Genomic DNA, 144179 nt, shown 5'->3' with positions numbered 1-144179 from the left:
GGAATGTTTTATGAATGTAAACGCACCAATTATTTTGGGGTTTTTTGTCCTTGTTTTTTGGGGTTTTTTTTGTTTGTTTGTTTGGTTTTTTTTTTTAATTACCTAAGAACAGCATATGTGGTAATTCTGTTTACCAGCATTATAAAAATTAGTTAGAGGGGCTAGAGTTGGGATAAAATTTTTGCAAACATTACTTTTAAAAAGGAGATGCTTCCCCAAAGAATTTAAAGTGTGAAATTCTTCACTAACTATTGGCACTTTTGAATTAAAGCCCCAAATAATATATTTTTGCCAAGTGGGTTTTGTCAATCAGAAGAGGGCTGGAATATCACAGCAGTTCAGGCAGGAGGAGAGGGAGGGATAGGCATAAGCTCATCCTCAGGTAAGAAATCAGCCAGTGCGTGTCCCAAGTCCCTAAGGGATGTGTGAGGGACATTAACAGGAAACACCAGGGTAAACCTCAGGCAATTCAAAGAGAAATGAAGTGGGAAGAATTTAGTGACATGGGAATTGTCTAATTTTCAGTGCACAGGAACAGTGTTTTCACCTTCTAGATACTATTTTTTGTGGTGCACTGGCTATGCAAGGTTGTCAAGCAGTGTCTGCTGGGTTCCACAGCTCCAGTTTACCCAGATCAGATCCTTTGGGCATTTTTCTGAGTGAGGAAATGGATGCCAGCCTCTCTCACAGTCCATTCCCAGGTTAAGGGTGTGAGGCAAAGCTATTGCTGTAACAACTGCTACTCCTTACATTGTCTACACTGATGGTCCTGCCACTCAACCACCCCAGGACAAAGAGCTGCAGCAGGTAGAGCTAATTCCATAGTGTTTAATTAAATATTTATCTACATTATTGCTGAGAGTAAAATTCTGATTAATTTAGAGGAGATTCAACCCTTAACCTGACATGGTAATCCTAGAGATTTCAGCCTAACTATCTAATACTATCAGTGTATGCATAAAAAGTAAGTATTATTTTAAGACGCTGAACAGGAAATACTTTTATTTCCAAATTATTTAAAACATAAGGTCTAGAGAAATGCTCTTTAATAATATCTCTGGTTATGCTAATTTGGCATAAGTTTGGGCACTGCTATAAGTTTCATCAGGTAAAAGACAAAAAATAATCACAGATATCATCCTAAATATTGCTAAGAAAGCCTAAGGTAATATACAGGCAGTGAAAGTTTTGTGTCTGATAGAGCAGACTGTTTTAATTAGCAGTTTTTTAATGGAATAATTGTGACTCTTGTGGCAACATGGCTTAAGGTAAAATCAGATCAAAGTATAATATTCCACAGTCATCACAGATTATGTCAGGGATGCACAGACAACTAAATCAGCACACACAGAGGAAAAAGAATGGAAACTGAAGACTCTCTGAGAGAAACCATACATCCACTAAATGGAGATGGCATCTAAATGTAGCTGGCAGTCTTCTCATCTTCTCCCAGAGAAAGAATTTAAATGCTTAAAACTGGATTTAGACTTTAGAATTATCTGGGATGATTCAAAATTAAATATCTTTAAGAGCTGCTATTTTAGAATTACTTGTTAAAAAATGTAAGGCAAAAGCTCTGGGCTGATGTAGATTGATGTTTTCTGTAATTTTAAAACTCTCTGGCTTGTCAGTTCAGTCCTTTGATAATAAATAGAGCCATTGTAATCTATAGGGTAACCAAGTTTGTGGAAGGAAATTATGAGGTCTAGAAGAGAAATAGGATAGCTGGCCAAAAACTCTTTTCCTGCTTGTCCATGTATGTAGTTACATTTTGATGGTTTAGGTTCAGTCAATGTGAAATAGATTCATGTATAGCTTTGCAGACAAAATTTGATAAGAAGATGCTGTTGCCACTAATAGCCATAAAGAAGTCAAAGAGAAATCTTAAGATTACATTCAAATCATTGTTGATAGAAAGGAAATTGGTATTAAGAAAGTTAATCCACATGCTCTTAGTAACAAAGCAAAATCTAATTTGCCATGAAAGTGAAATTCAGAGTCCTCTGTTTTGAAGAACTAATTAATTTTTCTTTAGTACATAGAAGTTTAGTGTAAAATATCCCTTGAAAATTTATGAGAAAGAATGTTTTACATAAACAGAATTATACCTCATTAAAGCTTTAAAGAACTGTAAATCATGCATAGTTGAAGTTTGTAAAGCTTCAATAAAGGAAGTTATTGTGGAAAAATAGCATTTCTTTAGGGTTAAAAATTAATTTATGATATTGTAGTAGATAGTGATATTAAAACTTGTCTTTTCTTTCCTCTTTTTTGGATGGTGTAGGCCTAGGTGAAACTGCCTCCAAACAATTCTTGTTTTCTTTCCTCAGTTTAATTTGACAGGGTTATTACATTAAGAATTATCTAAACAACAGAAAACACACTTCTAATTTTTAAAAAAAGGCTTTTTTTTAAATGCTCTGGAGTGCCACTGTGGAAGGAATCAGAAATTAAGAAGATATGTGAAGCTTCCGTGGACCCAGAAGCTGTCACAGAAAGTTTCAACCATATTTCAATCTTTTTAATTCCACAATTATCCCAGAAGAGGAAGATCTTCTCTTACATTTGTCAGCTTCCTTTTAAAGTATTTCTAATTCTTTAATTAAATTTCCTTTGTAAGAGATGTCTCACGGTGATGTCAAAATTTCCATGATAAATCAAGGTTTCTCTGTAAAGCCAGGAGACAAACACTCGTTTCTCTGTCTGCAATACTGCTGTCTGCTGTGATGGCAACACCTCACTTTTCTAAGTGGCAAGTTATTTTGAGAGCTGAAGAGTAACCAATGTCAAGGTTGCAGAGGAAGATTCAGCTACACTTTTCTTTTGGTCACTCTGAGTCTGCCTTCATTTGTCCTCTGTGGAAGCTCCCAGTTCTGCTATCCCTCAAGCACTCTTGGAGCTGAAGCTCTTTTTCATTTATGACATACCCAAAAGGATTGGGGGAGTTTGAGTCAGTAACCTGTGAAGTGTCACACAGTGAAACAGGTCCTGCCTCTCTCTTTATCTCTGTCTGTCCCTCATGCATTTGTGCAGTGCAGCACTTTGCTTTCCTAGTCTGACTATCATGTTCCCCAGAGGATATCTTAGCTCTGCAGTTCCTCTCTTCCCTCCCTTCCTCCCTCTGCTCAATCACATGCTATAAGGTGCCAGACACATCCCACACCATACCCCAGTCTGTACTGCTCTCTCATGCACAGGAGAAAATACTTAAGAAATGTACAAAGATGTGAATCCCTGTTAAAAACAAAATATGACTTATTTTGCAGAAGAAATAAAGCTCTTAGAAAGATTATTTTTTTTAACACTCTAAAGATATGTTTACATTACTTTAAGACAAAAAATTTTGTGATAGTCATCCATGAAGCCTCAGTCTTATCCAAATATATCAAGAAATGTTGACTATGTCTCAGTTTTGTTCTTGCCTCTGGCTTGCAAGGTCCTTTTTCTGCCCTGCTATCATTCTTTCAGCCTGTGTTCTTAAGCTACGACTCTTCTGGCCTTGCCTTCTCAGGAAGGGTCTTCCGGAGCTATTAACTGACCCTTAACAGCTTATATGTCTGTAAGAGTAGCTATACTGAATTTCTTTTCTGCTTATTTCCTCAGGCACAGAGCTGCCAGATGTCTGAATATAGCAAACATCCCATTAACCAGGAAAAACACATAATCTCTCTTGGAACAGCACTAAATTTAACATGGTCATTAAAAAATGCTGCTAAGGATTCATTTCATAGACCTGCTACTATTCTGCAGCCTACAAAATAAAAGACTAGCACGCCATCTTAATTACACCAAATAATTATGAGTTGCAATCAGAGACTCTTAAGGTACATTTACTCCAGAAACTGAGGGGAGCATATGAGAAGAAGAGGGAATTAAAATGAAGTTGATCATAAAGCTGAGATTTTCCTTACTATGCATGTTACCATGTCAACCTGAGTTATGCAGCATCACATTTGAGTTCTATTCAAGACCCCTTCAAAAGCTTAGCAACTAACCAGGATATTATAGATGGATTTTCAGCTGATTTTGACATCTTTTGCATGATAAATGCTACTTAACCACATTCTTTTTCTGGTTTAATATCAAATACAACTGAGCAAATGTTTAATTATATCCATGCAGATGGTTTATTATGTAAGAGATAATTACTTGTCCCACTTTTTAAGTACTAAACCATTCAGAAAACATGAGACACAATCATTTTAAGACAGCAAGTAACTTAATATAAAGTATTATTTCTTGCACATAGCAGAGAAATACATGAAACCTCAATATCCTATATGTGTATAAGCCTCAGATGGTTTAATGGGGATTCTTTTATGTTACTGTGAATATTTCCCCTGTTCTAGCTGCCTTCTTAATGTCAACATAGCTTTCCACTGCTGCCTGACAGTGGCCTAAAGCTTTTCACTGAAGATTGAACTAATGTAAAGTTTGACAACTGATCTTTCAGAAAATGCACCTTTCTTTATTTTTAAGTGCTTAAATATAAATAATGTTTTTTATAATTTAAAATACCTTACATATGTTATGAGAAGTATTAGTTACTATTTTAGCATAGATTTGAGTATTATATAAGCTGGTACACAACAAAAGTTGGGAGATAGATGCTATTAAAGAATTTCAACATTTTTACCTCTCTCTTATGTTAGTTGAGGTACTTAAATGTTTTGAGGAAGAAAAGATGCAAAAAAAATATTGCTTAAAAGCAAAATAAAAGTATCACCCTGAAATTGTTTAACTTTGCATTCTTAGTAAAGAACCTGGACTTTTTTTAGTAAAACACTGTGTTAAACCTGCAAAAGGGAATAACTCCAGAAGTGATAATTGCACAATAAAATGATAATCACTTCACTAGATGAAAGTCACCAATAATGCAAATTTACCATCAGATGCAGAAAGCTCCCTGGCTCTTAAGACAGATGCTGAAATAATTATTCTCAGAGCAGAAGAGCCAATGGAGTTTAGCCAGTTGCACATCTTGCCTTTATTGTTTCTTGGATGCCCAATGGTGAGAGAGTTTCTTAATCTTTTCCTCAGTACAGACAAAAATACCCTTTCTCTCTAGCCAGGTGTCATTTCATAACATTTTCAGGAATTCAAAATAGTTTAGTTCTCTCCTCTTCTCCAATTTGATTACATTTTCCAGTGCCTGCAGATGATCAGGAGGCAGTTGATGGATAAAACTTGTTCAACAAGGGCAGCAAGCTGGCAGTGATCCTCTAGAAATTGGGAAGAATCTCTGTGGAAGAATGGATGGTTCATACCTCATCACTGCCAAAGATATGGTGAAAGTTCAGGTAGGTGCTCAGTTTGACAGCGTTTGCTCTTTAATTTAGAGCAAACTAATTTTTAATTGAGGATCAATTTTATGAGTTTCATATCTTTAGCTAAACCAGTACAGAAAATCTCTTTCTCAGCAAATGTCTCTCAGACAGATACATTTATGCAATCCCTGCATGTTCCTTGGGCAGCTCAGCATATTCCCCAAGCATCCATAATCTTGGTAAGAAAATTGCCTTCCTATGCTACTTCATATTCCAGAATTAAAGTAGAACTACAGAATAATCAACACTCCCCTCTGGCTCATTTAAGTTCTGTTACATTTGCACACAGATAACATGCAGGAGCATAACCATACTATGCCTATTCACTCAAACATGTAATTCCTGGGCTGTGGTTTCCAGGGATGCCATCATTTTGATAATCTCTGATGATGCTGGATACAGAAATAGTCCAGCAGATACCAGGTGGATCTCTGAAACCAAGATTTCTTATGTTGCTTTCTGTTTTCTCCCTTTCCACTGGTAAACAATAATAGGGAGCAAGAGGGAGAAAGAATGAAAGGGCAAAGGTGGATTATAAAGAAAGAAAAAAAATCAGATTAATTATTACTTTTCAGTTGTGTGAATAGATTTGAAAAATGTACCTATAGCAAAAGCTGTGCGTTTGTCAGGCTTATGAGACAAAAATTATACTGTTAGAAGTTGATAGCTTTAATTTGCAAGGGAACTGAAGTGACTCTTTACAAACTAAGGCTGAAATCCATATTAAGATGAATCCTTGAAAATCTGGTTTGAAAAAATGCTTTTTCTTCCTTTCTCATTAAACAGGGATTGCTCTTTTGCTGCTGGGCATACACAGTGAATCCTTCAGTTTCCCCTCGGCCACATACTGTATAGTGCAAAGCTGGAAGAATTGCCCTAGATTCTGCACCTTTTCTGCCCTTCTGTCTGTGTAAGAAGCCATGAAAACTGCAGAAAGAAATGTTGTAATAGCGATTCTCCTGAACTCCCTGCAGAGTTTTTGGTGTTCATACTTTTTCATTCTCTAGCTAGAGAGGAAACACAAAGCTTCAGGGTGGGAAAGGATAAAACAGGCACAAAGCTGGATGAAGAAAAAAGAGGAAACAAAGTAAAGATAGGCTTTAAAACGTATGATGCATGTTTTAGAATTATAACTATGTGTGATGATAATATGCCTGTGAAAAGCCACTGGTCAAATCAGTAGGAATGTGTGCTTTTATGTATATCTAATATCCCATGCCCTCAGAGACAAAAGTTAAAATGAAACTTGTCAGCCCCATCTATATTTCACAGTGTGCCAACTTAAAACAAAGAGGTGCAGTGTGTCTACCAAACTTAAGTAAAGCAAATTTATTAGATGATATTCTGAATAAATCATGTATGATTGGTTTTGCTACAAGATAATATAGAATTAAAATACTCTCCTTTAGGTACATAAGGAGTTGTGACATGTTTTCCCACAAATAGGATCTAGCAGACAAAAGCAGAACAGGTATATATTCCTGAATTTATGAAAATTTAGGCATGGGTATATGCTGAGAACTGAGGGACTGCATAGTTATATGGCAAAGAGGGGGTGATTGCCATGTGGGGGCTGAGAGGAAGAAGCAGGCTGCTGTGTTAAAAACTGAGGGGGAGAGTGGTTATATAAAGATGAAAGACAAGGTACTGCCTACAAGCCTGATATAAGAAGATATAATTTGGGAAGAATCAGTGATAATGAGACCTAAACAGGAAAGGGAAAGGATGTGTATGCTCATGTACACACATCAGACACAACGCAAAATAAGACAAGGGAGGTTAACTGTTTAGTATTTGTATAGATCTCTTATGTTTTACATCCTAGCCTCTCCATCCTTTTTATTGTAAGTTTCTTATATGTATTTTTTTTCCCTTGGATACAAGAATGACCTAAAATTCAAAGGAAAGTAAATTGTCTTATTTGGTTTTTTGTTTTGTTTTGTTTTGCTTTGCTTTGTTTTTAAAATGAAATACAATACAGCAGACTTAAAAGGAATTTTGTCTATCCCAAGCAACCATAAATCCACCCCTCAGAGAGCCAAGGTCAAACCTATAACATATATAATATATGTAACATACCTGCTGTTTGAGAGGTACAGCCCATTGGTTTCTCAAGCTTTCATTTGGAAATGTTTGCCACGGTGTGATTTGTGCAGTACTCACAAGCATATGTTTCCTATATTAAGAGTGCTAAAGAAAATACTACCATTTATTTCATGATTCAGTATATTGCAGTGGAGGCCCTTTGCATGTGACTGGTAATACAAATGGCATATAAATAGCCCCTAAAAGCAGCGGGGGGTTGTAATGGGCCGCTGGTATAAAATATTCTTTTATCTTCTTAGTCCCAGTTTATGCTGTATTTGGGGAGTTCTTATTCTCACAAGAATTAGGTTATGTGTCGAGTGTTAAGGCATTTATAAAATTAACAGTTCTATTATACCAACTAATGCAAACTGGCATCAGTTGTTAATCAGACCAGTAGCCTGTGGAAATGAGAACTGTGTGATAATGGGAGAGGGGGCTATGTGTGCACATTGGTCTCTGCCTCTCCCTCCTAAGCACTCTGGAAAGCCTATTGCCACCGAATGGCTGGCTTTTAGCAGAGGGAACACGGCTGTGCCTTGCCATGACCGGCACAAGGCAAACCCTTTACCCTTCTGGCTGCACAGTTCTGAGCTGAAGGGCTCAGTAGAAAATGACAATACCAGGTCTGCCTCAAGCAATGACAGACAGCAAGCATCTTCTCAGCTTAGTCTTTACCCTAGATCCTCCTAAAGCTTTAATCCTAAAGCTTGTCCTTCAGCCTGGTGCACCTCTGTGGTCATCAGATAATGTCTAATTGTCTCTTTTGCTTCTATTATCCTGGTAGAATATATTCATGAAGCATTTCTATGTATCCTTGATGGCAGGCTCAGAGTCTCTGCTGCCTTCTTTGCGGACACAAATTTGCAATAAAATATACTAAAATGAAGAACTGTGATGATGACCTCTGAATATTGTATTACTTTCCCCAAAAGGGACAAATGAAAACTAAATAGGAAATGAAAGTTTCCACTCCTCTCCTAAGGGTTGTTGTTACAGTCCTTGGTTATAAAATTTCAAGGGCTGGATGCGTGTCTGCAATTGCATTCCAGATTTCTCTGAAGTGTTTTCAGAAGATCTTTGTTGAATGCTTTCTTTATAAGATTGGATTTGAAAAAGAGGTGAGGAGATTCATTTTCTCTTATGTTTCATGTTTTATCTTGACTGCAGCAACAAAAAGGCATCATCAGACTGAAAATGTTTGGAAAGTAATATTTCTGCTGATCACATTAATTGTAAAATAAAACCAAGTCAATTCTCCTTAGATTTGAAGCATCTTCCTTAGCAGTTACAGAAACTGAACTTTGATGTGTAGCAAATGATAGAAAGACTGCTTAGGTGAGGAATCTGTAAAACAAAAAGGTTTGTTTTCTAAAAATAAACAAAGAAGCTGTTTCTAAATAATGAAAAAGACAAATAGAGAACAAATATTAGAGGGATAAGATGAAGAAGACATCCAGAAGTAGAGCTGAGCATGGGTGAGATAAAGAACAGATAATGCAATTATTAAAAACAAACCAGAATTATGACTTAGCAGAACATTTACCTGTATGCTGATTGAAGCATTTGCTGTTTGATGCATGTGAAGGTATATTTAAGCCTGCTAGAAATCAGCAAACCTAATTATTTACTTAAATCTTTGCCTTTAATTAAACTGTACACAGAATTTTACTTTGTTTAGAAATAACATAAAATAGCATGTATGCCTAGTAGCTTTAAGAAAGTGCTAGGGATTGAAGAAAAAATGGAAATTATATAAGGAAAGATTATATGTGCCACTCAAAACTGTGAGAACAGCTCTGGTGAATAACTCAACTTCTCTAAAGCATAGCCAAGTTTGCAGAGCTGAAAAGCTGTGTTGAGCTGTTCATCTTGGGTTTGCACATTTATATTAAAGAAAATCCCACCCTGATTCAGCACATTGCTAACAGCAGCAGAATTGTTAATAAAATTTCAAGGGTTGCAGGACCATATAAATGAATGCTGGGGATGGATATCTGTTTCCCCAGATAAAAAAAAAGCATCAATTTAATTATAGGTAGAATGCTATGAACCCAGGGGACTTTGAAGTCACTGGACTGCAGATGTTTTTATTTAGAGGTTGTGGTGGAACAAACCTATACCACTTTTAATCTGAACACAGTTTGGGACCCAGTGCAAAAAACACCTGAGTACACAACTAATCACTGAGACCCAATGGAGCTACTTGCATTAGTAAAGTAACATTATTGAAGACATCTATGCCAAAGACAAATACTTTCTGTGGAATGATACACACTGAAGTGTGTGGATACCTCATCAAAGTACAAAATCTATGAAACAGGCTCTGTGGGACCAAAGCATACATATTTTATACAGTAGGGTAGGAGCAGTGCAGGGGAAGTTCTGTAGGTAGCTTGTTGACAATAACACAATTGTGAATTTGCCATCAGTTGCCTCAATAACTGGCAAAGCTCAGTATCATTGGCTGTACCTGCACTGCTAAATGCATTTCCTACAGGGACAGCCCTGCACTCCCAGATGCAGGATGGTTCACTGTCCACACTCCTGTGTCCTCCTGCCTGAACAAGCTGGCTGCATCCAAACTACTTCAGGGCTCCCTCCTTGGGGACCTACATGAGGTTGCTGAGAAACGTAATTGGTTTTTTATAGCTTTCATATTCTGGTAGAAATTGAAATAAATTGTTTCAGCCTATCAAGATCTGTATTTTTATAACATGAAACAGAAATAATCTATTACATCTTTTGGGGAAACATATAAGGCTGCTTGAGGCTGCAAAGCCCACTGAGAGTGGGTTGTAAGAATGTAAGGCACGATTGCATAGTTTGTGTAGGGTCATATCATCTTTGGAGAACACTTTTTGGACTGGATTATCCCCAGAACTGCACCTAGACTTTATTTTGTGGGGAACTAAATGTTTTAATTCAAAGGAATGCTGAACCAGTATATACAATATAGATGATCAGGGAGCCACGACCCAGAAGACAAGTGGAGGAGTAAGATATTTGGTAGTTCTGAGGTACCCCTTGAGAAAAGGTTATGAATACACAATTCCCTATTAACCATTCAGAGAGCCTAAGAGCTCTCTGAAAATATATATACAAGTCACCTGTGAAAAATGACAATATGAATCTTATTACTTTTCCTCATTCAACTGCTGCCATATAAAATGGTTTTTGTTTGGCAATCTCTCTCTTAGTATTAAAAATAAATGCATTTTTAAATTATTTTGCCATCTCTTATTGGAGGCTCAGGCTGATATTTAACAAGAAATATAATTTCAAAGAAATCGAACTTAGTGCCTTGCTGTAAATTAATTACAAGTGTTTGCAACTTTCCATTAGCACCGCTCAGATCACTGGAATCAACCACTTAAATGGCACGTGTGTTACAGGTTTAAGCTTTGCCAGTTCTGTAATTATGAAAGGCAGTGTTTTATCTCCTGTTTTGTGAAGTAAAAAAAATTTAATTAATCATACAAGTATGTATAAGGAGCACAGAAAGGTGTGAGCTGAGTACTAGGAGATCTACCCTTGGCTTAATTCAAAGCTGTAGGAGACCCAAGAACAGTCTTGGGAAAGGGAAGTTGAAAAAAGTTAGTTGTGCTCAAGGCGTCGGAACCGTTTCACATGGGCCTGTGCTTCCCATAAAGTACACGTGGGGAACAAGGAATATCAAAACAGCAAAGCTGGGTGAAATGAATGTTGTCCCAAGTTTCTGGATCCTCAGTAGGTTTTAGGGGTGAGTGCTGCAGAGCGTTTCACCTATGAAGACTGATGCTCCCCGATGTGCAGTGACACAGGGTATCAGGAATATGCACCAACAGCACTTCATGCCATAAAGAAATTATATCAGTCAACTTCAGGAGCCTCCATTGATATTAGAGAGCTGTATAGGGAGTTGCTGACATGAGTTTATTGCTGTCCTCCATATATTTAATGAGACGAGAAAATTAACTAAAAAAATCATTGTTATCTGTGAGAAAATGAGCAGCAGATTGCAACAGAATATAGCAGATTTCAATCTACCAGGCACACTACAAAATAAAATGCACTAAGATGCCTTTAACTGTGTAACACAGGTGCAGGAACACTGTATTCTTCAATACTCTCTTTCACCATTATGTAAAAAAATGAAATTAAACAACAAGTCTTAAGGCTCAAGTGAATTTAAATATTAATATTTCCTGTAGAACTGGGATCTTATTAAAAGTACATCTTTTACAAATTAGGTTTTGTGAATTAAGAGGAAATTTAAGGCACATATTTCAAAGTTACTTAAAATTTATTTCCTAATGGAAGCTCTTATTATAAAATTGACTTTTTCAGCAGAACAAGGCCTCAACAGAGAGTAAAAATCACTTGTTTTATATAGGCAAGTTCTACTGTAGTTACTCCAGAAATCATCAAAAACTAGTAGAGCACTACATAAATTATTGTATTTAGAAACTAAAATGTATGGGATTAAAAAGCTAGATGATATTGGGAAAAGTTTCAAGAGGTAATTGATGTGTTTCAGTAGAGCTCTAAAATAAGTTCCATTAGATCAAGCCATATTCATAGAAAACAACATCAACAGAAATCTTTTTCATTGCAAAAATCATTACATCTTATACAGCACCTTGGGAAACTCCATGCTGTTAAGCACTGTTTGAAAATTGTGCTTTCCATCAATTAAATCTCAGATAAATGAAGCTGTTCTTCAACAAATTAGAAAATCATTTGAAGAGTTAGTTGTACATGTCAGATCACCATAGGAAAAAAAAAATCTTTACTAGGTTATGCAACATATTCAGGGGCTTTTGCAGTCCAAAAATCAAGAATGGGTCAGGAACAAAATGGAATAATAAGGAGTTACATGGTTTATGATAGTGTTCAACCTCCAACCTTGTGACCAGATGTGACACCAGCAAAATACCTGTATTCCAGATTAATCTGGAATTGCAAAAGGCAGAGCAAATTAGATGGCTCAAGTTACAGTTTCTCAGGTGACTAATACTAGGCTTGGATAGCAGATTAGATTGTACTTTTGATTAGCAGTTTCTCGTGTTCCTCCACTGCAGCGTTCCTTAGCAAGAGATCAGCTTTGTTCTCAGCAACTCTGAACAGTGATGATGGGACCCTCATAGAGAAAAGAACTTTGTAAAGGAAGATTTTTAAACAGCGAGCAGTATAGCATTGTTGCATTATTTATTTTAAGTATGATACAGTAAAAGCTTACTGAATCATGCACAACAATCTGGCTGAGCTTCACCAGTCTGAATTTGGCCATTGCTTTTGTCTAATACCCCGTATATGTTGGGCTCTGCACATTCATGTTCACAGTGTAACAGGCACAGAAAAATATCTGGATAACTAATTAATATTTGGAAAGCATTTGTACTTTCTAAATTTCATGTTTAGTGCAACAGGTTAATTGTCTGAATTGGCCATAAATTACCAAAATCTTAATATTTTAATAATTATTTCAGCACAACAGTGATTGTATGTCTCATTTTCTTCACACAAATATTTTTTAAAAGTATGAGAAACACTATATAGTATATACTATATATAGTATATATAGTATATATACTATATATATTATATATAGTATATATGCTATATATACTATATATACTATATACTAAAAAAAAAAATGAAAAATGTGTCCATTCTACCGGGTTAATGAATTTAATTAAGCTGATTTTAAAACAGATAATACTCAGATTAGCCTTCCATCCTGTATTCCAGACAGAATCTAGATTGTCTTCTGTGCTCTTCTGATGTACATGATGATTCCCATAGGAATCCTTAGTGACAACACTGTGTATTTGTAATAATCTTCAGATTGTGTATTTGTAATAATCTTCAGATTCCATTTTGGTGGCTTCTAGAAGAATCTGTCTCCAACTGTGCATGAATCTGCCAATTCCTCACATCAGCACTGACAGTCCAAAGGCAATCTAGTGAGCTGAATTAATTAGGAAATGTTTGGGGGTGTTTTTAAATTCTTCATTTGGATACTAAGTCATTTTGGATGCTCTTAGGCATCATGCCTGATTGCTCTTAGGCATGTCACAATATTATCAGACAAAAGAGACAAGATTTTCAGCACTGTGAGATGAAATCTGACCTTGTATTTACCAGTCAGTTAAAACTTCTATGTGATTGTTTGCTTCACTCAATACACTTTTATAAGTTAATTTTGTTAGTGTCTTTATTATGTCCACTTCCCATTTTGACAATCCCCAAGAACTACATGAAAATGTTTCAAATTAATACTGGGCTTGGTGTGTCAAACTGATTAGTGGTTGCTACTACGATTTTATATTCCAGCACTGTGAGCTCAATTGTTTTCCAGTACATTGCATGTATTATTTTACAGCAAAGTTTCAAGGACTTTTTTGCTGCTGAAAGCCTCTTGCAAATTCATTCTGTTTTGACTGGACAGCAGGATATCAGCAGGGGATGACTAAAAACCAGCAATAAGAGAAAAAAGTTTCCCTCTAAGAGACTCAAACTCAGCTGGAATGCAAACTTCCCTTTGGATGGGGAAGAATTTTTAATTATCTAGGAAGAATAACTGAAAAAAGAAGAAAATGTAGATAATTAACGACTGGCTTCACCTAACAACAGCAAGCATTCATCTGACTATTTTCAAACAGAAAGTAATTATAACAATATTCAGAGTATGAGCAATAAATTACTACTTCAGGTACTCTTGTCTGTTTCCTAGACTAAAACACCCCAATGTGACTGTGTCACTTAAACTTTTTGAAAGGGAAAAAAATCCTCTGATCTTCTTATGCATATTCTGATCAGCTCATGGAAATGTCAGAGTCTTCACACAAGCAACTGGTGTGTGAAAGTCTTCAGCATTTAAAGGAAAAGAGAAGAAAAAGCCTGGCTAGTCTGCCTTCACTGTAATCACATGGGTTTGTAACCAAATGGTACTACCCCAATTTAAAGAACTTGAAGAGCAAGTCCAGAACAGAAGTTAATCAAGGAAATGGGACAGCAGCTGTTAGAAGTGGCCTTCTGTGACACAGGGGTGAACTGTTGGCTTTTGGTCATCTTGTCCACTAAGGCCACCACGTCCTTCTCTGGAAAGCTGTTGTTCAGCTGTTGGTCCCCAGCCTTTGTTGGTGCCTGGAGGTTTTCTATTCCAGAAGATCAAGTCTGAATTTGTTTTTTAGGTGTTGTTTTGGGTTTTTGGTTGGTTGGTTGGTTGGTGTTATGTTTGGGATTTTTTTTAACTTTTTGAGGTTTCTGAGGTTCTTAAAAATCCATAAGTCAGCCTATATTCAACCCTAAAGTAACTGAAATTTTTATAGATTAAAAAAATAAGTTAAAAATAAAAGCAATTAAAAGGTATTTTCCTTCAGATGGAAACATTTCTTCACTGAAAGGCTTGTCAAGCATAGGGACAGGCTGCCCATGGAAGTGGTTGAGCCACCATCTCTGCAGGTATTTAAAAAACATGTGGATATGGCACGTAGTTTAGTGGTGGTCTTGGCAGTGCTGTTAACAAAGATCTTATCCAGCCTAAAAAGTTCCATTGTTCTATAATTCTGTGGTTCTTGGAAGCATTGCAAATCTGCAAGGCTGCATTCAGCTAACTACTGAGCAATATCTGAATGCAACTGGTGATCCTAGCAAATAACCCTTGGTTAGAGAATTATTTTCAAGAAACAGAAAAGGTCAGTAGCTCAGACACTATACTTTAGTTCATCTTTAGACCCACCAGTTTTCTTTGATAGAACAGCAGCATAAAGATTTCATTTTAGGAGGAAATGTAGGGCTGAACGAATCTCAATTTTTTTTTGTTCAAGATTCAGGCTTCTTAGATCAAACATTTTCACACTGAAAGCAGACATTCTTACTTATGATACTGATAACTCTTCTTTGTGAGATTTAACTTTATGTACAGCCTGTAGGTATGGGCAGCTACAACCATTTTAGTTTTAGGAAAAATGTTACTGGTATCTTTATCATGCTTATGCAGGTATTACTGGTAAAATATTTTGCTTTTAGGTACTCCATAGACCACAAATGATAGTAGTCTAAACAGCCTTTAATCTTCTTATTAGCAAGAATTATACTTCTCTGGAAACTGACAGTGCTCTGCCTGGAATAAAAAAATAAAGGGAAGTATCTTATTATTGCTATTATTTCTTGCAGCACAGTTTCTTCTGCTGATGGCAAGGATAATCAAGGTGATGGAAACCCACGGACTTGATTCTCACTCAATATATTAAAAGATGTGAAGTGGCAAGTCCTGAGCTCCTTAAATTATATGAACTTCAACTGAAAAAAAGGCACCTGAATAGTAATTTACACTTAAGATTATATCAGGCATATAGTAGCCATTTTTTAATCTGGGTCTCAGTTTATATTTATGTTGGTTATAATTCTGTTGGCCATATCTAAATTGGGTAAAAAAAAAAAAATCACATTTTACCCTCCCCAGATAACCAGACATTTAACATGGCATATTTATATGATGTGTTAGGAATTTAATGTGACAAATTTCAAAATTTTCTGTACCCTGATCAACTCTCTCTACTTACATATGCATATTTCAAACTATTCTGCAGTGCTTCCAAACACTAACTGGGAAAATAAAACACTCTTTAAAGGTTAGTGATAGATAAATTCCCTGAGGAGAACAAAAGGATGAGGAAGGTCTTTGAAAGACACTGCTAAGGTATTTTCAAATGACAAGAACTGTTGGCAGCACCAGAACAAGCAGAAATAAGTGGTCTTGTAACCTTTTATTAATGCTTACACTTTTGTGCCTAGATCAATACTCAGGACTGAGATTGCATGCTTTGGTTATGTTTTGTTTGTTATTTCACTTTTACTGATTTCCTGTTAAGTAATCTAGAGCAAACTATACACACTGTGCTAGAAATAGTCTGTAGTCCATCCTGTGCATACGACAGCAAAGAAGGAACTCTGGTGGAAATGGTCTAACCCATACAGAACATCATCCCACCTTCTCCTAAGAACCTGAGTTGAATAAATCCATTCCTGTGGCTGTCCTGGCTGTGGACATCTGGGCTGTGATGAATAGATGGAAGCTGAATCTAGTGGACAATTGTCTTTCTACTCCTGTTAGCTAGATGGCCTTTACTTTTCAGGAGTAATTTACCTTCCATATAATTTTTCATTCCACACATCCTTACGTACATTTATGACTGTTAATTTCAGGCACTCAGCTGAGTTTTCTCAAGGATGAGAGGGCAAATGTCAGTAAGAATGCACTTGCCTCAAAAATTGAATAATTTTCTTGCTGTCTTGGTCATGAGAGGGGATCTTAGTAACATTTTCCTGACTGAAAGACAGGTCGTAAGTCCTGTAGGCTTATCATTGGATAATTTCTTGAACATCAGGAAAAACAAATCCCACACCAAATCCTCCCCCAACAGATTGTCTTTCTAAGGTTTCTTGAGCTCACTGAAGTAATACTAAAAACATGATTTCATGTAATAACATTAAAAAAAAAAAAGAGTCCTGACCAGTCAGATTTTGTCATCCTTGACAACTATAGCCTCCTACATGCACAAAGTGCTTTCACTCATGAAAACCTGTCTTAGCAAAGCACAACTTGCAAATATGGATAAATGACAAGGTTCTGCTTGGTACTTCTGCATGCTTTTAAAATTGCCTGAAAGACAGTGGTGAGGGCTGAAGTTAAGACAATCATTAAGGAAAGTGGGATGCTGGCATGAAAAACAAGTGCAACCTCACACACCATCAGAGAAAGAAGTAATTATGGTCTTTTAAACTGCAGCTGCTTTACTCCTTTTTCTGTATCTCCATGGATCTCAGCTGCAGACGGGCTGGCTGACCTGACAAGAAGGGGAAGATGGGCACTTGTGTAAAAAAAATATAAATCACAGTCACACACTGCCTGTAAACCAGCCCAGCTAAGGTCTTCAGAAAGATCCTCAGGACAACTGAAATCCAAACCCATGCTCAAAGCATCTTTAAATTTTAATATTTCATTTTGTGTGTGAATGGAAACCTGAAGGTGACTCAATTCTGGTTTGAGACTCGTGAAGTAGCAATGCAAGCTATCAACATGTCTTTGACAAGGGTATTGATAGTGGCTTGCTGCAGTCTTGCATTGCCTCTCTTGTTGGCACAAAGCCCCTTTAGCAGCTGGGATGAGTGAAAATTCTCCCTCAGTGGCTGTTGTGTGGTTGTTTCTACTGAGTTTCTGAGCGCTGTATTCTGGTGTGTTTTCCAGCTCATTAGAGAAGGTGATAGATAATCCTAGGACAGAAGTCTGGCCCTGGTTTCTGGAGCCCAAAGCACTGCACAACATAAATATAAAACTGTTAGAGCTGCTTGTGGGAATGCTTCCAGGTAAATCACAGCAGGGTGCCAAAGGACTTGGTCTGAGGCAGCATCTATGACAGACCTTGATCACATGTTCAGCCACGCAAACAGGTCTCAGAAGAACAATGACCCAGGCTATTTTAAGATTAAGAAAAACTACTCCTGACAAGGGACAGGTTATACACTTGCCAACATCATGGGATCATAGAATCCTAGAATGCCTTGGGTTGGAAGGGACCTTAAAGATCATCTCGTTCCAACGCCCCTGCCATGGGCAGGGACAGCTTCTCTAGACCAGGTTCATCAAAGCCAAGTTGATCCAATCTGGGCTTGAAGACTTCCAGGGATGGGGCACCCACAGCTTCTATGTGCAACCAGTGGCAGTGTCTCACTACTCTCAAAGTAAAAAATTTCCTCCTAATACCTGAATATACCCTCTGACAGTTTAAAACCATTACCTCTTCTCTTCTATCACTATATCCACTTTTGAAAAGTCTCTTGCTCTCTTGCAGGTGCCTTTTATGTCCTGGAAGGCTGCGACAAGGTGTCCCCAGAGCCTTCTCTTGTCCAGGCTGAACAACCCCAACTCTTTCTCTTAGACTGTCTTCTTGTGCATGATGAATAGACCTGGTGTATTGACACCCAGCAGTGAAGAAGCATAATTCAATACAGATCCTGAAGGGCCCACATCTGTCAGGAATATCTCTGTGACATGACACATGCTGGTGGTGATGGAAGCCCAGGTATCAGATGCCCGAGTCCTTTCATTGTTTTGAAGTGTTTTTGCACAGTAATGATAGGAAGAAAAATGAGTTAGGCACTGAGAAATATTTTTAGGCAGGTTCTACAATACTGTAAAATATTTGGAAGGAGTTCTGAATGCCTGAAAAATCCTATTTTGGATATACTTTGTATAACCATACAGTACTTGAAGAATTAAAAAAAAACATAATTTCTCCCCCTCTTTATTTGCTTCAGGAGATCCAAGTAATAACTTCATAGTAATACCTTCATTTGGTTATAGTTGGAATACTAATAACTTCATTTATTTTCTAGTTAAAATAATCGGAAAAGTTTATATTCTCCTTGAAAGCAAGCTGCGTTGTAGTAGTTGCTTAATGAATTAACAACACTCATCATCTTGGCTTCTTCTGGTGGGGAGAAAACAGCTCAAGTTCTTCCCAAGGAAAATAATCCCACTACATGTGTCCTTGTTTTGTACCACAGTGGAGGAACTCAGAGGCAAAACTATTGCACTCCTTGAAAAGTAATGTTCATAGAAGTTGCACATTATGACATCTCAGCACAATCCAGTTACAATTTTCCAGTTAAGTCAACTTAAATATATTGCTTAGTCTTCTATGTCCTTTACAGACACTCTTATGGAGTGTTTGCTCTTTACTATTTTCATTATTAAATTATGAGATGGTAAAACCAGCACTCAGAAACTTGGTAAAAAGAAAGCCAAATAAATGATGAATTTAAAGATTCTTTAACCTTCATTTTAAGTGCTCCATATGGCAGTGACAAATCATAATCTGATAGTGGGAGACCTTTCACTCTGTTCTTTTTGTTGGTTTTTTTGTTTGTTTGTTTGTTTTTTTCTAGAAATCTTGCATGTTGGAAGTGATTTAAGTGTGTTGCATCGTTTCCCTGCCAACACGTGGTAGTTTCAAACCAGCCAGGTTGATGTGCATGGCAGTTCTGTAGGGAACTCTGCAGTGGTAGTCATGGTGTTTTGTTTCCAACAATAAATATCTGCTAACTCATTACTGGAAGTTTGAAAATACCTTGAAAGAAGACAGACCTCTGCTTTCAAGCTTCCAAAAGCTGGGGGAGAAAGAGTATATGCTATCATTACAGTCATGTGGTATTTATTTCCCATCTAGATAAATGTCAACCTTTTAAATATCCAGCTTAAATACTCATTTCAATGCACACATCAAAGGCAGATTCTCAGGTGAGCTGGATGGTGTGGAAAAGTAGACAACAAACAGTGATTTACAGACATGGAGAGTGTCCAGCTGAGAAACCACAATTTCTGTGTTAATCTTAAAGGGAGTTAAAGGAAAGTTGAGAATTTAAACTGCTCTTTGTTGTTCTGATCTATTTTTGCTTTGGAATGGGGAAAAAGCTGGCTTCACCTTTCAGTTCTTATGCAAGAGAACAAATTTATAAAAATGTTTACTTTTTTCCTGAAGGTTTTTGCTCTGACTGTGCCTATTATAAAAGTGTTGTAACAACAAGAGCTTAAAAAAATGCTTCTTGCCCTTAGGTTGTGCAAATAGCAGCACTGTGTGCCCTCTGCCAGCATGACTCAGTGACTTTTAAGATGAATAAGAGGGCCTTTACAACTCAGTTCGTTCTCCTTCCTTAATGACTACATTTTCCTAAACTTGCCATTTTTTTTCTAATAAAAATAATTCAAAGGGAAAAAAAAAAAAAAAAAGAGAGAAGGAAAGAAATGGAGGAAAGCATGGACCAGAGGCAAGGCTAGTTCAGTTTCCAGCTCTTTGAAGAAGGAAGGAGAAGGCAGCAAGCAGAACTTTGTTACATAATTTTTTGTTATTTCCTCTGATTTTCAAAGCACCTTGGCTATTTGATCTCTAGCAGTGAGGCACTGTAGCCATTTTTACACCAGAGACTTGTTTTTATATACCCCTTTTAGAACTGTATTTCACAGTGAATGGCAAGAGAAACTACTGACTGATCTTCAAAACTATGTGCAAGCAAAATGGCAAGCTACCACACCATTGTTACAGTATTTTTTCTTTCTGGGGATCACTTTAAATATTTTCTTTTTTTTTTTTTTTTTGGTTATGCTCTCCAAATGAAAGAGGTGCTACTTGACCTTTAAATGTCAAAATCTCTTTGAATGGCATTACTGTGAACTCTGGAGCCATACACCACATGTGAATGGCTAATATACATAGGATGATGCACAGCCAGGCTTATGAATTCATTTTATTATTCCTATCACCTCCCCACCCCCACAAAAACAAATTTTCAACTAGCTACTACTATTTTAGGAAGAGAATAGGGAGAGAATATGCTGGCAGGCTGATTGACATAAGTCAGACAACTCTTCCAGCTAAAGGTCTGAGTCTGCAAGCTGTTTCTTGTGGGTGGATCTCTGTGCTTAAATTGAGAAGCCTGAAGAATTCAAACTGAAATCAGCTACAGCTAAGTTATCAGCCATAAACTCACCCTTTAAAAGTTATTTATGGGAAGAAAAACTTACAGAGTCAAGTCACTTTACATATTATTATTACCATTTTCCATTTGCTCCCAATCAGTTTTAACTAACAAATGTTCTCAGTATTTTTGCATGCTTTTCTCTCATTTTGGTGGTAAGAAGAGGTTTCCATCTCTACATCTACCTGGACAAAACCCAAATTCTAAGCCAAATACCCTATCTTTCCTTGAAAAGGTATGGAGAAAGTCAGAGCATGGGATCCAGAGATGAGGAGTGAAGTGAAAATATTCCCAGTACAGTTGACAGTTTCATTCAGGCTCATATCTCTAACCCAAGGGTGTTTGGCAAGGTCATAAGGGATGTTCTGTACCAATCTCAGCTAGGAAAAAATAGCAGATTTTGTCCAGTTCTCATGCCAGTAAAGAAAGGAAGATTAAAGGGCCCTTTCCTCCATCCGTTTCTGAAGTAGAATGTGACAGATTTTGAAACCATCAATTCAAAGTAATGGCCACGGCACTCTGCAGATTTCTACTTGTGGCTGTCCTTTTGCCTGCAAATGTGGACTGCTCTGTTTCACCCTTTGGAGGATCTTTGTCCCTACAGAGAAGACATTTAGCCTTCAGGAAGAGAGGATGAAAAACATTATTAACTTGCCATGATTTCTCACACTCACTTGGTCTAGACTGGTGGAAGTGGCTGTCACAAAGAATCAGGATCAGGGCTCTGCTATGCTGCAGAAGCAGCCCATGGTCTGAGCAGCCTGCAGGAAACTAGGCACTGCAGAAATCTGGGTATTACATCTTTCTGGGTGGCCAGCCAATAAACTCAAATAATCCCTCTTTTTTTGGTGTATGAAAAATATAACAGGCACAATTTCCAGCATTCATTAAATTTTCTTGTTTCATTTTTCTGAGTTAGAGGACTCTTGCAGGATTTAACTGGTAATGCTTGTCATGCTGAGCTGGAAACACCTCTAGAATATGTCAGAATTATAGTGCTTACAACACCCACAGGAAACAGTTGTTATCCCACAGACAAGTGAGAAATTGAGTCACTGTATCATCATCATCTCCCACAGCCCAGTCAAGTGTCCTAATTATAACATCATTCCATATTCAGAACTGTCTAAATAAAATGAAGCCTTAAAGGTAAGTACCTCCATATACTGGGCTGTCTTGCTGTCTCACATTTGAATTGCAGACACCTAGGCTGGGTCACCACCTGCAGGGTCACCTTGGGAGGTGATGCAGACCAAAGTAAGGTCTGTTTAATATTCACCTAATCAAGTGCTTTATCCTGAAGAGAACAGGTCACAGCCATCACTGGGAACTTTCCACTCAGCCATGCGAAGCTCCCTCCTGTGTGCTCACCAGTACACATGCTGACCCAGCACTATGTTGGTTTACTGAGCTTTCCTCCCAATCAGAGGAGCTCATTTGATTACTTAATGGCCCTTAGAGAGCAAATTTAGAAGTAATCATCTATTCTTAGCTCAACCATTTCTTCTTGTAAAAATGTTTTCCCAAGAGCCCAGTGCAGATGAATGGGATGTCATCCACAGAGCTGTACAGCTTGCCAGCAATTTCTATCCACCAGCCTGAAGAGGGTACCCAATAGTTAAAGGTACAATAAAGCCACAGGAATGAAACCCCTCTTTTTATGAACCCAAGAAAATCCTCTTCCATTTAGGCAACTGTCACCTGAGAACAAAACTACAGGTCTCGCAGATTTCTGTGGTTTTTCATACACTAGCTTCAAGTTTTCTTGTGGAATGCACATCTCGTCCAAGCAGGCAGACAGGCTGTACACTCACTCCCTACCGAGCACGATTCCACTGGTAATAGTGATGGCAATAGTTAATCCCAGAAAGCAATACCTGGATTTCTCCATGACAAAACCTCTGCTTCCAGCAGCTGAAATGGTGCCTCCTACCCAAAAATTCAGACAAAACCAAGACTCATAAATATGAGTCATTTTAAGTCATTAAAAACCTTTGGTATGAAGTACTTTCCACAGATGTGTCCATTTTTTGAATTGAAAATAAAATACGTATTTTAGAAACATAAGCATCAACATCTGGTAGTATATTTTCTTTTTTTTTTATATTAAACAGTGTCTTTATTCCAAAAAAGCTGCATGCACATGTTGTCTAGACTGACTTCAATTTCCTACCTTTTCTACCCAAAATCAAGTCAAAAAATCAAGCAGAAAAACCAAGCAATTTTCTGTGAAAACTATTTGCATTTCTTTGGTTTCTTCTACACAGATAAGAGTCAGATGACACAAAATAACTTTAGATATTGTCACCTTTAAAGCTTCCAGCACAGCCTTGGTTTAAAAATGTAGGACAAATGTATACAAATAGAAAATGTTTATTTGATAACAGTATCATACCTAGAGAGAAAACCTGCTGGTCTTTCCACTCACACTGAAGAAGTCTGAACTTATCAAGAGTCTGACTAATCAACTTATAGACAAAAGACTTTTGATATCACTGCTTTGTTAAAATTGCCAAAATTACAATTTAAGGCTCTTAAATATCAGTTATGTTGAAGGTCAGTGAAGAAATAGAAGAAGGAGACTGACCCATTATATTTAAAAGAATGATTATTGGGCAGCAACAAAGTGAAATAACTAAACTGGTAAGAGCATTGCTCACAGAGATGTGCGTAATCAAAATGTTGATTTGCTTGTTGATTTGAGTGGGTGAAAAGGTCACACAAAAGCTCTTTAGCATTCCTAAATAAGGAAACCTTTTTTTTCCTTTGATTAAGATTACTCTCGGTGTTTTTATATACATACATTTCAAAATATGAACTGGTATTTTAAAAAAAAGGCAACTAATGACCTATTTTATTTAACCATTTCAGCAGAGTGTTTTCTGTTTGTCAAACATCAGAGACTTCTGAATGACTGAATGTGTGATGCAATGTACACCCAATGACATCAGTGATGCATTCATTTCTGCTCTGTAGAAAACTCTAGCAACAAGAAACCCTCTAAAGGCTAAACTGTTCCAAGAACATTTGAGAGTTCTGAAATGGAGCACAGTGCAGAATATTCTGGTTAAGTTGCATTTCATTGTGAAGTTGGCAATAACTGAAATGGAAACCCACTTGGGTTGGATAAAATAAAGCAGGATTGACAGGAGCTCTCCACCATTCCTTGTTGTCACCCTGGACTACTGGCTGGCTGGCTTATGCTTCCTCCCATTCTGCATCTGAGTACTGCAAATTTTAACTTTTCCCATCTGAGTACATCCCCCAATCTGCATCTGAGTACTACAATTTTTAACTTTTCCCATGCAACATACAGTGTCAGCAGTACATTCCCCTTCTGGAAAATAACTTGTCAGTCCTATATAATTCAGGCCTTCTTTTAACCTACTCTAGCATAAAACACATTCTATATTATTTGGACCATTTTTCAGGGGTCCAGAAATCTGCTAGGTCCTCTTAGGCCATCTTCACACTGTTATATGGGACAAATATCTCAGCTATGCTTACACTCCACGGCTCAAAAAATGCCAAAAGCATGAATGCTTAGTTTAGAATATCTATTTTTTTCTTCTTCTTTATATAAGAACATTACTAGTCCATTAAACTTGTTAAACTTTATCGTTACAAGTAAAGAAATTACGGCCTCAGCAAACCTCTTTTTTTTCTGTAGCAGAAGTATATTCCTTACCTCCAAGCATCATTTTAGATTTAAGAATTCCTCAAAAGTATTTCTTAAGTAAACCTTTCAAAGGCTTTTATAGGGTAAACTTCCTCCTCTCCCTTGCTTTGTACCAATGCTATTTAAAATTGAAGCTTATATGAATTGAAATTCTACAATATTTTTATAGTCATGCTGAACTTTTCCTCAGAACAACTCAAAACTTGTGTAGACAATTTCTGTCTTTCATTGCATAAACCTTATATTTAGATTTTAGGGGGGTTATTTTGGGTTGGGGATTTCCTGGTGCTTGTGGGGTTATTTTATTGTTGCACCTCATCAGAACAGTGGCTGAGAAAGCTGCAGGGTGCTTTGTTCTCTGTAGTGTTAGCATGTCCTTTTCCCCATTTTCTGTATCTTTGGGCATCTTTCCTACTTGGAAATGCCATGGGCACTGTTCCTAAGTGATAGTTGTCCATAGAGCCATCCTAAGCAGTGCAATTCAAGTAATTTCCAGTGAAAGTTTTGATGGTGAGAGGTGAGAAGACAGACAGCTCAGAGAGGACATAGCAGGCACCACTGTGGCTGGTGCTGGCACTAGGAAACAGATGGTTACCAGGCCAGAAAATAATAATGGAAGTCTTCTATGGCTCAGGCTGCAACCTGAGGTGAATATCTTCAATAAAACAAGTTGAAGCTCTAAGTCTGCAGCCCTGTGAAATGCTACAGTGAGAAAGGATGTGCTGCACACATCAGAAAACAGAAGAACCAGCAATTTAAGCAATTAAGTAGGCAGGGGAGATTACCAGGAGGAGTGAGACAGCTATTTTTGCCAAGAGTTTTGGAATACATGCCCTAAAAACTATTATAACTTCCCCCACTGAATGCCAGCCCAGGAGAGCAGTGTGAAATGCCAGATGTCTGCAGACCCTTTAGCACAAGCTCCATCTTTGTATCCTTCTTATCCTTCTCAGGAAAGGCTAATGGCAATGATATCCACATAGTGACAAAATGAGCCAATAGTGGAGAATGTGCTGTTGTCCTGAACCATGAGATACTGTCAGATGCTGATATCTACCATTAAAAACCTTCATGTCAATTTAATTGTTGAATTTTTTTCTGATTATCACATGCCTAAAACCTGTGGCTTCCAGTTACACTAGAGATCTTAGCATGAAGCAGGGTCATGGAGAGGACAGAGCAAGTGCATGAACCCAGCTCCCCTGTAAGGTAACTCTTACACATGTGCCATGTGCTAACACTGTAACCCCGAGCTGCCAGGAACAATCTGGGGCATGATAATCCTGTAAGGAGCAACAGCAGGTGCTAAAGTGCTTAAAGTAAATCACTCCTGCAGTCAGTAAATTGTTATTTTTGTCAGCACCACCAAAGAGCACAAATCTGACAGGATGGGTGGCAGGCACTGACCCCTGAAACTGGGGGCTGGGAGCTGCAGGGGATCCCCTGGGCAAGCAGGGCAGGGCAGGGCAGGGCAGGGCACATCTCACTGACCCCACCAGGAGCAGTACAAACTGGGACAGAGTACCAGGGGCCTCTCCCTGGGGACTGGGACAGCCAAGGCTGGGGCAGGACATCAGTCTGCAAGTGGAGCTGTGGATCAGGGAACCGGGGTCAGACCCAGTCCAGGATGACTGAAGCATCAACGTAGAGCCAAGGAACTGAGTGTGGTTTTACCATATCGTTCGTTGTTTTCTAATTTTGATTAGGCTGGAAAGAGAGATTTCTTTTACTTCCTTCAATGAGCACAGCACAACACAGTATATTTCCAGGATTGGTGCTTTGCTCCAGATGTCTGGAGTAGAAAATTCAGCATAGACCTCAGAATGGTCCTCCATTCCTCTCCTCTCCAGCCAGTGAAGGACATGGGGCTCTCACACCTCTCTGAGCTGTGGCACAGGAGCAGCCTTCTGCATATGTCAATGAGACTGAAGGTCTGGCCTGATAAGTGTTTCTGATGGCAGCCTCAGGCAAGGTAGATTATTTCATCCAAACATTTTAAGTGTATTTGGACAAATTATTCTTGCCCTCAGAATATATTATACTAATAAAATTATACTGTCAGCCATTGCGGGCCTGGCAGGAATTACAAACTATTTTAATCCTCCAAGAACACATTTGCCCAGGCAATAATTTGACTTGTCATCAGTTAATTCTTAGCTCAGCTTTTTAAGAGACAGGAACACACAAAAAGGGATTGATCCCTGGGTTATTGATTCCTATCACAATTGCACCAAATTTTCTTCTAAAGTTTGTAGCAAATAGATCTATGGGCCGTATTTTCCCACCTGTATATTGGAGGTATACAGGCTTTAGGAGGGCTTTTTAGCATAATGCAGCAGCTTATTGGTTTGATTTCAAAAGAACATGGAGCTTGCCAAATGTACACAAAGGGAAGAAAAAAAACCAAGGTAATTTGTCCTTGTAAGTACTGGTGCAACATGAGAATAGATCTGTGGGTCCTGTAAATTCAATGCCTAAAGAACAGGTCCTCTGTTGAATGCTGGGCTGCTGTGAGACAGAAAGATCAACCCAAAGGAGAGTCAAATTGCAGCTCAGTGTTACTTCTTGGCTGAGATCCTCTACTAATCTTGGGTGTCATTGTCCCTAGCCAGAGCAAGAAAAATAAAGAAATTCACAAGAACAGGGTTCAGCTTACCTTTCTACATGGTGGACAGGTTATTCTGAATTTGCCATCCTATATTCTCTTTCTAGTCAGGGGAAAGAAATCCAATTGATGTGTCACCTGATCCATTTTAAGCATCTCTGTTAGAATGAGAGGAGCTGCACTCTGAAGGTGTCTGTTTTGTTTTTTTTTCCTATTGACTACTCATTGAGTATACAGTGATTAGCTCAGACTTAGATGCATGACTTTTAAGCTGCAAACTGGGACAGATGATTCCCAGGCTAATTTTCCTTATTTTCATATTTTTAAAAGATTTCTCAGTATCCTATTCCTAATCAGAACAGGGTGAGTCAAGAGTGCACAGCCTTGTTGCTTCATCCTTCCCCTAAAATAACCTTTCAGCTGTGCCCAATTTTGTCCCCAGTCTGCATTGCGCTACTATACCACATCATTCCTGAGCAGATTCCCCACGGGACACTTGCTTTTTGTGTGGAGGGATCAGACAGATGCAGGAGAAAGTGCCTGTTGTAGGGTGGTGTGGGAGTGAGGCCTGTCCTGGATCTCACATGGGGTCCTTCTCTTTTCAGAGCTGACATTTTTCCCTGTGACAAGACATGAACAGCAACTGGTGTCACTGCTGTGTCACACTGGGTTGTGTTCATCAGGAAATACCCTGACATCAGTCTTGACTGGTAAATCTGTTCAGTAAGATGCAGCAGCTGTTTCTGCACCAACAGAGCACCAATATTATCCATTTTCATTGTAAGACAAAAGAAAACTCATTTGATTTAGGTCAGACAGATTAATTGTGGTGTTACCAGCTGGCTTCCCTCCAGCACCGGTGTATGTATCTTTGTGTCACTTCTCAGCACCAGAAACGCACTGTTCTCCCCAAATTACAGATGGGATTCTGAAGCAGAATTCATCTTCTCCCAGGCATCAAAGGGAGGGGTTAGAAGTTACATGGGAACCAGAGCATAGGAACTTTATCAGCCTAGAAATGGTGAGAGCCCTTTCTCTGGGGTGGTGCACTGAGTTGTTCCCAGAACCACAGGCAAAGCCTGGCCCCACCTGCATGCTCCTCCCATAGACATGAGAGACTCATTTGAGCTCTACATGGTTCTTAGTTGGTAGCTTATGGCACAGATTAGTGAAGGGAAGGAAAACTGGATTCTAAGATGTAACCTATAAGGAAGTAAATCCAATGTTTCTATTTTTGGAAGAGAGAGTTAAACTCATCTGCCAAGTAAATAAGGTCCTGCCACCTCTAAAAAGCCTCATTATCCAGTCTAGAGCTGTCTGCCATTAGTGTGACACCTCTGTGTAAAATGATAAAACTGTGGCAATTAGCTATCATTTTAATCCCTGCACATTATATCTGCTTCCAACTAGAGTTAGTTTATGTTTGAGACCAGTCTAGCAAAAACAGCAGAAGCTTAATAGCACAGAGGTTCGCTTGCTTATTTATTAATTGATTTATTTTTTTGCTACTGTGTCTGCATTACATTTGTAAAATCGCCTGCTCAGCATCCTCCTCTACTGGAAATGTATTAAGGCTAAATTATGCACTTCATCTTTACCAGCAGAGATAGCATATCATAGGAATCAGGGAAACTGTCAGCTGTACCACCTAGTCAGTTTAAATACAGAGAACCCATTAAACAAAGTATTTAAGCAATAAAATACCTTGCTTATTATTAATGATATCCTGAACAGGAGGAAGCCTATCACCCCAGTTCTCTGCAGCCTGTGGTTATGTTGCATAATTACATAATAATCAGCCACACAGTCAATTCCTGTCCAATAAACATTTTAATTTTATTCCATCATAGAAGCACGCACTGCTGCTAAACTGATTAATTAAAAACAAATATCATTACACGATACCATCTTTAATCATGAGACTCTAAAAGAAAAAAAACAAGAAAGGGATTTTTTTCGAAATAAGAAATGTGTGCTTACCAGCATTTGAGATTTTAAATTTATATTTTCCAGAAACACTATGGGTAAATACTTAAAATTCCTTATTTACCTCAAAATCATGACTCATCTGAAATTAATGGAATTACATGAGTAACCATGTAAAGGCAGCACACTCTCAAGTGTCAAGTTAGGATATCAAATTTCCCAGTCTATCAATTAAAGACACTTACACACTACAATCTGTATATCTGGAATCCCAAGTAAAAGAAGTCACTGAAAGAAGTTTGGCCAGACTCAAACCTTCACCTCTGATCCTGTCTTCCTCTGATGTTTAGCTCCATTCCATCACTGACCACAGCTGTCAGCAATACAGTTTCCCATTTTTGTTTTCAGATTCCTTCAGTGTCATGTATGATGCACAGAGACTTAAAAGGAGGCCTACTTTATCTTGAAATAGTTGGTAGCATTACAAAAGATCACCCTGTTGTGAAATCAGGGGAAAACCAGACATCACTACACTCCCATATCTACTTTAAATAAACCTGATTCTGTCTTCTAGGCCTAAAATAATACTGCATACTATAAAGGATTTTAATGATTAGTTAATCCTAAATGTGCAGAAATATTCATATCGAAGATCTTACATAAAGCCATCTAACTGTTCATTGCTGCAAATGTCAAAAAAACGCATTTCACAGGACAACAAAACAGTAAGAAAAGCCCACACTAGATAAATCCAGGAATTTCAAAACACTCATTCACCTAATGCCACCAAATCAAACAAAAAAATTCCTACATGTTTTGGGAAAGCTAAAAGTGTAAAAGTTTTATTTAGATCCAAAGAGATCTACGTTTTGAAACCAAAACCTCTCTTTTTTGCTGTTGCAAAGAAATTGGAGCCATCAAATTTAGTTAACTTGTTCATCCTTATTTTCAGAAAACCAGGAAGAAAATTAAATGTCAAGTAGTTCAAAGAGTATGAGTACTGAATTATAACCATTTTGCACAACAAAGATTACAACTGGACATACAATCAGAATGGTTAAACAGCACATTTTAGCAATTAATTATCATACTACTGCATTTCAAATCCCAAATTAAATTGTTCTTGGCAAGGTGAAACAGGGACTAAATAGGTTATAGTCTGCTCTTCTCCCACGTCATTCCTGTACCAATAAATGCCTCTTTTAAGGCTTCAAAAAAAAGTCTCTTTTCAAGTCCTCAATGAGGAATATCCTTGAAGGAAGTATCAAGTCTTCTGTTGTGAAAAAATGTTCTATTTGTGCAGTTTTTCCAGTTATTCTGAGGTGCTACATGGACCAGACTTGAGTGCACTAACATTTGATTAAGAGACAGCAGTAGGAAAAGCTTGCTGCATGAATCCAAGAACTGGAACTTCTTTACTACTGCAGATGTCCCTTTGTCTTTTATGCCAATAGAGCCATTATGGTGATTTTTCTCCTCTCCTTCACCACAATGACAAATGCCAGCACAATGAACATTTGGAAATTTTTCATGTGAAAAACACAAACAGAAGTGTGCTAACCTAACCAGCTGTGCTATATGAGGAAAAAACAACCAGGCAGACTATCCTGCTAATGAAAGAAGGATACCTCGTGCATCATGGTAACATCTGTAATGAATTTCATACTATGTAAGAGAAAAAAAAGGGATTTCCATACTGAATATGTTGTACCATACTGCAGGTCTTTGCTCTCTGCATTTTAGAATGACACCATTGGTTTGTCTTTCACTGTGAGTTTAATTACAGTGTCACTCTAATGCTGCCAGTAATAAGGAACTATTAGTACTGCTTTTAAAAAGGGAAAAAAACTTTATTGCAAAGAGTTAGGAATGCTCTTAAAATAATAAAGGGCAGTCAAGCAACCACATTTGCTCTGCCAAGAGCTTTTAAGATGTAACCTAGATGATTGAAGCTTCATTACCAAAACATTTTTCCTGTTGCCACTTGAAAAAATTTTGCCAAATTTAATTACTAAAATGTAGGTAATAAAACTGCAACAATAATTGCATGTTTAAGAATGAAGAGACAAAGTAGTTCTGCTTCTACTGAAGAGATGACTTTTAGGACTGGCACTATTTTGGGCCCTAAAAGTACAAGGATCAATGCCACCGAAGAAGACAGAGATTTTTATGACCCCAAGACTGTGGATACAAAGGCTTGCTCTGAGAATTCAAATTTCAAAGAGCAACATACCAGGATATGTGTTTCTCTATAGAACATATATCGTTTCACAAGAAACAACATTCCACAAGATAGGCTCTGAAGATTCCTTAATAAAAAGTGCTCAAATTTTCTGTTATTTCTATCCATTACTAGTGCTTAAAGCAGCTGGAAATGGTGATGTGCTTCTAAACCATGCAGACAGAAAGTGTTAATCAACATGGGATCTGTGCCAAACCAGCTTTTAAAAATGTTATACTTAGACAATGCTTCAGGTTACATCAGTCTGCCTTCTTCTTGGATTGAGTGGCCAAAAATGCTAGAGGTTTGTTTGTTTTCCATGGCTGCATAGTTCAAAGATCTACACAGTGTATAATACATTAAATATTTTCCAAATTTTCCAACTCTCTCACACTCAGAATCACTGATGTGAAGCAGAATGGAAAGGGTCGGAGATCACCAGTACAAAGATGGCAACTAGAAGAGCAATTCCATTAGGCAGAGGAACACTTACACTAAGGCATCCAAGAAGACATTCCAATCTGGATCTGGCATTGCAATAAGACACAAATACTTTCATTTTCAATTTAGAAACTTTCAGTCAAATTAAATTTTTTAAAAAGTGACTGGAAGTTCTTGGCATTAATATTAAATCAGTGTTTTAGCTGTGGAAGCTGGCTCACTCCTACAGTCTTTTTAATTTATAGTTTTTGAGGATTAACCATCTTCGGGTTTCCTGGAACACTGTGTCTTCCTCTGAAATAAAATGGATGAAGTTAGTCAGCAAATGTCACATTGTCTGTACATTTTGATGGCTAAAAATGTGCATGCTTTCTATATTTGCATATCTGATTACTACTGCGAATTAATAAACCTGAGAAAGGAAAAAAACAAGTATATTTCTAGGTTCGCAGGTTAGCAGAGCATCTAATTATTCTACAAACTCAATTTTCATCTGATGATTCCTGTTATCTAAGTGATGTCATTTGAAGAACATGAACAGAATACTAAGTATGGGCTCTAGGAGAGTGATAACTGGCTACAGAAACATTTTTATCAGTTAAAGAATTCCCACAAGAAAAGAGGAAAACACTTCATGTAGATGTAGTTACAGGTATTCCACTCTGGAAAGCCAGGCTCTTGAACCCCATGATCACTAGAAATGCCTGCAGGAGATGCTGCCAGCAGACTTTTGAAGTGGTACTCATCATGGATACATACACCATCTATATGAAACCAGCTATAGCTTTATCTTGATCTTCTACAAAATCTGTGGGAATGTAAAGAAATCTCCAGAGGAAAAATGGTGCTTCCACAAGCTGGGAGGGTCATTCTCCTGACCAAGCCTGCCTTTCTGCTCCTATGCAATGTCCCTTTGTTTCTCTTCCTGTTCATTACTGCAGAGGAAAGACAGCACTTTACATACTCTAACAATATACAGAGCTTCAGTGTCTTTCTCAAGCAAAGGCATTTTGAAGGAAAATATATCACAGCATGACATTGTTGTATTTGTCATGATACCCAGACATGTGACAGAAGCTATGATGATGGTATCTGTGCAAGTTGCAAATTTGTGGGGAAAGAGGCAACAAAGTCAACCTAGGGCTCACTAGTCTTGGGATTGACACATCCTTTGTTCCAGCTCTTACAAGCAGTCTTGGTCTTGAAGTGAGAACTGTGCCCATGCAGATATGGAGGTACTTCTACTCAGAGTTGGAAGCTCACAATCCAAGGCCCCAGTGTGCTCAATAATCAATTATTCAAATTCAAATCAGTTGATTACTCATAATCAATTGATTAAACTGTAGATACAGGTGAACAAATTAGAAAATGCCCGTGTGGAATTCCGCGGGCAGCAAAACCTCTTCCACTCAAAACCAGTTAGTCTTACAGACTTAGAAGCCAGGTAGCTGCAGCAGTGCAGTGTTGAAACTGAGCTAATTAGCCCCATTATAAGTCTCAGTGTAACAGCGGGGTCAGAATGACAATAAATTGGCTGCTCAAATTGCATCAGAGATATGGGCCATCAAGACATCCATGTTGTTCCCAACTGTCAGCTAGCCTATCTTCTTGTCCTGTAATAACCACAGAAAGAACCTCTGCTGAACTTGCTTGTGTTTTGGATGGCCAGGAAACTGAATGCATCAACAATTAGTTGTTGGAACTCTGGTTACTGAGAATTAAAGACTTTCTGTGCTGACAGACACTGATCTCTATACCAACTCGCACATTTAATACCAACCTTAGCAAAAAAAGAGCAAAGAATCCACATTAGTCTTCACAACTACTACCCAAAATTGTTTTCAGTGTTCATTTAATACACAGGTTGGGTTTCTGTACCTGTTCCTATAGTTAAAACAAGCATAAAATAACTACTTAGTATAATTTGAATTCTAATGTCGGTATTTTGTAAAAGGGCAACAAAGGTGAGGTAAGAACTCTAGACAGAAAGTTTTCAAATTACTCTCAAGAACATCCATGTCTTCTTTTATTTTAATTAAATTATTTCTCATTAATATCAGCTTGAACAAACAAACCCCAGACTATAAATAAAAACATAATTAAAAAGGAATACTATAACAATGGCTGTAATTACCTTGTGATGTTCATGAGGTACATACTTATATTTTAGTATTTTCTTAAAACACAAACTATGCCAAATCCCCACTCTTACATCCATGTTGCCAGCAAAGATTGAAGTTTGTCCTTAAAGTTCTGTGTAATTTGGTATAAAAGTCAATCATCTGAGAACTAGGTCCTTATATACTAAGGATAATTTAAAGGATGAAAAATGATCTTCATGTTTAAAGAACATTGAAAAGTAAAAAAAAGTTCTCTTAGGGAAAATGGATTGAAAGGGGATATTTTGTTATACCCACACATCTTCAGCAGTTACAGGACACTTTATTTTCTTTTGTTTGATATAAAGAAAATTACAAAAACATACTGTCAGGGTAAGTAATGGTCTACTAAAATATATTGTAAAAATAATAATATCTGATAATCACAGATCAGTGCTAACCCTCAGCAAACCTCCATGTCTGGCTAATGATATTTAATCTCACTGCAGAGGCAGTGAATTCTCCTGGTTCTAGTTTTCTGACCTTCTCCTTAGGAACCACGCTAAATATCACTGGGGTCAAAAGTGATGCAGTGGCATATGGGGCACTTCAAACCCACACAGTGCTTTTTATGTATTGAGAAACTTCAGTTATAGAACTGAATTCATATTGTACTGCATTAATTCATATTCTACTAATATTCTCTCTTGGAACATCAAGATTCACTATTCCAATTTATGAAATCCTGTGATTCTGTGCTTACACTGAACAAAAGGAAAAGGCTGGTAAGCAAATAGGTCTACATAATATCATGTTTATAATATACTCATTACATTTTTAGATTATTCCAATATATATTGTATATGCTCATTTTAATAATATTGGTAAGTGGGTTTGTGGAAGAGTATTTAATGTGAGACACTAAATAGATAGAAACCATACTATCTTAGGAAGTTTTCAAATATAAATTATCTGGGAAAGTTTCAAAATTAAGTATTATATCTGCTTGCTTCCACACTTTTGTAGGCATCTGTTTATGGCCACTGGAGGCAGGTGACTGGGTCCAACAAACTTTTCACATATGCTTCCTATCTTCTTCACACTTCCTATTCTTAACATATTCAATTCAGTTAAAAAAATAAATCTCCTTAAATTTCAAGCTTATCCACAAGTATTACAATCAGAAATTAATTTTATTTCTATGTATCTCAGAGCAGGTAGACTTTTTTCAAATTTGTATTTCTAACCCATATAACTAAACAGAAGTCTGTTAAACAGTGATTTAAACATAAGTATTTTCAACATTTGCATTAAATAAAACTGATGAAAAGCAATATCAAGATTTATGTTGAGTAATGCTTTGTCAGTGGGTTTATGCTGTGATATTTATCATGAAGAGAAAGTCGCAATGTTCAAAACAGTACTTAGCAAAAAATAATCAACCAGAAAACAGGGAATATAAAGGAAATTTACCTCAGTGTTCAAAACAGTACTTAGCAAAAAATAATCAACCAGAAAACAGGGAATATAAAGGAAATTTACCTCAGTATCTGTTTTTCTCCCTTGCCGGTCAGAGTATCTGTTTTTTTCCTTTCAACAGTTTTAGGTTTAACTGAGATCTGCAATAGCCAAATTTTTACAAAACAAGTTAAATACTAACGCAAATCACAGTTACAGAAGTAAACAGGATTTGCACAGATTTACTTTACTGAAGGCAAGAAATTTTTGTAACTGAGGAACTCCAGTATTGAAGATGATGGCTAGTATAATTTATCATCTTATCATATCTGAGGAGATGTGATTCTGTGACATATGAGGAAGGAGCAATGCCAAGGTTGCCGTCACTGGTTTTGTAATTTATATGAATATAGAGTACCAGTATATATTATTATTATCCATAGCACTGTTTTTGCTGGTACAGTTTACTCCAGGCCTATCCCAACAAAAATTACCCATTGTTGTACAAGCAGCTTTCCAGATGTAGCAATCTATAACCCTGGGCCTTTTTTGCAAAGAAATCCCAGTCGCAAGTCAGATTCCACTATGCTATCAACAGTTTGTAGCAAAAATCTGGCCTGAAAGAATGGCCTTTTTAAAGAACCACTGTAGTTCTTATTTGCTTGCCTCTCAAACTGATTTCTGAACATCCCCAGAGAGTGCCTTTAAGATCTGTGAACTCCAAATCCCAAACCAATGTTTGCCAGATTGAAATCAAAACAAAAAAAAACCCCAAACAATAATACACCAGAAACCATTGGTGCCTCTAGCATGAGTTCTGTGAAATTTTTAATTTATTTTAAAACTATAATTTAAAACTGACTACGTCCTTATGGACCAGACAAGACAATCTTCAAAAGCTCTCAAAAGAAAAATATATTTTGTAAATACAACAAAAAAAGCAGAAAGGCACTCTGTAATAAAAAGGTAATTAAAACTAATGGCTGCTCAGAAGCATCTTTGTCTTCTGCTTCTGCCACAGGCTTCAGGAGGGATCCAAACCAAAGCAGGAAAAACCTAACATACCCAGTATTTTTTAATACCTACCTGTAGAAAACTTCCATGCTATGATTTTTTTCCCTTATTGTCAGCTATAAGAAAATCACCAACATAATGACAGAAAACAAAGCCTAAAAAGAACACTGTATTCATAAGAGAGTGTCACTAGGATACACTGTTGTCACAGGACAGCAGTACCTTGTGGTATATATATATGTATATATATATGTGCAATATATACAAATTGTTAGCCTATGGTAAATCCTTCTAACTCAACAGCAGCCAATATCACTGCGCAGACTAGAACATTGATATTTTAGTACCATTGAAAGAGTCTGTACTGAATGTACGGCTACTTCTGCCTCTGTTGTTAAAGTGAACTGTTAAAAGAGAAGGCAGATTTTAACATACCCAGATTTTAAAGTAATATAAAAGTCAAATCAAAGTCATGGCAAAAAAAGACCTGAAGGGAACAGATAAACCACTGATCCTTTTGAAATCAACAGTAAACCACAGAATCATAGTGGTTTACTATGATTCAAGTTCCATATCAAGTTGGAAGGGATCCATAAAGATCATCAATTCCACCTTCCTGCTCTTCGCAGGACTACCTAAAATTAAAGAGTGTCATCCAATTGCTCCTTGAAGTCTGACAGGTTTAGTGCTATGACCAATTCCCTGGGGATCATGATCCAGTGGCTGACCACCCTTTCAATGAAGACCCTTTTCCTAACCTTCAATCTACACTTCCCCTGACACAGCTTGATTCCCTTTCCTCATGTTCTATCACTGGTCACCATGGAGAAGAGATCAACACCTGCCCCTCCTACGGCCCGTGGAGGAAGGTGTAGTGTGGAATGAGGTCACTGCTCAGCAATGGGGTCACCCCTCAGCCTTCTCTCATCCCAGCTGAACCAACCAAGTGACCTCAGCTGCTTCTCATAAATCTGCCCTTGAGGCCAGACCACATTGTTCACTCTCCCTGGGACACACTTGCGTAGTTGGATGCCCTTCTTAGACTGAGGTGCTCAAAACTGCACGCAGCAACTGGGATGTGGGGGTGACTGCCCTGCTCAGATCAGCAATATGCAAGGTAGATGTTTAATCTAAACTACTCACTTCTGCTCTGCTTAGAGCTCAGGAGAAGAGACAGAAAAGTCCCTAGGGAAATTAATTTTATCTTGACCTAAAACAGATGTGATACTTTGCACATGATTCTTTCTTCATAGATTACAGAGGATTCCTCTACAACTACTTTAGAATGGTTATTTGATGTTTAGAGAACTAAATATAGGAATATTAATCTGAGGATGACTATTTTGCTCTCATATGAAACTTAAATCATGAGAGTAAATAATTAATTGCTGAAAATATAATGTACTAACTACCTTGAGTGTTGATGGCAAAATCCTAGACCCCAGTGCCTCACTATGCAACATGCCAGTGCATATACCTCACTTCAAATTATGTCCTATGCATATTTAAGTGTTTTTATAGGGAACTGAATATCAGCACTCCTCTTGCTAGCATGTTCAGTAATAAAATCTGCTTTTATTTCCCTTCTTCCTCCAGAAGTTCTCAGTTTCACTGCTAATGTAAAGATATTAACAGTTATCATGAGCATTTCCCAGGCTTTTTCTTGGTTTCATGCTGGAAAGTTCATTTAAGCAATTCTTTTAGATTTCCCAAAGTAGCAATGAACCATGTAAGGGAATCAGTTGCCCACTGTGCAAACACATTCTAATTACAGGCTTTTACCCCAGTTAGTTATGAAAGGGACTTAGTGGCAGCAATTATTGAATATCACACTAAGCTGTTACTTTTACATTATTTAGGAATTTAGAGCTTTTCCAGAATAAGAAGTACTATAAATCTTTACAGATTTCTTTACAGGTTTCTCCAGTTTGTAGTATAAAATTTCATGTATTACATAATTTGCATCAATAAAATTTAACCTGTGATTTCACCAAAACAAGGTGTTTTATACCTGCTTTATAAAGTTAATGGAAATATATGTTGTATTTAATTCTGAGCTGGTTGGATAGTTTATCTTTAAAATAAAAAAGGAGATATAAAAAGGAGGAATTACTACTTAAGGTGTCTGTTACTACTGCTGACAATTTGCTTCTGTTCTGTTCAACTGCATAGCAGTCTTGTGACTAACGGATGGCCAAGCATCTGAAAATTGCTTCAGTTTTCTCAGTTATGGGCACTTTACCATGCTAGGGAACACTGAAACTCCAATTGATACAAAAGCAAAAAAAGTATTTCAAATAAATAAACTGTATGATCTTTCAATTTACGGCTCTTAAAATTTTTCAAAAGCAGCTTTTGTAAGATATTTGGTATACAAATGAAGTAATAAAACACCCTGATCTAATGGTATTAAAGATACCATTGTTATATCGAAAAAGCATTAAAAGTTACTGAGTCACACATGCTTCTTACCTGTAAGATCTCCGAGAGGTACAAGCACCGTTCATCATTAATTTTGTGGTAAGCCTACAGTTAAATGAGATATAGGCTATCATTAAGCACAAATTTTCAAATCTGAATCATACAGAAGAGTCAGATATACAGCAGAGCCTTTTTCCAGTGGCACATTTTTTGGAACTATTCTATTGTGTGCTTCACAAACAATCTGTTTGCCACACAACATAACAGCTTTTATAGTCTAGAGGGATAGAGTGATTACAAACCTTTGCTTCTTGTTCCACTCTAAGTTCATAGTCCTTTAGCTGGTTCTGGAGACTTTTGTTCTCTTCTTCTAACTGTTTAAGAAACTTCTTTAAGGAACCCTGTGGTTAAGGTAAATAAAATAGTGTTTTACAACTATTTCCATTCTCTATAAAGGTGTTAGCACTATAGTGCTTATTCTTCAAGCATTATGATGTTTGTCATTCTGTGCATTTTTTGTTTTCATGGTTCTAGCTGGTGCACAGCAAAGGCAAAAGCAATTAACCACATGCTACAGTTACCAGTTATGCATTGCACATTTCCATTGTGTTAAAATGACACAGGTACAGTTTTCCATACTGCTGCTCCTTGGCATCTTAAGCAAGGTCACCTTGTGTTGACCAGTCAGATGTTGCTCCTTTGTTCTAACCAAAATTCCCTATGATGGCTCTTCTTTAGCAGGAAGAAGATTTCACATCTTACCAGCACATCCATTTTCAAACTACTTGCTGAAAGAGCTTCTGAGCTAGTTGAAGAGCCACATAGGACATCAAAGGCAACTCATACCAATTTGGCTAGAAAGCAATACTTTGTGGACAGACTGTCTTAGGTGTGCAGCCATCTATGCTGTCTACAATAGGAATGAGCAACAGCAGCAGAGTCCATTTTTGGTTACTGGCACTGGCCAAATCTTTTCTTGTTGTGTAATGGAATTAAAACACACCCACACACTTGGAGGACCCAAGCAGGTCCTCCTCTACTACTAACACAGAGAGCTGTTTTTCATAATCTCATTCATAATTTGACCCATTCCATCCCATAGAGACATTATTATTAAATCTCTAACACAGAGTTGCCCTCCAAGTTCAGGAACACTGCATTACAACAAGGATGAATTTAGGCAAACATGCCAGGAGGCCTGTGTGAATGAACAAGTAGGTCCTGAACAAATTCAAACACATGAAGGAAGCCTAGCAATGGTAAGAGAGGGTAGAAATATTGATCGGTAGCCTGGGAGGAATAAAGGGATTGTTTGAACAGCTAGGGATCAGTTTAGGAAAGCTACAGCCCTGACAGAATTAAACAGAGCCAGGGATGCCAAGGACAACAAGAAAAGCTTCTATGGGTACATTAGTGATAATAGGAAGTCTAAGGAGAATGTGCATCCTTTCCAGAGAATGGATTGAGAGCACTCTTTAGAAGGAGGACTTGGGGATGTTGGTAGACGAAAATCTTGGCATGATCTGGCCATGTGGCTTGCAGTCCAGAAAGTCAACAGTTTCCTGGGCTGCATCAGAAGTGTGGTGAAGAGGTCAAGGGAAGCGATTGACCTCCTCTGCTCTGCTCTCCTGAGACCCCACCTGGAGAACTGCACCAACTCTGGGAACAAAAATCATAGGCCTGGAGCAGCTTTCCTCTGAAGACAGGCCAAGACTGCTAGGGTTGCTCAGCCTGGAGAAGAGAAGGCTCTAGGGAGACCTTATAGCATCTTCCAGTACCTGAAGAGGGCCTACAAGAGAACTGGAGAGGGACTTTTTACAAAGGTACATAGTGATAGCACAAAGGGTAATGGCTTTAAACTGCAAGAGAACAGGTTTAGATTAGATATTAGGAAGAAATTTTTTACTGTGAGGGTGGTGAAGCACAGGTACAGGTTGCCCAGAGAAGTTATTTAAGGCCCATCCCTGGAGGTCTTCAGGGTTGGATGGGACTCTGAGCAAGACAATCTAGTGTAAGGTGTCTCTCTCCATGGCAGGAGGTTGGAAATACATGGTCTTTAAGGTCCCTTCCAACCAAAACCATTCCATGATTCTATTACAATTCAAGGTCAGTCAAGTTTGTTCTTGTACTTAAATTACTGTTCTTCTTCCTCCCTGCTGTTTGTCTCCAGCATGTATAGACTGAAGACATGAGCATCTTTTTTCTGCATTCATTTTACTAGGATGATTAAGCTGAACTTGCAGAAATTATCTTTCACGCACCAGGCTGTCTTTTCATTTTACCATCCTAGTAATCCCTTTGTGCAGCAGGATGGAGCTCAACCTTCTTATGGCTAGAGAACAGAACTGGCCTACAGTATGCAGTACTCCAAAAGCCATCTCACTGCCTTGAACAATCAGTGATACTTCTTTACCTATATAAATTTTAGGATTGCATTTTCCTTTTGCACAGCTGCACAATAATGGTTCACAGTCGACAAGGCATCAGCTAGAATATCCAGATACTCCCCTGCAGTTGTATCAGTTCTCTCATAACATAATTTCTTTACTCTTTTCTAAATCTTTCGGTCTACACTATTAAATTTTACTCACAGTTTTAATAATCTACTCTTCACTGTCTTTCTTTTTCTAAACCACATCCAAGTCCCAATTATATTATATAATTGGTTTCAGGAGAGAGATATCACAATCTAATTCTACTGTGTGTATCAAGGTCATGCATTATATATGAAGGTTCATCTTAAACCTGGTCCTGGAAGACCTCTGCTTGTACTCTCCCAGCAGACTCCTTCACTAATCACTGCTATCATGTTCCATTTGCCAGTTCTTTATTCCTCTAACAAATATATTAATTTTCATTTTCTCCAAATTAATCAGTCACTTCCCATGCGACATGATATCTTTATCAGAGGTCACAGTGAATGAGATACTGTATTTATTGTGACAACAAATGTATTGTTTTATCACAGAATATCAACAGGTTTATGCACCATGAGCCCTTTTAATATATCCATATTTCAATTTCATTTTGCAACAACTATTCCTCTCTTTATCTGTTCACTGAAAAAAGGGCTATACTCCAGTGCACAAAATGTGCACATGTTTATTAGAACCACTTGCTATCATATCAGTGATGTGACAAACCAGTTCTTTCAGAATCCTGAGATATGGATTACCCATTTTCCTCATTTTAAGCACATTCAGCTCTTTGAGTTTTCCTTAGGATTTAGTTATTGTCATTTCTTTTTACACCTGCCTTGCTGACAATAGCTATTTTTTCCTTTCTCTTGCATGTCATTGTTTCTGCCTTTACTTAAAACTTAGGAAATATATACATATTTAGTTTAAAGTGAATGAATTAATGATCACTTAATCTGACAGGTTTTTTGACTGGATTTTCTGCAATGTTCTTGTAGATCTTAAAAATCTAAAATAGTATTGTGTCCCATAGATAATAATTTTATCTATTATTTTCTGATAAAATGTGTTAATTATCCATTGAGTTTTGTGCCTCATCAATATTAGCACTTGACTTTTAGTCTTTATTTACAAGTCTAACACACAATACAATTTCTGTGAATAGTCTGATAATATTATATCCAAATTCATCCATCTAAATATGATATTTATATGCATATTTGACTGGAATCAGTCTGAGGTGAGGGTATCTACATTTGAGAGTCCAAATGTGAGCTGAACTCCTACTAAGAGTCATAGTGAAGATAATCAATAATGTGCAGTGATTCATTCAGCTAAGTAGCTAAAGAGCTCAGCTCAGTTCCATCTGAGTTCTTTTAGAGAGTCCAAGACATTCATATGTGGCAGATATGACACAGGGGTTACATAAGACATCCTTCTGGAGCAGTTACAGGCGACTGTGTACTGAGACATCTTCAAGACTCATTGCTTACACAATTATTCCACTAAAGATGCCAACCAAATAAATCTAGATACAAATGTCTTTACTCAACTGACTATTAATAAGATATAACTGCCTATAGTAGGAATTAAAAGACCTAAGAGGTAGACAGCTACATATAGAAAAATAAATATTTGTGTCCTAATATTTAAGAAAATCATATTGTTCAATGTACATTTCAATATTATTTCCCAGTACTATTGTGACTAAATTTTGTTTTCCAATCCATCCTCAAGATTGATTCATCCAAACAACTGATGAAGAAAATATCAACAACATTATCGTCAAAGTCTCTCACATCTGCTACATAACACATCTATCTCTGTTTTGTTCTTTCCTGGCAAGTGTGTACCTTTAATACTTGTTATCCCTTCATGGTTCTGCTATCAATACTATTACATTCCTGGTCAGTCAGGTCCTTCCATTTGTTTGCTCAGGTCTCCTGGGCAAAATAACTATCTGTTTTAAGTTTTTTTGGGTTGTTGTTTTTTTTTTTTAATTTATTTTTTTATTTCTAACACAAACAACTCCTTAGTCAAAACAGATGAATCCTTTCCTTTCTATGTTGATTACGTGACCATTCCCTTACTAATCAGTAATTTCTTCTCATGACCTTAATGCTTTGCTTACCAGATTTTCCTGGTAAACAGTGAAGCAAGATAAAAATTCTCCAAATATTTTCCCCTTCTTTTTTCTATGGGAATTTTAAAATTTTTCCATATTTATCATGCTAGTCTCAGATCCAGAAGGCCAGTATCCATATCTGGTTTATTTCTCAGAGAGTTTATTAATGTTTGCTGCTGGTAAAAAAATTACATCTGCCTGTTTTAAGTCTACAGTCTTTTCTGCCATCTGAAGATTAATGCAACTTTTATTCTTTCACATAATTTTCTACATAACATGTTACTTACCTGGCTCCAAATTTTATTTTTAATTTTAAAAAATCTGAGTTTCAGGAATATTTCCATAGGGATAATTTCTGTTAAAATCAAGATTTGTGGGAGTATGGTGAAAGGTACAGTACTTTTAAAACATGCTGCAAGAGAGAATAACCCCTCCCACTGTTCAAAAGGAAAAAAGGAGATAGAGAAGTGCTGTATCTTTGAGGAGTATTTTGCCCCTGATTGAACCATACCAACGGGCATACTGGAGTCATTAAAAGAATTGAGGAGTAGTTGCAGGGTTTTTTTCCTAACTAAAGCAGAAGTACCTTGGATGCAGATAAAATCTTTATCCAAATACAGAAGGCTCCTACAGTCAATTCAGGCAATGTTGGCCAATTCAAGGAGAAAAAAGTAAGCTGCAGATTAAAGAGAAGGTTTGGCTTAATTCCACTAAGGTCATGTGCTCTTTCATTTCAACATCAGTGTCTTTACAGAATTAAACAAGACAGAGAAGACTTCAACACTGTTGAACTAGGAAACAAAATTTTTTTGCCTTCTTGACCTCAGTGTACATTAAAGATTATAAACATGTGACAATATATTTTGTACAAAATCTTTTGTACCACCTATCACCACAGTAAACTCAAATACAGTAAATACAAGAGTTCATGCTGTTCTCCAGATTTCTTCTTTGTAAATCCACAACACACTGTTATTTTCTTTACTAGATTGTCCATCATTGTTATATAAGACAGCAAGACTTGTGTTGCAGCTGTTGCTGCAACAATCTGGTATCTCCTCAGTGATGGTACTCATCTAATTTCTTTGAGTTCTTTCACTTACAAAGTAGACTACTTTTAGATCTTTTTTTCATTAGTCCTTTCAGAAACACTGTCTATTTTTTGTTGCCAATGCAGCTGGTCCACTGCAGATGCCTGGGCATTCAGTCAGCTCTGGAGCAAGGATGTTATCCAAATACAAGCAAACAAACTGTGCACTACACTGCTTTTGATGAGCAAGCAGACGGAAATGGGTTGATAATGTGACTAAAAGTACACAGTTACCTCATAAACTGGAATAAACCTACCTCAAATTGTAATAAACCCATGATTACAAAATCCTTGTGAAATAAGAAAGCTATAAAATACTCTAAATTTACAGATTGGGAAGTGAAGCCCAAAATCAAAGCAGGACTGGAGTTGCAATTGCACTTCAGGCAGAATTTAACATCTTAGTGCTAATAAAGCAGTCTATGCAATGTCTTACATTCTTCACATCTGCTTTTGTAAATAACAGGGAGGCATCTGAGCTGTTGCTGTTGTGATTGCCCATAAGACCAAGCTGAATTGAGATGCTTGGCTTGCTGCTGAAAGCCTTCATGGAGTCTCAATACATTTTGACCATGTTAGAGGTCATCCCTCTAACAGGGCACAACCTGGCAAGGATGTTCTACACATATTAGTTGGGGAAGAAAGCCTCTTCTATCTAACAGCCTAAAATTTAACCCAGAAATAAAGTAGTTGAGTTACATTTTAGTCCTCTGCTTCCCCGAGAGCTTGAATTCTCATATCTCATAGCCTGAGAATGCCCTTGCCACCATCATACTTAACTAGTTCTGACACAGTTTTTGAAGCCAGGCTGTCAATGAGTCAGAAATACAAATATTTGCATGGAGGGAGATGGAAAAAGTGAGAAAGGCTGAAAGGTCATGTCTATTTCTGGAGCAAAGTCAGGATTTCAGGTATATTTCTTGGGTTTTTCTTACCAACTTCCTATTGGTTTTCCATCTCTAATATGCAGCCTGTTTGAATCCCAATCTAGGTGCATTTCTCACAGCTAATACCTACGAAATTTACTCAGCTAACCCAGCCTGAGAACTTCTATTCCTGCATCCATTAATCTAATTGAAGACACAGAGCTCAGTAAGTCAGTACTGAAGTTCTTGTGGAAATCTCATCACACAGATGTTCCTACTCAACTAAAAGACTTCTCCAAAACCCCAAACAATATAGAATTCAATTTCAAAATCAGACACTAAGAAACTTTAAAGGATAAAACTTCAGAGAGGTTCTAGAGGTCTACTTTAGCCAGGACTGATTATGAGTTATCTCCCACTCCTACTTTCAAGGCAGTTACTGGGGAACTAGCAGTTTATCTGAAGGTTTTACCTGCTGTACATCAATACAAATCAAGAAGTGAGAAACAGCACATCAACTCAGCCAAATCATTAAGAGCTGGATTTGCCTTTCCTGAATTCTGTGGGAAGCATGCAGAAAGAAACTTCACCAAAACAGATTCAATTATCTATGATCATGGTTGTATAATCAGCTTACTACTTAATACTGTAAAACAACACAAAAGTTCACAGAAAACAGAACTTAAGGTATACAGTAAGACTGACTTCTAGCAGAGTTCTTACATCATGAAAAAGACTGAAAATAAAGCAAGAACAAGTGAGAGCTCAAGCAAACCAGAAGGAGCTTCCCAGCTATGCAGATTTCCCCCAGAATTGAAAATTGTCTATAAAACTCCGGGATGAACCAGCATAAGTTCTAGAAAATCATTTTAGAAGTAGTTTAACTGAATCCTGATCTTTTTTAAAAGATAGATTCATTACAGGTTCTTCTACTAAGACTTACATAGTGGGACATTGTATGCCTGAAAAGAAGACACAAGCTGACTAAGTCATTTAACCTGAATTTAAGATCCTTAGTTTTTAATACATCATCCATGTCAAACCACTCTGAGCAAGCTGGTAAAGAGCTAAAAGACACACTGAGATTTTAAATGAATACTTCCTTTACTTAACAGAGTTTTGTGGTGCTTATCATGATTCACTCTCAGAGCAAAGACACATTAACCTTGTGTCCAGCAATTATGAAGCCCAGAGTTTTACAAAGGGAACACCCATTCTACAGTTCCTTTTTCCCCACTATTTTCTTTTCACTTGACTGAAGTTACACATAATATTGCAAGAAAATGAAATTATACGGAAAGACACTGCAAGTGAATTTTAATGCCACCCACACAAGTTGCTCTCATTCTGGATTTTTCCTTGCCCTGCTCTCAGTGGCAAGAGAGGTGACAATTTCTAACAATCATTTCACAACAGACAAGGTGCCAAATCCGTGGCATTAACAAGCAGTTCAAACCTGTTTTCATCAGAGCCCTGCTCATGCAGACTAATGATCCTTATGGCAATTTGCTTCCTCTTTAATTTTTCTCAAAGATTTAGAACAGAAGCAGGATATGCGTCAGTTTTGCTAAAAAAACAAAGCAACACAAGAATCCTTTTGCAAGCCAATCTACTTGACGTTTTTAATTAAATTAAGTTTTGTTTAGAAAACAAGCTCCGCTCCCTCCAACACGAGGAGTTGACATTCATCAGGTGACATAACTAAATCCTTTAACATATAATTTTAAACATATTAGTAGCAAAACCAAATTATACATCTTTAGTTTTACTGAAATGGAAATTAATTTTAGATTTGTATCAATAAATTCACGAGTTATACATCGCATAAAAAATTATACCTCAATATTATTAGCACAGTGTATTTCTCGATGCGACATGCACTTGGATCGCGTAAAAGCGTCAGCACCGGCGAGGAAAGGCTCCATGCACTTGCCTAAATGCCAAGTGCCCTCTTGTGGTCAGCATCATCCTTAGACTCCAAACCAGACCCGGAGTGGAACTGCTTTAGTGAGCTGTACTAGTGCTCAGGGGTGGGATGCTCACTCCCCTAATAACAAAATCCTTATTTCAGTGGTCTCCACACAATGCTCATAGGGGTTGTGCGCTGGCTTGGGCAGGGGAAGTTAAAACGGAGACCTCCAGTACTGCGGTTCAGATTGATAGAACAAGGAACTAGGGAATTCTTGAGAACAGACAAATAGATATGTCATTTGACTCCGAGATTTTTCTCTGATGGTTTTCTTTGAAACACAAAGTGTATTCTGCCTCTGGGCACACCACAAAGTGATTTGAGTAAAACAGTCTTCTGGTTTGAGAAAGGCCACAAGGAGGAACAACTAATGCCAACTTTACAAGGAAAAGAAAAAAGATCTCTTGGAGGTATTCAAAGTATTTATTTGAGGTCAAATGAAAGGAGTAGGAAGGGGAAGTCTGTGAGGAGGCAGGATAACAGCTTAGGGCAGAGACAGTGACAGAACTTTCTCCAAAATATTTCCAAGTTTCATGAAAAGCTAGGATACCAGATTTCTTCTATCCATTGAGCCACTGGATTAACCCAGGAAGAGCAACAAGGTTCATTAAGAGTCACTTGCTAGGAGAATTGTCAACATTTCCTATGACACTATAAGCGCGAAAGTTCCCTATAGGCAGCTATCAACGCCTACTGAAATACAGTGTCTTCACTGCATGTTTTCACAAACCCAAGATTCCCTTCCTGTCATATTGCAATCACGTATGTCTCCACTGTGACACTGCCACACATTCTGCTTATAGTTTAAAACTGACAGCAGTATCAGTTGCAATAGCTGTAGCAATATCAGTAGCAATAAAGCTATCAGTGCTGTGGTCACTGTCCTTATAGAAAGGCAGCTTTGCAAAGCAAGTATCTGGCCCCTTATGTCAGAATTTTCTCCTCTGTGGTGCTCGACATTATGAAAAAAATGGTGATTTATCACAGAAGCCCTGGTTCCTGGGCTAATCTTAACTAGAGCGTTGCTAAGGCAATGCTATCAGGACTGTGCTCTTCTGAACTGATTTCACAGTGTGCTTTTCAGTATTTGCATACTAAAGCTGCTATCTAGGGATTCGTTCTTGCAGAAATGGTGAGAAAGAAAGGAATAGTTTTCTTTCTGCTTATATGGGAAATTATGCTTAGCAGAGAATATGTATTTTACCAAAACTCATTTTATGAAAAAATGCAAACAAATGAAAGCAGCATGTTTAAAAGACCCAAGTAAAATTCACATCTTGTTATACTTTAGAGAGAATGCATTCCTTCTGTAATTATTTCTGAAGTCCTGTATGACATTTGTATTTTTCATTGGGACATAAAGGAAATTACTGACTAAACAGTTTTCACTGTTGGAACTCCCTTGTGCTTGTCACTGTTATTTTTAATCTGCCCTCAGTACACAAAAATTATTTTCTAGACCCTGGCAGTAAGAATTTCTGTGTTCAAGGTATTGGGTATTGGTTCTGCATTTATTGCTATGTGATATCTACCTAATTTTTCTGAATTAAAAAAAAAAAAAAAAGGATTCTCATATCAGTATAAGGACTTCAGAATAACTGTATATATAAATGGTGTAGGGGTGTTTTTAATAGAAAGAAATTATTCTTCAGTTCAATTCTAATTCTAAAGCAAAAATAGTGCAAGCCATCTGCAACAATTACTGCAATTTTTTCAACACAGAAAATCCTCTGTGCTTCCTTGTTCATCACTCCAAAATTTGCATTTGTATTCTTCTCTTTCATTCAGGTTTTTTTAGCTTGCTGACTGCCAGGTCCCTGATGACTAATATCTATTTTTTTTTTTTTATTTTGCCTGTAGTGCTTGATATTAAGAAAATATTTTATGCTACCTATATGTAAATAGGTTGAATTACTCTATAGAGATGTTTTTCTCCCTCTATTCACTATGGCAGGACCTTAAATAACTAGATTGAGTGAGCTAAATCTCTTTAGCATCTTTGAGATAACTCTGTTAAATATAGCTGAATTGTTAGAGGTCCTTCTAATAACCCTAATTATAATTCTAAGTTTCTTGGAAAGACAGGTTATAAATACTTGAAAATAATATTTAATTTTCTAAATACATTGCTCAAAACAAAATCTACTGCAAATCTACTGTCTACTGTTGCCACATTGTAGGAATTCTATCCTCTTGCTGAAAGAACCACTTTTTAGTCTTTTCATAGAGCTTCACACAATCACAGAATCAACCTTTTTGGGATCATCAAGTCCAACCATGAACCCAGCAGTCCCATGTCTACCACTAATCCATGTTGCCAAGCACCACAATACTTCTCTTTTAAATACCTGCAGAGACAGTGACTCAACCACTTCCCTGGGCAGCCGGGGAACAGTGTTTGACAAGCCTTTCAGTGAAGAAATCTTTCCTATGCAATACACTTAGGAAGTATATTTTTATATAGGAATATATTTCCTATTCATATGCAACTGCAAGTTGAAAGCTGAATATCACAGTGTACTTTTGATTTTACAGCACACACTCCATGATTTATATACCCACTCTCATCATTTTTACTTTGAGCAAATGTATACTGATGACTGGCTGAAAACTCTTTGTTTTTCTATCACTCTCATCTGCTCTTTATTCTCATCTGTGAAGAAGTTAAATATTCTCCCCTAGTCCCCCGAACAACTCTCAAAAACCCCAAAAGATATTTAACAAATCTAAATGCTTGAACACCACAAAAATTTTGTGTATTTTTACCATTTTATCCTCTAAAATTATATATATATAAAGTAAAGCAGCTCTTCATTCTCCAAGAGTATCTGTAAATAAACACTTTTCTAATGGCTTCAGCTAAAAAAAAAAAAAAAGAACAGCAAAGCCCACATAATACCTTAATATTTTTCTGCTCTTTCCATCTCCCAAAACCAAAACAAGAAAATAACATTTCATTAAATCCTTAAAGCTCTTCCCTTTCTGATTAGCAAACAGGATTTGTTAACTCTAAGGTGGAAGAATGAAGTAAGGACTTGAAATTGCATGGCCTAGAACATGGGCTCCAGACTTTCCCAGGCTTCACTAAATGAGCCTAGGAGTCCTCAAGCTCTCTTGTAGACTCCTTCTGGCAGGATGAACCTTTCAGTCGGGCTGACATTCTTCCCTTTGTGGGAACAGTCAGTCAAACCTCTCAGAACCACAGCTAATTGGTGAGCAGGCAGTGCAGTGCATAGCAGGGATTAGAAATGTACTGGGTTGGAGATTATCTCGCTGGTAATGCCTCCTGGAGTGCCTGGCAAGGTGTAATTAGATTGGTTAGGAGAGTACTGGCAATTGGATGGAAATAAATACTTGTGATACTGTAGCTATGCACGCCAGTCTGTGCTTTACAGACTGACAGGAATAATCATCCAAACCAGACTTTGCTGTAAACATTCTAGATCAGTGTTCTGTCTTCGAGATTTTTCTTTGAACATAATCCCAGCTGTATTTTCAGATGAACTCAGTGAAACAGGAAAGTGGGATGAGGAAGATTTTGTTCTCTTTTTAACTGGCTGCTAAAGAAAAAAAGTCTTGCCTACCTACAAAACACCATGGTCTCTAGGACAACATTAAAACTGGCAAAAATGTTGACTGTTTGAAAGTCAGATCAGAAAAAACAATTTGTTATTCACACCCTGCTTACAGCAGATAATTATCCTTCCTATTAACAGAGCATGCAGCCTCTTCTAGGGTCACTAAAGTCCCAACAATCTTCAGATTCTGAAGCACCAAAAAAGTCAGATGGTAGCACTTCTGTAAGTATAAGCAACAGGAATAAAAATCACAACAGCCCTGCTTCATAATGTTCATTATCACAATGTGTTACAAGGCATTATCACATCTTTATCTACCTTCCGTATTCCTAAAGGTGGATAAGAAGCAGAAAAGTTGTCCAATATTTCAGCAGATGACAGGCTAATGAAAAAGCAGTTCTGAATCTACAATGATCTTTTTACTTCATTTATGACCTTAGAAGACAGAATCTCCACAATATTTGCTGGGGTTTTTCCTTGGCATTTTCTCCTCAAGATTGCAGAAAAAATATTTTACCTGTGTTGAAATAAAGGACATGAAGCATGAGTGCATTAAGGAATAAAATTTAAAAAATGAAAACAGATACTTCCTTCAATAATGCAAAAATTTACTGTAAAATGAAGTGACTGTGACTATATTATGTAAAATGTTACTCCAACTATTCATCTAGGTTATCACAGTTGATACAAAACTGGGATTATTGATTGATACAACAGAGGATTGTGTTGCCATGCAGAGGGGCCTCAAGAAGCTGCAGAAACAGGCAGAGAGGAATCATGTAGAGTATAAATGCAGTCCTGCCTCTGGAGGCAAATAATCCTAGGCACCAGTATATGCTGGAGCTGACTGGCTGGGAAGCAGCCTGGGAGATGATGACTTTGAGGTCCTGGTGAGCAAGGTGACCCCATGAAATCAATGCACTCTCACAGCAAGGGTGGCCTGTGGTTCCTGAGCTGCCAGCAGGTCAAGGGAGGTAACCCAAGCCTTATATTAGCACTTGTGAGATGCAGCAGCCATGCTGGGTTCAGTTCTTGACTCTTCAGTACAAGAATGATATGGAACTCTTGGAACAAGTCCAACATCCAGCACGGGGCTATGAAGACGATTAAGAGACCAGAGCACCTGAAGGATGAGGAAAGGCTGAGAGATCCACAACTGTTCAGCCCAGGGGTTCTTATCAAGGTGTATAAATTTGTGATGGGAAGGAATAAAGAAGAGGCAGCCAGGCTCTTCTCAACAGTGCCCAGTGATAGGACAGGAAGACAAACATCTGGAATTCCACTTGCTCACAACTGAAGCCATTTTTTACTATGAGATTTCTCAAAGACTAAATGCCTCCATGAAGTTTAATGTCTTCCCATTTATTCATAGATCTAGTCCAGGTATTCCATCTCACAAGCCTGACTGCAGATTCAATTACAAAACCTTCTCTCAGGAAAATATTTCACTACATAACTCTTCCCAATATTCAGGTTTTATGTACTTCCTACATAAGGATTTTACTGAATATTTTATAAGCAATTGCATATATGAAACAATAAAAATATAAGCAGAAGTGATTTTGTTTTCCTTCTGGAACAGGCTACTGCTATTTCTTTCATGAAAAAAGAAATATGAGTTTTCCAACTAGACTGTGATTTGTTGTTAAGCCAACTAAATGTCACAGTACTTACCACAGGCATTTTATCAAAGGTGTGAAAAATCAACAGTTTATCTATAAATAAGCAGAAAATTGTGACCTTTTGATATGATTTCAACATCTCTAATAATCACTAATTCTATTTTAAAAGTTATGAATATCAATTTCTACCTGCTGGATTTCCATGAATAAGCTCCACCTTATGTCAAAGAATATTAATCTGCCTTTCCAGGTGTTTTTTCAATTCTACTTGTGTCTCATATCTGGTTTTCCATTCATGATCTTAAAAACAGAATTATTATATTTCCCAGATTAGTTCATGTCATTTTAAGCAAGAGCATTTTTAAAAACTGTTCCTTATGACTAACCAGAGACTGAGAAAGTCTTCACTTAGCAATCCTCATAATAAGCATCTTTGCATATAAAAGAGCTTGAAAATATAAATCAAGGGATATTTTCACTAAGCTTACTGTGGTCAGAATATTAACCAACTCTGTGAATTTATGTTATTCATAGTTTCATTAATAATTAACCAAAAAAAGCTAGCATGGCCACACATAGTATTTCTTAATTTCACATCTGAAGCACCACAGATATAATAGCCATGTTTGAAAAGAGAAAATTTAAATTTCTAAATAAAAATCTGAGCCCTGTAGGTCCTTCCTAAAATAATTATTTATCCGTGTTTGCTAATCAATTAGAAAGACTGTTGTAATTCACTTACCTTCATTTTCAACACTGTTAAGACTTTTTTCCAGTTCTGTTACAGTGTTTCTCAGTTCAGATATTGAGCTTTCAAGCATCTGCCTGCAGTATTAAAAGAAGTCAATTACTACACAAGCTCTTGTACTAGCCCTATTATTAAAAGCAGAAAAAAATTCAGAAGATTGATTCAGAAGCTACAGATCTATTGGTCATTTCTATGTAGTTACATTATCTTGTCCATTCTTAAATGTGTTGAAAAATGGTTACAACAGTGGTTACGACTACTGCTTTGAAAACAATGAAGCATTAATACTTTGCAAATAAAACTACTTCCACAAAAACCCAAGACAGACATTTCCTTAAATATAATAATTTTCTAGCTGTCCATCAGAATTAAAAAAATGTAGAGAGGACATTGACCCTAGTTTTTTAATCTAAAAGAAGATACCCAATGAGTATATTTGAGAGATGTGCTATTTGAAATTCTGAATTAGTTCTTCATTTTGACTTACTTCTCAATGATTAATAGTCATTTCCTAAATTGCACCCATATAAAATCTGATCAAAATAAATTATGTTTTATGACTATCAGAAAAGAAAGTGACTAATTAAAGTAAGATAAGTGTTAAAAAAAATACAGGCCCTCTAGCTACCATGTTTAGGAAAATATATATTTTGCCCAACCTGTGTACTGGTCAGCCATAAAGCTGAAAGGTATGATAAAAACTAGTTTTTTTCTGCCTTGAAAAGTATGATCAGAAGCAGAAGGTAGCAGGGGATTTTGACAAGAGCACAACCCACCTGGCATGCTTCAGACAAGGTGCTGGGCAACTCTCATCCCTTAAATTGGCCAGATGGTAGTTTAATGTCTTAAAATGAACCCTATGATCTTGATCACATCAAGAGGACATTACTGATAAGTTATTGACCATATTCATGCTAACAGCCTGGTTCTCTGAGGAAATGTCTACAGAGAAATGCTCCTGCCTGTGTGGTCTCAGGAAGTCATACCACACCTATTGTAAATCCAGGTGAACCCGGTGGGAATAAATGATGATGTCTGACTCCAGTTCAGAAGGCTGAATGATTTCTTTATTATAACTATACTATAGTACATTAATATACTATTTAAAGGAGATACTAAAATGACCTACCTACTTTTTCTAACTACCTTATCTAACTAACTTACAACTCGTGACCTTCTGGCAAGAGTCCAGCCACAGGTGGATTGGACTGGCCATCAGGCTCAAACAATCCTCACCAGAATCCAATCAAGCAATCACCCCAGGTAAACAATTCTCCAAGCACATTCCACATGGGAAAACAAGGAGCAGAAATAGAAATTGTTTTCTCTTTCTTCCCTCTGTGCTTCTCTATGAAAAATTCTGAAAGAAAGAAGAATGTGCCTGTGACACACACCAGGATATGTGTAAGCAAAAAACACAATGCATGAAAATGCAGAGGCAGTTTGTGGTTTTGTCTTTTAAAGCTAAGTTTGGAAAGCAAGCATTTCAAAAAAATAGTCAATGGTTCTTGGGTACCACAATGTTTTATTGCCCAAAATAAGATATTCCAAAAGAACTGAGAGCACAAACTCTACAAAGGAGGCCCTTTGGGAAATGCTTTATAATACCAATATGATGACTGGTGTCTTTGAAAACTTAGTCTAATTTATTAAGACATACAAAAGAGAAAATTATTAGGCTGTAATATTTGGGGGGGAGGGGTGTTTAAAGGAGAGTTGCCATTGTCAACACAGATACAAATTCTCTGAACATGTACATGAGAAATGCTCTTCAATAAATAATTATCTAACGTCTGAGAAATCAAAGCTCTGATGACAGATATTGATTACATCACCTCTGGCACTCCTTGTGCTCACAATCAGCTGGTGACACTTCTTTTTCATAGCTTGAAGCAACAGATTTCAACTGCAAACTGCAGAAGCAAACCAACCACTCACAGGGAGTTGAACAGGTAAACTTGGAATAAGGAGGGCTGAAGAGCTGAAATAGTCAAGAAATATAAAGAAGAGTAATTTAAGGTAAGCCAAGTTTGTTTTCAGTGAAAGCGACACACTGGAGAACACTAGGCAGACATCTTGAATAGTGGGGGAGAGGTGGGGCTTCCAAGCCCTTCTTGCTCCATTGCTCTTTACCAACATTAAATTAGACACGGGACACATTAGCAAAAAAATAATGACAGTACTGGTAGCTTAATGACAGTACAAGAGACAAAAAGGATAAGGTGAAACCCAGCCAAAGATACCCTTGAAGCATGACTCAAAAAGCTTTAGATGTAGGAAAACTAAAGGAAATCTGATTGCTGTTGCCTGTTTTCTCCCACTCCAAATAAAGGAGGCAGATGGCTAGGAAGAAGAAAGATAAAATCTTACTACACTGCTGCTATCATTTCAACACAAATAGATAAGGTTTCTGCAAAGCAGATTTCTATTAACTTCTCAGAGCTTGGAAAAGAGGAAATTATGATGACAGTGAGCACTAAGAAGGGATTTTTTTAAAGGAAATAACACTGAAAATTAGAAACAGGCAAACCTGTAACCAGAGCTGAGCTGTATCAAAATGAAATTGGTTTTGTTTTCAAAGAAATCTTAACTAAGTGCTCAGATGCAGAGGGAAAACACAGGAAGAATAAGCTCTTTAAATCCAGTGTTTCCAGTTTTCAATTCCTGTTACCATTTCAAGACTATATACAAAATTTCTTTCATTAGATTTTTTTTTCTGCACCATTAACAAAACTAGAAGCCAAATTCCAATTATATTTTGTTCTGACGAATACATGTACAGAAATGGTAAATTGTCAAGTGTCACACTGTAATTGCTACACTGACAGAAAGTCTTTCTTCCATGCAGCAACAAAAAACAGTTTTTTAAAAAAATATAATTGTTGTTAAGCATTTAATAGTCCAGTAGCACCCAGAATACATCCAGAGTGAAGCCACTCCATTTTAGGCAATATATATTCAGGAAAATGCAATCCCTGCCCAGACAGAGAAGGGATGTAGAAATAAATCACTTCAAGTGGCTTGGTAAGTATTGCTAGGGCTTAATGTATCCGAGTATTTTGCATTTCTGGAGTTATTTCTAATTGTGATAAGAAGTGAAGGTCATGCCACGTATCTGTTAGTGTGAATTTAATGCAGCTATGTATAGCTAGCTACCTGCCCAGAGACTTGGTCTTTGCTTGGAGGGACTGCACTGCACTTTTTACCTGCAACCTCATATGTGTTAGGCATAAATAGACTATTCAAGGCCTATAAATGTTCTCCATGTCAATGGACAATTTACAGTCATCACAGAAGAAAGCCTGTAAATTCTGAAACCTCACATTTAAGTTATCATGAGAACCTAACCACATCCTAGCATACTAAGCATAAGGAAAAAGCTCTTGTGAAGAAAATGCGAAAAAAAAAAATATGCAGTTTAGATAAGAAGGCTCTGATTGAAACTACAAAATAAAAAAACCCCACTAAATTTCTTTTTAAGGCTGTCTGCAGGTGTTATTTTACTTGACAATGGCAGCCACTTAGGATGAAAACCATTTTCCTGTATGTTTTGCTACCCAGGTCTGGATATCTGGAACATGTATCAGGCAAAAGGCTGCCTGAAACAATTTTCTATAGTCAAGAGAGAAACTCAGGAGAAGCTCAGGGCAAGAATCAGCTCTAGGGCATCAGCTCTATAGTATGGCAGATCTTTACTCAGTCCTGTAGAAGTTAAAATGGACAGATGCCTTCAGAATCTATGAACAAAGCAGAAACAATATTGCATAGTGAAGGGGCACCACATGGAAGAGCACGAACAGTATTGAAATCTCCAGACTCCTGACACTTGCAGTCAGCAGTGTGCTGGGAAAATGCTGCAGCTTTCCTGGCAAGGAAAGCCACAGGAAATGAAATCTCACAAGCTGAAGTAACATACAATTCCATCAACATTACTAAGTAGCTGACATGCATAAATATGTCTTTAAGACCTCTTTGTCTAATAAGAAATACACTGCGGTATTATATGTCTTCTCTCTCTCTCCCAGAAACATTTGCATGACATTTCCCGACCAAAATGTGTACTGAATCTTGATCCAAACAATATAGAGTCAGATTTGAGCTGACTGTCATTACAGTCAGAAAAAAAAATTTGAAAGATTTCACAGTCCTACATCCACAATCATTGAGAATCAGTAGGTATATTAGGAACAGACCCCTTATGGACATGGATGATTCAATTTACTCTGTAAAGTAAAAATCTCTTCTTCATGACTGCTAAATGAGAGTGGTTGGTGGGCTGTCAGCAAACTGCCTAATTGGCACAACAATCAGATACACCAGTAAAAAGATGACAAGGGTGAGATGGCAGTAAAGGAATGCAGGCATCTATCTACAAGCCACTTATCTTCAGCTTGCTTTCTACCCAAGGGAGAGAAACTGGCACCTCCTAGGGTGTGAGTCATCTCATGCTAGAACAGCCAGGCAAAGTAGGTCAGATGAATCACACCTTCAAAAAGCTTTCTCTATTCATTAACTACACATGTCTCTGGCTTAGATGGAGTTGTCTAACAAGCCCGGTCATTGGCAATTAATCTGAATAAATTATTCCTGGGAAACAGACAATAACGTCTATTTGCACACAAAGAAAATAGTTGTAGAACCCACTTGGAGCTGAAAGTCTTTTACTGGCATGCCATCACCATAAAGGTTTTTACTAAATATATATTTTGCTTTTATAAGTAAATCACCACAACTCAACTTTTTACCTGATTACCATTTTACCTGATCATCATCATGTGTCAGGTAAAAGAACTGGTGCATGCAGAGAACAACTGATCTATTTATCCAGAGACACTACTAAGTCAGGAGATTTATTAAAGGTCATTTGCTTACATGTTGGTGCAAGTATGTCCAAGCTACTTTTTCTGCCATTTTGAATACATAAGGTGCCATTTTGACTATGTTAGTACTGGGTTTTCCTTTTCCATTTATGAATGAACATTTTATAAAATCCATGACTCCAGGACTAGTTTGAAGAGGTCTGCAGCTCAGACACTGAAAGAAACACTGTTCAGGCAAAAAAATCAGTATGAACAGAATGCTTGAAAATGGTATGTAAATGTAAATTTCAAGGGACTGAATTAAGGCAGCACAGGAGCTTCTGACATTTCCTGTTTCCATTTATTAGCACTCAAAAGGCAATCATGTTGTTCAACACAGGGAAAAACATGTAGCTTCCTGCTCAAACTTAGGACAAAAACAATCCCACCAGGCATGAGCATCAACAATTATCACAGCACTGAAACTACTGCTACTTCAGCAAGGGGACTGACTGCTAATAGGAACAAGTCCTCATCCTGCAAACTGCATGCAGAGATGCCATACTTTACTTAGAGGTCTCAGAGATATTTACTGACCCTAGAAATCCAGCTTTCCACTTTTATTCAAAATTGTAGAAAGAAGTATGCATAAAGAGCATATCATTCTCCATTTTTTTTTGTTTTCCCCCAGCAAGGGATGCACCCATGTAAGTCTTCTCTGTTTTTCCCCCAAAGTGACATCCCAGCCCAGTGTACTGTGCTTGCCTTGGACACATAATTCTCTGCATACTAGGTGGTATGGGACTGTTTCAGATTTGTAATGAAAACTGTGCTGATAGCACAGTGATGTTTTAGTTACTGTTGAGCATTGTTTACACTGGGTAAGGGCCTTTTCTGCTCCTCACCCCACGAGTGAGAGGGCTGGAGGTGCACAAGGAGCTGGGAGGGGACATGGCTGGGACAGCTGATCCCACTGACCAAAGTGATATCCCATACCGTATCATGTCACATTCAGAAATAAAACTAGGGCGTTGGGACTTGCTGGGGCTGCTTTGCCTCGAGAAAGGCAATGTCCCGCTGGTGGTGAGCACTGGAGGTTTTTGCATCGGTTGCTTTTCTTGGGTTTCCTTTTTGTTGTTGTTATTCCTTTTTAGTTATTAAATTCTGTTTGCATCAACAGAATTTTCTCTCTTTCCCCCTTCCTTCCTTCTTTCCCCCATCCCACTGGGAGAAGACGGAGCGAGCAGGCTGTGTGGTGTTGAGCTGCCTGCCGCGGCAGCCGGCCCTATCTTCCTTTTCGCCTCACATGATTTATCCCGCTTCTTCGGGCTCCTCCTGACACCTTGCATCCCTCGGGCCGGCCCTTCCCGGTGCCCTGCAGGGCTAGCGGCGCTCCCAGCGCAGCCGGGCCGCGCTGAGGAGCCCCGGCCATGCCGCGGGCCCGCCCGGAGGCAGCCGCCATTTTGCCGCAGGGAGGCGGCGGGAGCTGCCCGCGGGCGGCGCTGCGGGACCGCTCCCGGCGCCGCCGCCCTGCCGGCCCCGCCGCGCTCCCCGCGGCTCTCCCACTACCCAGGCAAAGCCGCGGTCCCCGCGGCTCTCCCACTACCCAGGCAAAGCCGCGGTCCCCGCGGCTCTCCCACTACCCAGGCAAAGCCGCGGTCCCCGCGGCTCTCCCACTACCCTGGCAAAGCCGCGGTCCCCGCGGCTCTCCCACTACCCAGGCAAAGCCGAGAAGGGAGACGGGGCCGGGCGCCACCGGCAGTCGCTACCGCCGGCACCTGCCCGGCCGCGGCGAGCGCCGCCCCGTGCCGTCCGCCCGTCCCGTCCGCCGCGTGTGCCGGGCTGTTCTGTGCTCTGTCCGGCGGAACGCCCTGCATGTGGCTCGGGCAGCACCAGAAACGGATGGGGAAATAGGGTACAGCTCTGGCCCACTTAAGAGTTTTGATCATGTAACTTGAACAGTGTGCTGAGCTTTTCATGACCTAGGGAAACACAAATGTGTGCAGATTTTTAAAAATATTTCTTCTGGATGGCAAGTAGCACGACTTTAAGTAGATGCTATGACCTACATGTGAAGGCAGGCACAGTGCAGTGGAACCTGCCCTACGGTGTGACCAGCCCATCTTTTAGCACGCTCGATAATTGTGATCTGTGCTATTTGCAAATCAGTGTGTAAGACCCTAACTTGAGACAGGAGAGTTCAGAATCATCACTGATCAAATCAATGGTGTTAGTCAATATACATTGGAAAAGAATTATCTTACATGATCTCAATCGATGCTTAAAAATGTTTGATGTTGCATTTTTCAAACAAGGAATTTCAGATCAGTTCATGGATTTCTCAAGGAACATCTTTATGGGGTGAGTTAATCAGATTATTGTTGTGTGGTATCACCTCTGTCAGGTTCTTCCTGTCACCTTCTCTGGCTGCTTCAGTTCTAGCTCTTGACATTTGTGTGACTCTTCAGTGAACCAGTACAGCTTCTGAAACACTGAAAACTTACATAAGGGAAAATGTTTAATGTTTTCAGTTTCTGCTGGCTGGTGATCTAAGTGATTTACCAGCTGCACAGGAAAGCACCAGACTTGATGCAAGAGACAGGGTGAAACTGGGAGCAATTAGTGCACTCTTAGCTCAACTCACCATTTCACAGGACTTAATGCTCACTAAAGGAACTATCTGATCACTTTCCCAGGAAGGGGGTGGACTTTAATTTTCCTTTACTGATATATTATGAGAAAGGGTATGGTTTCCTCAGTTCAAGTAATTCTGTTGCACGAGTAGCAAGCCAAATGCCATAGCCCTACCACCTGCTGGGCAACACAGGCACTGCTTTAAAAGTTTAAAACATGGGTTATGTATTACCATTACTTTAACACAGCATAAAAACCAGTATTGCCATAAGCCCGTCCTGAAGTGTTGTGAATTGTAATCCTAAAGGGGTAGTGGAATTTCCTGATCTAATGCCTCACTGATACTGCAACAGCAGGGCACTAATCCAGTGTGCCTAATGGATGGAGGACAACGGTAGGATGGAAGAGTGGGAAGTACAATGGTAGGATGGAGAGTAATTCTTAGAAGAAAACGTAATTTTAATTTCACTTCTCTGATATATATTAGAGCAGGAGATGATTTTTGAGTCTCAAGTTATAACTGATGCTATCAGCTAATCACTGAATTATCATCTTTGGTGTGGGTTGAATTCAGAATTTTCTGATACAATTTAATCAAGAAACGAATTTAGAAGAGTGCTGCACTGTAACTGCATTTAAATTTAGGTTCTTATTTTGCCTTCATGTATTACTGAAAGCTACCTTTTTAACATTCATTTTGAAAACACATTTCATAAGAAACCAGTAATTTAAATAATGACTTGGACCTAGGTCAGCATTCATAACTCACTGTATACTGAATATTAACAGCAAAGGTTTTAATGAGTAACCATTTTTCTTGTTACAAGTTTTTGTGAACAACTATTTCAAGATTAATGTAACCAACCTGATGAATTGTTCTTAGTGGGTGGGCACATTTAGAAAGCTCAGGAAGAGGCCTGGAATTACAAGAAGTCTGAGAACAGAGGGCACAGGTGAACTGAGGGCTGCATCCCCACTCATGGCATACTCTTCCTGCCCCAGGAGACTTTAATTTGACCTCCTCTCCAGGGCACTTTCAGGTCCCCCCTCACCCAGGGATTACTAGATGTCTGAACCAGGTCACTGTGCACATAAGGATGAGCCCAGAGAACACTGGCTGGGTTGGCACAGCACAGCAGGTCTAACAGCAGTTGCTTCGCTTGATGGTTTGGGAACTGGAGTGAGAGAAAAGAAGTGGCCTGTGGACTGAGGTCTTGTGCGAGCATGTGGTCTGGGGTGACTTTATGATGCTGAATTATTATCCCCATTCATCTGTTTAGCCCAGAAATAAGTTTTCACCTTTAAGACTGGTTCTTAGTGAAGGTGGGGAGAGAAGAAGCGCAGAGTTTGTTATCTGGGACTGCAGTTGCTCCCCCGCATCCTCCCCTGGACTGTGTTGTCTGCAGCATGGACAGCTGGCAGGAGAGGGCTTTCCTTTGCTTTTTTTGTTAGTTTCTAGCTAGTTGAGGCAGAGAAGTTCCCTGGACTGTGGGTTTTATTTTTCTTGGAACTGTTTGAACCTGCTCTGGGCTGAACACCCAGAACACCGGCAGCTCACACCTGTGGCCCACTAGACCAGGCCTGGGCCGTGGCATTTCCAGTGCCGGAGGGACTGGTAACAGGCTGCGTGAGCCAAGCTACAGCCCACCAAGGAGACTTTCTGAGTTTGTCATCTCTTTGGAGAGGCGAGAGGTTTCATTGTTTAATATTGTTCACTTTTTGTGCTGGTGAATGCTTTGCCTGTTAAATAAAGTTTTTTTTCCACTTTCCTCCAAGGAAATCTTTTCCCAAACCAGCTGGGGAAGGGGCCACTTGAATCTGCTTTTTAGAGGAACCCCTTTGGAGGTTTTCTTCCAAATTTGCCCTAAACCAGGTCAGTGTGTAAAACTTCAAACCATCAACATGTTTAACAATCACAGCAGTAACACAGTGACACTCGTAACTGAAGAATTTTCCTCCATTTCTTTATTCCAAATAAATTGGTTAAAATTGGCTATATAGACACTGCTAAAGGCATTATCATTGTTTTAAGGCTTTTAATGGGTTGAGTTCAAAAATTTTAGTAAGAAGTTAGAAAACTTGATCACAACACAATGTTTTGAAAACAGAATTTTATACTTAAATATGTATTTATGATACATAAAGGCACTAAACACCTGGGGTTACTTAAAAGTAAGGCAGACTAATTGCTGAAAGCATAAATTAATTTTTACAAAGTTATTTCTGTAGCACCAGTAACTAAGGTATGATGAATGGCTGTGTGGGCAAGGGGAAACTTGTGGCTGTTGTATATTTTGACTTTACCAAAGACTTTGATGTAGTCTCCCACAGTACTTTTATAGCTGAATTGGTGAGTTCTAGATTGGATAACTGCTTCATAAGGCTCCTGGAAAATTGGCTGGGCCATCAGGCTTGAAGTGTGGAGATCATCAGTATGACTGTTTGACTCTGGGATCAATACCTGAGCCAATACCCTTAATTCCTGATTGATAACCTGGAAGACTTAAGTATGAGCTCAGCAAATTTGATGATGGCAATGAGTTGAGAGGAGCAGTTAGTATGCAGGATGAAAAGGGTGACTATTCATGGGTAGGTGTACAGCCTGGAGAAACCTAATGAAATGCAACAAAAGTCAAGTGCAAAGCCCAGTATCTGGCATGGTTAACTGGAGTAATGCCATGTTGTAGAAGACACAGTCTTCCTGGTGAAGAAGCTGCCATGAGCCACCAACAGCTTACAGCAAACAAGACTGAAGGACTCCTGGGCTGCCATAGCAAGGGCGTGGCCAGGAGCCTGAGGGAGATGGTTCTTCCACTCTATTCAGCAGGTGCTGAAGTGCTTAGCTTTTGACTCCATAACAAGTCTCAAGGGCTGCATTAGGTCAGGAACTTGACTTTGTTCAGGCTGGAGAAGAGAAGGCATAAGGGGAGCTTAGCACTGTAATCAGCTATGCAATATGAAAGTCTAAGATGGAGAAGCCAAAGTTTAAGTTTCCTCCAGTGTGCATGATGGAAGGATATGCAATAAAATGCACCTGCATTTTAAAATGTTTGGCTCAGTGTAAGGGGGAATAATGGGCAGAGTCAAGTTGGGTAAAAGTTGCCCAGAAGGGCTGAAAAGTCTCAATGCTTGGAGATAATCACAACATGAACAGAATTGGGGCAGAGGACTGTACTCCAGGCTGGACCTGTTTTGAGCAGGAAGTGGATTACAGACCAGGATCTCTGTTCAACCCTCACCCTTCCATCGTAAGCTGGTCAGCATGTTTTTTGTAGCAGAAGGTAGGTTTACCAATTATTTTTAATGGATTATGGATTTATTCAGGGAACATTAAAAATAGGCTATTCCAAGTTGGTTTTAAAACAGCATTAAACAAACCAAACAACCACTGGAATCTAGAGGAATCAATTCAAATACATGGGTTTAGATTTGAGATAAGAACCATGGTTTGTATCTACACAATGATGAAAATGCCAGAGATGGCTAGAGCTTAGAATGACTTGGAGATCATTGAAAGTAATCCTCTCAAGATAAGATTTGAGACCAATATTGTAGCAGAAAGGTCTTTGAATAAATTTGGAAGTAAGAATGCCTCAGAAAATCACATAGTAGTTCATACATTACATGGCTTAGTAAAATTTCTAGGAATGCAATGTATCAAAAGATGTTCAGTGTTCAAAGAAACCAAACCAGCTGTGAATAGAAAGCCAACCTTACCTGGAGAGCTTAATATATAAAAGGGAGAGCTGAGATAAGGCAGTAAATATGAGAAGGCTGTTGTGAAGAATGGAGAAGCCTATGGAGTTGCTAAGGAATGGGCTTAAGGAATGGCAGGTGAAGTGAGGTAAGTTCAAGCATCATGCCATCAGCTGGGAAAATTAACTAAACTTTGGAGCAATGTAAAAGGGAAGATCATGGATATATCACATTACAAGCTGTAAAATGGGGTAGGCATCATTTAAAAAATAGTTTTAATCCATTTTGAAAGACATACACATGAAGAGAACAGCCGGTTGAGCAGAACACCACTACCTGATACTGATGGCATTTAAATGTTGTTATTCCTCAGTGTACTCCAATGTGGTCTCTTGAAGACTGTAATACCTTGATCTAACTGTTGTTTTAATACAACTCTTTGTTTTGATGATTTATAGAGGAAACTGAAGGACATGCTATATGCAAAACCTCAAAATGGGAGGGAGAAAGAAGATACAAATACCTATATCCCTATTGTAAATACAGGCCATAGCAACAAAAAATGCTTTTGCTAGTGTTAAGTCTTCAGCAATCCTTAACTGGTTACACAAGCTGGCAAGTGGTAGACTATAGTAACAGAAATTGTTGCACAGTACTTTGGATGAACTTATTAGTTTGAAATCTTTAAGCTTTAGTTGATGAGCTTGTTTATACTGTATATATAACCCCATACTGCTATTTTATTACTTCTGAAGAAGTCCTAGTTCTTCCACTTATGGATCCATATGGAAGTTTCATATCATAAAAAGGTCAAGCACAGATTTTATCTTTATTTCCATAAATCAAAGTTACACTTCAAGTGGTTAGATCCTTTCTTTCACATTTTTTGCCTTAAGCATACACCTTCAGTAGCTACCACAAAATATGCACCTATTACCATTCTAACAGACTGTAGTTGTTACTGCATTTTTTCAATCTTCTAAAAATATCACTTGCCAATTATAGTTATTTTCTCCATATACATGAAATGGAGATAAGTTTTAAGTTGTTGGCATTCTGTCTGTTGCAGGTCCAGCCAGTATCAGAATGTGTAGCAGCTTTAAGATTCAACAGTAAAGTGTTAAATAAGCAGCAGGGTCAAAGCATCTCAAGGATTTAACATCTTGAGTTATTTTACACTGGGCTACAAATGGGATTACAAATCTACACAGAAGTGTCTATTCTACACAACACTTCATTAAAAGGGTTTGTCTTCATTGTCTTTTTCACCACTTCACACCCTTGTGCAATTATCAATTTAATGGATTAAAGATGATGACCATTACAACTATTTGTTCAAACATTAGGAGTCTTCCATCAGGAGGTCATGATATATTATCTGAATCAGCTGAAAAATACAGAGTGCATAGACTTTCCCAGTGCCCTCTAATATTTTCACAGAAAAATAATTTATGCAAAACCATACTTATTCTCTCTACATAAAAACCTGAATTTCAAAGAATCCTTGTATATTCCTTATGAAGTCAACTGGAAAATGCATTTTTCTAGTCCTGTAAATAACTCTTTTAGAAGTAATGGTTGGTATCTTTGGTTTACTTATATGCTGGATGAAAAGAAAAGTCTGAAAGAGAATGACTACCTAATTACCTGAGGTTTATCTTTAATTTCTCCTAACATGAACTTTGGGTAAGATCAGCTTTTTTGTACGTGAAAAGAGAAATTCTCTATTAAAAAATGAAACACAATGCTTATTTAGTAATGCATATTAAATAAGACAAGACTCGATTAGTAAAACTAATTCTTAAGGATAGTTATAAAGCCAAAACTGGTAATTTTATTTATTCCAGAATTAGCAATCCCTCTCTTTCTGTATCACTACCTTCTTAAAAAATATAGTTTTACAAAAATATTCACAATAGTATTTCTATATTAATCTATTATTCCATATATTATTTTGAAAATGTACTTAAAGATGCAAGTATATGAACTGCAAACTCATATCCTTCCAATTGCCTAAAGCCCTGATCCAGTTGTTTAAACCTCTTGTTCTGTACTGAACAAGGAGGTGACAACTTTCATTTTTTCCTTCTACAAATGCTCTTCCTACTTTTACATTTGCCTGTCAAATTAAATAACAGTTGCTTGAAAAATAGTGTGACTTATGTTCAATTTCAGATGAGCAGTGTAGTTACTTCTAAATAGGAAGTTTCAACTCTAATGTAAGGCTCTGAGAAATATTTAATTGCTTTCATTTTTTACCCTTCTTCTCATTATCCAATACTTTATATTCATCTAGCACAGCATGGCCGGTTTCCTTTGCAGTTCTCTTTACAACAGCTTTGATACCAATATTTTCAATGTTAAATGCTGTAACACCAACATTGATTGCAGAATTCATAGCATTGTCTGTAGCATGACCAGCATCCTCTCCATACCTAAGGAAAGAGAGCAGTTTTGTAGATTTCTATTATTAATATTTTAATCTTCACTGAATTCTTTTGAGAGCCGAAATTCAGACATTACCAAGAAAAAATAATAAGCACAGTGCCTAAATGTCTAAAGAATAAAATTAGAATTTATGAAGCCATTTGAATAAAGGCTGGTCCTCTATCAGATCAATTGCTCTTTGAAAATTCCAATATGTTTCTACTCTTTTTCTTCAAGAACGCTTCCAGTCTCCCTCCCATTTTTCCCCTCCAATTTTGAGGAGTAAAAAACCTATCTAAAAAAAACCTATAGAATGTTAAGAAGGGAGGGGAGAGAGGTTTTATGCAATCACTAAAGGTTCTTTTTCACCTTACTTCTTAGGTAAAATTCCTACACTCTCTATATAGAAAGCCATCTGTATCCTGGGCTGCATCCAAAGCAGCATGGCCAGCAGGTAATTCTGCTCCTCTACTCTTCTCTTCCAAAACCTCCATGAGGACACAATGAAAATTATGAAGTGATAAAAACCTTTGGTCTCTCCCATGGGCTGAGTCCTGCTTCTTTGTGCTTTAGTGGGCAAGTTGGCAGTCTCAGACTAAGGACTCAATTGTGCACAGAAAGCACAATGAAGGAGGAAAAGAGTACACTGAGAGCAGTAACTCCAAGTGTTCTGGGTAGCCAGACATTTCTCCAGAGAGCACTGCAGTCAAACAAACTAGGGCAAAGGGAAGTATTCCTGGCAGCATCAGAATCCCAGCAGTCAGCAGAGTTACTTTTTCCCAGTGCTTGTTATGACCAGAGGTTCTTTGAGGACCTCAAAATAAGACTAGAGAGAAGCAAAGAATATCAAAGAATCCAAAAATCTATAATATATCAGTACAGCAGCCAGAGCATGTGGCTGGAACTAACAATGAGACTGAATAAAAAGAATTTGTGGGTTTTTTGTTTTGCCTTTAATTCTCTGATAGAGCAACAGCCTTGAATCATCAACATTGGATTTGCAGGTCAGAAAATTAATCTCACAACAGAAGTAGTTGTCAGTTTGATTAGTCTGTCAATTCAATTATTTTCACCTCAGGAACATCACAAGCCAGTATAGCATCAAAAAAATAAGTAACCTCATTTAAAGTAGGATTGTAGCTTATCCAGTACAGTAAGAGTAACAACTTCCTAATGTCTCATAACTAAATTTTTAGTTTGCCTGCCTGAAGTACATAATTTTTAACTATTTTTTTAAAAAATTGTGCAGATATATACACTGCATCTATTTAAATAGTTTTAAAAAAACGTAGTAGCATGGGACTTTGGCAGACACATTAGTTCTGAAGCTACACTTCCCTCCAGTTCAAATCAACATGCATATGATGAGCATCTCTTTAAAATTCCATCCACAAGGGTACTGCAACGAAGTTTTAGCCATTTTTTAAAATTTAGGGACACTGATAGTGTTCCTTTAGCTTTGTTTGCATTAAGTGGAATTTAGCTTATTCACTGGTATTTTGAGTGGCAGACATCTTTGTCACTGAAATAAAAAAACAGCTTACAAAAGGGAGATTATGTAAAATTTTAATCTAATTATAAGGATAGATTTTAAAGATTCCATATAGAGTATTTTCAATCATCTTGCAGTTAGCTACAACAGGTAGTTACTTATTGTTTTGCAATCTTAGTGTCTGTTTTCTGCTGATCTCCATATTTTCTATATTTGTATCTAAAACAAAAACATTAATGTGAATTTATGTGAAATGAGTACCAGTATAATTTCTCCTGACATTCCTACTGCAAACAAACATTAGCAGTAAACCACAACTGACTAGAACTTTGCTATTTGTCCTCCTATTTGAAATGCTTCACAACACAACCCTGAATGCCAATCTGCTTAATACTGTATGCCGATGTTTATCTTGTTACCATTGGCTTGTAGCCTGTATGCACTTTCAGCAATCCTTTTAAATATCTCTTTTGCTACACTTATCACCAATTCCATTTCAACTGCTTGCTTTTGCTTACTCTTCACTTTCTATTACATCTACTGCCCTTTTTGTGAGGGGTGCATTTCATGTTTCACAGTTATTTCAATATATTCCTTTATTCTCCACATCATATTCTAGTACATGCGTACAGCTTTCATCCTTCCATCAATTTAGTAACATCATCTTAATCCCAAATATTATTGTCCTCTTCCCCCACTATCTATTTCTAAGAACATCTGTATTCTGCAAGTGAGGCTGTTCTATTATTGCTATATATGCCTTAGATTTCCTTACAAAATTTTCTTTTTTTATACTGCCTCGCTTTAGCCAAAACTGCTGATAGATGAGGTTCTTTTATTTTTCATAAATTTAGCTAAGTTTGCATAAATTCAGGATTAGAGCTGAGAGGTTTAAACCAGTAATTTTTTTCATAATGATATTGTACAATAGAGCAAAGATATAAATCTGAATATTATTTGTAACACAGCCTGAAGCTGTAATACTTCTAACAAAGAACTAAAAAAATACTTCCTACAATCATTTACTCATTTCAAATTTTTGCATACAAGAGATGATCATTACTGTGCACTTACCACCTTATCACATGCTACATAATTACAACAAAGGAGCCATTTCAGTTAGCTTCCCTGCACTTTCATAAGCTTTTGTTTGCCAGTATTCAGAGACAATGACAGTGTGCTGTAGAAGATGAAAACAATAAAAACGTAACTTACTTGTATTTGACTGTTTTTACAGTCTCAGTTGAAACACTTTTAGCAATGCACTTCGCTGCATTTTCTAAACCTTGCCACACTGTTGAAAACCCTGTAGAAACAATCAGCTTATTTGAGTTCATACCATTAAAAATATGCCACTAGAAAAAGTGTAAGGAATTTTTATTACCTTGAACTCCACTTGCTGCTACAACCAGAGCACCATCAAAAGTAGATTTGCCATCTTTATCTTTCTTTAGGGATTCTGGAACTAATTTGCTGCCATGCTTCTTCACGTGTGGAGCCAGCTCCTTTCCAACACAGCTTGCTATAGAACACACCCCTTCAACTACCATAAAATAATAGTATGCAGGTTATTTAGTGAAAACACAGAACATCCTTCTTTAAAAATCTTTCATCATAATTAACAGGAAGATTCAGTGAAGTCCTAAGTGATGCTTCCATTTAAATACACCTATATGAAAGACAAATTTTAATCCACATGCAGGTGCCAAACTGATACAAAGCAACCTTATTTTTCTGGTTCTACACAGCTACAAATCCTAAAAAACAAGTAAGGTTGGCCTTGTGAACAAAAAGTGCCTTAAAAGATATATATACACATCTCACACTCAAATTTCAAGAAACTGTTTTCACTGCTTTGTTATCTCTAATTTTTAGATGGAGAACAAGTTGCTGCTTTCCTGACTTGTCTTCTGTAGAAGTCTTTCTTACAAGCATTCCAGTTCTTCAAAGTAGTTTTATAAAATCAGCACAATTTTCTTTTAAACTTGGATGAGTCACTCGACAGTAAATATAAACATTATATGCAAATAAGTAACAAAATTAAGTTACTGTGAGCTGTTAGGGTTTCCAGGCACTTCTGAATACCAGGCCATTTCTATTTTGATATTTATATGTAGTCAGATAGACTTGTTTTCAGTTGTGTGTGTTTAAAAATACACACACACATTCTTCTTGTGGTACTGTATGTTAGTAACCAGTGAGAGTAGAGGTTTAAAATGTATGGTTGTCAACGTTAAAAAAAAAAAAGAGACAACATTTTGAATTAACTGTCTAAAACTTTCAAAAGCATGTCAAACTTAAGACTATACAGATTATTCTTTTAGGAAAGAAAAGGATGTCTCAAGGCCAAGTAATATGCATTAGTCTTATAGCACATCTCTTGCAGGAGACAACTAGGCACAAACTACTGATCTCTGAATTTTATCAAGCTAGTAATTCCTCTAGTTTACTGACTAGAGAAACCAACTTGCATTTTTCAAAGTTGTAATTATTTAAGGCAAAAATATTCTATTCTATGAGATAGAAACTTTTACCTAAGAATTGGCTGACTTTCACAGCTCCTCCAGTAGCCTGTTTTGCTACATGAAGTCCCTTTGCTACAGCTGGGCTGACTTCCACAGGCTTTTCTTCTGGTTTAATGTGCTCTCGCAGTTTAGAAGCTCCTTTGTGAATAGCTTTACCCGTGTATTCGGCTCCTTTCATTAGGCCCCAGCTTACCCAAGATGCACCTTCAAGACAAAAATTGTTTTTCTTAGTATGTACAATTCTAGGGAATGTGATTCCTTCAGCTAGCCCTGATTAGAGTCTGCAATTATATTCTCCCCTAAATGGGCCAGCACAGAAGTCTTGCAGTAATTTCTGCACCTATACCACCACTTTTTACATTAATTTTATTTAATACTGCCAGCCCACATCCAAATGTCAGCCTAATACAGATACTCAGTTTTTTAATGGATATGCAAGCACCAGCTGAGTTAGATTTGATAGAACTGCACATCTCAATGCTATTAGCACTCAGGAAAACATACAAACCCAACCCTCTAGCCCTCCTTGCAGATTCATATACAATCAGCTGGTGGTCATCAGTATATTCCCAAGGCTCTTAAGAGAAAAAAAAACCCACATGTTTATGTGCAGAAATTACAACAGATGCCTGCTGTAATATGTGTTCATACAGGGGTAAAGTTGTTCTGTCACAGTGATTTGAGTCCCAGCAGGTGATATTCTAATAAAGTCAAAGGAAGAGCCAAACTCATTTACAATAAACAAACTGTTGGCAATAGATGGCATGGTTGCCATAAAGCTCATCAAGGCATCCTTGAGAGGATCAGCACAGGAGCTAGTGAACAACTACTTCTGATCACTCCACTTTTATCAGCACCTATACATTTAGGTGAAAATACTGTTTAAATGTCACTCACATTGGTTTCAATTCAACACAAGTCCCCTTATTACAGCTGTACCTGACAAGATTCCATGGGCAACTTTCTCACTCCATTCTGGTAACTCTTTCTGATCTTCTGCTTGTTCAGGTTGTGGCTGGATATGTACAGTCTGAGGCAAGTTAATTGCATCACTAGAGGCTTCAGAAGGCTGACAAGCGAAAGCAAACACCTGAGCATCTCCTTTGCAATGTTGCATCAGTATTTCTGGTTTAGATCATACACATCCATTTTCATATAATACTAAAGTTGTGCGTGCTTTGGCTGAACGTACAGAAATTCAAGCTAAATTTAACATTTAATTACTTTTTCCACAAAAATCCTAGACATCCAAAAAAGTTTATCAGCTTTTTTGTACGCTTTTTTCTTCCAGCTACAAGGAAAAGGTTTTCTTGCCAATGCAGCCATATGGCCAAATAACCAAGCAGGGAAAATTTACACTACTAGTTCACCAGCACAATGGATTAGAGACTGTCCATCTCTCATTTTTATCTTCTCAGACAGAAGTCAACTCTGTTGTCATTCAGCATGGGAACTGCAGTCTTTGGTTAGAGAATCCAGCTACACCAAAGGAATACAGCTGTTGAGGTTGTTTTGTTCCTCATTCTTTCCTCCCAAATTAAAAAATAAAGGAGATTATTCATGCTGTGTGCTGTTGCTGCTTTTTCAGGCTGGCACAGCCAAGGAAAACATCAAGCTGTGCACAATGCTGACCCCTATTTAAGGCTGGGTAGGCAGGTTCTTTGTTACTTCATGTCAAACTCTACTGTTTCTGGAGCAGATATTAATCATTCAAACACAGCAACCACTACCACAGGCTTCTTAGTGCTTCAAAAATGTGTAACGTCATTTTACACCATTCACATACAATGTATAATTAAACTTTAATTACAGAAACCTAAAAAAATTGTACCAATGTAAAATTAAATAAACCCCTCAAACATTTCAAAGATTGAAAACACTGCTAGTTAATGACAGAAAGAAATTTTGTTTAATCTAGAAGAGTCTAAAATGAGAGCATTTATAGATTAAACCCACAAGCAGGTCAGAATATGCAATCCAGTATTCTAAATACACAGAATAGTATTTGCTATTACAGGGAATTCTTAAATTCCCCTGAAATATTTACTGGATATAAAAGCAGGGTATTGCACATAGATGAATGCTGTAGTAAAATCAACATTAACAGGATTTAGAGTAGAGTAGATGAAACCTTATGAGGTTGCTACCCAAAAGGTTAACAAAATACCACTAATATGTACTACATCATCATTTACTGCTTGACAGCAATGTGAAATCTGGTGTTCAAGAAATGTCTTCAGCATGTGACCAAAACGCTTTGAGGGCTGGGCAGGAGAAATTACCTCAACAAGCAGCTACATGTAAAAAGCAACAACAACAACAACAAACCAAAAAAAAAAAAACCAAAACAAAAAAAAAAACCAAAAAAACAAAACAAAAAAAACCACCCCACTATTATAAAAGCCAAACTATGTTCCAGATGTAAATTAGTTATGCCACAGGTTATGCCACTATATAGAAAACCAGTCAACAAGACTTCTAAGATCTACCCTACAGAGCAAAAATGAATTTTCTAATAAGACAAGGGATTCAGTACTGTAATTTTATTAAATATAGTTGTCAATTATATCCTCATGATTACTGTGTAAAACAAACACATTAAATGGCCATCAGACTAGGCTTTGGAATACTTGTGCTGTATCACAGTTTTTAAAACTTCAGAAATGTGCTGATTTGAAAAATGTGGCAGGCTGCAGTAACAGAATTGGTGTCTAAAAAGAAACCAAACAACAACACCACAAAAAAGCCACCCAACAAAAAAATAACCACAGGACACAGCATACACAGCTGCTGTCAATCAAATCAGCATTTCTAACATGCATTTCTGTGACTTTTTTTTTTTTTTTTTAACGATAGGATTTTGGAATGTCCTGGGATTTACCTGGACTTTGTGGCCAGACCTCTGTTTAAATTTATCTTCAAAATGTGCTCTCTTAGTTGCTGGGAGCTCTGAAGGTAACCCTACTCTCTCATGGGGTCCTGGCACCTGCGACATGGTATCAGGGAACATTAACAAAAACACAAAGTTTTAGGAAAATATGGAACTAATAAGATACTCAATCTGAACTACTTCTACGCAGGAAAAATGACAGAATTTTATCCAGTAAGCCAATATCACGTAATTCTGTAGTACTTTCCTCTTTTAAGTAAAAATTAGTGGCCTCCTGTGCTAGTGCAATTCCCTGCTGAACTCACCAGGACTTACACCATAACAGAACTCTGTTCTCATGGGATGCTCCAAAATGGTCCTTTATCATCAATGAATTCAGCTTTTGGTGATTCAACAAAATTCTTGCATGAAAAGATTTAGGCAGATTTCTGAGGTACATACTATTTTCACAGATCTCCTCTAAAGTGGCTTAGTATTTTTGAACTGTAAACATGTTTGGGCACGATATTCTGAGAATGCTATCACCAAAACTACACAGAGAGGTGTGTGCATGTACATGTAAGGAAAAGCATGTTTTCTCCTGAATACATAATTTCATTTTGGGCCCTCTATTCTCTTTTGGAAAAATAGAGAAAACAAAAAAAATGGTCTCAAACTCAACTCTCTACTTACAATTTAGTATTTTAAAATTTCTGCTGTCTCATCTCATAGGACCTACAGTTTCATTATGCTGCTTTATCATGGCTACTTTATCCATTTCTCACAGACGAGCTTACCAGCCAAGACAAAAATCTGTCATTTTACACAACTAGAGAATATATTGATGATTTACACCGTTTCTTATTGGCTTATAACAGACTGCCCAGAAATTTACCTGGATTCGTAGATCAGACATCTGTTTTAACAGATCCTCAAACAGCTCTCTGTCAGCTGCTGGAAGTTCTGAAGACAGCACTACTCCCACATAGGACCCTGGTATCTGGGACACTGTGTCAGGGAACATGTAGACCCCAGTATTGCAGCACAGAACAGGAGACTGGGTACACATCAGAGGATACAACCAGTCACAAACCTACGAAAAACAAGTACATAGAATCAAAGGATGCTTTTAAAAAGAAAGATAGGCAGAACATAATGATGCATGCCATAAACTTGATTTTGCATAAAGTTTCTAGTGGAACCTTCTAGTGAAAGGTTCCCTTCTGATGACAGAATGGGTGAAATTAAATTATCTTTATGGTCCTTTCTAACTCAAACTGTTTTATTATTCTCTGATGAAAAATAAAAAGCCATATACCACCTTGAAAAAAAGAAAAAACAATCCCCATGTGATTCTGGAACTATCATTCTTGATTAGTTCTGATAGTCTAATATAGAGAAAATAATAATTTCCACTGGACAAGAATTCAGGCTTGTACCCTCTTAACTGAAGTCTCAGCTTGAAGCCCAAATGAAAAGAACTGCCAAACAAGTCAGGATTCACAGTGCCTGTACCACTCTGGAGATCTCAGGACAGGTTTATATGGCAGGACAAATAGAAATGCATGGCTGTCACTGGCCTACTATTAAGGACGCCTAACATGTGCAGAGCTGAAACAGCAGACCCCAAATCAGGATCCAGCACACCCCAAACCAGCCAATCTTAGCACTAACAAGGAGATCCAGAGTCAGAACCCAGACCAGAAACACTATGTTCATTACAGAACATGGCCATATGAAGCAAGTAAGGACTGAAAAAATACAAATAATGCATCTTTTTTATTTGCAATTCTGAGTCTGTATTAGCATGAACCCTCAAATTTCTAATTATGAATTATCATAACTGCAATACCTTTTCACTAATTGAGAATGAAGTATGTACACCCAACTCCATTTTATCCTGATTTGTTACAATAGGTGAATCAAAATGTCTTCTCCATGTGACAAAATAAGTCAATTTTATGAAATGGAAAGACATGTTAAGTCAAGTCCTTTACATACTGGAATTCACCAGAACAGTGAGCACCTGAAAACCTTGGGAAGACACAGAGGTGCTTTTCACAGAAAGAGTTGCAGAAGTGTGTACTTGCAGAAAACCAGTTCTGCAACACCTGTTACATCTTTATATTATCACAGGGATATTTAGGCTCAGAAGAGCAAGAACCTAAGATTGTCTGTTAGAGCTTTATGACAGTTCTTGAAATTTTAATTAAAGGAGAAAATTATTTTCCTGTTACCTGAAGAAACGCTGGTGGACGATTCCGAGCAGCTTCACTATCTGTATCCAAGAACTTCACAATGCGCAGATATCCAGGATATGAAGGAGCACTAACCTGCCCATCAGGAGTCACAAAGAATATCTGCACTCCCTGGGGAATCAAGATCAGCTCATCTGCATCCACTCCCAGGTTTTCCAGGGGAGGTGGCTGAGTACATTTGTTGTTGTAGTAGTCCTCACCAACGGAAGAAAACTCCCCAGAGTCTGTGCCATAGGACACAGTAAAGTGGCCATTGGTAGCTTGAGGAGTATAGGCAGGAGGTGCTTCATTTGGCAGACAGAGAGGTTTTGCAGAAGATGGACTCATAGCTGGAATCTGCCCCTGACTCACAGCTGCACCACTTCCATCTGCTGAAGGTGGCTGACTTGGTACAAATAGAGAATTAGGGGGAGGGGGTCTTTCTGGCTTTTCTTTAGAAGGAATGGAGGGGTATAACTTGGGCACCCCAGGAGGGGCATCCATCATAGCAGGAGATGCCTGTACTGGTGGAGTGTTTTGCTCTAGACTGCTGAGTCGAGCTCGAACATTTTGCAGGGTCTCTCTCATCTTCTGTTGCATTTGCCTGGCAGACTCCCACTGGGGCCCTACACACGCAGGACCCTCTGATGGAATGCTAATTCCTCGGAGCAAGTGGTCAAGCCCTTGCTCATAGTAACTTCTTGCCTCTTCCTTCTGACCCAATTCATCTGTATTCAATCCTTTATTGATAAAAATAAAGGCATTCCTGTACTCTTCATTAATGGTTTTAATATTTGCATCTTCTTGCATAACCGGATCCTGCAGTTGTTCCATTACTGCAAATTGGAATAAAAATCAGTAAGAATATACAGAGAGATAGCCAAACAATGTTTACTTTAGAATAAAATGTCTTCTTAATGATGACCCTACTGCATGGATTAGTAGAAATCTATCTAGTTGCTTGGAACGGTGTCTGATGTTATAATTATCTCCTAATAAAAATTCAGATTCAGCTGACACAACTCCGAGACAGCAAGGAATCTGTAACCATCAAATCTCATTACATCAGAGATATTTATTTCTTAAAAGTTAAACATCAGAAGAACATGGACATGCCTGATACTAAATATTTCATCTTCGAGATCAGAAGCAAACCAGAGGAATAAACAAATAACTTTAAAAAATCTAACTTTTCCAAAAACATCTCTAAGGCATTAAAAATTCAGTTACCATATTGTCTATTTAAATAAAGGCTGAACTTAGAAACACAGTACATTTCCATTTGAATAATTTAAGAGAAAACACTCAACAGATTTTTAGATCTTGATCAACTGACATCAACAAACAAAACTGTGAAATACTTCGAACAGTTAAAGTTATGCATTACAAAATAAAAACACAGAATTACTTATTTCCTTTACAGTGTTTATAGAGTGAGAAAAGGCAATTGGTGTTTTACAATCCTTGTTCCCCTGGTAACAAAAACTTAAAGTACCAACATGTACAGAAGTTTGCAGGTTCTTCGTCTCTTTTGGAATGTACTCCTCAAAATGTGTGATGTATTTCAATTGAAGAGCGGAAAAGAATCCAGTAGGTTTGTCTGAATTCTAAAATGTGTTAACTCACTGTTTTAACTGTACATAGATTGTTGGTCTTGGCCAAATATAGGAAATACAAATAATTAATTCCAAAGAATTTGGGTTTGGTTTGGGCTTTTTTGCTGGCAGCCTTGAGAGGCATTGTTAATTCAGGAAAATCAGGCAATTATACTAAAACAGAATAATGATTGTGGATAACAAAAATGGGATACTATATTAAATTAAAGAGCAGATATTTTCAAGCAAACCTACGATTCTCTGCTGTAAGGGAGATGAAAGAAAGGAGACATCTGTCAATTCTAATGATATTAAACCACAGAAAATATGGGGGTAAGCAAAATCCAAGGGCAAAAATAAAACTACTTCCACTACATGGACAGAAGCATTGACACCACTATACAGGGCATTAGTGGAAATTCAAATACTGAGCTACACTAAAGGAAGCTGTGCCAGAAGAGGAAGAGGTGGGCAGGTTTTTTCCTGATTAATTAATCACTCTTCCCTAGAAAGGTGTAGGTTTGGCTTACCAAGGAAATATAATAAAGGCTAAGAGATTGGATTTAATTCTTTTTTCTTTCCCAGTAATTATTTTTGATTTACTGATTTACTTTCTTCTTTTCACTCATTGTATTTGTAGAGGCTAATCCAAACTTGTAATAAGATCCTGAAATAGTACCTACATTTAAGTTTACTTAAAATCTCTTCTTGTTTTAGACTATCAACAAACTAAAAAAATAATCTGGAAATATCCTTCCTCTACTCCAACAAAAACCAGAGAAACATAGCAAGTGCAGGTCATGAAAATATTTTAAAGAGGCAAAGAATGCTTTGTTCTACTCCCACACTCTTTATAATCAAAATGTAGACAACATTTAGGTGACTGATGCATCTGCAGTCACACAACAGAAGTGCCATGTAATCTAGGAGGCATCTGTTTTTATGACGCTACAGAATCCAACTTCACCTAAAAGTCAGGATGCGTGGTTTCAGTATAATAACAGATACGTATCTCGGAATGTAACAGGGCTGCTTGAGAAGGCAGCCCAGTGGAATGGGTCAGCAACTCAAGCCACCAGGTTCACTGCCCACCATGTAGCAAATTTTGGTCTAGAGGAGATTTTTCTGATTGACTACAGTCACTTGTTGCCAAGAGGCTTAGCATCTTTAAGCTAAAGAACAACACTGGCGTAAGTGTGTATTTACTAATCATCAAGGATATCACCTTTAGAAGTTTAAAACTATGCTCCTGACCAGCACAACAGCAAACAATTAGAGTAAAAGCATTTGGAAAGAACTCCTTATAAGGTTATATAGCTGGTTACAGCAAAAAATAAAATTGAATCCTTACAGGAAAAAAAAAAAAAAAAAAACCACCAGAAAAAAAAAAACAAAAACCCAAACAAACAAACAAAAAAAAAACCAAACTGCTGACAGCCAAACCACATCACTGTATGTCAACACTTGTATTTACTACTGAAAAACCCACTTTTCCTTTTAATTAGGGTATGAAGATGAAAGCCAACTTAACAGTAAATACTGATTTGAGAATTGTAGTTTCTTAAAACACAGAAAATATTTAGAAGACTGATAGGAATACAAAAAAATTAATCTATCATCACTATTAACTTCTCTGTTGTGCAAAATTTACTGGTTTAAGATTTTTAGCACCTGTATCACCAAGCTCATATAAAGTCCTTTCTCAGGGCTTGAAGTAAATGATTCATTTGCGTGAACACAACTACAGTACAAGAGTCCCCTTTGACCCATGTTTATTGATTTGGTTTTTTCCTGGGTGAGGCTAATGAAAAGATATTTTACAGCTTTCAAGTGATTATTTTGCTAGTGATTGTTAGCATATAACAACAAGAGACATCAAGTAAAATCCTAACTACATTTCAACTTAATATTTAATTGATTTACTCCTACTCATGCTCACAACAGCACTGTTTTTGCTAAAGCTCAGTCTTTCATGACACTAGAAAAAGTCTGTAAGGAAATGGAGATGTCAGCACCATCAGTGTCCACACAGCACTGGTACACAGCAGAGCTACAAAAGCTGGCTCAGGAATTCTGATTGTCTGAAACATCCCAAGTTTGCAGTACATGTGCAGCATAGCCACCTCCAAATAATGCATTTGGTTGGCTAGCAGAGCACTTGGAAATCACAAGAGGAAGGACACCACAGTGGATTTCAAGCTAAACATGTGAGAACTAAGTCAGCCCAAAAAATTTCATTCATTCTTAGTAATTGATTACAACTAATACAAAAGAATGGATGGTATTAAATAAGCTTATCTAATTGCTCCCTCACGGCACAAGAATAAATGTTATCTGAAAGAGAACATTTAAATAGCAATGTGATCATATCCAAGGAATATCCTCATTCACTATTATTTTCAGTGTACAATCTTAATACAGCATTTAAGTGTCCTACATGTTTTAATATTGTACAGGAGTGATCCACTCCTGTACAATACTGAATCCTGTTTCCTCTGTTTTAAAGCTATAATGAAGGGGGAAATGTGTATTACTGAATACTGAGAGCACTGCAAGTCACTTTGGTCCTATGGCCTGTTCAGATCAGCCCAGATCTGTACCATTTAGTGTTAAGACTGAAATTTAGAGGAACTTGTCTCAGAGAAAGCCAGGCTGAATCCGAGGCAAGAGCTAAAGGACACTGTAGATAATCACAGATCAGTCAAGCACTTGAGCCCTTTTCCTTCTATCAGTACAGATATACTCTGGTTTAAAGTGACTTGACCAAAGGAGGCTACAGTGCAACAATGAAACTTGAATTTGACATCGTAAGCTAACATCTCACACATCCTTCCACTGAAGCAGCAAACCCCACTTCATTAAAAAGTAATTATATTAACAAAAATACAGGTCAATGGTGGATCTCATTGCTAGACTGTAAACATGAAGTCTAAGGCTTATTAAGAGGATTAAACAGCCTGATTAACAGAGGTAAGATACACTTGCCAACTCACTATTTTTGAAGGAGAATAGGGGAGGAAAATGCAAATCAAATTAAAAAAAACCAAACAAACCAGAACTAAAACACCCTTAGTCCAAGAGTTCTTCTAATTTGTCAACTGTTTTTCTGTCAGCCACCAATTAAGAAGTACCATGCAAACACAATTGTTTAAGCCTTATTTCTGTATGAAAACAGCAAGTAAGAAAGTATTAGTAACTTTCAAGAATTGAAAAAATTAAACGGTATCTAGAATATAAACTACTACAAGCCAGGTACTAGCTAAGAAATTTACCTTTTTATGCTTTTAGCTTATTTAAATTTTTAAATAAGCTTTTAAATTTTTCATTAAGTGGTGGCCTACTCCTAGTTTTCAAGCAAAGCAAAAAACTTTGCCTGGCTAGATAATATCACAGACTAGACAACAGAAAAAGTGCTATTAAAGTTATTCTTCCCTCTCAAAATCACCAAATACTTTAGTAAACTGCCATCCTCTGACACTTCAATTTACACCTTCTTTTCAGGCTGGTATCCTAGCACCCACATTCATTCAGCCAGCATATCTGATTTTCCTCTTCTACTGCTACTTTAAAATTATTTCTGTCCAAATAAAAGAGCTTCCTTGTTGACTCCTAGGTCTGCACCTCCATCACACGCTGTCACCAGAGCTTTCAGGCCCCGGGTGCCGACTTGTCACTTCTCTAAAAGAGAAAGCAGAAAAACACGAGTGCAGATAATCCCTTGGTCTCGCAGCTGCGCTGCACTGACGCTTTTCGCAGCACCGAAATACAAAGACATTGCACTACCATTCCAAAACATTGCAAGATCGTCATGGAAAATTCAGTGTTATGTAAGACTGCTATTTAATACTATTTCATTAGCTATGTGTGCCTGCGGGTTTCTGATCACTACCGACGTTTTACCAGATACAAGAAACTCAAAACTGCCAGACACGAATCCTTTAGAAACAAAACAAGACAAAATAAAAGGAAACTCCTTCCGAAGTACTCGGCCAAATAACCTCTCAAGACATTCAACACATTATTTACCACCAGGCTCACCTCAACCTGCCCACACCACGGCCCTCCCCGCCTCTCCGTCCCCCCCCGCCCGCGGGGGCAACCGGCTCTGCGGCGGCCGCGCCCGCTCCGGTGCCTCCCCCTGCCCGCCCGCTACAGGCAGCGGCCCCGGCTCCGCAGGGACCCCGGCAGCCCGGCAGGGACCCCGGCAGCCCGGCAGGGACCCCGGCAGCCCGGCAGGGACCCCGGCAGCCCGGCAGGGCCCGGCCCGCGGCCGCCTCACCGAGCCGGAGTCTCCGCCGCGCTGAGCCCGCGGGGCCGCGGCTCCGGCGTCACCCGGCGCGGGCCGGCCGGAGCGGGGCGGAGACTGCGGCTCATTAATGCGGCCGAGCGGGGCCGCCTGCCCTGGGCGCGGTGTTCGTTTTTTAGTTTCTGTTCGTTTGTCTGTTTTTATTTTGGAGAGTCGCTCGCTTGTTTTTGTGAGTTGGATTCTTGTTGTTTGTTTTTTTTTTTTTTTTTTTTTTTTTTTTTTTTTTTGTTTTTTTTTTTTTTTTTAAGGGGGAGGGTTGGAAGGCTACACAGAAGATTAAAAATGCAAAATTGGAAATGCAGATTTAGAAAGCAGCGCGTCCCTAATTAAACTTTCTTTTTTTTTTTTTTGATGCTTCTGATGTTTGGGAGGAGCAGAGGTCTGCATGTTAATTTCACTTCACCATAAATTAATTTCTCTGGCAACGTGGAAGATCGATTCTCTTTTGTCTAATGGTTTGTGTGGCTCTCACCACCATCTAAGAGCAACACATCAAACTTAAAAATAATGTATAGCCCCAGTGATAGCATGGGGATTTTTTTTCCCTATTGTTTTTCAGTAGTCGGAGTGGCTTTGCCATTTGTAAGGAATTGAGTTAGCAATTTAAATCCAGACATCTTTTCATCCTTTAATAAGAATCTGTAACTAATTAGCTGTATATATATGTACAAAAGTACGTATACCTAAATTCTAGTTATGGAGTTGGTATGAATACCTAAAAAATGGAAAAATAAGGCCTAAAAGCTGTCATTCTGAAGTCTTCCCTTTCATGTCCTGTTTTCTCATTTAATTTTGACTCTAATTGTGCCAGAGGCAGACTACTGAGCAAGGTAGTATTTCCAAAGGTGGCTGTTTCCAGGTGAGACTGGCCTGGGCAAGCTGGAGCTGGTTGCTGCCATAAGTGCTGTGGGAAGAGGGATCTGCATTTGTGCACTAATGATGTGAAAAAACAAACGAAAAATTATCTCACTGAACATCCAGCACTTGCCTTAGAACATGAACACTCACGTTGTCAGTCAAACTTCCAGTCTCAGTGAAACAGTTGCTCAAATTACTGGATACAATCTGACAGTATATTACTGATTTGCAGCTTTGGTAATCAATGCTAAAATTCTGCAGCTTCACTTCCAAGTGGAAAGTTTCTAGCCTGGTTAAATCTAGCAAAGGTGCATTGCATGGTGCATGACTTTTCACCTGTGCTAGCTCTTCCAGAACTTGCTGGGTTCCAGCCCTGTTATGGCTCACTAACTTGGTTTCGCATGTACTATGTGTGTATACCAACTGTGAATCAACATTTAAAACACTCAGGACCATAAGAAATGAATTGTAAATACTGACTTTATGCAGTGGCAGCCCTGTCCAGCCCTTTGGCAGATGGGTTTACCTCCAAGCTTCATTTCCCTCCAAAGTATCTCTGGAAATTTGTCACACATTTTGGTTTCTTGCATAACATTTTTGTCATAATTCTGTGTTCCAAACTTCTCACATGCCCACTCTGCAATCCTTTTCCTACTGACCAGAAACAGGGAGCAACCTGAAAAAGTTCTCCACACATCAGGGAGAGTTCCTCTTTCTGAACAGCAGTGAGGACAATATTTGTTTATGAAGCAGTGTGTGGACAGATGAGGGTTTGGACTGGTGGAGAGGGCCCTAAACATTTGTTTAAGAAGATGGCAGGTTGCGCTCAGGTAACCAGATGTCACTAGATTATGTATGCAGGTATATGCAAACATTACAAGGAAATAAACATTTTTATAACAGAAAGTGACGCTCCCTTTTGAAGCAGGACTGCAAGACAATAGAAGGACTTTTAAAGGTTTTTAACCATGCAGGCGGTACCTTTGCCAACACTGTTTTGTGAGAGCAGACCTTGAGAGATCCAGAAGTTGATGAGAGGCACAGCAGTGTCAGAAGCGAGGGAGGGATGAACTGGAGGCGAGTACCAAGGCTGTGCTCTGAGCTGTTACAGGAACACATGGACACGTGTGCCCTGTCAAGCTTTCCTTCCACCAGACACTGCTCTGCTATATAACCCCCCCCCCCACACACACACGGCAGCTTATATCTGCATTTATATAAGCCCCAGTACTTTTGCTTTAAGTCATAATTAGACTGAGGGGCGAATTGCTATCACGACATGTTCCCTCCTACAACTATAGAAATAAGCTGCTTTTGCCTCACCTGACTCTGCATATTTAAACTGTCTGTTTTTTCTGCAAGTCTTCAGCCTCATTTGTAAATGCTAATTCTGCTTATGGTAAGCTATATCTTTAGTGATTTCAATCTTAACATTCACTGTGGGCTTGCTTAATTTTTGTCTGTACTTTCATAAAAATAATTTCCCCCAAATATCTCCTTTTTATACTTCAATAACATAAAGTTCTAGGCAATATCTGTGAATATATCTGTATTAAGGTATATAGGAATGTATATCTATTTCTAAGCTATTTAAACATCACAAACGGTAAAATCATTGAGGGATCTCAAACTTACCTGTAAATGCTAACAAACCTGGGGGAGTGAGGCTGTGAGTAAAAATGATGTGAGAATTCTTCTAAATCACTTAGTCGTATGCAAATAAATTTCATTGACTCACACTAAATGCCAGTACAACTGTAACCTGGTTAAATATCCAGTGGGAATCAGGCTGCATAGGCAAAGTGCTTTAAGTCAGCAGCCCCTGAATCACTGATGGAAGCACAATAAATCACTGTTGTGTGGGTACAACTGAATATATAATTATTCCACAGCTCCTAACAATAATAAAACTTTCTGTGGTCGACCTTTTTTTGACTTCAAACTCCATAATAATTTGTAGAATAATTATCCTGAGGCCAAGTGAGGAAACAGCAATAACAGCTGTCTGACAAAGGTAATACTGCATCTTTTTAGAATTATGCCAGCCACTGACCTCAGACTGAACTGGCACTTTTTTAAGGTGCAAGAACACATATTCAGCATCTCTTCAGCGTTGACAGCCTTGAGCTATGAGCAAGGATAATGCACTTAGAGCAGATGAGTTTGAAGCATCTGGAAAGGCATTTGCTTCCTGAGATGATCCCATCTGGGATAGCCAGTCCCAAAGGGTGGTGGAATAACCTGGCTGTTACCAGTACAGCCTTGGGAAGAAGGATGCTCTAGTTCAGAGAAACAGATCCAGGTCCAGACAGCATCTGTGCACTGCATTTGGCCATGTGTCAGGCTGCTGTCATCTTGTGCAAGGTTTTTCCCTGCCTTTTGCTGGAAGCAATTATTTGTATATGTGTAATCACTAAATGCTGTCTCCCCAGTCTACCGTATTCTTGTGTTTTACCTACAGAGCAAGCACAGAAAACCAAGATCATTTTATAGGACTCCAGATTTAACATCTCTGACAGTCAGAGATACTAGAAACATGGTTCTCAAGTTCAGTCTAAGGCAAAGGTTTCTGGAAAGGGATCAATATGCTCTTGGAGGGTCTGCTAATGGGGACAGCAATGGGAGAACAAGAGAGACCATCTTAAGTTGACTGGGAGTTCAGTTTGTTTATTCAGCAATACATAAATGAGTTGAGGAAAATGTTGGAACTCAAAATGTCTCTCAGACATTTTTAGAGGTTCCAGGCCTTGGTCAGAAGCATTTTAGACCCTGACAGGCAGCTGGAAACAGCTGTGATTTTGAGTTTGAGCCATGGAATGAGTTACCAACTTTGAAGGTGGAGCAAGCCGTCACAAAAGTTTAGATAATATAGTAAAAGTAGTTACAAAACAGAGGGGAAATTTTTTTAGTATTGTACAGGGGGGTTTTTACTTTGTACATGGGGGTCAGAAGTTCTAAGATGGAGGAAGGTGGGCTGATCCTGTTCTTTCTCCTTCTTCCTTGCCTCCATGTTCTTGGTGATGCTGGCACTTATGGATTGGTTTAGAGTAGAAAAGCACCTTGTAACATAGGTAGTAGGTATTGGGGGAAAACTATAAACATGTAATACGTAATATATCATATAAAAGATAGCAGCAGCCCTGGGCAGGGGGAGAGAAGAAGCAGACAGCAGACAGAGAGGATGTCAGGGTGTGTGTGTGTCTCTGCCTGGGCCGCTGACCAAGCAGCTGCAGCCCGAGAAGACAATCTTAGATAACTCGCAATAAACTGCCTTGAGACTGAACAACAAGAGCCTGCAGGGTTTTTCTTTGGAAGCACGGGTTGGAGGAGAGACTTTACCACCACACGAGACCCCAGACCAAGCCCGGGGTTCTCACAGGAAAATGGTCAGAAGAGGAAATACTAGGGAAATATCTGTCTCTGTAGTCTCTGTGACGAGTGGTCACAAAGCTCTTCTCTTGGATGGAATATAGGTGCTGTGACAGACCACAGCAAAGCTGGGCACCACAAAACTCAAGTTATTCACACATGTTGATACAATATTGTTCATCTCAGAGGAAGAATAAATTCAAATGCTGATGGAGTGACTATTTCATCATGCCCCCTTTGTGGCACTTGGGATAGTGGATAGTTTATTAGATAGCAGCCACATGTTTTCCAGAATTATGTGACATACAGTCACACTGCAGAAAGCAGCACACGTGTTGAAATATATTTCTTTCAGCACCAAAGTTGGAGAAGTATGCTGCTGTCAAAAAAGAGAGACTATTGAGGGGCACTTTGCACTTCGTAAATGCAGGAGTGAAACTGTATACAGCTAATAAATAATACTGAATTATGACATTTATCCTGAGTTTCTTGTTTGTTGTTTTACAGGTGTTTTGAAGGGAGTGGAGGGCTACAGAGGAGATTAAAAATGCAAGATTGAAAGTGCAGAGTTAGAAAGCAGTGCATCTCATACTTAATACATAATTAAATATATTTTTTAATACTCTTAATGCTTAGGAGAAATAGAGGTCTACATATTGATAGCACTTCACCATAAATTATTTTCTTTGAGAACATGAAAGGTAACTTCTCTTCTGTCTTCTGGTTTCTGTGGCTCACACCACCATCAAGCACTAATATGTCAAACTGAAAACTAATGTAATAGCACCAGTAAAATCAAGTGTTGTTTTTTTCCATGTTATTCAATGTTCAAGTGGCTTTGCCTTTGTGATAAATCGAGTTAGTAATTTAATTGCATGTAGTCTCTTCATCTTTTAATAAGAAGCTATACTTTTAATTAGCTCTGTGTGTGAGTGTGTGTACAAAAGCACATAAACCCAAACTTTACAGAATTATATTGGAAGAATTAGGGCCTTGTGATATATTGCATGGAAGAATAAATTTCATCAAGAATTTGCTACAGATGATCTGGAGGAACACCTATTTTCCTAATTATTTAGATGAGCCAGTCTGCAACCCTGCCAATGGGAGTTCAGGGTAATCTTCTTGTAGTCTCAACTCTTCACAATTTGAAATTCAGACCTATCTACATTGCATAAATTAGAATGGGACTGAGGGCTGTTATTTTGTAAATAACAGTATGTTTTCTTGTGTCTTCCTTTGATGAACCTGGTATTGGCCAGTTTTTAGACTAGAGAATTCTATTAACTGATCCTATGCAGGGATATTTGTCACATTTGTGTCCTATTTGGCATGGTTATATTAAATACTAGATTAAAGATATCTGCTTATGTAGATGTAAACCTCTTATGTTTAAGGTATGTTTGGATAAATTTCACAATCTATTTGGAGTCTCACTATGTGTGTGCTAGATGAAGTAGATTTTTTTCCCTCAGGTGGGAAGTGGGAAGCTTTCCCAACAGCTGTGTGTTTAACTAGGTGGCATATCTGTCCTGTAATTCCATCTGTTTTCCCCACCTAGGAAAAAAAAATTGAAGGAGTCATATATCTCTATTTGTTTTGAAATACAAGCTCCTCAAATTGATGGGCAGGAGTTCAACCAGAGTGATTGTAGTTCTCCACTGAGTATACTCAAATGAATGCTGCCATCAAACAGCAGTCTGGCTGTGCCCAACTCTGTACATAATGCTCTGGATGAAATGTGACAATTTCTCTAGTTCCCAAGTCTAGGTGCTGAGACCACCCATGGTCTTCTCAGTATCAGGACAAGTCCTTTGCACATGTGCTGCTGTCTCTTGGTCCTTTGTTTATCCAAAGAGGGGTTCAGTGGGATGCTTGGTGGAGCAACATCTTGAGAGTGCAATGATATTCATCCCAAAGTGCCTCTATATACCCACGGCAGGACTCCAACAGTGCTGTGAGAATACTGAGGGTTCAGCTGACACTACATAAACACTTCCAAACAGTTTATGGATCCAACATACCAAAATGGATATTTCTTAAACAAAGTGTTTTGTAGAAATGCTGATCTTTGGTAAATAAATCTTGAACTGGAAAACAGATCTGGACTTCAGTTTACATATGTGTGTTTTTAACTTTATTATTAAGTCCATTTATCTGAAGGCATGTATAAACCTTTGAAAAATGAAACCCTGCATTTGTAAAATACATCATTCACAAGGGCTGTTCAAAACCAGATGCAATAATTTTAACCTTGTTCTTATCCTTTCAGTTTACTGCCAAAACAGTATTTTATACTACTATAATTTCTTTTTAATAATGAATGCTGCAGTAAACTTTTTTAATTGACAGAAGTGCAGTTGGAAATTTTGTATATCTATTCTGCTGTATTCCAAACTGAAACTGAACTGGGTTTGTGTGTAGCAGAGCTGGACTAGAGACATGCTGATACTGCATAGCTAGATGGCAGCATTCACATTGCTTTGAGGAAAAACTGTACCTATTTGTACGACTGGGCTGTTCTGTTACAGTTAAATGGCATGGTCCTATTCTGAAATGTGCTGCCTGAGAATGTCTGAATAACTAACACATTTGAAATATGACCATTTCATTTAGGTGTCTAACTTGGAGGTTTATACTTTGGCCCTACAGATAATGACTAAGAAATATAGTACTTACCCATTTATCTAAAAGGATAAAAATCTGATTATGTGCATACATCTTTTAAAGTAGGGTAGTGTTTAGCTTATTTAGCCTGAAATCAGGCTTCTTTTTTATCTTTTACAAGATTCCATTTATGTGAGACTTTTGTTTCATTAAACAACCTACAAGCTTGTTTGGATGATAGACAAAATTACTTCCCTTCTGTTACAGAACAAAACACTTATTCAACAAAGTCTTTATGAATGTTTAACATGCTCCTCCTATCATCTATTCCCAGCCTTACCAATCTTCTCAAGTATAACCCCACCACTTCTTTCCTTGCCAAGGACACCTTTCAGAACATTAGCCCTTTTTTCTCCCTACCTGTTGAAGATGTTTATTTGTCCAGTCCAGGCTACTACACAGACAAGCATCATGTCCCGTCAGCCCACCTGAAGGTGAGCCTTGGAAGACCCAGGACAGGGAGCTTGGGTCCCCCTGGCTCACACAATCTGAGACATACACAGAACACTCTACTGTGAGCAAAGTTTTGGCTGTCCCCACCTTGTCCTTTCAGCTTTCTTCAGGATGACCTGAGCCCTGGGGCTCATTTGCTAAAAGCCTGCTTTGCAATTCTATGCAGCTTTGGGTGTCCAATGCTCTAGCTGAAGACCAGAGTGAGTTGCAAAGGGCTGAGTGGACAAAAAACACAGAGGAGTGAGAGCAGGGAGATGGGTGTTAGGGTGGTAAGAAGGAGACAAATAGGCATGGGCAATGGTTCTGTGCAGCACAGACAGTACTTTGTAAACCAAAGTAAAGGCTTTGACACCATTGCCCACAGCATTCTCCTGGAGAAACTGGCTGATCAAGGTTTGGACACTGGGTAAAAAACTGGCCATCTGCTTGGGCCCAGAAAGTGGCAGTGAGTGGAGCTACATCCAGCTGGCAGCCGGATGTAATGGTGTTCCCCAGGGCTCAGGACTTCATCAATGATTTGGACAAGGGGATCCAGTGCCCCTCACTCATTTTGCAGATGACACCAAATCAGGTGGGGCTGTGGACCTGCTGGAGGGCAGGAAGGCTCTGCAGAGGGATCTGGACAGGCTGGGTCCAAAGAGCTGAGGTCAATTGTGTGAGGTTCAACAAGGCAAAGAGCTGGGCGCTGCACTTGGGTCACAACAATCCCAAGTTGTAAGAAGGAACCTTTAGGATTGTGCTGACCTGATCTGGAGGCACAATGAGATCCCGGCATTGTCTTTTCTGGTAAAGCTGTTGCTGTGGCCTCAGAAATCAAAACAGGATTGAGTTTATCTCAGCTACCACAGTTCAATTATTTATGTATTTCAGCTAACTGTCCTTGGAGAAGCTATTGAAAGATTGAAAGAACCTTTTCTGCTGCTCTCTGTACATTTTTATCTCTTGTTTGTGAACTAAACTGCAGAAAAGAAAGCAGGATAGCTGTGTAGTGTACAGAGGAGTGAGCCTGAAATGAAGTAATACTGAAGTAAAAAATAAGGCTTTGTTCAGCATCTGTACTGCAGATTATAGGATAGCAGAGAGATGCTTACACCTATTTTCAATATTTCTGTGTAACACTGAAGGTTGTACTGTGGCCATATCTACTTGAAGTCATAATGTAAAATGTAAGCATGATTTTATTAGTTAAAATGCACCATTAGGGTTCAATTCAGTAATTCTGGATTTGCAGCCTTGTTTTGACTGCATTACTTGTTAACCCATAGACTAAAAACTTCCTGAATTTTATTCATTTTTGTAAATCCAATGCCTATGCTTTTTATTTTATGAGAAAGTTTTAATATTTACTAGTTTGATAGACAAAAACTGCCATCAGAAACTGACATAAAGCTCCAAAGTTTCTTAAGATGGATAATATCAAGTAAAGGTCAGTAAATCTCATAATAAAAAGCTGTATAATATGTAACAATGGTTAATAGTTCATTCAATCTAATCTTCAGAAGAGGTAAAAGTTGAATGAAAAAGCCACCTGAAAGTTCACAGTAATTAATACTTAGATAGGAAACTCAGTGGGGAGCCTTGACCTTGAATATACAGGTAAACATGCTAGGTAATATGTTAGTTTGTAGTATGATTGAATTTATTTTTAAATTTGCTGAAATGTAAAGAAAAATGAGACCACAATGATACACACACCTAAGTACTTCTAAAATGTAATGGACTGATCTGCTGTAAATGGACCTACATCTGTAGGATTTTGTCCAAGGGTCTAGAGAATTTGTGACCTCTTAACCTTTCTGTTTATGCTAACTCCTCTTTCCTAGGTTAGGAGGCTGCATCCTTTACCCAGACACACCTCATGGTTATTCCAGCTTGGACATTACAATATTTAAGTACCTGAAGCATATATAAAAAACTGAACTTCAAACAAAAGCTTTGTTATTGTCTTTATGTATCTCCTTAGGTAAACTGCCAGTACAAATGTTGGCAATTTGTTCTGCTGTGTAAATAAGCTACAGATAAAATTACTGTTTTCTTAATTCAATCTTCTTGAATGAAAAAGAAATATGTACTAAATTTAGTGGACATGAAACTTTCCTAAAATTAAATTAATATTTTTTAACTTTCTTGAATTGATATTAAAATTCAGAATTATCATATTTTAATTATTTAATATCCACCTTTTTTTTATAAAGGGAATACAAGGAAAACCCTTCTGGGACTAATTTAAAACAAACAAGTCCCAATAACTATACCTGAGAACTGTTTATCCTACAAGATAAAGTATGTGCATGATATTGAAATGCAAGTAACAAGGTAATATCTCAATTATTACATTTTAATGAGTTTCATACTCTATTCCCTCAGTGCCTGAGACATTATTCTATTCCAGAATGATTCTTTTTATTACCTCAAATATTATTTATTTAATAAAATATTTAAGAAAACATAATATGCAGCTTAATTAAAGCTAGGGTTTTTTTTTTTTTTTTTTTATGTGCATAATCTCAGAGAATGTTATTAAGGAATTAACCTGGCTTGAAGTCTGTATATCTGTAGGACCAAAACATCCTTTCACTTTCCCTCTTGCAGACCAAATGAACTGATAGTCACTTCACCCTTTGAATACTCGGGAATTCATGCTGTTTGCATACTAGTGAATTGCAAAAAGGCCAAAGGCATAATGACCTTAACAATCAAATCATCTCAGTTTAAAAATCAGCCAAACAAAAACAACACATGAAGAACTGTTTCTTTCTCTTTGATTTGACAGTTTGAATGCCTTTTATGCCATTTAAGGCAGGTTTCCATCATCTGCAGACCTTATGGGATGGCAAACTGAGCATAGAGTTGAGAAACTTGTTGAAACAGTTCTGCTGCCAGAGAACATGCAGCACCAGTAGCACCCTAATGATCTAAAATATACCCTCTAGGCTGTTTCTGTGGTGTGCAGCAGTTAGTTCATTTCTTTTGTTTGCATAAGCTAACAATAGCAATAGGACGTGGATCTCTCTGCAAAACTAAGGGGCTGTGAGAAGGGCACACCTCTGTGCACAGGGAGGCACCTGCAGTTGGGCATGGTGGCTTGCATCATCCAGGAAAAGAACTCTTCTGCATAGTACCTGTACAGCACCTCACAATGAAAGGTGAATTAGCTTTCCTCACAATATGCCATGTTCCTCTTGGACTGTTCAAATGCTTACTTTGTTCTAACTTAAAGGAAATATGCTTTTGAAGATACTCATTCTCTATGATTTGTTTTTACTTGTAAAGTGCTTTAAATTCAATACATATTTACTCAAGTGTTCCACTGTTCTTGTCAACTGCATATATTTTGTAAGTATTTTCAAGAGCTGCCTGCGTAAAAAAATAGATATTCAAGAGCAGAACATTGTTCTCCTGACTTTAAGGATGTGTAGTTAAGTTGTTTATACAGTTTCCTTGGTTTTTTAAAGCATTTATTAGGAAAAAAAAAAAAAAAAAGGTTATATTGTATACTTTTTTTGTCTGGTAGGCATGAAAAAGTCAGTACATGAAAAATACTTCTGGAATTAAATTAAGGAGTCAATTGCAACCTAAATTTGAGTTAATCCTTACTGAACTGAATTCTGTTTTAACAGGACTATACACATTAGAGGTGAGACAACTTCTAGTTTTTTGTCTAATTTGAAATACTTAAAGAGGACTTATAGCCCCTCCGAAATATAGCACTCTCTTTTTCTTGTATTAGATCTTTCTCTCTCAGCTTTTGCATTTACGGTAAAATCAGCATTTCTACAAATTAACTATTGCTGTGCAGTTAATTTTGCCTTCCAGAAAATATTATAGACAAAAAGATCTCAGAAATTAAACACGAGTAATAACAAAAAGAAACCTCATGTAAAGCAGCAAGTATGGCAGATACCGCATTTCCCTAAATATGGAAATGGACTGCTCCCTCCTAAAAACATACTTGACTCTTGTAACCTTACTGAAAATAATTCTATTTACTTGTAGCCAGCACTGACTACGCTACCCTCTTTAGTAGCCCTTGATGTTAAGATCAGTGCATGATCCCAGTTGTTAGTCTACATTAAATGCACTCAAATAGAGATGTAACAAGACTGACACTACCATAAAGTCTTGAACCAAATTTTTAAAGAGACTGACGGACCAAAAGAAATTAACATGAACCTGCTAGCAGGCTGACATCATATGAAAGGAAGAAACAAAAGACAGTGTATGACTGAAGGAACACCATTTATGTATGGAGAACTGAAGTTTTACTAACAGTTCAGTGATAATCAGGACATTGCACTACCTTTGTTAATGTAAGGGCTCTGGAGGGGAAAAGAGCCCACTCCAGCCTAGTGCTTATGTACTCTTTCTGACTGTAAAGCAGAAATACTTGATTAGGTAATGGGAAGGTTTATATAATTAAGAGTAATGGACCAACAAATGTTCATTTTCAATCTGGGTTAATCTAAAGCACCTCAGGCAGCCATGTGGCATAGTTAAATCAAACTTGGCAATTGTGCTGAAAATACATCAAACCAAAGTTGATTCAGAAATTCCTTGAACAAATTCTGTCATTAACTGCAGGAAAACCTAGCTAATTATCTTAAAATATACACTGTTTAAGCCTGAACCCATAATTGATCAATTTACTTAGTGGACACATTCTTAAAACAAATATTCTACTTTGATATAAAGGACATAGAACTTTATGAATAAAACATTTGTTAGTAAAATAATTGAATGCAGTCCTCAGAATCAGCAGATCATCCCACCACTGTCTCGCTCTTAGACACTTACTGCTGTAAAGGCTGTTGCCATGTGTGTTCCTGGAGTACAAAGCACTGTGCAGGGCTTACTGCTGGCAGTGCTAGCCAGACAAATTACCCACTGTGTGCGTAGCCCCTGTCTGAGGAGCAGCAGTGGTGGCTGCAGTTGGTGAGGTCCGAGAGCTCTGAAGCTGGAAGCAGAAAAAGGATTTATGTCTTGTTCATGTCTTGTGATTCACTTTCTACAGAGCCCAGAAGTGTCTCCCTGTGAGACAGGTACGATACAGAGGTTTTTGCTGAAGCACTTGAAAACTGAAGTGTTTTCAGTCTCCAGACAGAAAGAAGAAGGTATGCAGGGCCACCGAGCTGTATTGTCACACTGGCTCCTGAGAAAGTCCAGGAGTGGTGGGGAGGTTCAGGCAGGCACTCCAGCACTGCTCTCCCTTTGTCAAAGTAGCTGCATTTCTTGCACAAGTGACAGTCAGGATCAATAATATGGAAAACTGCAGGAAGGGGTGTCTGCTGTAAAAGCTGCAAATCTGCAGGAATGAGGCCCAGGTGATGCGGGGTGCCAGCTGTGCTGGGAGTCGCTGAGGTGTCAGGCAGTGGTGGCAGCTGTGAGAGTGCTGGGGACATTGAGGGGTAACGGAGGAGCACCAGACAGGCAGCCAAGGACAGGGAGAGGGACAGCTTGGAGTGTAAAGGCACATAAGGCTGTGTGTGAAATCTGGGGCAGGCATGTGCTGTGGGAGCTCCTCCAAAAAGCAGTTGCTTGAAAACTGATGGACTGCATCTTGCTTCACCCCTGCCAAGACCTAAAGAGCTAAAAAGTTGTTGTGTTTCCCAGCCTGTCTCCATGGTGCATCCCACTGGCCTGGGGGGGAGCTGCCTACACTGACCCTGCAGCTTTGATGTAAGCAGCTAGTCCTCTGTATCAGCTAGAGAAGCTGATTTTCACAGCTCATCCTTTATCTGTAGGTTCACTTGAGCTCTTCCTCAGAAATGGCTGAGTTTCTGCGATTCCTTTGTCTGGTATATGCAGTTAATTAAAATCTCTGGGTGCAAAACTTTTTTGAATGAAGTGTCCTAAATAAGTATGTTATCATTGCCAAAATGATTTTGAAACCCTGCTTATCTCCGTATTTTTTTCCTAGTTTGGTTCCTTTGGAAAAAGGCATAAAAATAATGAATAATGTTGTGATACCATCTTTTCTATTGCTTTAGTTTTCTAGATGTGTCAGTGTTATCTGTTTCAGCAGTCATCATTGCACAGAGTAGACATAAACTCTCATTGGGAGACTGCATTACAGCTTAAATTACACTTAGCCATCACCTTGAATTTGTTTGTATGTCCTTCAAGAAAATTCTAAGCCAGAAAATCATTAGTAATGCCTTAGTACTCCTGGTGTACACCACCTTTACACCACCTTTATAAATTAAATTTATACTGAGAAATAGTGTCCCGTGTTCTCATAAATGAAATAAATCCTATCACTTCACTGTTTTCTAGCTAAAGCTGGAAAAACATTCGGTTTGTGACTTGGAGACAGTAAGTAAACAAGCAACATGCATCACTCATTGACTCATTTCTTCTGAGACTAGTATCAGCTGGAAGCTGCATATAAATATTCTGTGTTGATCAATACACAAATGTCAATAGGCACATAGAGAAGGCAGTTTTTAAAGAGCCATTTATGAAAGGCTTCTTAGAGAAGCTGTTACCAGTGGGAGAGGCCCCCCATGTATTTGGTTTTGGTATGGGTGTCTACAAGTCAAAGGCTAGTTGATGTGTACACTAGTCCTAATTAGCAGGATTGCACATCAGCTGGAAGCATTCTCAGCAGCTAACATCAGCAGTGCTACAACGTACTGTGGAACTGAAGAAACATGTGGCTGTCACTGCTGTACTTTGGTCTTGGATTACAAACGTGTTGCAGTCTATTAGTAAAACACACTGCAGATTAGAAGACCAGATATTTTGATTCTTACAGCAGTAGGGCTAAAATCTGCACAGACCTTCAGGTGCAGTAACAATTTCTTTGAAATAGACTGAGCAAATCTATTATTTTTTAGTAATAACAAAAAAGCTATAGATATTTTTAAAAAATCAAGTTACAGATTTGAGCAGCAGAGAAGGTGCCTGGTAAATGCTAAAACAGAGAACAAAGAGCACTGGAGGCAAAAATCCTTATCATATTTTTGCTACTTTCTTCTCACATTAGCTTCATCCATTAGACCCAGAGAGGGTGCTGTGCATGGGCACCCCACTAGCTTTGCCTTCCTGCAGTGCCTTGCAGCAGCCAGCTCTTTGTTTTTCTTTTTAGCTACATTTCTGAGCTTTTCTGTGAGTTTCTAAGTCCTATGGTTTATCTTTTTTTGCTCACCAGAGGGAGATAACAAGAATAAACCTCTTTGTTCCAACAGTGATAAAAGCACAAGAAAGAAAGATGGTATCCTTCGTCTTCCTTCAAATCAGCAAAAGGTGGTCTGAGAGAACGCCATACATGTTAGTTTGTGGATTGAGGAGGTTTATTGAGCCAACATGAGGCCAGGTCAGTTTGCTTCATCCTCCTGGAAATCCAGCAGTGAAAGATTTGCAGGAGAAAAATACTGTGCAACAATTCCTGTACATGTCTATCCAAAAGATCTATCTCCTAACAAGAAGAAAAGCAGAAACAAAATGTTCAAGAACATGGGTAACCAAAAGATCCTGACCCTGCAAGCTGCAGAATCTCCTGTAAGCTTTGGGACCAATTTGTAGGCAACAGCTCCCCCAGCATTCTAGAACTTCATTTTGCAGGGTAGGATTTCACTGGGCAAGTTAGCAATGGCAGTCTTAGCAGTACATGGTGGTTTGATTTTTCCCACCATAAAAAATTCAAAAAATCTCAGTATCACTCTCAGCCCTATGGAGGCCTGAGGACTGTTCTAGGCCATTGAGACAGTGCAGATCAAGAATTAAAGGGTGACCATTCCTTGTCTAGACAACACTCTGAGCATAAAAATCTCAACTTTTGCGAAATACAGCTTTTTCAGAAAGACATGTTTAACATACAGAAATCAAAATGAGCATAGAGACCTTGGTGGCCCAGGTTATTAAACTAAAGTTCCTTCTCCTGCTTATTACATCAGCATTGTCACCACCAGCACTAAGAATTTTATGAACCTAAGCTGTTGTTTCCTATACTTTTTGACAGTCTTAAAATGAGTCCTCATAAAAAAAAATTCATTTGTTACAGAATAAAATAAATGCAACCCTCTGGAAATACTTGTTTTTATCTTAGTATCCCTTCTTGGCTTTTTGGTGGATTTTTTTGGTTATGCCAGAAAGGGAGAAAGCCTAACTCTGTAATCTTGATCTAAACTACCAGGCAGCAGATTCAAATCTTGGATATTTATCAGTGTGAGAGTGGAGGAATTAACCTCACTGGTAGCCCTGCTCCAGGTAGCAGGGCTGTGATGCTTTAGCAGTGCATTCAGTGGAATGCCAGGCATTATCAGCTAATAAGGATCTTGCTACAAAGCCTGATTTCTGTATGCTGAAAAATTCATGCATGTTCCTTGCTAAAAAGCTATGCACACTTTTTTCAAAACGATTAAAAAAAAGCATAAAGAAACAAAAAGCATTAAGAAACAAAATTATTTTTTCTTAAATGTAGCATATCTTATTTTTCTTATGGTCTTACTTTGTGGTGGGTTTGTACAGATAATGCTGTACATTATGCAATATATATTGGCAGTATTATTGAAAAGCCAAGCACAAGGGAAGAAAAAATATGAAGTTTATCTCATTATCTTTAGGAGTCTCCAGATAAAATTGCATATGGGTGTATCTTCATAAAGCTTTCCAGTTCTTACTATCTAGTAATAATTAAAGCTTTGTGTAAATTCGCACATCTGTCATAAGCACAGAGAAAATATGGGGAAATTAAAAATTCAAGACATTCATACAATCTTTCAATTTTGCAGGTTTTGCTATCTTTGCTTTGAACTTTTGCAGGGGAAATTAATGCTGTCCCATCAAGAGAAGTCTTTTATGTGTATATTTCAGCCATAGTAGCAGTACTTGTGTGTGGAACACAAAATTCACACGTGAAGCTGACCTAATACAGACACACAGAGACACCCACCCTCTTCCCAGGAACCTTGCAATACAATTTAAAGGCAGTTGCAAGCAAAAGGAATAATCATTGGGAAGAATGTGGGGAGAAGACAGGATATCTCAAATAGCACCAAGACACAGAAGCCATTATAGATTTAGCTGTTCTTTTAATTTCCTATGTAGTTGGCATTTGGCTGGCTGGGTATTTCTGGCTGCCTCTAAAATCAGAGAAAAGCCTGCTTTGCTGGGAGATGAATAGACAGGCCCCTCTCAAGGCCACATCATATTTCCAGAGTGCCCCCATAAAAGCTTGTCTTCCTGAGAGCCAGATTGCCTTTCCAACTCAGGGCAGTGCCAGGGTGTTATTGTTGCCTCATTATTTGAGGTCTCTTGCTCCTGTTGATCAGGGCTACTCACAAAACCTTGTGAGAGGCAAGGTGATGTTCTCATTAAAGAACATGATGATGTTCTCGTAACTGTGAATCCCTCAGGAACATCCTGACCTTCAAGAAACTCAGTTTGTTGTTTGAGCTGTTTTCTTCAAACAGGTCACTGGATAATGTGGAGGAAAGGTCTGACGTGCAGGGCACACACTGACATGTTGGGCAGAATCACAGGAATATGTCACTGATGAATCATTCTCTATTAACTCACCTACAGCTCTACAGAGAATACAACCTGTAAAAAAAAATCATAAAATGTTACCTCAGGTACTGCATGCAAGTCAATTAATAATTAGCAATCTACTAATATTCTAATTTAATAGAGTCTTGTGATATGAAGTTGTTTCAGATGGTTGTGGGGACTACTGATTTTAGAGACTATAGATTTTATATCCATATGCATGTGTTTGATTTCTTACTACCTTGGATTTTGTATAATCATATGCATATGGTAAAAGTGCTGCAAAGCTCAATCAATTCAGACAGATAGCAACATAGTTTGGACATTTGCAGATGACAGGATAGATGGAGAATCGCATCTTCAGTGAAGCCTGGGATGAAAGACCAGGCTTCAATGTCTAACTTGAAGAGTGAGAAATAAGAATGTTTTTAGCAATTAATTAAGTAAAAGTGCATTTATCCTACATAGTACTTGTTACAGTGGCTTCTGAATATGTTGTTTTAGCAGCCTTATTAGCAAGTCTCAACAGATCATGCAAAAAAAAATGAACTGTGCCTTGGCAGTCACAACATTAGTCTGCTACCCATTTAAGCAGACTGTGGAAAGAGAGTTTTTTAACAGCTGAAGTCCAGGCACCTGGCAAACAGAATATTTTGCAAGGAAATTGGTTTATTTCACTTGACAGTTTTATTAAAGTTTAATCACCTTTTCAATGACTGCGTTGTTTAGTACCCGCTGTTCCTATGGCCTAAATCAGGGACTTTTAAAAAGATGATTACTTATTTTTCTGATTCTCAAGCACAGTGCAGTTCTGCTGTCTTTCATTAAACCAGTAAACCAGAGATAGAAATTGTGTAGATAAAAGAAGGCAATAAAACAAAATTAAAGTGCTGTCAACACTAGATTTGTCAGAAATTTAATGAGCTTTGCCATAATGGAAGTTGATTATAGGTAATATTTCACAATGTCATTCATCACTCAACAAAATAATATTATTTTAGGAGACAGCTGTAACTGTGTTCTGCAATGATGAAAGTACTTATAGATGAGATTGATGTGTGAGGTGAGCAGGTGCCATTGCCACCATGCTTCAGTTAAAAGCTGTGTGGGTTATATGATGTTGATTTTGTCTCTTACCCAGTATTTGCTTCACAGAAAGCCTAAATAACAGTAACTGAACACCCAGCTCAGCTAGAACTGTCTGCTGCTAGGCATTTCTATGGTTTTACGCTGATCTGATGTTTGCCCCATTTCCCTCTGATCTCCACATCTTCTCAATGCCTGTGGCATGTGGAGGTGAAGCTTATTATGAGTCAGTAGCCAAAGGTGTATGATAAAGACTACTGCCCTGCCTGGAGCCTGTGGATCCCCCAGCCCTGTGAACAAAGACCCATAAACATCTGGACCTCATGGGGACAGCCTTTATGGCAAGCACTAGATACTGTTAACATTTCTGGCATTTAAATTGCTCTATCATTGCCCCTGATACCTAGCAACTTTGCTTCTAGTTATTTTCTAGGGAAGAGAAAAACCCAAAGAGTTTACTGATGGATTTACAGGCAGATTTTTCAGCGAGGTCAGATCTTTCATTTGCCTTCAATGCTTTTTTTCACAACTATAAATCTAGTTGTTTCCACTGATTGCTTTCCACTTGTGTGGATGAGAAAATTAGGTCAGTCACATCTACTGGGTGTCATCCTCTACTCATTTGCATTGGTGTAACCAGATAGTTGCTACACCTGTGAAAACAAGAGAGGGATGAGTAGATCTCAGCACAATGACTCACACCTGGTGGGTGTGCACCTAATCTCAGAAGTGTCTTTCATGGTGGGGATTCTGCTTGGAAACTGATCTTTTGTGTCCACAAAGAGACTTCAGCATAAACACAGGTACTCAGACAACCAAAAAACAGGAAACCGTTTCAATTCCAGATTCACCTTTATGTTACTTGTTACTTTGGCTGCCATCACACAAAAAGTATTGGCTGGATTTCTTGATAGCAGAGTTTGAGAAGACTACATCAAAGCTAATCAAAAAGGCAGTTTTAGAGGAATGCCACTCCAGGTCCTTAAAATCCTTGTTGATCCTGGTAATCTTACTCACACAACCATCTTCTCATTACTAGAGCCCTCTTTATCTGAAGGAGTACCAAAGAATCCAAAATCTGGTAACATATTACCTGGAGCTGGCTCTAAGGTTCAACGCAATAATATTTCTGAAGCAAAGAAAGAAATTGTTTATAAGCACTAAGATTTTAATCGGTACCTCAACCAATAGTATTCAGTATTCTTCAAATATTGAGAATATGAAGCTTTATTTTAACTGCCTTTTGTCGCTGATTCATCTGATATCAAGACATCAAGAATGTAAGAATGAGCCTATAAGCCTATATGAGGCTATGGCAGATGTTCTGGATAATCTAATATGGATGGAGAAGAAAAAAGCAAACCCATATTTAGCTAACCATTATCAGTGTCAGCTCAATGTCTCTCACTGTACAGTGCACACAGGTCTGGACTCAACATCGACATTGAGTTACTTAACACTGAGTGACCCAGGGTAAGCCAGGCAAACTCTAAATCTGGGACATTTTCTGGTATCCTTCTAAATGCCAGCCAAGGCACAGGCAGTAAAATTTTGCCTTTTTGAGGCATGCCAAATCACTTTTGGATTGAGATTTGTGAAAGTGATTTTCTTTCCTTTTTTTGGACGCTCTGAAAGATGCTGACAATGTTGTGAAAAAGGCCCACTAGCTCTTCAATGAAGTCCTGATTCAATAAAATCACAATAAATTAATAATAAATAAATAAACAGCTGAGAAACCTCATTTTTCTCCAGGTATGGTTAGATGAAGACACAAATCTCCTGAAATCCATTACAAAATCTAAAATGGTGCAGCTCAGTTCAACACCTGGTAGCATGAAAATTGACACAGATCAATACCTGAGGAGTTTTTAGCCCATTGTTTCCCTTTAGATATTCACAGTGTTTAGACATGTTCAGTTTGGTGTTTCTCTTATGTCACAGGAATGAGATCCAAGCTCCGTGCCCAGCACTGCCCATGCAACACTGCACACCCTCCTTCCAGTACCTGCTGCAGTACCCGAGCTCCTCAGGACTGAGGGAGAACCACGTTCCTTAGTAACTCCCTGTTCTCAGACCACAGTTATTCAGGGTGTCATGTCATTTGTTTCAGCCTGTTTTTATTGACTGGGTAAATAACTCCCTTGATTACAGCAGTTGCAGTCTTCCCTGGGGTTACATTTGGCAACCTGCTCACCCTTCTTAAACTGCACTGTTAATTAGGAGGCCTGTGTTTCCCTTCTTGTCAAAAGCAACTAAGCTCCTTGCCACTGGAATTCTTTCTTCTCCCTTCTCCTAGGGTGAGAGAACAGTGATTGTTTGGTTATGCTTCAAGTCTCTTGTATGCTTTTAAAAAAATCTGTAATTAATACTTTGAAAGGGTGTTTTTTCCCTTCTGTCTGAGCACATCTTGAGCACAACTTTTCAATGGCAATAAATGAAAATAAAGAATAGTTAATTGCACTCTCAGCATGACTCTGACATTACTTGGAGTTCTGCAAAAGCCTTGGATGGCTACATGTGAATGTCTAAAGGAAGTCAGTGGGATATTTTTAACAAGCAACATGAGACTCCGTTAACATGTTAGAGGGAGAAGTTTGGCCAAATACTGTCAAATCTTTCACAGTGTAAAAATCCAGAGACACTGGACTTTCTGGGTACACAGGGCAAGCTATTAGTGCCCTTTTCCTATTTTAGAAGAATGTAGTAATCGTCTTTGACCTGTTGAAAAGTATAAAGGGCATGAAAAGCTTGCTGAAGTCAAAGACAACACTAGATGTCAATATAAGCAGAAATAGCATTCCCATATGGGAAAATAATAATAGTATAATTTTTAAACACTGAATACATATTACTTATTACCATCAGCTATCACAGTCTGAGAGTTTCAGAAAATTAGACATTCATATGCTTCCAGATACAAAATAAAAATAACCACAAGAGATTGTATTCATCTCACATAACCTGTTGAGAGACTCTGTCTATAGCCAAAGGAGGGAGAAAGGCACCTCCTGAAGGTGACTCAGGTTTTCAGTCTTTAGGCTTCAAGTTTAAAATGAGATGTTCCCTTTACTTGCAAGAGAACATAAACTTATCTTGTCATTAAGAGACAATAGCTTTTCAAGTAAGACATACTGTACTTTTCATATCTGGACTACAAGAACATTTTGTCTGATTTATATGCCACTGATCACTATCATGACCAGAAATATGGAATATAATGAGGATGCAGTAATTTCTGTAGCCACACAATGGGCACTTGAAAGAAATTTTGTATTTTTCTGAAGTGTTGGTCCTTGCCTGAGGTAGGCTGTTCAACTAGATGAACCAATGATCTGCTAGGAAGACTGTCATGTACTTATTAATATCTTATTATTATTACCTATTTTCATATTCTTGTAAGAGCTTTATATTACATTTTAAAACCTTGACCTGATTTTCTGAAGTTGTATTTATGCAGACACTGAATGAAAAATATTTTTATTGGCTCTCAATAATCATACTATTCTCTGCTATGAAGTACCCTGCTCAGTGCTTACAAACTCTTTAGCACTTTGTACTGTAACATTTTTATATAATTTGATTTGAAGGCATCCAGGTTCTAAGAATCACTTTAGTACCCAAAAAGTTAAATAGATAAGTTTATTACAATGCCTTAGGACAGCAATCACAGGTGTACTTAAAAATGTGAGCCTGGGAGAGGGTTGTTCTCATGTGCCACATCCATGCAGCCATCAGGACTGAAGAAATAAGAAATGGCAACTCTATTACAAGGAGATGGATTGAAAACTGGCTGAAATGGCAGGCTTAAAGGACTGTGGTCACTGTCACAAAGTCCAGATGGAGGCAAATCACTACCAGAGGTCAGTACTGAGGCCAACCCTGTTTTAACATCCTCATTAATAACCTGGATGATGGGAAGAGTACACCCTTAGCAAGTTTGCAAAATACAAACTAGGAAGAAGTGACTGATACAGAGAATTGGTGTGTTGCCCTTCAGAAGGACCTCATCAGGATGAAGAAATGGGCTAACAAAAGCCTCATAAAGTTTAGTGCAGGGAAATGCCAAATCCTGCACATGGGAGGAAACAAGCATGTGCTGGGGACAGCACAGGGACAGCTTGACAGGGAACAATCTTGGGGTCCTGATAGACAGCAGGGTTACCCCAAAGCAACCATGTGCTCTTGCTGCCAGGGTGGCCAGTTGCTGCCTGGGCTGCATTAGATAGAACATTGCCAGCAGGTTGAGGAAGGTGATCTGTCCTCTTCACTTAGCATTGGACATGCCACACTTGGACCAGTTCTGGGATCCTCAGTGCAAGGTACAGATTTCTGGAGTGAGTCCAACACAGAGCTACAAAGGGACTGGAACATCTGACAGATGAAGAAAGGCTGAGAGAACTGTGAATGTTCAGCCTTGGGAAGAAAAACCTTGGGGGAATCTCACCTATGAGTATAAAAGTTTGATGGGAGAGAACAAAGAAGAGGGAGCCAGGCTCCTCTTCAATAACAGGACAAGAGGCAGCAGGCATAAACTGAAAGACAGGAGATTCCACCTGATCACAAGAAAGAATCATATTATTTCAGTGAAAATTCATATGTACAGTTCTCCTTGTATTTAATTTTGGAATATTTTCATTTCAGAAAGCTTTGAAACTTCTTCCTATTTGAATTTATGCATTTTTATTTATTAAGTGTATCATAACAGATAAGCAGTAGTAGTGCTGAAAGATAGATTGAACACCTAATTTTTAGACTCAGTAAAGGATTTAATACGTTTTACTGATTGAAATAGCTTTTTAAATATTGTATCTCAGGTTGATTAAGTTCAGTGCACAGAGAATCTAGAAAAGGTTTTCTGTACAATCACAAAGAAGTAACTCATCTTCATGATAAAAGGAATACTGACATTAAATGAACAAGAAGGAGACACTACTAACAGGAGAAGAGGAAAACAGTGACAATTATGCCTTGTTTTGGGGTATCTAGCTCCAAAGGCTTCCTTATTCACCCTAAAGAAGTGGGATTCTATATCTCCTTCACCCTGCTGTTGAGATCATTGCAAGAATCAGGTATAAAGGCCTCTGCAGTGCACCAAATACATGCTGGAGGAGGGCCACCATGCATTGCTGCCAGAAAATAAGATCTGAAATCCTGAAAAGTTTATAAAAAAATAAAAGCTCTTTACTCTCTTGGCACTAAGCACATATAAAAATATTAAAAAGCAATCTGAATACTAGACACTAAAAGGAAAAGAAACCTAAATTCAGGGAATGAGACATCTGTAAGTACTGTCTCTGATAGTATATTCTTTTTCAAGAAAGGCATTTATTTCTCACTGTCTTATCAGTACTCCAGTGGTAGTCTGTGAGCTAGAGATAAAATGATTTTTTTTTTTTGTGGCTAACAAATGAATTCTTACAGTATTCTAAAATGGCTACAGTTTGCTCACCTCTCAAATGTCTATCTCTTTTCAGGAGGGTATCAGAGGTAAAGTTTTCCCAGTCTTTAGAGACAACCAATACATAGGCTATTAACTACCTGAGAATATGACATGTGTCGGCTTCTGGGGTGGAAAGTAGGAAAGGATGAAAGCAGGGAAAAGGCAGCAACTGGAGGACAGAACAGACACCAACCTTTTCACTGTTCAGAGTAAGAAGGGACGAAAGAGTTTGTTACTATGTTTTCTGAGAAAAGAACTGCTTCCAGCATAAGGAATTAGGTAAAGAAACATGCAGGTAAAAGCTTATGGGGCCAATTAGTCAGTGATGCTATAGCCCAAACACAGCTCTGCAGGAGCTAATTTTCAGAGGTGACTTGTTTTCATCTTAAAGGTCAAAGGTCTATTACATCATCTCACAGAGCTTCCTATTAGCATAACAAAATTATTTTTTCCTCGCTTAATCCAGAATACAGTCCAGTAGCAGGAATGTTTGTGGATGACATACATCTTAACTAAAGGCATATTGAAAACCTTGAAAGACATCCTGCTTTCCCCTGGGGGCTTACTGTAATAGGTCATGTTACAAACGTTTGCTTTATGTCTAATTGGAATCTGACTGTTTTCAGGTACCTGTCACTGAATCTTATTATCTCAATATCTGCTAGAATAAATGGGCTTTGCAGGCTTGGTATCTTCTTCCCAGGGGAATCCTAATGCAATCCTGTCATCTTTCTGTCTTCTGCTTAATAAGATGTTAAGATATTTAAATCTCTTCCTATAAGGCCCTTTTAAATTTTTTATACAAAAAACCTCCATATTTTTTCCTAGCATTTATCCTGCTCTTCATCCCTTGCTACATTTTTAACCCCTTTTTAATATACAGGCACTGGTTTTTCCCTATTAAAATCATTGTGTTTTCTACATTTTGGAGTTATTCTCCACTGTATTGAATTTGGAAATTCAAACTCAGTGATCTCAGAGCTTCCCAGTTTTCCAAGATATAACCAAGATTAATGTTATCAAGCTAAAGAGCAAACCTGAATAGGCTTTTTAAATTTTAAGCAATGTAAAATAGATGTGCTCTATTTTCCCCTACTAATTATTCATCTCCACTGTTTATATATAGATTTGCTCTATATTTAGTAATTGGATTATCCTATTGTGTGGATTTCTTTATTCACACTAGACTTTTAATATCCCTCCTACAAAGTCTTTTTTTTTTTGCAGCTCTGCATTGCATTTTTGTGAGAGGTATACATTTGCAATTACAGGAGTTCTATAAGTCATCATCACTGTGAATCACAGACATAAATAAACAAGACTGATGAAAGACCTTTTACTGCTATCAGCTATAACATGAAATGGGTTACACAGACAAGCTGTGACCTGTGAGATCAGATTGGTATCTGGAGTTTTAATCTCTGTTCTTGCTGTGGTAGAGAAAAATGGCTATCATTTATCACTAGCAAAGCATGCAGCAAGCAATAAGAACGTGGGAGCTCAGCTACTTTAAATAGCAGCTGCTGTGTATGCACATAGGCAGTGCTGTGCCATACATCTACTACAAACAATACGCTGCAATTATGAACACAGACACATAATAGGTGACTTGAAACAGCAGAGTTCAGATAATTGCAATGGCAAAGTGTAATTGCAGTGAGCAAGCATCATTAACTAATCTACTCAGATAATCAAGAGCCAACTAAAATTTCTCCACTACACTGTGGAGAAATCACAAGGTATTCCAATTAAACCAAAGAAAAAAGGCAGGGGAACTTGTCAAGTAATGGAAGAGTTTGGCTATTTCAGTTTCCTCTTTCAACACACTGTGCTGGCCATAGGGCTAATAATACTGGTATATTGGTCAGGATTATATATATTGTGACAAGTGCACTGTTCTTTTTCTTTAGTTTGAAAACAGCAAGACTGCAGTGCTCCAGATATGATCAGTATAGTACAGCCTATTTGCTTCACATGTTATGGAATCTACAGGGATGGTCTGATGTCTCATCTTGGGGGTCATCCAATAGTTTTAATGAATTTAATCACTGACTTCTAGGGAAAGCAGGGGAAAGAGTGCCAGGGACACGAAGCCTGGCAATGGCTCTGTTAAACCACCCTCTGTCTAATCTCTCCTTTCACCCATGCATGGTGGCATGTAGTCATGTACTTAATATGTCAGGCAAAGAGTTCAGAAGGCAACCACTCTTCCAGTTTAGTTAAAACACTGCCAGATTCCAGCAATGTCAAGTCTTGCATGCAAAGCAACAGTTACTAGCCATGATTCATTCTGATAAATAGTTGTAATTTTGATAATTTCCTCCAAAACCAAAACATGAATTGTTTTTGTTCTGAGATTTTGTTTTGCTGAGCTGCAGCCTTTATGAGTAGCCTTTGCCTTCATAACACTATAGATGCTGATCACTGCACCTATTTTTCCAAACAACAAATACAAAAACTATTTTCCAGAATTACTGTTGCTCTTACTATAAATTTTGTTTTATTACTAACAATTTTTGTTACAGATAGTTGATCTTCAACTAGTCATACACAACTCATATGCTATATATATACACACCACTATGTTTGAATTACTAACACAAAGAAATAGAACAGATAGCAACAAATTAATTGTTCTTTTAATCTTAGAGTGGTTTGTATTGGAAGAGGATCTTGAAGATCATCTAGTTCCAATTCCCCTGCCATGAGAAGGGACACTTCCACCAGACCAGGCTGCCCGATTCAACCTGGCCTTGAACACCTCCGGGGAGGGGACATTCACAACTTCTTTGGGTAGTTTGTGCCCATGTCTCACCACCCTCACAGTAAAGAACTTTTTTCTAATATCTAATCTAAACCTACTCTCTTTCCGTTTGAACCCATTTCCCTTTCTCCTGTCACTATATATTCTCATAAATAATGTCTCTCCATCTTTCCTGTAACTTCCCTTCAGGTACTGGAAGGTCACAATTAGATCACACCTTCTCTTTTCCAGGCTGAAAAATCCAAATTCACTCAGCCTTTCTTCATAGGAGAGGTGTTTCATCCCAGAGCTGAATGCAGCACTGCAGGTGGGGTCTCACCAGAGCAGAGGAGAGGAGTGGAGTTCCTCCCTCACCCCAGTGGCCACCCTGCTTTGGATGCAGCCCAGGATACGGTTGGCTCTCTGTCCAGATGCTGCAGTCTGAGAACTTGTTTGTGCTTTGTAACCCGAGAAACTGTCCCCAGGGGTCAGCTTCTACAGGATCACCAAGTCTGAACACGAGTTTCTTTTGAAAGTTTTCAACTGTCAACTTCTAAGTAGAAATAAGCAGTACCTGTCAATACCAGCTGAGTAACAGATGCCATAAGTATAGGGACCATAAATTAGGGGCCTGACTGAGAAAAGACATAATACAGCAAGGGCATTTCGGCATTCACTTCAGCAATATCTGGCAGAAAAACCTAGCAGTGGAGCTAGATGGTTATTAAAGAGAGTGATTTGAAGAATTCAGAAATGGCTGTTTCTGAATTATGCAGTATCATTTCAAGGTTCTGTCAAAGTTATGGGTGTTTTCCTGTGTAGTTCTGAAATGAAAAACAGAGCTGAGATATTAATGTTCTGTGCAGGACATTAATTTAAAACATGCATAGTGCTAAATCTTGCTATCGGCTGTTTTACAATACAGAGAAGCTTGTAAGGGAATAAAATATGGTTAGCAGAAATGTTTCATTTTAAGTTTGATGTTTTCTCTTCACTGATGCAGCACTAAAGGGCATAGTTTATGTTCTATTATTGTTTTGATACTGGAAAAGTTCATTTTCTTGTACTTCTGAGTGAAATGGAACTAAGTGCAGTGGCATTGGGCATCCTACATAGTCACAAAGCTAGCAGGAGCAGACTGCTGTGGAGAAGCAACCCCAAAGCCGTAACTTTTTGGAATTTTATTTGTTACCTTTTACAACACTTGATTCAAAAACAATATTTATCAATATTTGTATTTGGGGTCAACTTTAGGCTATTCTGCTGCTAAGCTGTAGTACAAAGCACCAAGGCTACTTCAGTGTACCTTAGGATCCAGTATGAAAGGCACTCAGACTTCACAAGCTACTGCTAAAAACACCATTTTCTGGAGCTAACACAAGGACAGAAAGAATATATGTAATTTTACATCCCTTCAGATGTGAGAGCCCTGAGCCATGCAGCACCTCACAGACCTCTACTCAGGGCATATGGTATAGGTCCCATCCTGTAGAAAGGTTCCCTAACATTTTGGTTTTGTGTCCTCTTATAGAATTTTCTTAGACAAAAAATAATGTATTCATCATATCTGTTGTCAAACAACTATGTTCACATGAGAACTTGCTGCTCTTCTTTAAGATAATGCCAAGGCCACACAGGTGGTGTATTAGAAAACACAGAGTGGGAGCTGCTTGTGGGCTCCTCTGTTACCATCACCCTGCTGAGTTTATCCTGAAGGACAAGCTGTACATGCAGCACAGGGCAGCACAGCCTGCTCGGGCTGACACTCATGGATTGCTAACTCTCTGATGCAAAATAGTCTTCTGGTTAGGACTTTCACAACCCCAAAAGGGAAAACCTTGCAGCTGTTCAAGGCTTTAGGCTTTGCTTCCCTGCTGTGGGCATCAGCTGGTGCTGTGTCACACTGGTAGGTTCCTCTGCTCCCTGAAGTGAGCTCTGCCTCTTATCACACATGAGACAGAGTGGCAAAGGATTGTTTCTGAAGCGTCCCTGTATTATCCAGCATGAGGGCAATGGGATTTGCAGGCAGACTGTGCTTCCAGCTTAGGCAACCTACTAGGATAATAAAGATGCAGAGTGCATCAGGCTTCTCACAGCATCAACCACACTATGTACAACACAGCTGCAAGCACAGAAGACAGAAGCAAGAGTCCTGATGTAGAGGGAACAAGATGCTCATGGCTCTATCTGGGACATAGTTCAAATGCCTAGTACAGACAGTGCAAAGTGATCTATCACCCTGTATGTGAAGAGCTGGTGGCTCAAGACTATGTCTTGGTCTTGTTTGTATGCCTTGGCCAACAACTCCTGAGCCCTGTACTTATGTCCTACTTCTTGACCATTTTTCCAATTTTGGTGGTTCAGAAAAACAGCAAAACTCAAGATACAGTCCATGTATGCTTAAGTAATGTGAAATTAATTTACTAGTAGGATAATTATAACACACTTCAGCCAGGGGACTATCCACAACCCAAGGAATCATAGCCGTGTGAAAGAAGTAATGTTCTCCACTGCTTTGCTACTTTAAGACCATAAAACAAGGTCCTGATAGGACCTTGCACATCACTGAGTTCAGACACTGCTCTCAATGTCAAGAAGACTTCATAATTCTTTTTAGAAACTTTCTGACTCTAAGACTGCTCCTACAGCACATTTTCCAGGGTGTTATGCAGCTGTGCATCAGATTTGCTATTCAGGGGGATTTCCATTGTCGCTTTGCCATAAAGCTGACCTCAGAAGAGTCTATGCCACACATGGACCTGCTGTGTGGTTTCTCAATGCATTGGCCTGGAAAGACTTGTCAAATACTGAATGTGACCTGGCCAAAGTAATTATAAGTGTCTAACCTTCCTGAATGTGTTTTCCAATATGAGTGCCATGTTGTAATTCAATGTGAGACTTGGAGGAGCAAGGCTGGAAAGTTGCAACACTCTTCCATGAACTGATTCTCATATTACACCTGCACTTAATTGTAAGACTATGACTTTTATTGTCAGCAATGGTGCTACTCCCAGGCTGCAGACCAAATAACTATTTAGGCCAAGATGAAAGCCCAGGGATTAAAGCACCCTAGGAACCAAAAAATACTTCAAAGGGTGAAGAGAAAAGGGGACAGCTGACAGTGGTTTAATTTGTGGGCAGAGGGGTCCATGCCCCAGATTGTGAACTGAAGCCTGCACAGAGCTTGCTGTGTAAAAACTGGGAATTAACTGTGATTTTTAGAGAAAAAAGCAGAAACCAGTGCCTGTTCCCACAGCATGGAATAAGACCCTTTAGCTGAAAAAAGCACCAAAGCTGGACAACATTTGAAGCAAAGACCACAAAAAGGAGAAAGAACTAAGGATCTAGGAAAGGCTGACAAGACAAAAAAGTGCTTTAACACTATCTTTTCTGGAGGCACAGAGGAGGGAAGCACCCCTGCCAAGTCAGGAATTGCTCTGACTTCTCTGTCTTCCTAGAAAACATCAGTAAGACAGTGATTACTGCAAGAAGCCCTAGGAGTCCACTCAGGAAGGCTTCAGCTTCCTCTCAAACACACAGGGAAGCTCGGAAGCAAATGACTAATGGCCCAAAGCTTTATTTGATTTGCTGCTACAATTAAATAGTGGCTGGCAAAGCTCACTGGCCTCCCTCAGGTACTAATCTATACTGGGCTGTTTCAAAGAGTTCCTGAGAAACTGGTGCTTAGATAACCTCATTAAAAGCATTTGAGAGGCGTTTCAGTTACATTAATGCACAATATGGCTAGTGAGGATAGCCATCTGCTGCTCATACATAAAAATATGAATAAATCATCTGTTGGCTAGCTGAGGTTCCTAAGTTATATATAAATGGAATAAAGATATGATGGGTACTTGGATATAAAGAGTGCTCACAGAGTGAACATTAATTTGGTAATTCCATAAAACAAAAGGATAAGGAGTGTTTGAAGTTCCACTTAGGCTAATATTTGATTTCAAAGGCTGGCAACTAAACTAATTTCTTTTCAGAAATTAAAACCTGGCACAAAAATGTTTAAATTACTGCCCCCAAGTGAAGTGTTCCTTCTGCAAACCAGGGGGTTAGAAATTAAAGAAAGAGAAGAACATGGATATACAGCATAATCTTCTGTTTTCCTGACTTGCCTTTGCCTACACCTGTAGCCATGACAGATCCACTACAGTAACTACCTACTTACAGCCCTATTGCTGCAAGTATATAGAGCCCCTCCCATCCAAAAGGAAAAATTGCTTGTCATGAACAGGTAACATTTTTCACCTTCAGATATACCACTTGCCCTTTATGGTAAATTCCTTTTTGGGGGTTCAGTGGGAATTGGTTAAAAAATAAATGTAAGAAAATTGTGAAGAAAAAATGTAGCCCTTTAATGCAGATTGGATCAGAAGAACTGCAAAAAAAAACAATTCTGGCAAAAGATCCTGCTTGATATATCCAAATTTTGGATCATATCTTCTACATTTCAATCCCTGGAGAGCATCTCAAGAAGTATCACTTCTACATTTCAATCCTGGAGAGCATCTCAAGAAGTATCATCACTGCCAAGGCACAGACAGTTTTGACAAAATTCTCTTTAATTTGCTCTTACAAATCTGTAATAAGGGAAATTCTTAAATTTCCCGTGCTGTCTCTTCTGGGGCATCACAATTCTGTCATCTAACCTAAATCTCATGCTGAGGTTTCAGCTGCAGTAACTCTTGCTCTTTTGTCTTCACTATGGACTTTCAGAGAGCTCATGTGCCACACATGCTATATACTCCTGTTTGTTCCTGCTCGGCCAGCTATGCCCCGGTGAATCATGCCCAGGCTGAGGTTGACTGTAACATCCTCTATCCTCTTCACCGAGCTGCTACTGGCTGCTCCCCATCCTGGCTCTGCATCCACTGGCTCTGACCTTGCACTTGTGCTTCAGGAGCATCCTGATTTTCCCGAACATTTCTCCAGTTTCCTTAGATCGTTTCAGAAATCTAATCGTGTTCCCCAGCATGGCCACAGCCTTCCCACAAAGTGAGCAAACGCGCTGCCTGTATCACTAGCCACATCACTGGTGACAAACTTTGGTGGTTTGAATGAACCGCTGTGTTTCCCGTGCTGGCAGCTGAGCACTGCTTAGCCATGCAATAGCCGCGCCAGGTCGGCACCTAGCTGTCCCTCGGCTTGGACTTATCACGGGAGTCAAACCCACCCTTAAACTAAAAGCTCCTTTTTCTTGCGCATCCTTTATCAAAGGCTTTATGAAGTCCGAGCCCAGCTGTTCCCACAGAGCCGCTGCTGCTGCGCATCCCATCCTTGGGAGCGCAGGCGGAGCGGCCGGGCGGCGGGCCGGGCGGCGCTGGCAGCGGCGCTCCGCGGGCGCTGCGCGGGCCGGGCCGCCGGGGTCTCCATGGCGACCCGCGGCCGGCGGGGCGGCGCGCCGGGGGTTGAGCGGCCGGGCTGCCAACCGGCCGCGGCCAACAGCCGCCGCCTCCAGCGGCCGCGCCTACCGGGGCCGGCGGGCGGCCTGGGCGGCGCAGGGCGGCCCGTCCCTTCCGTGGGCTGGTGGCGAGCGGAGCCGGGCAGCGCGGTGGGGCACCCCTTATCCGGCGGGGCGGGCGGGAGGAAGGGGTTGCCGGGGGCGCGTTTGTGGTCTTTCGAAGGATTTTTTATTATTTTTTCCCCCCCCTCCGCGAATTCGTTTTATTTCTGTGGGTTTTTTCGCTCCTCCGAAAGGTACGGGCGTCGGGGCGATGCATCGCACTGGAGAGAAGAGCCGTGCGGGGCGGCGGGAGTCCTGCCCCGCCGCCCTGCGCAGCAGCGGCGGCCGGGCCGTGCTGGCGGTGCTGACGGAGAACGGGCAGCAGCGGCGGCCCGGCGGCCAGGTGAGCCCCGCGGCCGGCAGCACTGCCGCCCCCCGCCCGCAGAGCCCGGCCGAGCAGCCGCCGGCATGAGCGGTGCACGCACCTGCCTCGAGGCTGCCGGCAGAGGCCCGGCGTGGCGGGGTCAGAAGGTGACTCGGACTCCAGTTCTTAAGCGTGAGTTTCCCGAGAAACCCTGCTAGTAACCGCTCAGTCCTAACCTGCGGGTGCTTCCCCGTGGAAGTACTCTGCGTAAATAATTCATCCTGGAAGGAAGGGATATGCTTCTCGACAGCTTCCCCTCCTCAGTGTAGGGGGTGGTTTAAAGAAAGGCTGTCCACTGACCCAAAGCTCTCCTTGGTGTGTGGCTAGCCATGCTCAGTTCAGGGTGCCAGAGCCTTCAAGAAGTTCAAGTCAATGACGTGTCATTTTTCTGCCTTTCTGTCCCCTGAGTCCCCTGGAGTCTGCTGGTGGGGCAGGGATAATGTTACTCTTCTGACCTAAAACAGCAGCAAGTATGGGTACACAAATTCTTCTTGGTTTTGGCTGTGTTACTAGCAGAAGATGGTGTGAAGGATTGTAGCCTGGTCACACATGGTTTGAAGGGTTGCAATGCTTAAGCTCAAAAATTCAAACTTCAGTTTGAATACTCAAACTCTACTTGAAATGCCTTCTTGCTGGTGCAGTCCTTCCTAAGTCTGTGGCAGTGCTTGAGCACTTTTGTTAACTTGCTGCACTTGCAACTGCTCCTTGCCAGAGCTGAATGTATAGCAGACTGGACTTTCTAGCCCCTTGGAACTGAGCAGCACCCACGTTGTCCTTGGTGGGAGGCTCTGAATATGATGCTGCTCCCCTGGTTTCCTGACTTTTGCTACTCTTAAGTTTTTCTGTGAGGAGTCTGTCACAGCAAGACAGCAACAAGTGGCACCAACTTCAGAAGCATCATAGGTAGTTGGTGGCTTTTCCCATTAACTTTTGTCATTGGTGTCTGTTACACAGAAAGTGATTTTCTTTTTGCAAACACGTGACACACTGTTTTCCTCGTAAGTTGCCCTCCCACAGTGTTACTGTGTGCTCTGCTTCAGGATGCTGCTGTTATCAAGCGCTTCTCTGGCTTTGGAAACATCATCCCCTCCTCTAGAAAAGACGAAGTGCCCAGCTGCATGGTCAGTGCTGTATCAAAGCAACGTTTTGCTATCTACAGAGATGACCCAGAAGATAAAGAAAACTACAGCTGCCAAGTGTCTGAAGAGCTGGAATTAAGCCACTGTGAACTGGATACCAGTGCAATGACATCCAGTATTCACCGGCTGCTGGATCTGAGTTCAGGTAACTCCTGTTACTGCTCAGATGGTGTCCTTAGCACAACCACATGTAGGGTGGTTATGAGTTGTGAATTGTAAGTTAGTGTGTAGATTATGTGACAATAAATAACACTAGAAGCTAACTTGGATTGTGAAGGGCAACACTTCTGAGCTAAAATTAGCGAGAGAAAGTCAAGAGATTAATTATACAAATGTCTTGCTGCTTCCTATTACCTGTTAGGCTCTCCTATGGTAGTGGACACATCCTTCCAATCCCAGCCAGAGGATCACATGGAAGATGTTGTAACTCTGGCTGTGGGAGAGTATGCAGAAGACATTCATCAGTACCTCCGAGAGGCTGAAGTAAGTTGCTATGGGAAGCTTTTAGGTACCTGTGGTAAGCTGCAATATTGCAAAGATTCAAGGCTGCCACTGAACTACAAAGAAGAGAAATAGTAAAAGTAATTTCTTAAGGCAGCATATAGTCAGTAATAAGTTCTTTCAGGATTAATGCATCCCTGTTAATTCCTGATGGGAGCATCTCTTGACTGTTAGGTATGAAGACTTCTTGCAAATGGGAGAAGAATGCTGAAAAAGTGCTAAAGCAGTTTGATGTGATCTCACTGATAGCTCTCTGGCTATAGCAGTACTTATTCTTACCTTCCTGTGTCAGAGCACTGAAGTGCAGTCTCCTGATGGGAAGAAGGGGGAAAATCTGATTGGTTCATTTTCAGATCCTTCTGAATGGCTCAACTGATGGCAAAGGCTGTCCACAGTCCAGGAAGTGCTTTACTATTCTCCTGCTAACACCAGAGTTTCAATCTGTCTCTTCAGTGTAGAAATACTACTTTCTAGAGATGCCACTAGCTGGGAATAATTGCCACTAGCACAACAATTGTAGTTAGTACTTATATTTATTAAGAGTGGGACAACTCCTGCTCCTTTTAGTGTAAGTATAAAGAATATTCATCAGCTCAGCCATCCATGGTTCTCTTCAGAGTGATCATCCTGATTCTTCAACTCTTTTCAAACAGCTAAGATTTAGGCCCAAGCCCTTCTACATGAAGAAGCAGCCAGATATTACAACAGGAATGCGTGCTATCCTGGTAGACTGGCTGGTGGAAGTAGGGGAAGAGTATAAACTTCGGACAGAGACTTTGTACTTGGCAGTGAACTTCCTGGACAGGTTTCTTTCCTGCATGTCTGTTCTCCGAGGGAAGTTACAGCTTGTAGGAACAGCAGCAATTCTTCTGGCTGCGTAAGTGTTTCATCTTCTGAAATCTTGGTGATCTGAAGCCTATTTTTGGGCTTAGTCTTGTAGTGTAATTTGAATTAGTAGGTTGCTTTTCATGATGTCTCAAGATAGGCTCCTTTGGTACTATTAAAATTAAACATTTACTGTTGAATGTGAAGAACTGTAGTGGGGAAAACTTGTAAGCATTAACACAGGAGCAGAAGCAGCAGCATTACAGTGTTAAACTGCTAGCCTGTAAGGCTGTAATGGACTCAGTTGCAATGTACAGTTAGCCTTTAACTGCTCTAACTACACAGAGTAAGAAGTATAGCTTAGGGGTGCATGGGTGTTTGTCTGGAGTGTGCTGTATTACTGTTCCCCACTGAAAAATTGCTGTTAAGAGCTAACAACATGAGTGTATGTCTGTCTAGACTGATGACTCGGAGTTCCTCTAAGCATATTTGCCCAAGTTTGAAACTAAATTGTTAGCTAGCCTGGAGGAACAAGTAAAATTAGAGCTTTCCACAAGTTTTAGTAATGTCATGTTCTCATCCTGATATGGGTATAGCACAAAGATTTCTTTTACTATAACTTCAAAGCTGACAAATGTAGCTTCTATATCCCTTTTTCAGGAAGTATGAAGAGATCTACCCACCAGATGTGGATGAATTTGTCTATATAACAGATGATACCTACACAAAGAAGCAGCTGCTAAGAATGGAACACTTGCTTCTCAAAGTGCTGGGTTTTGACCTAACAGCCCCAACCATCAACCAGTTTCTCCTTCAGTATATTCAGAGGTGTGGAATCTGTATGAGGACAGAGAACTTTGCAAGGGTATGGACTATCTGCCTTCTGGGTCTGAGGGGGAAGAAGTGATCTTTAAAAGGAGAACTACTTGCATTTCATGAAACTGTCTCTGCAACAGGCCTAAAAGTGCTTGTTTCATAGTGGTGGCTTGTGTGCAGAGATTTTTGAATAGATGCCTCATGGAAATCCTAGGTTTGGTCTGTCTTGTCTGGTCAGGGATAATTCACTGACCAGGCAATTTAGTGGTAAAAATCTGGTGTTTTTTCCAACAGTGCCTGTATAGCAAGTATGGCCTGTATTTGGTGCTACTGTGTATTGCTCCACAGTGACACAGAATATAGCTGTGTAGCTGCATAGGAGTTGCCTGGAGTAGGCAACCATGCTTAGAAACAGCAAAATTACAGTAAAACATCTGACCACCTGCTTCTCTGCAAAGGGTATAGGATTGTACAATGACTCTAGTCCAACAGAGCCCGTATTGTGCTTCTTAGAACTGTCCATTTATCCCTTATGTCCAGGTGGGGTCTACCTATATAAACAAGAGCCTTAGCAGATGGGGAGAGTGTGTCTGTAAGTTTTATGAAACTTCACTTTTCTGAGTCTCTACCTGTAAAATCAAGTCAGATCCGATGAACCAGAACTTCAGATTAGAGTAGATGGGTTAGGCTTTGGCAAAATGTGGTCTTTCTGTCCCCACTGAAACATGATAAAGGATCTTCTGTAAGATCAACAGGACTGTAATGCTAATTCTTCTCACTAAATACATAGTTTATGCTTTTGTGCATCATACTGAGACCATTGCCAAACTGTAATACTTGCTGTATTGGACTGATTGTACCAACTAGATTGATTCTTTTTGAAAAGCTTGGATTTTCTTGTTCAGTATCTTGCAGAGCTGAGTCTCCTTCAAGTCGATCCTCTTCTGAAGTACCTTCCTTCACAAATTGCTGCAGCAGCCTACTGTTTAGCAAACTATACAGTGTACAGATCTTTCTGGGTAAGAACAACAATTGTGCATTAATAAATAGCTCAAGTATTTTGTTATTGTTAGAACTGGGCTGAGAAGGAGGAGTAGCAGCTACAAAGTATATTGTTCTGAAGGCTGAAATCCTAGGATGAGCAGTTGTTCTTGAGTTAATGAGCCTACGTGATAAATTACTGTTAAGTAAACCTGAAATATCATGCCTCTTCTCTGAAACGGAAGGGGTGTTACTGTCTTGCTCACTTATATCAGGACTGTACCAAAGGCCTCACAAATGTCCAAAACTACACCCCCAGATACAATTGAGGGTCTTTCTGGGAGGAAGGGGAGAACTGAATCTGTCTACTTGAGTGACTATACTGCTATGTAATTGTGGCTGCTTTACCACAAGCCTTGGTAGACCTTCCAGCTGTATGTTGGAGGAATAGTTTTAGTATAGAGTAAGATCCAAAAGAGATGTAATGGATATATATGCTTAGAGCAGAAGGAGCTTGTCAGACTTTGTGGCACCAAGGAAGACCTAGAGTCTGATGGAACAATATAATTGAATATTTTTCATGCTTAAAGAATCTGGAGTGAGCTCTGATGTAGTGAAAAGAGTTTCTGCTTCCGTGGGAAACCCATCTTCTAGATGACTGCTGGCTACAATGGAATAACACTGTTTTTTCTCATCCGACCAGCCAGAAACACTTGCTGCATTTACTGGATATTCATTAAGTGAGATTGCGCCTTGCCTGACTGATGTGCACAAAGCATGCCTTGATGCATCCCATTGCCAGCTGCAAGCTATTAAGCAGAAGTATAAGCACCCAAAGTAAGTAACCAGTATGCCAGTGTCTTGGATAGCTGTAAGCACAGGATGACTCTGGTTTTCCAGCTTGGGCTGTGACTGCTGTGGCTCTCTCATAGTTGTCAGCTTCTAGTTCTGAAACAGAAACTGCCATCAGCCCCTTGAGGAGAATATTTTTCTGACCAGAAAAGTGATTAATCCATAAGTATGCAGATGCATTGGATAACAGCTTTGTCTGCAGTGTTGCAGGATCATGCTTCTCTTCTCCAATGTATTACACAATCAGGTGATAGTTCAGCTGACAAATCTGAAACCAATATCTGTAGTCACTTCATTTCTATTCCAGGTACCTGCAGGTGTCTCTTCTGGAGCTCCCAGCAGTTCTTCCTCTACACTAGACACTGTGGATCCTGGACTTGAAGATTACTGTGTCCCAATCAACAAAGGTGGTCTAACATTTCATAGAGCACTGCGGGTCACTTGTCTGTAATCACAATGATCAGAATGGTTTTTAAGCTAATATTTTTTAATAAGATGCCTTTTTTTAAATAGGTATTAGACTATAGCTCTTAACATAACTGAAAGCACTTTTAATAAACGTTTTATTACACTCTACTTCTGTGAATCTTCTGACTTCAGTTAATACCTGCAGTAACAGTGAATGGAATGAATTTTTGAATGTTTTTTTTTGTTGTTGTTGTTGTTGGTTTGGTTTGGTTTGGTTTGGTTTGGTTTTTTTTGGGTGGGATTTGTTTTTTACTAAATAGCTGTAAGCACATATAAGCTGGCTGGAGTGGATAAAGCAGAGCTTTTAAACTGCCACAACCTGACTTCCCTGTAAGCACAGGTGATTTGCTGTAGTCCTGTTTGTTCTTTCTTCAATGAGAAAAGATCCTCTGGCCATGAACAGAAGCTATTTTCTCCGATTTGTTTAGCATATCAGACCAAGAACATCCACATACAATTGGTCTGTGAACTCTGAACATGTTTGTAGAAGGTCGTCAGTGTTGAGGTAAAAGTCAGACTTCCCTTTATGGAGACAAAATAGGGGATGGTTCTGCAGGGAATTGGAAGATTGTGGCTGGCAGAGTTTAGGAACTTTTCATACACTGGTGAACAGACTGCATTAGAGAGCAATGCTAAAAGCTATGAGGTACTGGAACAGTAGAGTTAATCTGGATGGCTCCTGAGTAATTTTTATAGTGTGGAATGTTGTTATAACAAACCTGTCCGAGATGACTTCTCATATCACTAGAGCACTGGTGATCACCTGGGAAGGGAGGGAGCTCTTAGCTAACTTAGCCTGAGCTGCTACACAGTCTTTGTCTCCCACTGTCAGTTATTTGTTAGGTATTGCTTTAAAAAAACCCCAAACATCCAAACAGAACACCACCTTGTACTCTCAAACACAACCCCTGTCCAAAGTAGTTTAAAAATCAATTGGTCATACTGGTCAACATGTAGAAAGCTATAATCTACTCACCTAAATGGTAAGGTAAGTCTGAGGTGTGCTTGTACTGCAAGAGTTTAAAACTTCCAGGGCTTACTGCTTCCTAAGAGAGTGATCTGTACAGTGCATTTTGAGTTTCCAAGCAGGAATAGGTTTAACACTTGACACCAGTATGCAATTCAGCAGACATATTAAGTCTAGCTAGCCCCTTATTTAATTTTAAAACCTGATTATGCCAATATGTGTGCATGAGGCTCTTAGCTTTGGTATTCCCTCAATGTATGTAAGACTTCTTTTCCCTTAATTCCTCCCTGTGCAGGCTGGTGGATCTTTGTAGTAATGCAAACTCTTGTATTTCTCCAAAGTGGAGGTAGTGGTGATAACTGCTTCATTTGTGTCAAGGTAAACATCCTTTAGGGAGGGGAGTATTCCATTTCAGTCTACCATAGTCTTGTGCTGTCGTTTCGGTCTAGTTCTTGGTTTCTTGCTTCAAACACTTTCTAATCAGTTAAGTGAATTTGTCTTGATATATACTGATAATGATAGAAGTGACCAGATATCCCATGCTCGTGTCTGTGGCATTCATTTTGTGATGGGGCCCTCAATCCATGGATTTTGTCCATGCACTGAATTTCATGGCTTGTGGACGTATGTCCTAAAGTTGGGCTATGAATTTCACTCCTGCCTGCAGTCAGCTTCTTTAAAGAGTGTCTCAGTGCAAAGCTGTGCCAGTGGCACCTACCTACAACAGGCAACTCTTGGTTGCTTGTTTCACAAGGAAGTGGTGAGTGTCCTGAGCAAGTGTTGCTAGGTCTTCCCAGTTTATGAGTACCAGCTTGTTGGGTGTTTCAGGCTGAACATAAGATATTCTGAAACCCCAGGTTAATAAGATTGTACCTGTGAGTAATAGTGCTCACTGAACTACAGCTAACTGTAGTGTTGGGTATTTTCAAAGCAGAAATGAATGTCTCAAGTGCAGGAATGTTTCCTTGTGTTACAGGAGACTAAAGATTTGTGTGGTCTTGCTACAGTAGTAATGGGGAAGAGATGAGTTTTGTTCTTATAAGCAGTCTATAACCACAGTCATGCCTCATGTTCCTGGGCCAATAGATTTGGTGCATCTAACAAAGTAGGAGTCTGAATTTATCAAGTGTTTTAACATCTGGAGTCTTTCTAGAAGCCACACTTGTTCTGTTGTATTTTGTTAAATTTAACTTAAAACTGTAAGGCAATTGCAGCAGTTTCATTTCACATTCTCAGAGCTTCAGTTCTTTGGTATACAAATGTACCTGGGTCTTTTTGGCTTTTTTAAAGCTATGATATGTGAAGACTGTGCTTCATCTACTTTCTTGTTTTGCAATTATTTTCCAAATCAGCTTTTGACTTAAATGTTGTTTCAGTCCAAGGCTAAAAAGGGTAAAAAGAAAATAAGTAGTTGAGATGAAGAATCACATAATACTGCAGCATGAGTGCTAATAATGAGTTTGGGCAAGATGGATTAAATTTTAATTTGTGAGACACAAGAAACTCATCTTGAAGTGGTCTCATCTGAGATGAGACCATCTCATCTGAGATCTGTAATAATGTAATTTTGAAAGTTCCTTCTCTAATCTCACTTCCTTTTGTTGGATTTGTCTTATTCAGAGCAAAGAAAAAAGACATACTGCTGTTATAGGAGTGAGCCTTGACTCTTCCAAGGTGAAAACTGAGTGCTATCTCCTCTCTCCTTCAATGTGAGTCATCACACTTTACTCTGGCCTACTCCTTGTAGGCTGTTCTCTGCAGATGATACCTGAGACAAAGGGATAAAAGATGGTGCAGTTGGGCATAAAGTGGTAATGAAGGTGAAATGATGCTGTTTTAATTGATGAAGTACTTGAATACAGATGCAAAAACATGTAGGAGTACTAAAGGTTGCACTGAAAATCAGGCATACAGGAAGATGGATTTATAAAGAGGGAGATGAAAGCAACCCAGAAGGAAGCTTGAAGTTTTCATTGATGTACTGCCTATGCTATATGTAAAAACTAAGAGATATAAAGCTCACAGCCTTTTGTGGTGCTTGAAACATAACCAGGCCTTTTGGAAACAGCCATATCCTGGAAAAGAAATAAATGGTAATCAGTATTAAAGTCTAAACTGAGACAGTCTCAATTCTTGACCATCATCCTTAGTGACTTGAAGACCTGGCCACTTTTTTTTTTCTGGGTTTTTTGGGTTTTTTTTTTTTTTTTTGGTTTATTGTTGTTGTTGTTGTTGTTGTTTGTTCAGGAAATACTTTGACTGTAGCAGTTTTGAAAATGCCAAGGCTGATCATGCTCAGTTCTCTGCGCTGTGAAGGTCAGTCTGTTGAATGTCAGCATGTGTATTTCAAAGGCTGAGTATTGACTTTTATGCAGGTCATAGCATCCTCCCCCAGTTAAAATTTTACTGGTGAAACAGCAGGCTGAGCACATCCAAGGAGCTTTGAGGGATCACTCAATACTAGTATTGGAGTAGGTTGGAACTGAGAGGTTTGAGGATTTTATCTTTGACCCATGATGTTCAGTTCAAGAGGTCTTTAACACTGGTATTACAACAAACACAAACATTCCTAATCTTATTCTAGCAATTTCCATATTACCATGCTGTGACTTTCAAGAGACTTGGTTGTATGATCCTGGTTTTCTATGTTGTAGTTAACATTTTTAACCAATATTTTCTAACAATTTTTTAGCCATCTCTGGTGTCTTGAGAAAGCTGTCCTTACAGCTGGAGATGTATTGTGGATCCACTGTTCCCTTAAGATTAAAAGGAATAAGTGCAACTTGATACTTTATGGGAAACTACTAGTTTAAAAGCTATGGTCTGCCTTTGTTTTCCTTTTCTCTAGGGTGAGTTAAGGATATCTGAAAGGTAATTAGGTATTTAGAGAGAATGCTTTAATTGTGTTCAGAACAGTTAAGCAATAGAAGGTTGTCTGCCTTGCTGGGAAATCTGGCTGTGTGATTAGTCTGTGTGCATACCTGCTTGTCGTCAGTTCTTCAAATGACTCAAATTGGCTCTGATCACTGAGGTGGGTACTTATTTTAGCTGGTAGCCTTGAAGCAGCTTGTGAGGCTGCTCTTAAACATGAAAAGCAAGCCAGCAACATCAGTGATTGCTTCCTGGGTTGAAGCTTTTTATCTTGCAATTTTCCCCAGCACCTGCTTCCTCAGAGCAAGATCATCTTCCTATACTGAAGAGCTGTGCAGACTGTGCTAGGCAGATGCGAACTAGAGGCAGTACAGACCCATCCCCTACTACTCAGATGTTCTAGAGCCCTGTCAAGCTGACTCTTCTGAAGTTTCTTGGGTTTATAGTGGATGCGTGTATTTTTCCATTGCATAAGACAAGAAATGCACTGAATACTTATTTTTAGCTGTGATTTGTTTCATAGTTATCTTTTATGGCATGTTCTGAATTTCTTTTGCATGCTCATTTATATTGCACCTACTTAAAATGCAAAAAAGACAAAGCTTTGTGTGATGAAATGTCCATAATGAACATCCCTGACAACAAGTTTATGGACAATGCGCTCTGCAGAGATGTAGAGAAGCTGTGGTTTAGGCGTAAACCTGTGTGATAAGTATCTAATATAGCCAGTCACAGCTCTTATGTGCAATCTTTGTAGTTTGTCACTGTAGATGGCAGCCCTTCAAACATTGAAGAGAAACTTCAGACAGAGAAACTTACATGGCAGCCTACAGACAGACACTGAACACATGATAGTGTTAATCCTAAAGTACATGCCTACTTGCATCAAATTAATTTGTGTATGGACCAAGAAAGACCAGGCAGTCCTGGCCCTAATCCCTCTGAAGATGCTAAAATGATGGCTCTATCTTGGAGTTTTGTACAGTGCTTGCCTAGTCAGGCTGTGCTGGTACTGAAAAAGAATTGTGGACTGAGGAAGGACTCGTTCCTGGCCAAATGTCTGTCTCCATTTGGCTTGTATCCATGATTCTTAGGGCTGGCTAGTTTTTTAAGTAGATTTGTCTTGGAGAGTGCTTTTGGAGAAGGACAAAATACTCAGTGTGAGCTAAAAGGCTGTGCGGGTGTCTGTGCTCAGAGCTTGTGCTTGCAGTCTGCCCCTCTTTTGTCTTAGCAATGTGTCTAGAATGACCAAGTGTCCCTGCCATTAATACCAGTAAATACCTAGTTAAACCATAAAGGAGTCCTCGGTCCCAGTTTTTCGGATCTTCTTTATTTGAACACAGAAGAGCCTCACTGAGCCAAGTGCTGAAAATCCAGGCTCATGATGAAGCATTGAGTTCTGGCAAGAAACAGTCTCCTCCCTCCACCATCTGCAGCCAAGCTGCCTTTTTTGCTTGTTTACTGTTGTTTGTGTTTTGATGTGTAAATAACTTGAAAAAGTAAGAGAGGGCGCTAGACCCCGCAGCATTCAACAGATGACGTGAGCTCCTTACAGCAGAATAATGTAAACTTCGTCCCTGTTTGGGCAGACACTGTAGTGACATGTATCTCAGAATAGAATAATCCATTTGGTTATTTTGTTCCTCTCATAAAGAGGATATAAATATCTGGGCATTAATGACATGGACGGCAGAACAGAGTGCAGATGAGGAACAGCACTGCATGTGACAATGGAGTGCGGCAATGAGGTGGCAGAAGCAGGTTCACTCTGAAGCACATTTGCACAGCACACGCTTACAAACAGCACACCTGCCCCAGTGCTGGGGCACTGTCACCTCTGCTGAGGAGGCACAGCTGGCTTCAGCCGCGCAGGAAAAGACCTTGAGACTTTTGTTGAACCAGAAGGACGCCGTATCCTGATGGTCTCCGAAGGACAGGACCAGAAGAGGGCACCAGCATCCTTGGTCTGGGGCTTGAAGGGAAAACCAACCCCAGCGCTCCCCAAAAGGGTCACAGCCCAACAAAGTGTTTGGTCTTGGGTTCATTTTTACATGGTTTACATGTAGACCAGCAACATGCATGATCACTGCATCAACACAGCTTTGTTCAATTAATTTTTTGTGAAATGTAACCAGGATTTAGCAAAGTTGCAATGTAAGGTTGTCAGCTGTGCTGCCTAGCTCTCACATCTGGTAATCCAAGGATACTTAGAGAAAAGAAATTATCTTTTCAGAACATCTCTAGTCTTGTACGTGAAGCTTGACTCTTTGCACTAGTTTATCAAATATTTTATGTACGATTTTTTTTCTTCCTGGCTATAAAAATCAGGCTAACTGATGTTGACTTAAAGCTTGATTCAGAGAGGATAAAAATATGATGGAAAGTGCTTTTCTAATATTCATGACATAAGTGTTCTGTGGAAACAAATCTGATGTAGCTCCTTATATTGCAGATGAAGTGCTTCTAATATTACAAATCATGTATGGTTTATGCAGGAAAGAGGGGAAAAATTTGCTATAATTTTTCAGTTTGAATGTGTTTCTCTTGTTCATTGAAAATTTGAGCAAGGATTTTTTTTTTTTTTTCAGTGTAGTCTAGCTATATGGAGAGTGTTTATGTATGATAATTGTTGCCGAGTTCAGGTATTTAAATGCCATTTTTTCATCTTGGTCATTTTGTCCTTGTCCTGTCCCAGCTTGAACTGAGTTTTACTTTCACAAGCTGCTCACACATTCAAATTTATGCTTGTCTTTTTCTACCACCATTTCTAAAGTGTATTTTCTCTCATCTTTAACCTGTTAAATAGGAGGCAGAAGCTGCACTGTCAGAGTCAGTGGAAAACTTCTATTCAGGGCAGTCATCTGAGTGCTGCAGTGATGTCTAACAGTTCAATAAAAAAACTTGTCAGTGAAGCTTTTTAAGTCAAAGGGAAATGTTTTCTCCTTGGACAGTTATGTTGCTGAGCTGTGACTGAGCCTGTGTTCCTTACTCTCTTTGAACTTTTGCAGGTATTTGTACAGATTTATTTTAAGACAGTTGCTGAACTACGTCATGTGCACAGAGGTATGGGCTGCCTGAGACACTCCATGGAGGCTGGCTAGAGGAAAAAATTTTGTTTTGTTCTGGGTAACAGTAGCAGCTTTCAGGAGGTGATGTCTCTGAATGAAAGAGGTACTGGGGAGAGCAGAGTGTGTCGCATCATAAAGGCATGTCTTCAGTAGGCACTTGAGCACCCATGAACAAATGCAATTTTCCACACATGCCTGTGCACTGCTAGCTGGACATTGTACTCCTTCCTCTCTCTCTTTTCTTGTCATTTGGTGATTGCTCACAACTTTCAAATGAAGTGGAAGGATGATGTGGCCCTGCAGAGGCTCCTTTGTCAGCAGGGTAACACTGCAGGGTTCTTGGCCCAGGGCCAGCACGTAAAAATATCCCATGGGGCAGGACTGACACACTAGTATTGAACAGAGCACACCCAGTTTTAAAAGTATCTCCCTGCATCCAGTTTAAACATGGCTCTTAGTCTTTCGTTGGCCACTTGTCCTGTATCACCTGGTGAAAAGAAACCAAACAGGCTCTGACTGCCCTATTTTTTTCTGCAAGTAATCAGTGCAGAAAGCTCTGCTGCAGTTTGCCAGATTTTACCTCACAAAACTTTCTGTAAATGGCTTCTTGTTTTAGTGCTTGGACTTCAGGCCATCATGATACTCATAGCATAACCACTGCTCATGTTCCCAGATCACTGATCTGGGCAGTAAGTAAGTGATGTACGAGTGGGTTCTGCTGTTGAATATCATTCTCCGGTTACTATATGGAAACTGCTGATCTCTGTAACTCCCACTTGTGTTAAAGCAAATGCTGACTGCACTTAACTGTGGAAAAATCCTTTTTTGTATTTTCAGATGAAACCTCCAGAACCTTTCATAGCTGTGTTGTAAAGAGAGAAGCAATTTTTTTTAAAGCTAAAGAAAAAAAAAAAAAAAAAAACCACAAAAAAAGGTATAAAAAACCCAACACCCATCACACTTAAACTCATTAAACAAAGTGTCATAAAGACTATGCTGTCAATATTGTATCAATACTGTACTGAATTGTCTTTCGCACAACACAATATTAATCTAAATTTGTTATTTCCTCCATCTGGAGAAACTTGTGGATACTTTGGAATGGGAAGAGCCTCCACAAGGTTGGTTGGAAGTGCCTGAAAAATAATAGAACATTTGCTGGTTTTCCTGGTATGGTGTGACAGGAGTGATCATCCCTGTAAGGATGCTCAAGGAGATTGTAGGAATTTCTTTGTGTAATTCATCTTGAAATTACTGAAAAATTCATTAAATGTAATGGTATAAAATTCAATGTAACATTAAAGCTAAAGAAAAAAAGCCCTTTACAGTATTGAATGTAATGAATACATCTGCCCTTGATCTATAAATGGATAGAGATTAAAGGCTATAACTAGATTTTTGTTTTTCTAACCTTATTGACTGCCCCTATCTTCTGATAGTGAAATCTTCATGGAATCTCACACAGCCATCAAATGGGGCCTGCATTTCATGATTAGAGTTTAGGATAGGAACATATTTTACAAATATTTTTGCCATACACTGCATCCAGGGATGATGATATTTTCTGCCTAGAATCCTCCATTTTTTGATAAAGAGCTTGGCTCCTAATTTTTCCTAAGGAAAGATCTCTTGGCACTATAGAAAGTCAAGGAAGCACAAAAAGCCTCCCACTGCTCATCAGTAAACACTTGGACTGAAATGAGTGGGTAGTCTTATTGTGGCTGATCCCATTGTGCAGGGGCTGAACAGGATCGTGGCTTTTTGTTCAGAGAACATGATTATTCTTTTGCTTAATTCATTGTCTTATTTGTATTTGTTCTGTCTTTAATAAATGCTTTGTGGGATCCTGCTGAGCAGACTGCTTTTCATTTTTTTCACCAGTGAACAGTTTAAGTTACTTTGTATGAACAGTCTCAAACTGTACTTCAGCTGTAGAAGAAACCTATGTGTATAATTTGAAATAAGTGTGTGTTAGAATACTTGTGGGAGATGGTTAATTAGAAAGCTTGTTGTGGGAGATGGTTAATTAAAAAGCTCAGGCTTTGGCAACAAAAAGTGATGAGGTTTTTTGCTCAATATTGAGTCAAAGTGTACAGAGGCCTTAGCTGATGTTATCCTTATAGATGCATTGATTTTTAAGGTCAAAAGCAATTATCAGACTTTCTAATGCCTTTAACCATGTTTGGGTGCTGCTAGATCCCTGTTGATTCTAGAATCCTTGTATTTTTGACTTCTATATATCTGACTCTAATTTCAAGTCCCTTAATTTTCCTTTCACCAGCTAGGCTAAAGAGCCCTTCACTAACTGCATTTTCTTCTCATGTGAAAATTCAACCGCAGCAGTTAAGTTACCCTATGGTTTTTCCTCTTGTAAACAAAATGGACTGAGTTTTCTATGCTTGGGTTTGTTTGGTGTTATTTTTATGGTAATAAATTATTTCTAGCCCTCATAAGTTCACAGCAGTCCTCTCCAGTTACTGAACACCCTTAAAAACATGGCTATGGGGGGATAGGATGCAGCTCTCATCATGGTCTCATGAAGGCAGTAGGTGTAAGCTGCAGGTCCACAGTCCCCGGGAAAGTAATTTCCTAATGAGTACTGAGAGCAACTGCTGGCAGCTTCAGGCAGCTGAAGTTATGGCTCTAGCTGAAGCCTGCTTGTAATGAAAGCTGATTCACCAATTTTTTTTTCCCAGTGTATACAAATCAGAGGCAATCTCTCTGCCTCCTGGCAAGCTACCCAAACCATCAGTGAGGCAGGATTTGGCCAGATGTCTTCCATGCTGAGAAGCATTGCTAATGTAACTGTAATTATGCTGGTATTAAGTATAATATTCTGTTTTTTCTGCCCAGTATTTCTTTAAATTTCAGAGGTAATAGCATGGATTTTGATCCCTATTTTGTTTTAGTAATGCTCACCTCAGTGTTGTTTGGATGATCAGACATGGTTTGGACTTCTTATCTCTCCTTTTTTCAAAGTGTACCAGAAGCAGATAATTAAGGTAAAGGAGGTTAAACAGTTTATGAAGTTAGAACTCTGAACGGAGCAGGGAACTTAGCGGTGAAGGACACAACTAAGCCTGAGGCATGCAATGGTGTCCTTCCCCTAATCTTTCATGGCAGCATCATGCTGATGCCTTCCATCTGCAGTGGAAGAGGATTGAGTTAGGGAACATCTAACATGGCTGTGCTGGGTGTCTGTGGTGGGGTGCTGGCAGTGGGGGGCTGCCCCATGCAGGACACAGATGGCTCCAGGTGCCTCCGACCCGTGCACCACAGGGCACGGCTGAGCCCTGCAGCCAACATATTAATAGTTCCTCAGGGAAAGTGTATGTGAGAAAGGAGGAAAATACCTGTCAGGAGGAAACCTGAGGGAAGACCAAGGCTGGAGGCAAGGATGCCTTTGCAGCACTGGGAAAGGGTCCCATACCAGAGCAGAGGGAAGCATGAGGGAGATGGAGTGTCACAGATGAGCCATTACAGACTGACTGCATCCCTGTGCACTGCAGTCTGGAGGGAGGCCAGGCCTTGGGAATAAGGCAAGGAAAGCTGTTTCAAAGTTTGCCTCTTTCTTTCCCGCTAATCAAATCAGTAGTTAAATATTTATTTTAATTGGCAATAAATGAAGTTCATTTTTCCCAACTCAATTCATTTGCCCACGACTGAGGAAGCAGGGCTTGTTTAGCCTGGGAAAGGATGGCTAAGGAAAATTGCTTTCAACTGTTTAAAAGAAGTTTGTTAGAAAGCAAGCATGGGATCTCTCTCCCATGCTTATTTATACCTGAGCACATAACTGAGGCTGGCATGCAGCAGCTGCAACAGCAGTGAGGAAAACTCTCTGTCTGCAGTGAGGAAAAATACTGAATTATGAGACTGGTGCTAAACAGAAATATGATGGAATCTACTCCCCTGGAGGTGTCTAGAAGTCACTGGAACAAGCCTGGAACACCTGCTGTAGCTGTGTACTTAGCTCTGTGCTGGCTGGGGACTTCCAGAGGAGACGTGTAACCTGGATTTTCCTGTCGTGCCACAGGATGTACAGATGGAATGGACAAAGTTAAATGTAGAGGAACTGGTTTTTCCCTTTGTTCAACAGCTGTGCTAAACAGCTAAATGTCAATTAAAATGACATAAAATGACAGTGAAGGATGACAACATTTTGTTAGAAATGTGGAGCAGTCTCCTGAGCTACAGTGCAAGTGTCTGCCTTTTAGTATGTTCTGTGTGAGTTTTAGTGTGTTCTGTTTGAGTTTGGGGTTTTTTATGTATCTTTATACATACATAAATATGTATGTAAACATTGAGGGAAAATGGTGAGGAGTTGTGCCTGACCCAAACACAGGATCTCAAAGGCTGAGAAAATGCACCTCTTTCTGACAGCTGGACAAAATTAGGAGCTGTGGTTACTGAGAAGCAGTCCAGGGGCAAATTAATCCTCAGCAGTTAGCAATCTTCACAGTTTTGAACCTTGGGACACACAACACAGCTTGGGAGATATTTTGCAGAGCCCAAGGCTGATACAGCAGTTGTGTTGCTGTACCTTGAAACCACAGGTATGATGCTTTGCTGCCATACATGCCAGAAGTATATATTTCTCATAACTGTGAATCATATCGACCAGTGTTATTTTGGTTTCATCAATACTTATCAAAGCCAGGAGAATAAAAAAAAAAAAAAAAATAAAAGGATAAGCAGAGTCTTCCAAAAGCAGAAGGCAATATCTTCTTCAATAAACTTTATTTGACATACAGTCTGGTGCCTTCTCCAATTTGGTGGCTTGATCCTCAGAAGTTCAAAGTAAGAGGTAGGAAATTTAATGGTAAAATTTTCTACCATATGTGTAGATATGGCGTGTAGAGAGGTTTTCTATTTTTTTTTGCTTTGTATGTACCAGTGCACACAGCCTCTGACAGGTTTGAACTTGTTCTTGGTCACCTGTATGCTAACACACTCCATTAATTTTGAGGTGCTGCACAGAGCTCCAATGTTTGATCTGTCACCTGTGGCCTCCATTCTGTTACAGCCATCTCTGTCATAACTGATGACAAAAATGTCTCCACAGCAGTTTTCATAACATTTTCATGCCTGTTTGATCCTTTGTGCCATCTGCTACCACAATGAACAAAAATGTTATTTGGTAGCTTTGATCTTTGTAACCTAGAAGATTAAATGAAACCAACCCAATCCATGGCATCCTGTAACTTTATTAGAAACAATTAGAGGCTAAAGTTGAACTTGATGTTGGCTGTGACAGGTTTCAATGGACTGACCCAGGACCTGAGAAAGTTTTCAGGAGTGCCTGAATGACTAAGAAGTCTAGGGTTTCTGCAATTTTAGAGACTTACACTCCCGAGTTATTTAGGCACTTTAAAACTGTCAGAATCGGTGGTAATGCTTGTCCAAGGTTTTTTGGGCAGCTTCTTCTCATTTTGAAGTGCAGTAAGATGATTAACTAAGTCACTCATCTTTAATTTATTTTTTCTGATTGCACTGCTAATATAGCAATGGGTTGTTGTAAACCATAGCAATGTTCATTTGACATTATTTAGGGGAAAGCTTATTAGCATTGCAGGAATTGAAGTGTTATAAAGTACCAAGAGCAGAGATGTGGCTGTCTGCAACCTCAGTGAAGGTTTTGAATTTTCAAAGTAGTGCCAGGCTCCAGCTCTAACATATAAGGGGGACACATACTGCAATTTTTTGGTCATCTGGCACTACTAAACATTGTACCATTGATCTTGGCTATGGCAGTAACTTAAAATGTTTTTTTTCATTTTTCATTTTTTGACATTACTATGCAAACACATTTACTCAAACTTCCATAGGAACCAATGCTGTAAAAACGTCTCAGCAGTAATCCAATGAGAAGCATGTATTCTGTTCACTCCAGGGCTGGTAGTTTTTCATATTTACATATTGACTCTGCATTAATAATTCTAGGCATAATTGATTTCCATTTCTGGAAAAGACTGCATATTGCATTAGATGTGTTGAGCAGATCAGCAGCTGCAGTGTTTATGTGTTTTTGCCCTTTCATGTATTTTATGGGAAATGGCTTAAAGTCCACATTGGTATTACCTAAGTGCAGTAGCTTTACTCATTTTTATATTTCTTTTTTCTATCTTTCCAGAGATTTTGCACAGTTGTTTTGCAAAATGCTGTGTTTATAGCTTCCTAGAAACAGATGCAGTGTTTACTGACTAAAAGGAACCTGGGAGTTAGGTTTTGAGTTGCTCTGAGGCAGAAATGTGGGGTAGGGTTTTCAAAAGCACTCAGTATTGAGCTAATCTGTATTCCCATTGAAGCAGGTGGGAGTGTCAGAACTTCCAGGCCTGCTTGAAGATGTGAAGCATCATTTCCTTAGTTTCTCTGCCAGCAAAAATGAAGGTAATAATAATCCCTCACAGCCATATCAGTTGATGTCTAGTAAGAGGAACAAAAAAGCATGTTAAAGTGTCAAATAGCAGGAAAACTTGTGTGTTTGTGACTCAGAGTTTTCTGGTTTGGTGTTTGAATGATCTAAGTTTGCCTCCCTTCTGCAAAAAACAGAAACAGGGAACAGAATAACTGAGCAGGCATCTGGGACTGGTGACATCTGTTCAGAGAAGGGATCTGGTCAAGAACAAATATAGCTAGTACATGCAGTAGTTGAGGTGCAGGGATAGGTTGTTGTTTGGAGCTTGCCAAGAATGAGGGATTGTGAAGCTAGAAGGAGAGAACATGGGGAGGATGAGCCTGATGTTCATTAAATAAATAATCTGTGTAATCTCCCCTTCTCCAGAAGCCTTTACTCATGAGAGTTAGAGCATTCAAAACTGCTTACACAACCAGGAGAAGAATAAAGCAGCGAGAGAGGGGGAGGAAATAATAGCAAGGAAAAACAAACAAACAAACAAACAAAACCAAAAACAAAACCAAGCCCAGATACAAAGTAAAACCTTCTAAGTCTTTTGGCCTTGATGCCAGCCCTACTAGGAGTAAAGATCCTTCAGAGGAAGAGAGGAGGTTTAAATGACTTTTTTTCCAGACTCTTGTACAACACTGTTTTGCCCTGGAATGCCTCTGGATAAAAACTATGGGTCAGAGATGTCTGCTGTTGATGGTTTACATGCTCAGGATCTCCTGGATTCAATTGTGTTGCTACTAGGGCAGGTTAAGCCTTTTCAGTTTTTCATGGTAATTGTGACAAATGGGAATCCAGGGGCTCAGCTCTTTTAATCTGAAAATCAAGCTTTCTGCATGGGTGGTTGATAAATAGAAGTCCTGAAGCTGAGAATGTTGCCTTCTGCTCTTCTGTGACTTTTTTCTTTTTCTTATCTGTAAAGGTAAATCTATTTCAACATAGCTTTCTGAAGATATTCTGAGTCTTTTTCCTGAACAATTAGCAGGTGTAAAAATGTATATGGTATAAGAAAACAGTATGTTAGTTGTAAGAGTATGAACATGAAAATATTTCTATGGGTGTCCAAAAGAAAGAAAAACCAATTAGTCACCACTGGGGCTTGGAAGGAAGTATTTTCTATTTTAACCTTCACCCTTTTGTAGTTTTAGTTGGACTGTTAAATATTGTTAGTGGCAACAAGATGAGAAGTGATGAGAGCTATGATAGATATAATATTGAAAGAGTGAGTCATTAGCAATCCTCTTCCAGAACTGGAGGGGAAGTATGTTTAAGAAAACTGTAAAAAGAAAATTCAGGTTTGTGCAGATGTTTTGTTTTATACGTAATTTTGATACTTTTTAAAAATTATTTTTAATTAAGGCTTTTGTGTATGATGCCACCTAAGTAAGAGAAACATGGGTAAGTATCTGTTGAGCAATACAGGTATGGATTCTGCAGCCTCAGAAATGGGAAGGACAGATAAGTGCATGAGAAGATGCACTAGTATGATTTTTATGAAACACTGTAGAACTGGTAGGGCAGAACTCATATGACATTGTTTTTTACACATTTTCCCAGGATATGAGTAAAAATATGGCTCTTTACCTACCACTTCTGCCTAATCAGGATATAGATGGAGGGCTTGCTGACTATCCAATCAATTGTTTTTGCTCATGCTGGAGCTCATTAAAACATGGTTTGGAAACGCTGCTGATGCAAGAGAAGAGAATAAAAGCCAGCTCATGCTCTCATGGCTCTGTGGACTCAGCACTGTTATGTGTATTCATACTGTCTTTGATGCAGCTGCAGATAGCCCTCAGCAACATAATAGCTAAAATGAATATTAGCCACAAGGACTTGTCCCAGTTGTACTCATACATCAAATGCTCCATATTAAATAAAATTATATTAATAATGAAATTGTGGTGGGTAAACACAGGCATCTGAAAAAGGTTATGCTTTAATGCTTATGGAGATCAGTATCAAGTGGAAATTAAAATGCTGATATGAAATCACTGCTTAAAAGGGCAGATGGTTTGTCTTTGTACTTTTTCAGGGAAGAATGTGATCTGTCCTTCAATAAACCTAACTGTGTACCACCTGGTGCCTTGCTTTTCTGTGCTGGCAGCAGGGATAACATCCCAGGCTTTTGACACATAAAAGGTCCAAAGACATCTAAGATGTGCTTTCTTGGAAGCACACTTTTTTTTCTTTTTTTTTCTTTCTTTCTCTCTTTTTTTTTTTTTTTTTAAAGAGAAAGTAGCGGAAAAGGAGAAGGTAACTCTAGGACTTTTGACTTTCAAGGCTGCTCAGCTGAAGCCTTTCCCATGTGGAGAAAGAATGCAGAAAATTAATTCTGAATTTCCGTAGTAGAATAGACATGACATCTCAAAATGCAGCATTGTGAAAAGCCCAGCTCTATTCTCTTTGATAAGCTCCTCATAGATATTGCACAGCCCTTTTTCTCCCTCACTTCTATTAGTATTTTTTTTTCAGTTTTATCTCATATATTTGTCCTTGAGTGTCAGGAAATTATCAATACATCCATTTTCACAGGTAGATAACAAATCCCAGCCAAGTAAACTTGTTAGCTTATTTATATGTCCTGTTGATCTGACAGTAAGGTCTAACTCATCTCCAGATTTAGACCCATAAGTTTAGGTTTCCACATCGTGCATGCTTTCCCTGGAAGTGTGACAGCTCCCATTATACTCAGTGGAGTTGAAGTCAAAGTTGCCATCAGAGTGAAGAGGTCGTTTGTGTCACATTTCAGTCTGCTTAGCTGTCTTGTTCTTGGGATTCTACTGGCTGTAGTGGCCCTGGCTCCCACACAGTCTCTTGTACTGCAGAGACCTCAATTCCACAAAGAGAAAATGGCTAAAAGTGATACAGCAAGTCAGCAGCAGGGCATCATTTAAACATCTCAAGTGCAGCTCAAGTGCAATGCTGCATGTCCTATACACTGGAAGAGATGTTCTGTTTCAGAGGAGCAGTGTAACTTTGTTCTGTGAATATCAGAGGGCAGAGAGAGTTTGTTGGGAGCAGCATAGAGAATGGTGAGCACATTTCTTTATGTACAGAGCTTTGTTTGACAGTTCTGCAACACATTCTCTGTGGTTTCCAGTTCAGTGGCTTTGGGACTAAACACAGTGATTTATTATCTCAAGTAATTGAGATAACTTTGAATAAGTTTGAATAACTTTGACAGCCTCCTTTTGGAATGAGAACTGGAAATGACAGTGAGTTCAATATTGAATAAAATTAATGCCTGTTACAGAGATGAGTTCAATGCACATGAAAGTAGAGTGACAGCTGTAATAATTTAACACTTCTAAGGAAAGAGTAGTTGCTCTGATCATGAAAAACCTTAGAAATTCTAATACCTTTTGTGGTTACTGCGACGAGAGTGCACTATTAAATAACTGAAATGAAAAAATACTGACAGAGGTGCAAAATATCTTTGCTGTTGAGAGGATTCTGTTTTGTGGGATTTATCTGTACATTGGTGTCTCCTGTTCTCTAGCTCCTCAGGCTCTATCCGATTCCATTCCCCAGGACCTGTCTGATGGTTTGGGTAATATTCCAAGGAGCCTTTGTATTTCAAGATGAGGATTTGTGTTTAACCAGGCCAGGAAATTGACAAATAATCAACTGGAAATGAACACAGGGTGACACTGGGCTTTGCTAGTGGTCAGTGAAATGATTGTTGTTTAGAAAACCTCTGGTTTCAGCGTTTAGATGGTTATAAATTACTTTTAAAAGAAAGCTATATGGAGTCAGTGAGTCTTCTAGTCAGTGTGGGGAGAGAAGACAAAATTTCGTTTTACATATTTAGTGTCCTGGGAAGATAAAGATAGCAAAATTATGAAAAATAAAAATACTTAAATCTGTAAAATTTTAATAATCAAACCTAGTAATTCTATCATTTCTTCATTACTTCTAAAAGACCCATGCCTCTCATTTTGTTTTTATTTGCACTTCTTGTCCTTTATGACAAATATTATGAAATGGAAAAGTCAAAAAATATTGAAATCTTAATATGCGTAAGGTTAGATATCAGCAATGTGCTTCCTGCTGCAGTAATTTCATCTGTGTACAGTTCACATTCAACAATCTACTAGGTTGAAATCCAGTGAGCAAGAAAGGGTTAGTAGGATGGCCAATCCTTTCTACTGAAATCGTATTACAAAAGGAAACCAAACCCAACTGTTCTAGTTTATCCCAGACTGGTATTCTACTCTAGAGAAACAGTATTTGTTCTTGTATGATTATTAGGAGGGAAATATGCTTCTCTGAGAAGATGAAACTTAGTAAGTTTATACTGGTTCTAGTCATTGTGGACATGAAATTCCGAACCTGTCTTCCAGCAGGAAAAGGCCTACATTTATGGGGTGTACTTGTTAGTCCTTCAACCTGTCCAATAACAGGAAGAATGTATCAGGTGGAGGTCATGCATTTTATTCCATTTCATATAGAGAATTGTATCTCTCTTTTACCTTTTTTAACTCTGGAGGACAATGATGTAGGGGTAGAGTTTACGCCTACATGTAAGCTCTTCTGAAGTGTAACAAGCCCCTGGATTTCTCTGTGGCTAGGCAAAGACAGAGCTGGAGCTCTAGTGGCCAGCTCATGGATAGTAGATGAGAACTGATGGACAAGGAACTATGGGAAAGCATCTTGAAACCTCGAGTTTTCTCTTCCCCCCGCCCCCCCTTCATTAGTGCTAGCCACAGCCCATGTTGAAGAACCACACTCATGGACCTGTGTGGAAGCCCAGAGGCTCCACACTCTGCTCAGAGAGAAGGAAATCCTTTCAGGGTTTCCCATTAGCATCGATAGGAGAGCAATTGTAAGGCCTTCCCACAGGGAAAGGGTTCCATTAAGCCTGACATTTGGGAAGGGCAGAGACTCACACTTAATTTATTGTCTGCCTGAGAGTTAAAACAACAGTGTAGCCTGAATTTGGAATTTTTCTCAAGAGCTTCTGTGTCTGAAAGATAAAACAGTGAATTTCTGAAGTTCTTGCATTGTTCCTCTGCTACCTTTCAGGATCTATCGTTACCATGGGCATGTGCAGCTGAGGAAGATATGTTATTAAATTTCATTTTTGAGCAGCTTATATGCCACTAAGATTTATATAAGGTTGTGACATTTATGGCTCTCTTTTTCAAAGGCTAAAGCTTGTTCTAGAATATTTTCAAGATTTTCTTCTTTTTTAAGCTATACTAAACTCAGTATTTTCTATATACTAATTTCATCAAACTCAGTTTTTGACTGAGAAAAACAGAAACAGAAATAAAGGCAACTATCTTCTGCCCTCTTTTATTTAAGCAAAATAATAACATATGTAGTTTACCTAGCCCAAGCATCAGGTACCTGAAACAGAATTTTTTTTAGTGATGTCAGGTAAAGTCAGGAAATAAGGTTATTAATGAAAACTATGAGTAATGAACTAGTCTGCTCTAAATGTATATTGCTTTATATAAGTTGCACAGAGCAAGTGGCCATCTTGTGGGTATCTCCTTTGGGATTGGAATAATGGTTGGATCATCTGATATTCTGAAAGGGGAGCATGTGTCCCTTGTGATTTGTGTTTAGTACAGATCTAGAAATAGGTTGGGTTAGTTTTAACTATAAGATTTTGATGCTATCTTTATATCTACTCTTCTTTTACTTACACATACATATTTCTTATGTATGTGCTTGAAATCTAAAGGTTTGCAGCTCACAGTCCTAAAGTACTTTATTCTTCCCTTCTCCTCACTCCTATTTTACATGAGGAAATTCTTCTTATAGAATGATACAGATGTTTATATGTAGATGAAAATTGCTGCAGTAGATGAATGTATTTTAAATTCATATATTTGTGTCTGAAGTTATTTTGAAGTTGTAAGGATTTTAAGGAGGTTAGAGGCGAAGTATTGTGTTTTCAAGTAGAAATAAAACAAAAGCCATGTCTACCCTTTGTATGCTAAAACTCTGCCATCAGTATACATTTATATAACAAGATTCTTCAGAATTATTTTGCATTTACTGCAGAATTTATTATTTCTTTTTTAGTAATAAAAAATTCTGACAACTTTGTAATTTTTCTGTTGTCTTTGGGATACTTTGTCTATTTGTCCAGGTAATTCACCCTAAATACAGAGGACAATGGTTAATTTATTGACTTGGAGATATTACAGAAAATATCTTCTTGTATTTAAATCCTACTTGACCAGACAAGAAATATGTACTTATCTGTACTTCCAGGTAGAATGCAGTAGCTAAGTCCCCTCCCTTGCCATTTGATTACATTTAAACTCACTACTCCTGCTTTAATTTATTTTTTTATCTAATGACTTGGAGGTTCCACACAAAAAACCCCAAAGTTTAAAGTTTGTATTTATTATCTGCTAATATGAAAAACACATCATTATCAATTTGTGTTATATTTCTTAGGCCAGTAATGTTATAATTTTTGTCAAGAGGGGTGAGCAGTCCTTAAGAGGACCAAATCTCAGAGTCGAGAGTCTTATCTGCAGTGTGTGGTAGCTACACAAGCATGCAGTGTTACTCAGTCCTACCCTCACAGTAAGCAGCAGTGAATTTTAGTCTTGGAAAATTCACTGGAGAAACAGATCCTCTGTGGCAAACCAGGTCTCTCTGAGAGGAAATGAATGAAACACCATTGTATGATAAGCCAAACCATGGTTCTGCAATAATATCCCACACATCACTGACCCCTTCAGCAAGGTCTTGACAAGCCAGTTTCCCAAGGGTAATTGGTAAATGTTCTTCTCTACCATGTTCAGTGATCTTTCTTCCTGGGCCCTGCATATTTTTTCCCTAGCAGGTGTATCAACAGGGCTCTGTCCCTACTGAGGTTTTTATATGGACCAAAGGTCCTCCAAAATCTAAATTTCCATACCAATATTCCTCTAACGAGTAATAAGTCTATATATAGGCACAGTATACAGGGCTTTTTTTCATTACATTTTTTCATTAGTCAATAAAGCTTTTGCCGTATCAAGGGATAATTCATTAATTGGATCTAAACCTCAAATGTCTTGTCAAAAGCACTGCCTGAGCCTGGGCTCCCTACAGTCCATGGGGGTAGAAAGGTACCTTCAAAAGGTGTTATCCTCTGTGCCCCTCACACCCACCTTAAGAGGAGATGAAGGACTTCTTCAAGGCACCAATTTCTTTCTGTTGATGCTACAGGAAGGTTAATTTCCCCATCTAATCTCAAACATCCACAGTGAACCCAGAATAATTTTCCTTCACTTTCATTAGCATCATAGGCAATACTGGTGATGTAATTGCTGCAGAAAACATATACAGAATAGGGAAATGAGAAAATTTCCCTATTCTTCTCCCCCCCTCCCCCCCCTCATTTCCTATGGCAGGGGTGGGGAAACAGCATGACAATTTTTCCACAGACAATAAACAAAACAGTGAAGTGAAACAGACAATACCAATAGCAGTGGTCCTAAAAGGCATTAATTTTTTTCTTCTGAATGAGATGGAAAGGAGCAAAATAAATAGTAATATTTAATCATTATTTTAGCATACTTTCTATCCTTCAGGTCTCTTATGTCTTCCATTGATATTCTTTGGATATATTGTGGTTTGGTCTCAAGACTGAAGAGCTCCACATTCTTAAGAATCTCTCCTCTTTGGTAACTTGGATGGCTCTTTTCTATCTTCTCTAGAATGATCTTTTATCTGCTTGCTGTCATCTCTAAAGACTGTGTGTGATTCCCCAGTTTCTGTCTCTGAACTCTTATTTTTCTAACTGTGCTTACTGAAAGTATTAAAAGCCACCTGCCACTGATTAAAGTGACTCTATTTCTCTTTGCTCTTGTAGTCTATCCTTGCTCATAGTTTCTGAGAAGATAAATTTAATTATTCTGCTAGAAAGCAAGCCTCTGGAGTGCTCTAAGAGCTCTGTGAGGCATCAGGGCACCTCAGCTTCATACAACCATTTACAATTGATCATCCAGTGCAATGCACCTGGGGAACTGGCACAGCCTGACTCAAAATAGACCTTCACAGAGCCAGGCTACTCTGTTCTTGTCACAGAGGGGAGAGCATGTGCTTACTGAATCTCTGATGGAGGAGAGGGAAAGTGAAAAGAATATTCCTCTCCCTAAGTACTCCATACGGGTATTTCTAACCCCCAGCAGAGCTGAGCAGGACTTGGCATTTTAGACCCTAGATTCTTATTAATTTGGAAAATTATACTTGAACTGAAAAATTTTACTGGAGCATGTTGTCCTGAGTCAGTGATGTTCTAAGGAGGAAAAAGCTTTTGTTCACAGGCTGTGTCAGTACTTCAGCCATCTCCTGTGGTGTGTGGTGGAGCTGTGCCCACACCTCCCACCACACTCATCAGCACTGCTGCCTGCCTTGGTGCAGCCACTGCTCTTCCTCCTACCTGCCCGAGACACTGATTCTTGCAGCTCTTCACACTTCAAAAAACACTGTGCTAGCTCAAGGAAAGGTTTAATTACAGGCTTGGGTTGCTTCACTTTTCTTTAATCTTTATATTTTTAGGCTCATTAATACCCTTTAGTACCTGAAGTCTTTGTTCTTTAGAACTGCTGGGCAGGCAGTGCAATACTGTAGAAACGGTTTCTCTGCCTTCCTCATTTATGCAAAAAGAAAGAAATGTTCTTTTCCAGTGTGCCACAGTGGGTTTCAGTAGAATATCCCAAACATCTCTTCACCTGGCTTTGCAAGCTGCCTTTCTGGGCCTGCTTAGACTGACAAGATGTTATTCATAAATCTTGAATTGGTGACTATTATGTTACCAGTGATAAGAGTTGCTCTTCCCTCTGACTCTCTGAATCCAGGAGGGTTCATGGAAACTACAACTCGCATATAGAATGTGAACAAATGTTGTTTATTGGTACAAAAGAAGCAATTAAAATATGTTAACAAATTAATTATATGGCATTTTATGCCATTTCTGATGCTGAGAGATCCAAAGTGATGGCCTTTTATAGAAGAAATTTTCTCCCCTAAACATCTCTAAGTTTGGATTTTTTTTCTGCAGATTTTTCCCTTCACCTTTTTGAAAATTAGTCTTAATTCAGAAACTTAGAACAATCACAACTAATAAGCTAAAGGAAAGCCATTTTTTCATTTTTACATTAGTTCAGACTCTAGACAATTTTTGGTATGTATGTGAGTGAGACAGAACAAAACTCAGGCTTGCTGGTATTTTAATACTGTGACCATCCTGTCATTGCAGTTCCAGCTTCCTCGTGAGGGGAAGAGGAAGGGCAGGCACTGATCTGTTCTCTGGGGTGACCAGTGACAGGACCCAAGGGAATGGCCTGGAAGCTGTGTCAGGAGGTTTAGGTTGGATATTAGGAAAAAGTTCACCCAGAGGGTGGCTGGGCACGGAAGAGGCTCTCCAGTAGAACTGATCACAGTATTAAGCCTGACAAAGTTCAGGAAATGTTTGAACAATGCTTTTGGGCACGTGGTGTGACTCCTGGGGTTTCCTGTGCAGGGACAGTAGTTAGATTTGCTGGTCCTTAAGTTTCCCTGCCAACTCAGGATATTCTATGGTTTTATAAACTTGGAATTGCCTTGGCTGTGTTTTTGTATTTTGTAATATGTAAGGCTTTAAAATTTAAAACTTCATGCTCAAGAAAATGATCTCTAGGTTAAAAATGGATTAGAATTAAGCAGTAAGATTCCTTGAAATTGTAGTTTATGCTGGGATAACCCAAACCTCATAAGGTCTTTCATGAACCAATTGTTAATGAACTGACAGAAGCGTTATCTCACATGAACACAATCCTTGGGGTGTACTGTTGCAACAGTTAACTGACAACAAGAAAAAAAATATTGTGCACAGAACTATCTGCAGTTAGTATTTCAAATAGCATAAATTAATTTTCTATTAAAATTGGTTTAACTGAAGCTTTAAAATTTTGCTTAGGGGAAAAAATGACATATTTTAGACCAGATTCTTAAAAGTAGTTAGTTACTAGAACAACAAGGAAAATCTGGCTCTCAGTCCATGTTTTTTCTGTGGAAATGCAAAACGTGTAATTTATGTTCGGTTCATATCTGCGTAATTACATATACCCCCAAGGAATGAGCTATAGTATGTTCCAGTTTTGCATATTAATTTCTTTTCTAAAATATTTAATCATAAAGTTGAGGAAAGAGTAACCTTTAATCACCATTAAAGAAGTGGGAGCTTTAGAAAAGGGACACCAAGCTATAGGGACACTGATCCCCTGCAGAACCATTCGCCTTTGGCTCACTCTTTCCTGTCAAGGTCTCTGGGAATAACCAAGAGCAGTTCCTGCCTCATGGTGTTTCCTTGCATACTTGAAATTACCTTGTATCTCAGGCCATCACCTTTTCTTCAGCTGTGACCTGGCAGCTTCAGAAGATAGACAAAAGTGTGGCTGACTGCAGAAATATCAGGGCTAGCTAGAGGAACGGGTATTCCCACCAGGGAGGGAAGCTTCACCTGTGTGAGGGTGGCTTGTCCTATAAAACTTCCCTTCCTCTGAAGAGCTAGAGAGATCCAGCTCCCACCTGATACCAGCAGCCCTGCCACATCAGCTCTGCTTTGGGATTTACTTTGTCTGAGATGTCGTGCTTGTAGTCATGGCTGTAAAATAACCTGCAACAACCACACAATTATTTTTGCCCACGGCTGGTCGTATTGACAGGTAAATGCTGTTTGCTCTTGTCTATATCTGTAAAACCATACTGGCCTGTCTCATGGCTGTGCTTGTCAGAACCCTGCAGGCTTGTCAGTGTCACCCTGGTGTCCCAGAGCAATGAGGCTTTTTCACCCCTGGTTTATGTGTGCAGGGGCAGCCTGTGTCTTTGGCCAAGCCTGAGCCACATGGCTGAAGGCAGCTCTCTCCTACAGTAGCCTCTGACAGGGCTTGCTAAAATGCTTGGCTGGGTAGAGGAAAGAACGTGTGTGTGCCCTGGCTGTGAGAAAGGCTGCCATCAGCCCTCTGGTGAAATTGCTTCTGTGATGGGCCAGAGACACTGTTAGATATGTCTGTGCCTATTACACAAGTCACACTCTGAGCTAGTTAAGATATAAGAACTTTACTCAGTATTTTATGAATCTTGCTACTTAAATGTATTAAATGCTATCAAATGCTTTCTATCATCAAAGAAGCACAACATTATCTTTTGATCCTCAGAAATAACAGATCTAAGGATAAGTAAAAGACATGCATTTTCTTAATTGCTGAGCCAATTGAAGCACCCTTTAAAGGCTTTAGAGCTGCAAGTTGTATGAAATAGAAACATTTTTGTTCTGTCATCTTGCAATGTGGGTATATCACATAAACTCAGATAAGGTCAGTGAAGTTGAGACACAGTTAATGAATATGAAACAGACATTAGAGAATAACTTACACTGGAAAAAATCCTTAATATCATCAATGTCATGCTGCAGACTCTCCAGTCCTCAGAGTTAGTTTTTGATGCCTTTGCCTCAAAGGAGGAAAAGTCAAAGTTTGAAAAATAAAGTTAGCTGAAGTATAAAAGTGGTTTT

At 38.9% G+C, this 144179-nt stretch overlaps 3 protein-coding genes across 6 annotated transcripts; 1 reads left to right on the top strand and 2 right to left on the bottom strand.

The window, feature by feature from the left end:
- Positions 1-31999: 31999 nt before the first annotated feature.
- On the bottom strand, positions 32000-59120 carry LOC110476715 (coiled-coil domain-containing protein 169). Its single transcript, XM_077790881.1, is given in 8 exon segments — positions 32000-32102; positions 35450-35526; positions 38852-38905; positions 39103-39201; positions 52520-52560; positions 52657-52767; positions 53210-53292; positions 59011-59120. Coding segments are annotated over 8 exon segments (678 nt in total).
- Positions 59121-62582: 3462 nt separating this feature from the next.
- Positions 62583-81845, bottom strand: SPART (spartin). Of its 4 annotated transcripts, none has more exons than XM_077781431.1 (9): positions 81769-81845; positions 75895-76730; positions 74553-74750; positions 73670-73774; positions 71728-71857; positions 70798-70992; positions 69648-69806; positions 69479-69569; positions 62583-66779 (listed from the first exon to the last, which is right to left on the bottom strand). In XM_077781431.1, exons 2-9 carry the CDS (start codon positions 76726-76728, stop codon positions 66593-66595), a joined length of 1899 nt encoding a protein of 632 aa, XP_077637557.1. In that variant the 5' UTR covers positions 76729-76730; positions 81769-81845; the 3' UTR covers positions 62583-66592. The 4 variants fall into 4 exon arrangements, with proteins under 4 accessions (XP_077637557.1, XP_077637555.1, XP_077637556.1 ...); XM_077781429.1 differs by having other exon boundaries at positions 73670-73796; positions 74554-74750; XM_077781430.1 differs by lacking the exon at positions 81769-81845 and adding an exon at positions 81528-81628 and having other exon boundaries at positions 73670-73796; positions 74554-74750.
- Positions 81846-113520: 31675 nt separating this feature from the next.
- CCNA1 (cyclin A1) lies at positions 113521-119466 on the top strand. Its single transcript, XM_031506479.2, has 8 exons — positions 113521-113755; positions 114817-115060; positions 115277-115398; positions 116070-116293; positions 116902-117106; positions 117963-118076; positions 118742-118875; positions 119198-119466. Exons 1-8 carry the CDS (start codon positions 113624-113626, stop codon positions 119247-119249), a joined length of 1227 nt encoding a protein of 408 aa, XP_031362339.1. The 5' UTR covers positions 113521-113623; the 3' UTR covers positions 119250-119466.
- Positions 119467-144179: the final 24713 nt, after the last annotated feature.

Source organism: Lonchura striata, chromosome 2 (assembly GCF_046129695.1).
Source record: "Lonchura striata isolate bLonStr1 chromosome 2, bLonStr1.mat, whole genome shotgun sequence".
NCBI classification, from domain to species: Eukaryota; Metazoa; Chordata; class Aves; order Passeriformes; family Estrildidae; genus Lonchura; species Lonchura striata.
This window is presented reverse-complemented; position numbering and strand designations above follow the sequence as displayed.

What these genes read in the sequence shown, in the direction of transcription:
- SPART (XM_077781429.1), bottom strand. Translation starts at nt 76,728, where the DNA reads ATGGAACAACTGCAGGATCCGGTTATGCAAGAAGATGCAAATATTAAA. An exon ending in ATGTCTGATCTACGAATCCA is followed by an intron (nt 73,797 to 74,553) that starts GGTAAATTTCTG and finishes GTTTTTGTTAAT; the next exon opens with GTTCCCTGATACCATGTCGC. An exon ending in AGCAGCAAGTGGAGTTCAAG is followed by an intron (nt 69,570 to 69,647) that starts GTAATAAAAATT and finishes TTGTTTCTACAG; the next exon opens with GGTTTTCAACAGTGTGGCAA.
- CCNA1 (XM_031506479.2), top strand. Translation starts at nt 113,624, where the DNA reads ATGCATCGCACTGGAGAGAAGAGCCGTGCGGGGCGGCGGGAGTCCTGC. An exon ending in AGCGGCGGCCCGGCGGCCAG is followed by an intron (nt 113,756 to 114,816) that starts GTGAGCCCCGCG and finishes GCTCTGCTTCAG; the next exon opens with GATGCTGCTGTTATCAAGCG. An exon ending in GCTGCTGGATCTGAGTTCAG is followed by an intron (nt 115,061 to 115,276) that starts GTAACTCCTGTT and finishes ATTACCTGTTAG; the next exon opens with GCTCTCCTATGGTAGTGGAC.